General features: G+C 36.7%; 12 protein-coding genes and 2 pseudogenes across 18 annotated transcripts in view; 5 read left to right on the forward strand and 9 right to left on the reverse strand.

Moving 5' to 3' along the window:
- Positions 1-4,426: 4,426 nt before the first annotated feature.
- On the reverse strand, positions 4,427-10,035 carry LOC137729881 (tetraketide alpha-pyrone reductase 1-like). Of its 4 annotated transcripts, none has more exons than XM_068468932.1 (7): positions 9,896-10,035; positions 6,682-6,832; positions 6,276-6,448; positions 5,710-5,904; positions 5,306-5,468; positions 5,001-5,195; positions 4,427-4,774 (listed from the first exon to the last, which is right to left on the reverse strand). In XM_068468932.1, exons 1-7 carry the CDS (start codon positions 9,968-9,970, stop codon positions 4,770-4,772), a joined length of 957 nt encoding a protein of 318 aa, XP_068325033.1. In that variant the 5' UTR covers positions 9,971-10,035; the 3' UTR covers positions 4,427-4,769. The 4 variants fall into 4 exon arrangements, with proteins under 4 accessions (XP_068325033.1, XP_068325030.1, XP_068325032.1 ...); XM_068468929.1 differs by having other exon boundaries at positions 4,438-4,774; positions 5,001-5,184; positions 9,896-9,985; XM_068468931.1 differs by lacking the exon at positions 9,896-10,035 and adding an exon at positions 7,083-7,093 and having other exon boundaries at positions 4,448-4,774; positions 5,001-5,184.
- Positions 10,036-12,692: 2,657 nt separating this feature from the next.
- On the reverse strand, positions 12,693-14,513 carry LOC137730250 (tetraketide alpha-pyrone reductase 1-like). Its single transcript, XM_068469310.1, has 6 exons — positions 14,387-14,513; positions 14,122-14,291; positions 13,708-13,902; positions 13,257-13,419; positions 12,966-13,158; positions 12,693-12,834 (listed from the first exon to the last, which is right to left on the reverse strand). Exons 1-6 carry the CDS (start codon positions 14,511-14,513, stop codon positions 12,693-12,695), a joined length of 990 nt encoding a protein of 329 aa, XP_068325411.1.
- A 2,202-nt stretch (positions 14,514-16,715) lies between these two features.
- On the forward strand, positions 16,716-20,638 carry LOC137727432 (histone deacetylase 19). The gene is made up of 7 exons (XM_068466295.1): positions 16,716-17,481; positions 17,691-18,131; positions 18,429-18,659; positions 19,281-19,351; positions 19,433-19,490; positions 20,151-20,222; positions 20,321-20,638. Exons 1-7 carry the CDS (start codon positions 16,954-16,956, stop codon positions 20,405-20,407), a joined length of 1,488 nt encoding a protein of 495 aa, XP_068322396.1. The 5' UTR covers positions 16,716-16,953; the 3' UTR covers positions 20,408-20,638.
- A 260-nt stretch (positions 20,639-20,898) lies between these two features.
- Positions 20,899-25,578, reverse strand: LOC137729430 (chloride channel protein CLC-e). Its single transcript, XM_068468376.1, has 7 exons — positions 25,086-25,578; positions 24,179-24,635; positions 23,894-24,097; positions 23,066-23,532; positions 21,974-22,528; positions 21,649-21,857; positions 20,899-21,461 (listed from the first exon to the last, which is right to left on the reverse strand). Exons 1-7 carry the CDS (start codon positions 25,524-25,526, stop codon positions 21,428-21,430), a joined length of 2,367 nt encoding a protein of 788 aa, XP_068324477.1. The 5' UTR covers positions 25,527-25,578; the 3' UTR covers positions 20,899-21,427.
- A 3,234-nt stretch (positions 25,579-28,812) lies between these two features.
- Positions 28,813-31,243, reverse strand: LOC137728046 (UDP-rhamnose/UDP-galactose transporter 1-like). The gene is made up of 5 exons (XM_068466924.1): positions 30,913-31,243; positions 30,141-30,325; positions 29,850-30,050; positions 29,579-29,740; positions 28,813-29,479 (listed from the first exon to the last, which is right to left on the reverse strand). The coding sequence occupies exons 1-5, from the start codon at positions 31,037-31,039 to the stop codon at positions 29,135-29,137; spliced, it is 1,020 nt and encodes a 339-aa protein (XP_068323025.1). The 5' UTR covers positions 31,040-31,243; the 3' UTR covers positions 28,813-29,134.
- Positions 31,244-46,195: 14,952 nt separating this feature from the next.
- On the reverse strand, positions 46,196-49,828 carry LOC137730244 (ankyrin repeat domain-containing protein 2B-like). The gene is made up of 9 exons (XM_068469307.1): positions 49,668-49,828; positions 49,497-49,541; positions 48,699-48,886; positions 48,128-48,340; positions 47,876-48,024; positions 47,575-47,734; positions 47,099-47,191; positions 46,726-46,865; positions 46,196-46,628 (listed from the first exon to the last, which is right to left on the reverse strand). Exons 2-9 carry the CDS (start codon positions 49,531-49,533, stop codon positions 46,529-46,531), a joined length of 1,080 nt encoding a protein of 359 aa, XP_068325408.1. The 5' UTR covers positions 49,534-49,541; positions 49,668-49,828; the 3' UTR covers positions 46,196-46,528.
- Positions 49,829-51,810: 1,982 nt separating this feature from the next.
- Positions 51,811-54,096, forward strand: LOC137727434 (F-box/LRR-repeat protein 12-like; annotated as a pseudogene).
- Positions 54,097-54,515: 419 nt separating this feature from the next.
- Positions 54,516-55,508, reverse strand: LOC137728314 (transcription factor RF2b-like). Its single transcript, XM_068467134.1, has 4 exons — positions 55,387-55,508; positions 55,155-55,287; positions 54,890-54,974; positions 54,516-54,592 (listed from the first exon to the last, which is right to left on the reverse strand). Exons 1-4 carry the CDS (start codon positions 55,506-55,508, stop codon positions 54,516-54,518), a joined length of 417 nt encoding a protein of 138 aa, XP_068323235.1.
- A 1,925-nt stretch (positions 55,509-57,433) lies between these two features.
- LOC137727280 (cytochrome b561 and DOMON domain-containing protein At3g07570-like) lies at positions 57,434-60,084 on the reverse strand. Its single transcript, XM_068466146.1, has 4 exons — positions 59,782-60,084; positions 59,124-59,523; positions 58,004-58,293; positions 57,434-57,775 (listed from the first exon to the last, which is right to left on the reverse strand). Exons 1-4 carry the CDS (start codon positions 59,953-59,955, stop codon positions 57,545-57,547), a joined length of 1,095 nt encoding a protein of 364 aa, XP_068322247.1. The 5' UTR covers positions 59,956-60,084; the 3' UTR covers positions 57,434-57,544.
- An 868-nt stretch (positions 60,085-60,952) lies between these two features.
- On the reverse strand, positions 60,953-64,328 carry LOC137729328 (ribonuclease 2-like). The gene is made up of 9 exons (XM_068468247.1): positions 64,071-64,328; positions 63,875-63,903; positions 63,352-63,425; positions 62,965-63,066; positions 62,843-62,846; positions 62,562-62,653; positions 62,205-62,366; positions 61,779-61,878; positions 60,953-61,267 (listed from the first exon to the last, which is right to left on the reverse strand). Exons 1-9 carry the CDS (start codon positions 64,289-64,291, stop codon positions 61,230-61,232), a joined length of 822 nt encoding a protein of 273 aa, XP_068324348.1. The 5' UTR covers positions 64,292-64,328; the 3' UTR covers positions 60,953-61,229.
- Positions 64,329-83,278: 18,950 nt separating this feature from the next.
- On the forward strand, positions 83,279-87,578 carry LOC137728867 (mediator of RNA polymerase II transcription subunit 19a-like). Of its 3 annotated transcripts, XM_068467655.1 has the most exons (8): positions 83,279-83,418; positions 84,470-84,536; positions 84,935-85,224; positions 85,356-85,580; positions 85,803-85,862; positions 86,023-86,162; positions 86,726-86,796; positions 87,222-87,578. In XM_068467655.1, exons 2-6 carry the CDS (start codon positions 84,506-84,508, stop codon positions 86,071-86,073), a joined length of 657 nt encoding a protein of 218 aa, XP_068323756.1. In that variant the 5' UTR covers positions 83,279-83,418; positions 84,470-84,505; the 3' UTR covers positions 86,074-86,162; positions 86,726-86,796; positions 87,222-87,578. The 3 variants fall into 3 exon arrangements, with proteins under 3 accessions (XP_068323756.1, XP_068323755.1, XP_068323757.1); XM_068467654.1 differs by lacking the exon at positions 87,222-87,578 and having other exon boundaries at positions 86,726-86,896; XM_068467656.1 differs by lacking the exons at positions 86,726-86,796; positions 87,222-87,578 and having other exon boundaries at positions 85,803-85,857; positions 86,023-86,158.
- Positions 87,579-95,421: 7,843 nt separating this feature from the next.
- Positions 95,422-101,083, forward strand: LOC137729837 (disease resistance protein RUN1-like; annotated as a pseudogene).
- A 3,489-nt stretch (positions 101,084-104,572) lies between these two features.
- On the reverse strand, positions 104,573-106,805 carry LOC137729838 (uncharacterized). Of its 2 annotated transcripts, XR_011068047.1 has the most exons (6): positions 106,684-106,805; positions 106,557-106,589; positions 106,039-106,293; positions 105,419-105,594; positions 104,899-105,053; positions 104,573-104,805 (listed from the first exon to the last, which is right to left on the reverse strand). XR_011068047.1 is itself a non-coding variant. In XM_068468881.1 (5 exons), the coding sequence occupies exons 3-5, from the start codon at positions 106,124-106,126 to the stop codon at positions 104,994-104,996; spliced, it is 324 nt and encodes a 107-aa protein (XP_068324982.1). In that variant the 5' UTR covers positions 106,127-106,293; positions 106,557-106,589; positions 106,684-106,805; the 3' UTR covers positions 104,573-104,993. The 2 variants fall into 2 exon arrangements, 1 of the variants encoding a protein (XP_068324982.1); XM_068468881.1 differs by having other exon boundaries at positions 104,573-105,053.
- Positions 106,806-142,620: 35,815 nt separating this feature from the next.
- Positions 142,621-142,737, forward strand: part of LOC137729482 (formin-like protein 1) — a 4,634-nt gene continuing 4,517 nt past the window's right edge. Inside the window, exon 1 of the mRNA XM_068468444.1 lies at positions 142,621-142,737. This exon is cut by the window's right edge and continues 2,178 nt beyond it. The gene's annotated coding sequence lies outside the window, so the exon portion shown is untranslated.

A 142,737-nucleotide genomic window follows, 5' to 3' on the forward strand; every position in this document is an offset into this window, starting at 1 on the left:
AAATAGGCTTAGAAATCTGATAAGGGGATTAAGTGAGGTAGACAACATTGAGAAACCACTTAAGTTGTACTGTGACAACAAGGCAGCAGTGTTTTTCTCGAAGAATAACAAGAGATCACTTGCAAACAGACTTATGGATATGAAGTACTTGAAGGTAAAAGATGAGGTAAGAAAAGGAACTATTGATATTCAACACATAAGCACAGAACTTATGGTTGCTGACCTTCTTACAAAGGCCTTACCAGTGGGAATATTTAAGAAGCACACTTTTGATATGGGAATGAGAGATTCTTTTAATTCTGTCAATGAGCGGGAGTGAGCACTCGATTGATTCTTATGTGATACATTCAATTGTTGGTTATTATTCTCTATCAATTTCCTTTGTTATTTGAACTATGCATGAGTTTATCAGTATGGAAATTTCATAACTGATATATTAATCTTAACAGATTTCGTACTCAAGTTAATTTCAGTTTATTTTGTGAACTAATGTTTTGATTATTAGTTCTTGACACCGTGACTTTGTTAGCAACAAAGTGCTTTAAGTTGAATGTGTATGTAATCTTGGAGTGAAAGGAACATACCAAGTTATTCTTTGTTTTCTTTGGTTCTGCATTCGATTCAAAGTGACAGGTTGCTAGGAAAGGTTGTTGCATACTTATGAAGACTCAGTGATCACCGTGAGTTCTTATTTGTTAGGATAATTCATTGACATTCAAGTGGGAGAATGTAAAGTTATGAATGACAATGAATGATATATTGGATTACTTGTGTTATAAGGTACTTGATTATCAAGTTGTTAACGGCATATGTAATCTAATAGTCCTATTGAAATAAGGATTATGAAGTCTTAACCTTTGCAATTGACCTCAAAGAAATCTGACAGGTTTCGCTACAAAGATATAGAATCATGGTGGGGCTCAATCACTTAAGTGATAGGGTTTGTTTATCACAACCAATAATAGGCCGGCTGTGAATAAACCCTAATGATATAAATACTATGGTTATGTCCCTGCTTCCATATGCTTAATCTCTAAAATACGTTGAACCTTTTTCATATAGCTGAGAGATATTATTGAAGTACTGGAAGTAGAAGACAACCTAGAACTCTGCAATGTCTTCTGCTTCCTCAGGTAAGTTTTACGTAGACCTTATATGTTGCATATCTGCATGCAGTGCATCCTTGTTTCATAGAAATATGGTTCACGTAATCCTACAACCTTATTTCTTCTTTATCACATGCATGTCTATATAAATGCATGTTACTTATGTAATCCTTACACAACACAGTTCCATAAAAAAATGAAGTAACAACCATACAAAACCCCGAAAATTTGTCAATTTTGCTTACCATCCGAGTGGATTAGTGACTTGGGCAATCCATTCGGCCTCAGTGCCTTGTCATTCACCCCTTCTATGTACTTGTTGACCTCAACCTGCATTCTGCAAGAGCAAGAAGTAAACTTTTTTCTCAAAACTATCCCAAGAAAAAAATTGCAATAAAATTTCAAGCAATATCGATGAAAACTAAATGAAAACATTCTATTGAGCATTCAAATTACAAAAGTTTCATAAAATTTAGAAATTTGGGGACTGACCCAATAAATTTGATGGTGTTTCCTGGCTCATCTTTGATTGGGGTAATGGTGAGAAGATTCCAGAAGGGAGTTCCACTTTTCTTGTAGTTGAAGAGTCTACCGCAGTAACTTTTCCCGGTCTTCACCGCGTGTCGGATCTTCGACACTTCGTCCCAGTCCGTTTCCGGTCCCTGAAGAAATCGGCTGCATCCAAAATATCACAATTTTAGGGCACCAAATTGCTTTCTTTCTTTTCGATGTCTTCGTCTTCGTGGAGGTGGAGCCATACATTGTGGTTAATTGAAACTCGGACCAGAAATTTTGACCTAAATTGAGCGAAACCCTAAAATTGCTACAAAGGGGACTGAGCTGAACTGAAGGGAGTGCAGCTGCGTGGTAACTATTTCCCAATTTCAAATTACGATGTATTTATAGCAGCTGTTTGGTTTAGCTTAAAACGCCGGGGTGCAAGACATAAACCGTCAGTAACGAAAAAAAATCTCACTTGGAGTAGTTCTAGGGTAACGCAATCCACCTTGTTATTTTGTCAAATTATCGTGTATGGAAATGAAAACAATATGTCTCAGAAATGGTCCAAATTGATACTCGAACAATTATATCATACTACGTTACCAGAGGCGGATGGAAATAGGACCTAGGGGATCCCATGACCATTCTGGTCCAAAAAATATATATGTGAAGATTTTTCAATGATCCTTCCAATGTTTGGTAACGGTCTCTTTTTTTCCTACTAAATGTTTGATGTAATGCATGCTATAAATATCTCAGCAGACTGTTTTGGCAACACTTGACAAAATTCTCTCTATTTCACTCATCAGATTGCTTCATCGTATGCCTATATATGTTGACATGTGCACAAGAAGCTCACCAAATGACAAAACTGATTTTTTTTTTTTTTTTGCGCACTTCGCATTTTGTTTCTATCTAAAAAACTTATATTTAATACTGAGACCCCCAAGGTTCAAATCCTAGATCCGCCATTGTATGTTAGGATATGATTATTAACTTGATCGTATATTAAAATTGAAATAGGTAACATGTTAGACTAGAACCGGCTAATTATCCAATACATCTAAGCAAACCTAAAAATCAGTCCAATGTCAGAAACGGTTCAATGTGCTAAAAATCAGTAACTTACCAGTTCCTGCCAATGACCTCCTTTGAAGAATACCCAGTCATCCCAAAGAAGCCACTACTAGCATACATAATTGGACAATCAGGTTCAGTGGCATCAGAAACAACAAAAGTCTGCTGAAGTGTAGCATACATAACTGGAAGCATGACCACCATTTGAATCAGTGGCAGAAGTGCTTTTTGGATCGGCTGAAGCTTGAGCAGTTTCGAATGCCATCCACTTGGTGATGGAATTCCTTTTAGCAGCAGGAGCGGAAGTGTTTGTTGAAGAACTGCTTACTGGTCCAATATCCACAGTACCAGCAGCTTGCTTGTTGCTAGGGTTTGCTCCAACATCCTTCAGATTGAAAACCTCCATTGACAACAGAAAATCCACCAGCCATTAACATCACTTAACTATAAATTTTTTATAAACAAATAGAATTTTAAATATACATATGTTGCTCAAGCTAAGAACGTACGTAATCTACAAGCTCGTTTCCCACAGAAAGCGTCAAACTATTCAAACTTTAGCATATAATCCGGCGCTGAATTTCATCAAGAATTTGCTATTTTTCAAGTGGAGACTGGAATGGAAAACATCACTCAATTAAAATAACTCAGAGTAACACGATGTGCTACCTAGAGAATTAACAGGCAATAAATTATCTAAAAAATGAAACTTTGCATGGAAGGACCTGCTGAAAATTGGAGTTTGATATCTCAGATAGAAAGTTTTCACTGAGCTTTGGCAGCATTGAAGGCAGCCATGCTCGGTTCCCACTTCCTAGAAACCGACAAAAAGGGCGCATTTGGCAAGAACCACCAGTCCTGATGAATTACAGAATCTGTTTCTGCAAGTCTCTACCATTCGATTGGTACGAGACCTCTTTTCTTTTTCCTTCTTTTTTTTTTTTATTTTTTTATTTTTTTTATTTGAGAACTGGGAGTATTTCATATCCAGGGCCGAAGCCAAAAGAAACCAAAAAGCCACAAATGGCAAGCAAATACGTAATAATATAACTGGAAGTAAGGGAGATAAAGAAAGGCACGGAAAAAGACCACGTCAGTCCTTTACTGTTAGGGTAAAATTGGTTATTCCTAAACAAAACGCCTGAGTTTGTAATGTCTTAGACTAATACATATTTTATGTTGTAATTATTTTAGTCTAAGTTTGTCTCACATGCTCTCAATCACAAAAATGGCAAGCATTTCAGAGATATCACTCAATTAAGTTCGGCATATATATGCACTCATACCATCTAGGTTAACGTTCAGTGGGCTATTCAATTTGGGCCTAAATGTTGAGTCGTATTGTTCATTAATAAAAGAGTATTGAGCTTGTTTGTATAATTAGGTATGCTTAAGCCCATCATTTTAAGTCAGCTTAAAACCCTAGCATATATATACATATATACCTTTAGGATCCTAGTCTTGCCGCATGACCTTGTTTTGCTTTTAAGCATTCAACTTCCTGTTAATGTTTCTGGTTTTTCATCCATATCCCTTCACCTAGTTATCTCATTATATCTTAACTGATAAGTGATTAGGCCTTATTAGGCTTGTGGGTTTATGATAGGGATAAGAGAGTCTAGCTGCTGCACATATACATAGAAGTCCTAGTTACCTGGTTGAAGTGGCTGCCACATAACACAGACTAGATTAACAGAGCATTAGCACCGAGTGCATCATAATATGTTTTTATGTTTTGGCTGCCGCACGCATTAGATGAGTTTAGGGTTTTTCCTACTGCTGCTGCATATGCATTTAGGTTGTTTCCGTATGATATAAACACTAGCAGCAATGCATTAAACAGATAGAAAATCCATGTGCCGCATGCCCTAGGGTTAAGTCAGTTTTTATTTTTCATCTTGATGAATCAGAGTATGTTTTTAGTTTGCTTTCACAGAGCATAAATTAACTAGAGTGCAGAAAGATGGCCTTGCTCCACCAAAGAGTCAATGCAATCATCAAACATCTCCTGGATAGTCTTGAATTTGAATCCTAGACTCTGCAACTTTGATGTGTCCAACTCATAATATGGTCCGCTTACTTGCTTCAACCTGAAAATTCCCATGTTAATTAAACTTCAAAACAACAGAGTATATATAAATTTCTGCTTGTTCAAGTTCATCTTCATATGTTTTTACTTTATTACCATGTGGTAGATCAAATGTAGCTAGCTTATCAATTTCTGATTGCTGAACTTATCAAAATCAAACACCGGTGACATACGAATCACACATTGACGACACAATTATTTCAGCAATTGGGATTTGGTCGATTTACCTTTTGGCAATAGGTAAGGAAGGATACCGCATGGATAATAAGGAAGCCAAGTCATCGTTGTCCAAAACTGTTGAGCTACAAAGATATCGACCATGAGCACTTTCATGCTCATAAACCAAGATGTGACAGAGTGCAACATCATCAATGTGAACATATCCCATTCTTCCATACCATACGGTATCCCCTGCTTAATTGCTCAGGAAAAAAATAACCGTTTAAATTAAACCAAGATCAACAAGTGAAAATCATGCGTAATCTACAGTGTATCGGTTTGATCTACATAAACCAGGCAGCAGCAGTAGTACCTTTAAGCAGGCTGAGTACCCGTGATGCAGTCAAACATAGATCAGGTGACAAACTAGGTCCAATCACCCACGCAGGTAGAACAGTTACTAAATCGATCCCATTTTCTTCGCAAAAATCCCCCGCTGCCTTCTCGGCTAGAACTTTAGATAAAGGGTACCAGAGCTTTTGTAACAGGTACATACACGGCCAGATCAATGAAGCGAATCATGAAAGCATACATAATTTGTCAGTTAATCAGTTAGTTGGTTACACATACACACACACACACACACACACACACACACACATACAATATATAATGTACATGGCATAAGCAAGCAGAATTCAAAATTATTCTTAATTGTACCAGAAAAAAAAATATTAACTACTGAAGATTTTATGTGAATTAGGTGATGAAAGCAACCTGAAGTCTCTGGCAGTGTTCCACAGAGCTCCAAGATGATTCATCCAGTTTTAAACTGGATGCTAAATCTTCATCGGGTCTATTCCTTAGAGCTGTAGAAGATGAAGTGAGAACCACTCGCCTCAGAGATGGATTTTTCTTACACGAACGCAACACGTTCAAGGTGCCCTCAATCGCTGGCTCCAAGACTTCTGTCTATATATGCATGACACAGAATAACAACATTCCTCAATTTGTGTGAAGGCTTAATAATTTGGGAGCTAGAAATTTGACACGTTATGCTAATTAGACTATCAATCTGAACTATCGAGAGGGTGAACTTTTGTTCAATGTACAATCCAGACTATCAATTGAACTATCGAGAGGGTGAACAAGAGGGTGAACTTTTGTTCAATGTACAACCCAGACTATCAATCTGAACTATCGAGAGGGTGAACTTTTGTTCAATGTACAATCCAGATTGAAGATTTTGCAATCTCAAAGGCCCAGTGTTCAGGAATCAGGGTAAAAAAAAAAAGTTCCCTTAATTTTAAGGCATATATAGTCTCAGATAAGATGCAACATGCCTTTGGATCAGATGAAGGTTTCTTCAATACAGGGGAAGCAGAATGGAAGACACCATGGCATCCCAAGATTGCATCATCAAAGCTGCATTCTTTCATTAAATCAGCCTCCACCAATCTGAGTCTTTCTGTAGCTCCTTCCAGCTTCCATAAATGCGCCAACTTTTTCTGGTTTCCTTTGAATGCATTGCACAAACCAGAATATCATAATCTTATAAACATTCTGTGTGCGGACGTCTGTTATTTGTTGAAGGAAGAATTTTGGATCGATGACACAATAATAAGGTTTTCTATTAACAGGCATATTATCTACCATTGTCATCGACACATATATCATCGATATAAAATCTGTCATTTAATAAAGAAATGCATTGCAGGCTTTGATCATAGAGATTGACGAGGAGATTACCTAGATCTCTGACGGTTCCAATTACATGATAGCCCGACAAGAGAAGCCACTTTATAAGGCAAGATGCCAGATAGCCGGAAGCCCCCGTAACACAAACTTTGCCTTTGGATTCAAGTTTTTCATCCATCCCCTTCAAATTAGCAGCACTCTTCTACTGCAAGCCAAAATTGTTGAGTGCATAAAGTTATACTTTTACGCCCTCTTTTACATAGGTTTTTGACTTAAAATCTCTATGCATCACAAAGTATTTTGTTGTTTGTATTGTATTTTAAGATGAAAGTAAGGGCTTGAAGAAATCATCTTATTTTGAATATCTTAAGAGCCTAGAATGGACATTTTGAAGCCCAACTCGCCCAAGACCAGACCATAGCGGCCCAAGATCTGCCAGAAAAGGCCCTTACAGAACAGCCAACTTGCAAGCTTTGCCCCGAAGTGCTCAGAATGAATTAGAAAATGGGCCATATATGTTGGAAAGCCTTGGAAGTCTTCTTTCTGATAGTCTTTACAGCTTGTGATTCGGAGGTTTTGACAAGAAATTATGACAGAATAAAGAGGAGCTGTTCAGTTATAAATTTTAATAACAGCTAGTTTTCAGTTACTCCTATGCTAAAAGCTGATTGTAATGAGCTATAAATGAGAGTCAATTTAAGGATGTAAATGTGTCAGATGTTAGATAACTCCTAAGCCTTTTAATAGGAGACAAATACACAACATGAGGGAAAAAGAGGAGAAAAAAACAAAAAAACATAGAATCAGAAGAGAGCAAGAGTCTTCGGCCTTGAGCAGTTTCTAGGTTCTAGCTTTCCTAATTTTTTATGTATTCAGCCTTCAATTGTTTCAAGCACATATTTTCAAGCTTAACTACCTTGTTTATGTTTGCTTTATGTTGAGTGAGAATGATAAGGATGACTGCCATATCTTCTTTCATTCATTAGCAACATGTGGTTAGGTTCAGAACTAATCATGTAAACTGATTCCATGAAAATCTAGGATAAATGCCATGTTCTAGGGTTCATGTGATGTTCATAATCCTCTTCGTTCTTAATGAGTTTCTGGGTGCTAAATCTGAGTATATGCCTAGTTAGGTTGCACCTACAAATATAAGTTTGATGTATATGCCATGCATCTCACATGCAAAGAAAATGAGGATTCATACAATCTAGTTATATGTCAAGCTAGATATGTGAACATCTTAGTTGTGCATTTGAAATAAATAAGTTAAAATATCATCTCATTGATTTATGAATGTTTAGGGGAAGACATATTTATGTACTAAAAACATTTTTAACCTATTTCAAGTCTTAGGTTTATTTTTAGGTAGTTCTAATTTTTCCCTTTTCTTTCTATCTTTATTTCTTTTCCAAAATTACTTAAACCCCCCAGTTTTAAATCATAGGAGTCATTAACTAATGCTAATATGTAAGAGTCAAAGGTTTTACTTATTTGTTTATCAGTCCCTGTGGTTCGACACCCTTACTTGTGCCACTATACTATCCTTATATTTGCAATCAAAAGGAACTTCAACAAAAATATTTATTAATAGCAAATGCATATGGAAACAGGTTAGAAGAGATCGAATAGTTTATTGGGGCCGTAAAACACCAACATGGGGTATTATTCATGAAGGTGAATTACTTTATCCAACTTGACTACGCCCAAATCTGTTGCTTTGTAGTCTAATTGGTGAAAGAGAGGGGGGAGGGGGGGTGGTGGTGGTGAGCACATTACTTTATCCAACTTGACTACGCCCAAATCTGTTGCTTTGTAGTCTAATTGGTGTATTCAAATGTGTGCATTATAATTTATAGACTTTCAAACCAAACTGTCCAAACAAAATCCAAGCACTGAAACCACACGGCTGCAACCCATCAAACCTCTTCCTTTCACCCAACTGCCCTAATCCAACAAGTAAAAAAGAAAGTGATTTCGGCAGACATTTTCCCTCCCCATCCGCACCAATGTATGTTCAAACCTTTGGAGCGAATAAATTAAAGGAGAACTAAGGATGAAATAAACAAAATTGTGCGGATACTCAATTTCTTCTCTTTTTTACATTCACTCACTAGCCAAATGCAAAGATTAGTCAATTACTTGTTTATGCTAACCTTATCTTTTTGCATTGGTTATGAAGGGGTTAAAGGGACATATTCATGATGATATTTTTTGGTGTATACTTTTTGCAGATGATGTTGATAGATGAAATGCGGGAGGGAGTAAATGCGAAGCTAAACTTTTGGCGGGAAGTGTTGGAACTAAAGGTCTTGGCCAAAGTAGGTCAAAGACAAAGAATATGGAGTACAAGTTTAGTGGAAATGGAGGTCCAAATGAAATAGGGGTGATGATTGGAGATCAGGAATCAAAGAGTGGACGCTTTCGTTATTTTGTATCTATCTTGCAAAAGAACGAAAAATTGAATGAAAATCTCGACCATGAAGTGGAAGACTGCATAGGATGTGTTGTGTGACCGTCGTATGCCACTAAAGTTAAACAGAAAATTTAATAGGACGACAATAAGACCATCAATGTTTTATTGCAAAAAATGTCAGGCGGTCAAACATCAACACATGCAAAAAATGAGTGTAGCAAGATGATAATGCTTTGTTAGATATGTGGACACACGAAAAATAATTTGATTAAAAATGAGGATATCCAAGGTAAAATAGGAGCAGCTGCAATCAAAGATAAGATGCGACAAAATCGATTAAGGTGGTTTGGACATGTGAATCGAAGATCCACAGATACTTCAGTTAGAATATGTGAGACAGTTAGAATATGTGAGACAGGGACTCACGACAAAAAGAGTAAAGGAAGATCTAAAAAAACTTGGAAATAAAATTTTAAGAAAAGACATGAAACACTTGAAGTTAACTGAAGATCTGACGCAAAACTTGGCATTCTAAGATTCATATGCTATTCTTATTTAGTAATCTATTAATAATCAAAACCCATCTCCTATTTCTCTTACAAAACTGGAGAACCAAAGAGCGGAAGAAAATATGTTTAATGGGTCAGATTGTTTATGTTTGCTAGTTTTTCTCCTATTTCTCATGAAAATTGGAGAACCAAAGAGCGGAAGAAAATATGTTAAATGGATCAGATTTTGTTTATGTTTGTAAGTTTTCAGATTGGATTAAGTTGGATTTCTTCCGAGAGTGAAAAAGTAGGGATGAAATAAGATACCGAAGGTAAGAGACGAGAGAGAGGAAAACCAGACCTGGTTTGACTGTTTGAGGGCTCCAGCCGGCAGGAAAATGGTGAGATCCAGTTGCGGAGAACCCAAGTCAAACATGTCAAGTTCAGAAGAGCAGCATATATTCTCATCTGGCAAAACCTGACGCCATTCAGTCCGTTGGATTAGAATAATGCTTGGCATGGCCAGAATAAAATAAATATCTGAAAAGGGATGCTATAAAAGAGGCTCTCATTTTTTCGTCTTCTTGTCGTCCAAAAATTATTTTTTTTAAAAATTGACTCCATTCAAAGCCATCTTAGTTACACTCTATCCAACAAACCGACAGTTATGATAATAAGTAATATTCATTTATCAAGACCACACCCACTCAACGGCAGGCAATCCCCTTCCCATCGTCAGCTAATTCCATCTCTAATTTTATATGAGGATGAGTGAGATCCTCGGTCGACGTCGTAGTTGCTCCATGCAATTACAACGCAATTAGAGGATTAATTGAAGTGGGGTATTGAAATGGCGTCAATTAATTGACCTGAGTAAAGTTTGACGTAGATTGCCGAAACTATATATCAATGGGTATGAGAGAAAGAGAAAGAGAAAAAGAGTAAGGTTTCTTAAGGTAATTGAAATTGGTTTATGGTGTTTGATGAAGAGTTGGAATGGACACGAAGGAACTAACATTAGAGACGAGGAAAACGATGATTTCAACTTGGTTGGTGTCATTGCGATGGCTTCAACTTGCTGGGCTCATGTTTTCGTTCATTCTAATTTTAGTTTTTTAATTGAAATTAAAGTTTACATTATTCTAATTTTCTGAATGAACCTAAAAAGTAAGAAAAATTAACACAAAAACAAAAACAAAAGAATAAAAGGTTAAAGATGGTCCTTATTAGTCATTCTGCAAAAGGTTAGAGATGTCATTAAAACTATCGTTAAAAAGTGGATGGAAAAATAGTATTGATGGGTACGAGAGAATTTTATAGATCACATGACACATTAACAATTTGCCCAAAACATCAAAATTCTACTATGCAACTGTTTTATTAGTTTGTTAGCAATTCAGTTTGATATCCATCTAGAAAGCTTGGAAGATAATTGTACATGCTACTTCTCACTTTCTCATTTGTCAAGTGCTCCTGCATATCAATATGTGCATAAAAGCTTTTCTTGTCAATTCGTGAAATCATAAAGGAGGGCAGAGAACCTTCGCTGTTTGGGGATTTAACTTGTACCGCCATTATAGCTTGGACGGTGTTCTCGGCCTCTCCATATGCTTTTTGCACGTTTCTCACCAATGAGTAATCTCATAAATACATTGAGAAACGTATTGGTGAGAAACGTGCAAAAACACTATGACACTCATATTAATGAGTACTTATTATGATTGTAGGAGAACTTTAGAATAATTTCATTTCTACTTTCCTGTAGGTACGTTAGTTGCCATTTATATGCATAGGCTTTGAAGTACTGGGCTCCAAGTTTCACTTCCCTGCATTTTTCTCCTTAACTCATTGGATATTCCACAAGGGCATGTTAGTGGGATAATGCAACATCTCTTTAGCATCATTATAGGGATGATGATCCTCTCAGATCCTTACATTTTAGTCATTCATCGTACATCGTGTGGTTAGTTTTTTTTTAAGTACTATTTGTGTTTAATTTTAAATAAAAAAAATCAAATGATTTCTGATTGCACAATGTACGATAAATGATTAGGATATGAAAATCTTTAAGATCCCCACAATTTAGATCCGGATGAAATCCAAATCCTAATTTTTGAGAGTAGTGAATTGACTTCTTGAGGGGGAAAACTATGCTCCCACATGCCTAAGTAGAATCAAGTCAAACTAACCCAAGTAAATCCCTATAATTAATCTAAATCAAATCAAAGTATATATGTTATTTATACTACGGTTTAGTGGTATTCCTCTTCACTTGTAAATGAGAGGTCTTAGGTTCGATTATCGAGAAGGTGAATTCAAACCACATTATTACTAACCTATTGTGAGGCTTAGCCTACCCCCCTACCCCCCTTAGTGGAAATAATATCGTTTGTTCAAAAAAAAAAACTACTCTTTTGTTAACTTATTTTTGACATTTTAATCATGGGAAAAACCTGAGTTGTAACGTTTAATTTAAAATATAAAATAGTTGTTGCTATTGCTAACATGCTAATGTATACAAAGTTAATTGGCCAAAAATTAAAAACTAATAAGGTTTCAATCAATGTACATTAGTGATTAGGAGTCCCATCAAAATGCTTCTAGATTGCTTTTCTATCAAATACATCAAACTTCATAGATTGACTCTTGATATTCCAAACACATTCACTTATCTAGTAGAATTCATATATTTATTTAGAGTTCATGCATTCTTTGAGCAATGAATATGATTTCTGTATTTTTCTATAATTTTTTTGGCCAAAATTTGAGATATCCAACACCCCAAAAAAAAAGACTAATCCCCAGAGAGACCCAAAAAAGCTTAAAAGTATTTCAACCCACCTATGGGCATAGTCAAATGTTTATAAATAGATGAAGCACTTATAATTTATAATTTAAGCGATTGATATCACATACTCACGAACGGAGACTTTTGAATTTGAATTCCTTTTTTTCCGCATATTACTTGTCCAACCATAAAAAATAGTTAAATAAAAAAAAAGAGAGAGGAAACATTTTTTGTCAAACATTTTACATATTATATTGTGAATCCAAAGTCCAAACCATTGATTAAGTAGTAGTACAGGCTAAAGTAGAGTTATTAACTACTTTATTCAGCCAGTGCCAGTATGGCAAGAAAATCACAGAGCATAAATTAACTAGAGTGCAGGAAGATGGCCTTGTTCCACCAAAGAAGCAATGCAATCATCAAACATCTCTTGGATACTCTTAAACTTGAACCCTAGACTCTCAATCTTTGAGGTGTTCATCTCATAGTGTGGCCTCCCTAGTTGCTCAAACCTGAAAATTCCCACTTCAATATTCGATTAATCATCTGATATAATTGATACGCTTAGTGCGACACGCGTTTTTTCTTTTTAGAGATTAGGATTCAGAATGCTTAATTAATTGAAGCTGGTAAAAAATAAAACCTTGCGGGGATTGGTAAGGATGGATATCTTGCAGATAATAAGGAAGCCAACTCGTTGTTGTCCAAAACCGTTGAGCTGCAAAGATATCGACCATGAGCACTTTCATGCTCATAGACTAAGATGTGACAGAGTGCAACATCATTAATGTGAACATATCCCATCCTTCCATGCCATTTGAATTTCTCTGTTTCACCTGCTTGAATGTTCAAACAAATAACCATTTAACGCGCTTATGATCAAGATTAAACGAAGCGCTTATGATGCAGGGACATAAATCAGCAGTAGTAGTACCTTTAAGTAGGCCAAGAACATCTGATGCGGTAGAACACAAATCAGGGGGCAAACTAGGCCCGATCACGAAGGAGGGTAGGATGGTTACCAAATCAATCCCATTTTCTTTGCAGAAATCCCATGCTGCTTTCTCAGCTAAAATTTTCGACAAAGGGTACCATATCTTTTGTAATTGGTAGATGCATAATTTGTCAGTTCACCGTTCGGATGTATCATATGTAATGTACATGGAAAAATAAATTATCGAGCTTAAGAAATGTAATAGCATAGATCAATACAAGTCTGCATTGATTTGTTTTGCAGCTAGCTATTTGTGTATTTAAGAATGGAAGCCTGCAAAGTTATGTCGAATTCGCTGAAAACGTCATCGAATATTGGACTGCATACTGGCAGTGGTAAGGAAAAATACTTAACAAGAACAGACAGAGAGAGTTTTGTTAATTAGTGCTACCTGAAGCGTCTCGCAGAGTTCGACAGAGCTCCAAGATGACTCATCAAGCGGTACGTTGGAGGTGAAATCCCCTTCTGGTCTCACCCTTACAGCTGAAGAAGATGAGGTAAGGACCACGCGCCTTAGAGACGGATTCTTCTTACACGAACGTAACACGTTCAAGGTACCCTCAACAGCCGGTTCCAGGATTTCGGTCTGTGCATGGATGACAAAAGATAAGCACAATACTCAAATTATGTACAAGACCATTAATTTTAAGCGAAATGTTCTCTTGTCCCGCATGCTATGTGATAAACTATCAATCTCGGCTATTAGTACGGTGAAATTCTGTTTAAATGTATAATCTGTATTGATAGCGTAACAACATAACATAAGTCATATATTTAACGAGAAAAAGTTAGATGAGCAACATGCCTTGGGATCAGATGAAGGTTTCAAAACAGGGGAAGCAGAGTGGAAAACACCATGGCACCCTAAGATTGCATCATCAAAGCTGCCTTCTTCCATCAAATCTGCCTTCAGCAATCTGAGCCTTTCCTTAGCTCCTTCTAGCCTCCACAAATGCGCCAATTTCTTCTCGTTTCCTTTGAACTCATGCAGAAAACCACATAAGTTTTATGTTGAAAAAACGAATCCAATGCTACATGAAGCAGATTGACTTGGGGGTTACGGTACCTACCTGGATCTCTTACCGTCCCCGTTACATGATAGCCGGATAAGAGAAGCCGCTTAATGAGCCAGGATGCCAGAAAACCAGAAGCCCCGGTGACACAAACTTTACTTTTGGATTCGAGTTTTTGATTCATCTCATTCAAATTAGCAGTGCTTTAGTCCGACTGCATATTCCAAGCCACCAGGTTTTATAAGGAATGTATAGATATAAACAATATAAAAGCGCATGCTGCGTGCATTGAGGTTTCTCATTAAGAACTGTTTAGGTAAGCCATCCTATGCTTGTGGTTTATTACTATAAAGATAATCTTGATCTTTATGAAGTTTATTAAGTCAAAGACATGAGGGAAATGATTTTTAGCTTGAGCTAAGGTTAGAAGTAGGCAAGTCATGCAAAAGTGATGAAGTCCGATGCCATTTTAGCAGCACAAGCTCCATATCAAATATTTTGACTCGATTTCTTGATCCCTCTTATAAACGATACATAGTATAAGCTTTGTTGGACGATAATGTAAGTCCAAATTTTTATAAACGATAGTTGTTGACATTATTACATGTAGATACGACATTAAATTTCTTTTAAAAAAAACACTGTTAAAAAAAAATAATACAATTACCACTAGATTTAGGGCCAGTTTGGGATTGTTGTGCTTTTTTGATAAATTGCTTATGCTATGCTTTAAGAATAATCAGCTGCAAAATAAAGCAGTTGAGTGTTTTATAAACTGTATTTTTAAAAGTGTTGTGAGTTTGAAAAACAGTGTAAAAGAAGTGTCTAGATGGATAAATAATGTCATAGTTTAAAATTAATGAGCGTATAGCAGGAATTAAAAATATTCTGAAGGCTTAACTCTGTTTTTTATTAAATCAACTTTTAAAAGCAACATATAGGCTACTTTTAAAAACTACTCTCTGGAGGCCATTGCTTTTAAAATAAGCAGTATATTTTGTTTTTACCAAACACTTTTTTATTGTTTAACTTTAAAGTGAAGCAGTTTTTGGTTAAAAAAAGTAATACTAAACTGGACCTTACTCTATTTTTGTTTTCATTTTCTAATCAATTAAAGGGAAAAATTCGAACTTAAGATCTTTTCAAATACTGGGAAGACACAACTATTAAACTTATTATAAGAAATGTGAATTGATGTCCCTGCTTTACTAGAACATGAGTATCAGAGCATTACATAAAACCTTTCCAATTTCTCACTTCCATGTGTTTACTATGACAAATGGAATTAAAAAAAAAAAAGTACGAATTTTACTTCAAAACCTGTAATTGAATACTTAAAAATCAAGATGAGATTAATTAAAAGTAACAATTGAGTAAATTTATATTCATTTTTGACTTTCTCGATTGGTGACCGTGGCTTCCCACATATCATGGACACGAAAAAAAAATATAATCACTACTTTCAACTAAATTAAGTCTAAGCAAGTGGTCTTTTACTACAGTGATGGAAATAAGTTGAGTCTTTACATGAGGACGTAGGTTCAAACTTCATTGGTAGCTAATCTAACGCCTAATCTAATAAAATTCTATTTTTTGACACACAAAAAAAAAAAAAAAAAAAAAAAAGGAAAAAACTAAATTAAGCCTAATGTAAGTACGACTTTCTATTCAGATTTAGTTTGTATTAACCTAAACATTTATTTGTAAATCATCGTAAAATACGCAAGCGAAAGATTGTCTTGATGAATACAACATTCTATTTCGACATACTGCTAATTTAAGTACCACTACCTATTCAGATTTAATTTGTATTAACCTAAACATTTCTTTGTAAATCATCCTCAAATACGCAAGCGGAAGATTGTCTTGATGCATACAACATTCTATTTCGACATACTGCATCTCGAATTCATACATTTCCTCTCCACTTATTGTTTACACTAAAATAGTTTTTTATAATTAATCCACGTGGAGTCATATGATTGAATTAACGGGGCCATATCAGTACACTAATAAAAAATAATGACGAAATTTTAACAGAATGAATAAATTGATGTGCGGTAGTGGAAGTCAGGGACCATATTTATCAATTTTTGAAACTTAGAGATCAAAATGAGGAGTTTGATAAATGTCAATAATCATTTGCAATAAAAACCCTTTTTTTGTGTAATTCACGTGTCACAATTTTATTGAATTTGTGGATCTCACATATAAACTAACAGGATAATTAATAAAATCTAAAAGGAATGACCAAATTGATGTTCGATAGTGAATGTCAAGAACGATATTAATTGATTTTGAAAATAAAATATTAAAATAATGAGTTTGGCCAAAATCAGGACTGAGAAAAACCCTAGTAAAGAAAGAGGGAACAAATAAAACAACAAACAAAAGCTACGTTCTTCTTGTTCTTTCTTCTCACTCACTCTCTCACTCCTTCCAATTCAAATTAAATCCAAGCCATTTTCTTTCTCCATTAAATAAATCAGATATAAATAGACCAAAATAAAGCAGTTTCCTTACATCGATTTGGTGCCCTACCCGCCGATTTAAACCCCCAATAAACCAATCTGAAAATTATAAAAATTCCAATTTTTGGCTGAAAAATCTGGTTTCCGCCGACGATGGACACCGGCGGCAACTCTCTAGCGTCGGGTCCCGACGGCGTGAAGAGGAAGGTGAGCTATTTCTACGACCCAGAAGTGGGAAATTACTATTATGGGCAGGGCCACCCGATGAAGCCCCACCGAATTCGGATGACCCACGCCCTCCTCGCCCACTACGGCCTCCTCCAGAACATGCAGGTCCTCAAACCCTACCCGGCCCGCGACCGCGACCTCTGCCGCTTCCACGCCGACGATTACGTGGCGTTCCTCCGGAACATCACCCCGGAAACCCAGCAGGACCAGCTGCGGCAGCTCAAGCGGTTCAATGTCGGCGAGGACTGCCCTGTCTTTGATGGGTTGTACTCGTTTTGCCAGACCTACGCCGGCGGGTCGGTCGGCGGCGCTGTGAAGCTCAACCATGGGATTTGCGACATTTCGATTAATTGGGCTGGCGGTTTGCACCACGCTAAAAAGTGTGAGGCTTCTGGGTTTTGCTATGTGAATGACATTGTTCTTGCAATTTTGGAGCTTCTTAAGCAGCACGAGGTTAGTTAATCTGATTGCGTAGTGTTAAAGTTTTGAGCTTTTTGATGTTTGGATTATTGGGTTTGTTTTGTTTTGTATGATCTCTGAATTCGGTTGTCGAAAATGTGAATTGCACGGTTAAAGTTTCAAACTCTTTGATGTTGGTTTAGTTTTGTATTGTGTAATCTCTGAAATGGGTTACTGAAATTGGTAATGTTTTGCCTGAACAGCGCGTTTTGTATGTGGATATTGATATTCACCATGGAGACGGTGTTGAGGAGGCGTTTTACACGACAGACAGGGTCATGACCGTTTCGTTTCATAAGTTTGGGGATTATTTCCCTGGCACAGGGGACATTCGCGATATTGGGTACGGAAAAGGGAAGTATTACTCCCTTAATGTCCCGTTGGATGATGGGATTGATGATGAGAGCTACCATTACTTGTTCAAGCCCATCATTGGGAAGGTGATGGAAATTTTTAAGCCTGGGGCTGTGGTTCTCCAGTGTGGTGCTGATTCCTTATCTGGAGACAGGCTTGGCTGCTTCAATCTTTCCATCAAAGGTCACGCTGAGTGTGTTAGATATATGAGATCCTTCAACGTTCCGCTCTTGCTTCTAGGTGGCGGTGGCTATACCATTCGCAATGTTGCTCGTTGCTGGTGCTACGAGGTACACTTCTCGTATTCTGTTTTACCTTTTAACGTTTCCAAATTATTTCACCCGTGATCTGATTGTGCTAACATATCGCATGGTTTTTATCACGAGTTATAATCTCTTGCCAGAGCATGTTAATGTTTTGTGATTGCATAATATGAGTATAGTGCCTGGCAAACGACTACCCTTTAACACATTGCTGTAAATGTGACATGTGTAGTTCCACATCATCTGTATTTGGTGCATCTAATTTTTGTTTAGTCTTGAGTCTTATGGAATTCTTTTGATTTTGATATGTTGTCTGTAATGCAGACAGGAGTAGCACTTGGAGCAGAAATTGAGGACAAAATGCCACAGCACGAGTATTATGAGTATTTTGGCCCAGATTATACTCTTCATGTTGCCCCGAGTAACATGGAAAATAAGAACTCTCATGTGTTACTAGAAGAAATACGGTCAAAGCTTCTTGAAAACCTCTCCACGCTTCAGCATGCACCCAGTGTCCAATTTCAGGACAGACCACCTGATACTGAGCTTCCGGAGGTATGTTTCTGCAACTAATCATTTTCTCAGAACTAATTCGTTTTTCCATCTTCTATTTTCATCAAAACATAATAATCATCTGATTGAAATTTTTTCTTATGCATTGATTTTTTAGACTTATCATAGCAAGTTACTGTTCATTGTTCGGATTTGACATTATACAGCTAAAGTGCATGAGGTTGTCTTCTGTCTATTGTCTAAATTAGTAACTTGTTGTTCTCAAGATTTCTTGTAGCATAATGAACCACCCGGTACCTGCATGTACTCCACATTTTTCCTGAGCAGAAGACCCCAAATTTCTGTCTTTTCCTTCCATCTATTTGCTATCAAGCTTACATTTTGACATTCCTATATTTTCCGCTTCCTTCCTGTAGTATGATAACTGTGGATTACTTGATGGAAGTCTCAGTAGACTTTTTTAACGAGTATAGTGATGATCCAAAAGTAAAAGTTGTGTATGTAAACAGCGGCAAAGCTCCATTCCGACTAATCTATGTATAAAGAATGTAGCTTGCCTGTTCAGATCAATCTAATCTCAGTTGTTATGTACTCAATATTTAACGTTGTTTTTATTGGCTTGTATTCAATGGTTTAATATTTATTCCTTTTAACTTCTTTCAGGAGAATGAAGAACAGGATGACCCAGATGAGAGGTGGGATCCAGATTCTGATATGGAGGTTGATGATGAACGGTACTTCAATTTATTCTCCTAATTTGCTCTCATTATCTAGCACTTTTGTCTTGGCAATATACTGATTTCTGTTTTATACAGTAAGCCTTTACCAAGCAGAGTAAAGAAAGAGATCGTTGAACCTGAGGTTAAAGATCCGGTATGTCACACATCATCTCTCGAACTCAAACTTTTTTCGGCTGTGGAGTCATTTAAACTATAATTCACTGTATTTGGCTACCAATTCATTTGTCTATTCTTAAGCACTGCTACATTTTTTGATAAAGGACAAATATATTGACGAAAGGCTAAAAGATGAAAGTTACAGGAAAAAACAAAATCTTCTATCCACAAGTTAAACAGTCCTGTGTAGTTTACTATTTCATTAGTTTAGATGACGCAATGAACCAAGTTAATATGCACCATTCTTGACGGCTCTAACGGTAAACTTACCAAAACCTGGATTTACCTAGAACTGATTTCAAGCCATCCAAATCGTAAATAAAGGGGACTCTTGTCTCTTCATAGTGTTTCTTTGCTTCTCACTGTTATCCTGTTTCTTATATAATGTTACGTGAAGCCTACATTGGTGATTAGTAATGTTCCCTTTCTTTCTTATAAGAATATAATGTTTCCAGCCCTGGTAGCTGCTGCTGTTTATGATTATATGTTTAAGATGTGCTCATTTCCTTTGCGGTGCCGCATTTTAAAATTTACATTAACATGTGGCCTATTTTCCTCTTGGATGATGAACCTATTTGTTATGTTATTTACCTCAACAATATCTGATTCTCGTTGTTGTGGCACGCTGGAGATCCAGAAAGGGACCTCGGAGAATGCTAGAAGCTCAGGCTATGATCCAGCAGTAGAAGAGATTACGACAGGAACAAAGGTGAAGTTAACACATAAGGCCATCAATAAAATCAGGATTCGCTTTGACATAAAAACGCTCTCCCACTAATAGTTCTCTGTCGACTTTGATATTTGCAGGCTTTGGATATGGGCTCTGGATCTGCAGATGAACCAGCTGTGAAGGTTGAACAAGAGCCTACGAATAAACCTGCAGACCAGATATAAACATTATCGCGAGCAAATTTATTTGGGGTGACTTTATCACCAAGTCATTCTAACTTAACCATCGCTCGACAAAGAAAAACTTTCTACTGTCCAACGATTTGTGAAGTTGGTAATTTATTTGGGCTGTAGCATTTCATGTATCTTAGCATTTCCTGTATCGTAGTATTTCGTGTATTTTGTAAGAATTCAACGCTTGTTTAAACTTATATGGATAAGTATCCAAATTTGGTAGATGCGTCGATTTGTAATTATACTGTCGTACCTTAAAACTGTATATTTTTGTCGCCCTAAAACCGTGTTTATTTCAGGAATCATAATTCCAATCGGTAGTCCTGTTCCTGATTTTGGTGTTCTAAAAATCCATTTCATTTGGGAAGAACATGGGACTAGAAATTTAGGATGTCTTGTGATGCCTATAATTTTGCCATTCCAACCTCCTCACTCAATCTTGAAACATAGGAGCAAGTAGTTACTAGACTCAAACATCCGCAGTTATTGGGCGTTAACCGGAATGATTGGGCATACGTGATCAATGCTTCCGAAAATGTTGGAGGTGAGAAATTAGGATAATAATCTGCTTGAATCCTTTACGCAAAAGAATTTTCATTTTTCACGAGTAAAACTGTAAAAGGAGTGATATAACAAATGATATCAGCTGTACGATATTGCAGTAAAACCAGTAACTCTATATTACAAGGCGAAATGGTAAGGGGAAAATCCCAATTTTGACGGTTTCTCTTCCAACTTTGTACATGTTCCTATGTCCATCAGTTGTTTATAGATTTGGTAGTTGTTCGGGCAGGACAACCTAGCTGATCCCAGATTTCATCAATCAGAGCGTCGACTGGAAGGCTTTGCTGAGTGTGGCACCGGGCGGTCTAAGGCAGCAACCATGTGGATGCCGGAATTGTATGTGTCCGGGATAGGTTGAGAGTCTTCAGACGGTATTACCAAAAACTTTAAGATAAATCTGATGTCAGGTATTCTGTTTTATCAACAAATCAGTGCATCCGGTATTGGTCACTTGCAAAGGGATTCTCTGGTTGCTAAAGCTCTGCACAAACCAAGGGAAAGAAAGGTTAGAAATTGTAAAATCTCCAGTGCACGGATTGCAATGCAAAATGTTGAAAGGAATTTGTCACCAAAATTTCATTGAAAAGTCTACTCCTATATAACTTGTTGATAAAGCTGACATAAAGAAACGAGAGACAGGCTATGACGGGAAAGAAAAGGTCAGATACCTGCAAGTGAGAGTGATACATTCTCTGTCTAGAAGGCCAATTAAGTGCCCTCTTTGATCTTGAACATGCTGTGTAACAACTGGAATTTGATTCATTCCATACTTATTCATAATGTTCTGAGCTGAAAGTAGAGTCATAGTAGGCGTAGCCGTCCATGGTACTCGGCATACTTCCCCGTCTGAAGAACACATTTCAGATACTATAAGCTCCTGCAGCATGTACAACCAGTTATTCAAGCTCAACAGGTCACAAATTTTAGTAGATGGGGAAAAATTAGAACCGGTAAAGCAAGAAAATAATCCAGCAGCAAAGGACTAGCTGTTACCTTGGGTCTTTGTCGTCTTGGTTTTGCATATTTATTGCTGAACTCTTGAATGTCTTTAAGTGTCAGTAAACCAATTAGAATATGATCATCGTCGACAATCATGGCACAGGGCTGCTTTTCTGCAAGCATGAGAGTCACTGCTTCTGTAAGCAATGTATCCATTAAAACGGTCACATATGTTGTCCTCATGGCCTCAGATACAGATATCCTCTTCTCTAAGTTCTCAGTATTAATATCAGAACCATCTATACAGAGTGAACTCTCTAATTCACAAAGGTCGCTTGCATTAGACGTGAAAGCATTACTAGAAGAAAGCCCACTTGCACTAGGGGAAGGTACTTCAGGTTGTTGATTGCTACTAGACTTTCCCTGTTTTAGTTTCTTAGTCTTCGAGATATCTTTTCTCCTTGTCTGTCCAGACGTAATCCACGAAGAAAATCCTACAGCTCCAAGTAGTGGTAGTACAATACGATAATCTTGTGTCAATTCAAAAAGCAGCAGAACCGATGTCAGAGGTACCTGACAGACTCCTGCCAGAGTAGCAGCCATTCCAACCTGCAAATGGAACCTTTCCAACCGTCAACTACATCCAGATTTTGGGAATCCTTTTGATTTTAGCAGAGAGATACTAGAAAGAGAAATAATATATTCACCGAAAAAAGTTTTAAGATTTTTCAAGTTACCATGGAGACTGGTATTATGTACATTCCATGTCAATTATCAAAAGACCATTCTACACCTTAGAACCAGTACAAATGCAGGAAATACATTGTACTTCTGAAAAGAAAGGTATCTGCCCCTGAAGATAATGGTTATAGGATTCTAGATAATTACACAAGGCGGCCTCGTAATTCAAATGTGATTTTTGTTCTCAGAAATTATCAAAATAGATTTGGATTGGAATAGCGAGCCATTCTGTTTTATAAACATTAATAATTAACTAATGAAACAACTAACTTTTGAGTCGCTGACAATAAGAGCCTAAAGTCTAAACAGAATGCATACATGAAAACATACGAGTTGAGCATTGCTATACATTTCAGTTTTGAAGGTAAACTATCTACTAGATATGCAAATAGCATAGAACTGTACCAGGCCGTATGCTTGTGGTGATGCTACTTCCAAGACAGAAAGATGAAGTATAGGACTGGACTGAGCAACCGCAGAACTGATGAATTTCCCGTATGCCATTCCTGTTGCTGCACCAATAAAAAGTGATGGAGCATAGAAGCCTCCAACTAATCCAGAGGCTCGAGACAATGAGGTTGCACCTATCTTGACCACTACCAGCTGAAGTAACAGATCAGCTGAGAGGCATTTCTCAAGTGGTCGAGACTCAAGCAAAATATCAACATTCTCGAAACCCTGATAAAGAATTTCAGGATATGCCAATGCGATAAGCCCGACTGCTAACCCACCCATGATAGGGAACAAAAATTTTGGTAGGCCAATGGTCTTGTGAAGATTGTCAACAAATACCAACATGTACGATGTGCACTTTGATAAGGTTAACGAAACCAAGCCACATAGGACACCCAGCAATAGATATAGCGGAAGTTCTGAAAATGATTTGAATACGTTTCATTGTTAAAACTGCAGCTTTAAACAATAACTTGAACATCTACCTCTAGATATACTAAAGGTATGCCTGAAAAATTCATCCCAATAGAATGAATAAACTAGTGTTGTAACACAATCATTTATGAAATTACCCATTTGGAATATGCAATGGAAATCAACTACCCAAATAATGGGAAAATTCAGAAACCGTATTCCGTAAAGGCAAAGCACATTACCAGGAACAAGTAAATACTCATAGATTATGTACTGATGCCATAGTCAATTGCAGAAATTAATTAAATAAATTTCACTCAGCACATAAGTTCTTATATGTATCAATTTGAAGAATTAATAGTGTACCAGTAGGTGAGCGGAAGTCATAGTATGGGACCTTAAAGGCTGGTTCAGAACCTAGACCAACTTCTGAGACTACAGAAGCTATCACAGCACTAAGTATGACCATAGAAGTGGTATTCACAAGCGAAATAGATGAGGAATCAGATGGTGATGGCCATAAGACTGACTCCACAGCAAAGAAACAACCCGAAACAGCAGCATTAAACCCTGTCAAAACAGAACAATTACAATGAGGGCAAACATGTATTGACAATGGCAGAACAGATAAATACATAACTGAAGACCAACCAGAAGCAATTCCAGCAGCTGATCCAGCAGCCACAAGAGAGAGCCTTCTTTGCGAACTTTTATCAAACACAGCACCAACACCCTTGGCTATAGAAGTTCCAATCTCAACGCTAGGACCTTCGGGACCTAACGAATTCCCAGTCCCAAGTGTCACACAAGAAGCAATTGCCTTGAGAAAAGGACGCGATGCAGCCTTGAGACCATCAAAAACCGAAACAGGCATTCCCATTTTCACTAATAAATTCTCCCCTTTTTCTCCACGTTGCTCATTGCCATTGTTATCTTGTGAACCATCCTCGAGAGCATCTCGAAGAAAGTTTAATATGGCAACGATCAAACCCCCAGAAGCCGGAACCAGAATCACCTGCTTCCACGTATCTCCCACGTACTCCTCTCTCAGCCATGAAGCTCCCCGTTGAGGAATCCCACCCCAGAACACATCACGGATCTCACGTACCTTCCCATTCATATCAAAATCTCAGAAAATGCTCAAATCTTTATCCATAAGGCAAGCAAGAAAAAAGCAAAGCAAAAAATGTGTAATAGTGACGGAAGTTGAGGTTCCACCCCAAATTGGCAATGGGGGAATATCCCGACTCCTTATAAGTCTAGGCAAGGTTCCTTAACTTTCCGACGTGGGACAGTTTTTCATATCCCCACGGCCCCCTCAAGTGTTGCAACACTCAAGCCAAACAGGTGGACAACACACTTTCTGACAATTCTTTTAACATTCTCGCAGTGAGTCAACAAAAACATGTAAATGAAGAGCCCTAGAAGACAAGCAAGCTAATGTATCTCATGAACATTATAATTCGTCTAAAATCTCAGATAAATCTCAAAGCTTTGCAAACAAGCAAGCAAGAAAAGCAAAAATGGAAAATTGGTTAATGGTAAAAATCAAACATACAGAGTAATTGAAGAGAATGACGCCGATTCCGGTGAGCAGACCCACCAAGCACGACGAAAGCACTATCGTCCAGTTCCCGCGGCCACGGCCTTGTGCTCTGCTTCCATCTTCATCTTGCTCTTCTTCTTCTTGTTCTTCTGCGTTGTCATTGTCATCGTTTTGTTGCTGGGTTTGTTGGGTTTGAGGGAGGGAGAGAGGAGGTCTGGGAGTGAGAGCTCTGCCATTTTTTATGGGTTTACTAGTTCTTGTGTTTGACGTGTACCCAGCACTGGCATTTTTGGTGTCGATTGTTCTGGTTTGGGTGTTTGATGTGGGAGATAATAGGAGGAGGGTTTTTCTCGGCGGCGGTGAAGATGGAGGAGGAGGAGGAGAGACCAGGGGACGTAAATGGCGGCGAGAGTGGGGGTTGGGGAAGCGCCATATGCAGTCCAGGCCTCCCATTAGCTGCTACACCAGTTGAGCAAGGTGTTCATTCCTATTTCCAATCACAACCAACGAATGGATAATTGTTCGATAAAATAATTAATAATTCATATTATATTTATATAAAATATTATCTGTTATTTACCCCAATTTCCTTTTCTTTTCATATTAACCAAGTCATGATAGAGTTATTTTTATGGTAACTTATTAAATATAGTTCATATATAGAACTGAACGGCGGTATGTCATTGATAACATAAACATTCGTTTCTACGAATTAAGAACGGACGTCTTGTTGGAAGTTAAGACTCTAATCCAACAGTTAATAAGTCTACATAGTTAATAAAGATTGTTTGGAGTATAAGTAAGTTTAGGGTTTAATTAATAGCTATAGCTTGGACCCAAAGTAAAGTTAATAACCCGATATTGTTTAGGGAAAAAGAGTTGTTGATTCTATCCTATTTAGAATGAAATTGGGTAGATCAAATTTATTGACGGTAAGGAATCCTAGTAACATCATTATGGGAAGGTTCATTAGAGTTAAGTCAGTATAAATACTAGCTATAGGTCCTTGCACATACCACATAAACAAAACTCAGAGAATTCCCCATTGATTCAAATTATACAAGTGGTGAGTGTGTAGAAGATCTTGGCTTTGAGTTCTTGGTATTGTCTGTTGTTGCTGTGCTTTCGAAGATGTCTTCTCAAGGTTAGTTTCGTGTTAGTGTTTTGATTTGTAAATCTATTAGGTTTAACACGCCTTGCAAAGAAAAATTTTGTTACCAAATGTAATTGAAAGGATGGTGGAACTTGAGTGATAAATACAACTTGGTGTATGGACGTACACAAGATAGCCACACAAGAACATAGGAAGCCTTTAGCATTAACTTTTACCTCAGTCACTGTACAGATGCTCAATTGCTCACTCCTACAACTACCATTGCCGTAGTTATCTTGGCTTCACTTGGAAACTCTTTTCCAAGAAAAATCCCTTCCATCACACATACCACAGGAATCATGCTCAACTTTAATATCTATGTTGTAATACCACATTCCCAATTAGAATCTAAGTTCTGCACGCATTAATAACTTACAGTTTATGCGAACAATTGTCCTTAACATTCGCAAATAAGAAAGTGCAACTATTCATACTGAAAAATAGATAGGTGCTTATGAATGGACATGCACCTGATAAAATTCGAAGAAGTTCATCCCAATGGTTATTGAGACATTGACTAAAACTGAGAACAAAAGAAGCACCCACAACGAAATTGCACACTTTGAGGCAAAGTAACCGGTGGCAGTTGGCGCCAAACCAACATATATAGTTACAAAATACAAGAAACTAGACAAAGTTGTAGCTGCAAATTGGGAATGTATTACATTATGTGTTGAAATTTACTCATTACATTAATGATTATGACCTATTTTTCGGTTTTGATCCAAAACTTAGTTCTACTTCAAAGATCGCTAATGTATTATTTAATAGATTTTATAGATCTTTCCATGCACATTATGTAATGCAACAAGTTTTACAAGATCAATTAAATATCGAAAATGATGGTGATCACAAAAGGGATCAATCAAAATGCCTTTATTTTTTTTTTTTTGAAACACTAACTCAAAATGCCTTTATTGTACCAAAAAGAAAGCTATTATTCAATCAACTAATGAAGTTATTTAGAGGGTTTATAATCATATTTAAGAACACTAATCACTGATCAATCGACCAAACTCTGAACATAACATGGTGAGGACATGAGCTGAAAACATCTCCAAGAGATGTATTTTGTGGTGGAAAATAAAAGGGATTTTTGAATTTTTTTTAAACGAATATTTTTTTTAATTCAACAGTTAAAATAATATTATTAGTTTATCAAAAAAAAAAAAAAAAAAAAAGATCCAACACCAAAACTCTAGAAATTGTCATCAAACTCAAGTATCTAAACAAATTGTTTTTTGGGAATTTGAATTTTTCTTACATCAAAATGTTAATAAAAATAAATAAGACAGATTATACAAAAACTAATTCCAAAATTATTAAAAAAGAAAATCAAAGAAATACAAAATTTAACAAATTATAAAGTTGATGGTGGAAATTGTAGGTCCCTTACCATTGGAGGAAAAAACTGACCAATTTCATACGTATAAATCAATGGTTGAAAATACAGAGCTAAATTTTTGGATTTTACACCTTGAGATTGGAGTTAGCGTGTATTTAGTTTTTACATTAATAATTAGGTTTCTTCATTAGACGGATTTACCGAATAATGTACAAATGTGCAGCTTATATTCTGAAAAAATAACATAATAAATGTCGGATAAACAAACCGTTCCAATTTCTCGATTGCAGCTTCCTCCTCAATCTGACATTAATTAGTACCTTTCTCTATGTGCACGTTTTTGTTTTTCCACTTGTACAAGTTGACAAATCTAAAAACCTAAACTTGCTAATCACTCCACCATTGTTCCTTTTTTCTATCCTCAAAAGAAGGCAAGATCTCTCTTTACGTGTTCCAGCATTGCAAATTCCAATTGGATTAAAAATTATAATCGAACTTATTATTTAATTACTCTTTCCTAAGGCTTGATTAATCAAAGAACAAATTGCAAGTTACAAACTTGTTTTTTATAGCCAACATGGAAGATATATATTTACAAACCGTTGCGTTATCTTGTTTTCACCAATAATTTTGATCTCGCAGCTACTCGTAGAAAAGGCGAAATTTGTTTATGCATACGGGGTTTAGTACGGATTCTTTTTTGTAAGAGATGTGGTCAACAATGCGATCGTGTATCAGTAATATGGTTGGACACATGTATAACCTTTAGCATTAATAACCTTCGTTACATTAAGAATTTATATTCGAATCGTTTATCAAACAACTATACTTTACAAGAAGCGACATTCAAATTAAGATACAAGGGACGTCACACAAATCTACTATTCTTTTATTTGTTCATTACTTTATTTGTACTTCCAGACCAATAAATATTTCAGACAGCTGAATGAGTAAAAGATCATAACTAACCGGACACTGACGAGTAACGAACTCGTGTAGAAGATGGAGATGGGAAACTACAAAATTTCTTATGTCAGTTTTCTTCTTAATATTGGCTGACATATTTATAGTCTGTGGTCCAGTTGAACCTAAACTCCTAGATATTCACAGAATCAATTTGTTTGGTGAACGAACATACGGGTTTCGTATGGACCCCATTTTGTACGAGATGTGGTTAGCAATGTAATCGGATGTATGTGACATTATGTCAATAATGTGGTCGGATGTATGTAAAGACTTGTTTGGTGGATGAGAAAGTGTGGGAAAGGGGAGGAAAATATATTTTCTGGAATTAACTTTTAATGTTCATAACTGGAGAAAATACTTCCATCCACCCATCCACAAATACATTCTACTTCTTTCTGAATACTGAAATCCATATACAAAAATACTTTAATCGTTTTCTGACAACAATAAATAAGAGGAAAAAGAAAGATTGAACATATTTTGTGAATAAATAGAATTAGATGGTGTAAAAGGCTGTGCTGGACGAACAGATGAATGTCGCAATATGTGATGATCATGTATCCGAGAAAATGTCTCTGCGCAGTGAAAACGGGAAGCCTATACTTTGGACTCGCCAATCACGACGTCTTTCAATGGACTCTCGGCTACTCCCTCCTTTAGCGGTTTCAGATCCTCTTCTGACAGATGACTGGGGAGGACCTTGGGATGCTTCTCAGCCTCCACAGCCCAGCTGTATACGATCATGCCAAGAACAGCAAGAGCCATGCCGAGCAAGTTTTTGAATGTGAGCTGGGAATCAAAGAGTAGCCACCCCAATGTCAGGACACATACTGTTTTCATGTGGCCCAAAACCTGGAAAGAGACAGCTGAGAAGCGGCCGATGCAGAGGTACTGGCTGATGTTGCAAAACACCGCTAGGGAGCATGAGAGTAGGATGAAAAACTGCAACATTGGGATCACACATAGCACAGCAGTTTCATTAGAAATTGTTCGTCATACACAAAAGCAGATTTAAGATCAAATATTAGAAGAAGCACTTACAAATGCACCAGTAGACAACTTGTAATCAGACAGAAGTTTTCCAGTAAGAAAGTAATCGACGAATGGACCAAGAACAAGAAGAGACAGAGCTTGAATGGGAGCTGTCTTGCTGAGCAATTCAAAAGAGCCTATCGAGTATTTCTTTTGCAAGGAACCTATTGACTGTTGCCCAAACAACAAGAATGTCAGATCAACAATTGCTTCGAGGTTCTTATGTCTAAACTCAGATTCATGGTATAATTTTAAAGGAGAAAATTTGGGTAATACTCACAATTTGTTGTAGGGATGTACAGAGGATAGCCACACAAGCACACAGAAAGCCTTTAGCATTGACTTTCACGTCCGTCACAGTACATATACCCACGCCTACAACCACTACTGCCACTGCAATCTTGACTTCCCGTGAAAAATGCTTTCGATGAAGAATCCACTCCATCACACAAACCACCGGAATCATGCTCAACTTCGATATCTACACCATTATAACAATGAAGAAGATCAGAAATCAGATAACAATTATGCACTAAAGGGAAAATTGTTAAGCTAATAAAACGATATTCACCTGATAAAATCCGACAGAGTTAAGCATGAGGCTCAAGTTCATCCCGGTGATTGAGGCATTGGCAACAAGTGAGAACCAAACAAGTTCCCACAGAGGAACATGCTTGGATGCAGAGTAACCAGTGGCATTTGACACCAGACCGACCAAAGCAGTAACAGAGAAATGGAATCCGGTCAAAGTTGTAGCTGCAGAGAAAAGCAGACAATCATCAATTGCAGGAAACCAATCCACCAATGAATTCAACTATTTCTGTGTCACATAACATAAGCATACTCTAGCAAACACCTTTAGTGAGATCTCCTTGTGAATCTAGGCCACAAACAAAGCTGAATTATGTGAAATCGTAATTTCTATTGAAATGTAGCTAGATCTACAGGGAATGATGACAAGTCAAAAAAAGGCTGGCCATAGCTGAAACTGCCATGAGTGGCGAATACTAGTCAATCGAACATGGAATATTATATTGTAATCTGATTTATTGGTCCCTTGTGAATCAAAATTGAGGCGAGAAAACAATCAATTAACAATCCAAAAGTTGGTGAAAATGCAGTTCTTTCTTAGATTCATGGCATCTGCTAAAATTCGAAATTCTTAACACAATTCAGGAAACAAAAGCAACCCATTATTCAACAAGAAAAACACTAAAAACCCATTAACCAAAAAGCACTTCCCACTCCAGATCTGTAATTAAATTGAAGATTAGGACAGAACCCAGAAGAAAAATTAGATAAAATTGGTAAATTAACAGAGTTAAAGAAGGAGATGAACTGACCGAAGCCGAAAGCAAAGCCGTTAGGGGACATGAGCTGCTTGTTGGCCATGATAATGCCCACAGAGCTCACAATATTCATTCCCCAAGCTCCCAAATCGGACACAGGAGACTTCTTTTCCTTCTCCATTTCTGCAATTCCGAGCTCGAATCCAAAAAAACCCAAAAATTCCAAATCCTCTCCTCCCCAACTTCGGATCTTGGATTTTGAATTTTTATGATCGGAAGAGAGGCGGACAACAAAAGCAGACAGAGTTGCAGGCTGCAGAAGTCGGTCACCACCTCCCTCAAGAGACAAAGCCAAAGAGCTATGTGGGTTATATAAACATGGAAATATAAAAACAAAGTAAAAGACAAAGGGGAAGGCTTTGGGATATATTGGCTGGCCAATTTTAATTTTAAAATTTTTAATTTTTGGTTTTGCTGTCTCTCTCAGCAAACGAGCATGTTATCCTCATATGGCCTCACCTTCATTACCATTTTAATAAATATCATAATATTTATTGGGGACTCATAAATCAATTTTAAGTAAGTGGGGCTTGATGGGATTTGCCCTAATTTCGTTTTCCTAACTTGGTTCCACCTTTGGTAACCTTTTTCCTAGTTATTAGGGAAATTTCTTGATTCACTCCTTCAAATAGTACCAACTTTTAAATTTTGAATGCATAAGCAATAGGTGAGCTAGCAAGTAAGCTCACTGACTCCTAAAGGCAGCTAATTTCTCGTTTGGTTCACCCAATGAAGTGAAAGGAAAAGGAATTATGTGTTGTAGGCCTATTTAATTGAATAATGATAGAAAGGAAGAGAGGTGCGGTAGCAAGAGAGAGAAGAGAAATTGACGAATTCTGAAGTGGTGTGTATTATTTATTTATAGTATTAGTGAAGGGAGAATCCTTACCCTTTAGGTAATACAACTAAAATAGAACTATATTTAAAATTCTTATATGATTTACACAATTACAATTCTAACTAAATTAGGGCTGCAACATTATATGTTTTACAAGGTAAGTGCTTTTTTTTTCTTACAGTGTTTAATAAAGTTGGGAAAGTAACTAAGAAATATAAGGTAAAAATCGGTAGTTTCAATTTTTTTACTAAATATAAAGTTGAGGGAAAACGTTGAAAACGAAGAGCTAATATGGACATAAAAATTCAGTTTCAAAAGTTAATAGGTCAATGTTATCTTACAATTTTGCAATGAATGTTATGCAAAGCTGCCGAAGTGATTGAGATCAATAATATATATTTTCTAATATGCATAAATAAATAAAATAATTAAAAAAAAAAACTTGAAAACTTTGAGTTTTAACGATAAGGACAAAACAAAGGATAAAATGAATAGTACAATAATTGACTTTTTGGTGTAAAAATGTGATTTTTCGTTAAAATGAACAATATCAGGAGTTTTTTGTTAAAATTCTCTAAATAAAACCGTAATAACTTTGATAAAAAGTAGAACAAAAGATAACAAACATTAATAAACCGTATGCAAATTACAGTTTCGTGCTCTTTTATTGTCGTTTATTGACTATTAAGTTCTACCTTTGATTAAAAGTTTGTAACGGATCTACTTATGCGTATATTCCTATTTTATATATCTTATGTTTTTGTTTTTTATTTGTTTTGGTTTGAATATAAAATCTAAGCAAATGTGAAGTGTTAAAAGCGATTATAGTATAAACAGCGGAGACACTCCAGATTTGACCTTTACGTGTACAAGTTTTGCAAGCTGATCACGCGTTTAGTGAATTGGACTCAAATGCAAAATGCACCAACATATGGTGTCAAAAATTAAAAATTAAAAATTAAACCCCACGTGTGAGGAGTGATAAAATTGGAAGCAACCCATGAAACCTGCAGATCCCCGAAAGTCTTCAATTTTGATTTTTCTTTTACTTTGACCCGGCAATTTTTTATTTATTGTGACCCAATAAATATAAGAAATTACCTTGGATTCTCAATAAATGCGAAAGGAACTCCTCTTAATTCACTATGTAGTTGATTCATAAAATTTCATACTTATTATTGAAACTGTTCATATTATAAATTACTATGTAAATTTTATCTCTGCAAAGAATAATAAAATATGAGATTATTTATTCAACAAATTGTATAAAGATGGATGAACAAATTTAATAAATGAATTATGGACTGTCTATCTATTTCTTACAATTAATTGAATAGATACTTTCGTTTTAATTAGTTTTTTTTTAAATATAATATTTAAAATAATTTATAATATGATCAATTTTAATTATAAATATAAAAAATTTTATGAATAAGTTACTAAATGAATTGAAAAGAAACTCTTCGATCTCGAGGACCCAAGCCGTTTTCTAAAAATAAATATTTGGCTGGTGTTTTTAAGAAGACTTTTTATTTTGGTACACCGCCGGTGCTGGGGCCTGAAGAACGCGAAGTGGAATATATTTGGCAGATTTGCATTATTCTCAGTGCCAGAAAAAGTCATTCGGTTTTAGTGTTTCTAGAACCCAACTATATTTGACTAGGCGTTATTTTGGTCTTCTTTTTTTGGTAGAGTGGTATGATATAAAAATGTCACTCTTGTCACATATTTATATTGTTATTTATATTATATTTTTAATAAAAATAAGATTTACATGTGTTAATAAGTTCTAATTTTATTAGAAATATGACACAAATGATGGTATAAATATGCATTACTCAGTAGTGTTAATATGTTAAATAGTTAATTGTTAGTTGTTAAATATAATTATTTTTTGTCATTTCAGAACAACGTTATATATATTTTTATAGAAGTAAAACGTTATATGCTATTGTTCTATTTCTTTCTTTTTTTTTTCTTTTTTTTTAATGGTCAATGTTCTATTTCTTTTATATAAAACAAAATAATATTCTTTTTGAAGAATATGTTTACTTATAAGGAATGAGTATCATTCTTATTTACTCGTGTGTCTGTAAATAACTAAGGAAATGAAAAAGTAGATGGGTCCAACATGAAAAAAAATGAATTTATCACATTAACATAGGGGGTTGTTTATCTCATACTCGTTCATTGTCATACATATTTCTTATGATCTCCATACCATGTCAATGAACATGCTTATAAGGGAGGAGAAACTCTACCCTAAGGGGAATGGGGACTTCGTTAGGTCTTACAATGAGTTAATCACTAATAAGGTATCTAACTAACATAATTATAACACACCTTCGTCATCCATATGAGTCAAACATGAGACATTTCACTTACGAGCGAATATGAGTCCCACTCAACATAGTTTTAGTTAGTTTATCGCGATATTTGATATCAAGAGATTAAAAAAATTAAAAAAACATATTCATTTAATCTATCCATGATATTCAAATGAATACTCATTTTATAACATGAGTGAATTAATAACGTCATGTGCCAATATGACTGACCGTTACACAATAACACTTATTTCCGCACATTTAAAAGTATATTTAGCTTTGTGATCATAAGAACATGTGGAGATATAAGTAAGAGAAAATTGTAGCAATGGTCCCTCAATTGAAAATCTATGACTATTGATCCCTTAACTCATCAAAACATGCATCTATGGTCATTTTCGTCAACTCTGTCAGAATACCATCAAAATGACTCATGTTGGAAGGATCATGGCTTCAATTGGGTTATAAGTTAAGAGACCATTTCTCCACTTAGGTTAAAGTTGAGAGACCATTGCTACAATTTTTTTTCATTTGGTTTTTCATATTTGCCCCTTGATTCAGCCTCATGTGCATGACACATGACTTATTTTGTGAAAGTTTTAACGGAGTTGACGAAAAAGACCATAGATGCATGTTTTGATGGGTTAAGGGACCACTAGTCATGTATTTTTAGTTGATGGACTATTGCTCCAATTTAATTAAAGTTAAGGGATCATTACTACAATTTTCTCTATAATTAACAGGCCAAGACATGTTTGTTACTAATACATGGGTACTGAATTATTTCAAGTTCCTCACTTCCCCTTAGGATTGTAACATGTATGAAATCAAAAAGTATACGGTCCTACATTACATGTTGTTACCCAAAATCAGAAAAAAAAGAGTAAGATTGATTAAGGTTAAGTTGTTGATCATATTTTCATTCATTCTTTTTCTTCTTTTTAGCTTTTCTGATTTACGATTTCTCTCATTCAAAGTAAGCAAAACATGTTATTTTTGTTCTAAGTCACAAACCATTGTAATAATATAGATTTAACATTTACATGTAGAATGAATTATATGTTAATCTAATTCTGGTTAAGAGAAATAATTTAAGTAGTATGTAAATGTGTTATCATTTAATGTTCCAGCCAAACAATTAAGAAAAAAAAAACAAACTAGCTTATCTTGTTCCTCTGTTTTTCCTCCATCATTAACAAGCTTCTTAGACTGAAGTAAAATGGACCAAAAGAAAATTTCAGCAGCCTACCAAGAACACCAACCCGCATGCCAAATTCAGATTAATATAATAAATGGTATCAATTTATCAGCATAATAATACCACCAATAAATACAAAAAAGTTTTTTAAAAAATGAATAAAATTTCGTGTCAGTCCAGCATGCTAAAAAAAACCCCAAGAAAAATTTAATTAAAAAAAAAAGTTTACTTATACGGAATGAGTATCATTCTTATTCATGTGTCTGTAAATAACTAAGGAAATGAAAAAGTAGATGGGTCCAACCTCAAAAAATGAACATGTCTCATTAATATAGGGGGTTGTTTATCTCATACTCATTCATTCTCAATCATTTTTCTTATGATCTCCAAATCATGTAAGTAAACATGACTTTAAGGGAGGTGAAAGTCTACCCTAAGGGGAATGGGATGGGTTAGGTCATACAATGAGTCAGCCCCTAACAAGGTATCTAAGTCAACACAAATATAACAAATTCTCGTCATCTAGTCTAGCATGAGACATCTTACTTACGAGCGAAGAGAAATATCACACAAAGTAGTTTTACTTGGTTTATCATTGTGTTTGATATCAAGAGTTGAGATTAAAATATTTAAAAAAAACATTCATTTAATCTCTGCATGTGATCTTATAAACAAATACTCATTTTATAACATGAGTAAATTGACAACATCATATGTCGTATGACTGACCGTTACACCAAATCCATTTTCAGCCCCGCAATCATAAGAACATGCGGAGAGATAAGGAACATGCCATGACATGTTTATTACTAATACATGGGTACTGAATTATTTCAAATTCTTCACTTCCCTTAGGATTTTAACATCTACGAAATCAAAAAGTATACGGTCCGACATTACATGTTGTCACCCAAAATCGGAAAAAGAGTCGGATTGATTAAGGTTGAGTCGTTGATCATATTTTCGTTCATTCTTATCTTGTTCCTCTGTATTTTCCTCCATCACTAACAAGTTTCTTAGACTGAAGCCTAAACTGGACCAAAAGAAAATTTGAGCAGCCTACCAAGAACGGCAATCCAAATGCCAAATTCAGATTAATATAATAAATGGTATCAATTTAACAGCATAATAATAACACCAATACATACAAAAAAATTATTAAAAAAAAAAAAGAATAAAATTTCGTGCGGTACAACATGCCCCCAAAAAAACAAAAAAAAAAAAAAAAAAAACCCCAAGAAAATATCGTATAGTCGGCCCAGTCCGGTTTTTTCAATTTGTGGCTTGTTCAAGCGTTAGAGGCTGAGGGTGATGGAAGATTAAGAATAGAGGGGTCGAAGGTTACAAACTAACTTATTAGATTATTAATGGGTACCTGCTAAAACTTGTTTAATTTTATTTCATTGATGTGAGATTGGTCGTGATGATAATGGTGTAAGATGAAATCAAATTAAATAATTCTTAATAGGTACCTATTAACAACTCAATAAGTTAATTTGTCACCTCTAAATAAAACGCGGCTAAGACTTTTGTATTAACTTGATGAGAAAATTTGAGCATTGGTCCTTTATTTATTTTTTCATCTAATTGGAGTTTTGAACTTTTGGTCAGTGAACTAAAAGTTTGGTAGTGATCTTAAACTTTTTACAATGTGCAATAATGATCATTTTCGATAATCGCATCGAAAACTTATTAGTTTTTTGAAATCTTTTATTTTGGACAGAGATTATAATAGTGCTACCCAAAAGCACCAGCGATTCGCAAGTGATAAATTCGTGAACCAATTCTTACATATTTTAATTTAGATAGCAAAGCTTCAGAAACGTAGGGACCAATACTCCAATTTAAGAAAACCTAGTCATGCATCAATATATGAATTAACATCTTATAACATATTTTTAAGTGAAAAAAAATAAAATAAACGAGAACAATACTGGACCAAGCCAAAACCAACTTACTTAAGTACCATTTGATAACTATTTAAGTTTTAATTTTTCAATTTTTGAAGACCTATTTTCGAAATTCTTCCTAAATTTGTAACCCACGACTATTTATCCCTGAACTTTTAACTTAAGCAAATTACCCTACAAAATTTATTTACGTCTAAAATTTCCCTTGCTATTAAATGTTTCCATATTTCATCCAGTTTAGAGGGAAAAATAGTTGTTTAGGTGAGGGGTGAATTTGATCTGGGATTGAGGTCGGCGAAGGGTGTGGGAAGGGTTGGGGTGGTTGGGGGGTGTGAGCGGGGATGGTGGGGGATACTATCGCGCAGGAGAGGGAGAGAGATGTGGTTTCCTTTATTTCTCTTTTAATTTGAATTTTTTATTTTCCTAATCTTATTTTATTTTTGTGATTTTAAATTCTCAAAACCAACGACAAAATGTGATGAGATTTAACAGCAAGGGGGAATTTAGAAATAAATAAAAGTTGAAGAGGGTAATAAAGTTCAAAACGCAAATTGGCAGTGGGTTATAAGTTTAGGGTGTAATTTGGCAAATAGGTCGTTTTTTAACGAATAATGTTAAAGAGACCACATATTTATACTACAACCATATAATTGACGACATGTAAACATTACTTACTACATCAGATAGTATACAAATGTGGCAAAAAAATTGTAATCTCCTTAGAATTTTTTTTTTTTTTTTTAAAGGGCATCAGCTAACAGCTTCGCCACGACAATCCGTCTGAGAGAAGACTCACATAGGCATTTCAGTCTTCCCCTGACCATCATATTGTGGTTCACTAGTGCCAAAAATCGAAATCAAGACGTGCCATGAAATACAATTCTAAAATTCGTCCCCAACCACTGAACCATCCCGTGGTGGTTTCTTAGAGTTGAAAACTTATTAACTGATTTCAAAAAAACTAAAAATTGAAAACTCTTGTAGGCCTAATTTACTGAACCGTATAAAGGACATAGAGATGGGGTGCAGCATCAACAAAGAGAAAGAGAGAGATGTGTAATTGTGAGGTGTGTGTTATATCACTCCATTGTGTCTTTCTTTATAGTAGTAGGGAAGGTAATCTTCTTACCCTAATAGGATTACAACTTTAATAGGATAATATCTAGTCTAAGAGATATGGTAGAATCCTATAAGGATATCCCATATATGATAGGATTTACGTACATAATAATATTCCTAATCTAATAGAACTACAACACTCTCTCTTGAGTGTGTAAACACTCAAACAAATGGCGCATCAGATCTTCAACGATGAAGTAAGTACAGTTGACAAACTTGTTGGCACAATGAGTGAATGCAAGTCTCAAATCAATGGAAGAATGCATAAAAGGTAAAACTCACAAAACCTCGTTATGCTAAAACCCAAGGTGGGAGAAAAAAACCCATAGATTAAGGATAAAAGTGAGAAGTTGTATTTAATCAAAACTATATATCTTCTGGATACAAGTAGAAAAGCTCACAAGAGTATGACTAGCCTAGGATAGATGCCTCGTCAAAACCTAGTTAGGTAGCAACAACCCAGTGGGAAAAATGCTCCTAATCATAGAAAAAAGAGTACATTAAGATCAAGTGAGTATACTTCTTGATACTCCCCCTTGAGTTTGACATAACTTTCAAATAAGAACTACAAGCATTGCATATAAATAGTTAGGCATACCAATTCCTCGAACAAGCTTATGGAAGATTGACTTTAGCAGTGACGTCGTGTAGAGATCGGCTTGCATAACTTCAATCTTCTAATGCTATGCTGATGTAGATGCAATATGTCTTGGCGTTGACTTCATTGATGTATCATGTCTTGGTCGGGTGGATACATGAGGCATAGTCTTCATGGATCGTCGTTGGGACTCAACGATGGATGAAAACAGCAAGTACTTCGAATCTGCTCAACAAGAGCTCTCAACCATGTCTCACGTGTGGCATAGTGAAGTAAGGTGAGTCTTGGAACGAATCGAAGATTTCATAACTAAGGTCATATCGTGGACCTCTAAGATATTGCAATATCCCTACTGTTAAAGGCATAACTATTCGGGGATGTGCCTTGTGCAGATTTGATAAGTAACCAACGTCAACATAACAAACAAGGGAAGCAATATTCCAAGGATCAAGGGGGTCGGATCCGCTCGGGATGTGTTGGGATTAGCCTAAATCCATAGGACCTTCAAGGTAGTGAAAAAACGTCTTTAATACCAATTTAATAGTTGCGTGTAGGCACGGTGCTGCACCTTTACCAATAGATTAACAGCGAATGAGATAGTCTTTCTAATGCAATGAGCTAAGTACAACGAAGTGCAAAGTTGAACTTAGGTATGAAACTTCGTATTTCATAACCTCTTCAAGGGTCTTATTTGCATATAGCGTATGGAAGATCATAGGTATACTCAAAGGTAACACTTTTAGGGTGTAGTTCGATTGGTAGACTAAGTACCGTCAGAACAACACTTGAACTTCAGGTCAAGGCATAAACGAGTTTTCCCAAGATCCATCATCTTAAATTCCATCTTCAGGTACGAGGCAGTTTTCTCAAGCTCTTCCATAGTCTTAGTGAGATTCATGTCAATGACATAAACTATAACTCTAGCAATTCAAAATATGACTTTATAGTTTAACATGCATGGGCATAGTTCATATCCCTAATTGATCAAATAATCACTTAGACGAGTATACCACATCCGTCGGATTGCTTAAATCCATAAGTAAACTGCTAAATCGTAGCATCATTGTTCGACCTAAGTGTTAAGGCAAGTAAACTGCTAAATCACTAGGCTCCAAGCCAGCCACATATGGTGTGTTCCTTGTTGGGAGACAGCCTATTGGCCCTAAAATATGGCTTTGGGCTTTGTATTTTGGAGGTGGTGCAAAGATATTCCACTCTCATCAGTGATTTCATTCATGATTATTGTCATCTCGAATATCTTTAAAACTCAAAGATGTTCTTCCAGAACTAGGAGAATATAAGGTCTCTTAAATGGTAAGTTAATACCATTCATAAAACGAGAAGCGTGCTAATGCTCTTAATCATGTTGGATAAACCTGAAGTCATTGCTAGAAATGTGATTTAGGTATAAAGTTAGTGTGTGTAGTATCACATTCATCCAGAAACTAACTTTCCCACATTTGTACCTAATCACGTGTTTAATTGAATTCGCTCACATGTATACAAGAAACATGATTCAATTAACTCATATTCGAGGACAATATTGATAAGATTTTCCATAACTAAAACAAACACCAAAGTTGAATCCAAGAACATAGAAAAATGTTCACAAAGTAAATAGTTTACTAAGGGGATTCGGTTAACAAGGTCATCCATGTCAAAATTCTATTCTTCCAATGGTGTCCGGTGGAGCAAAATTAGTCTCACATATTGACTACGAGAATGGTAGTCCTCAACAACATTGGTAGGGGCATAAATGGGTACATAACCAATGATCTCTTCCATCAAAACGAAAGTAGATTCTGCAGGTTGAGGTTCAAGAACAATATCCCTAATTCTTGAAATTTTAGGTCTTAGGTGCCAACGATCACGCTTCGGGCATGATGACACACCTTAGCAGGCCCTAATTATACCATATGTGGTAAAAACAAACTTGAAATTAGATTGTGAGAGAGACTGACCCATACTTAGGTTTGGTAGGTTCTAGCTGAATAGGGGTATGTTCGGTATTCCTCTGCCGAAGCAAAGCAATACCGTTCAGTGGTCCCTAGCCGAAACTAGGAATCGTCATTCAGTAAGCCTTGACAGAACTAGGTTGAGCCATTCGGTAGACTCCAACCAAGGCTGGGTCTATACCTTTTTCTCACATTTATGGTAGTAATCAGATTCGAGAATTTGGTAAATTTCCGCTATCTGCACTGCTGCCTCATGAGCGAGTTAGAAACATGGAAGAGCGAGAAAAGTATTCTCTAGTCAAAATTCGATTAGATTTATAAACTTCAGAATGGTACTCATTCATGGACGTAATCATGGTGTGCTTCAAGCAATATCTTTCTTGATTATACAGCCCGTATGAGCGGGCCAAAGAGCTATGGAATCCTCGTTCGGAAGGAATTTCCGTTTGTAATGCTTCGGGCATAAGTCTTCAAATGAAGATCATGGTAGAGGCTTATTCAGCTCTTTCATGCCATTGTTGGCTTCAATGGTTACTCAGCTTCTTAATAGTCAAGTGAAGATTCACGTCTTGTACCCATATAAAGTGGTTTCTGTCAAGAAACGTTCAAATATGTGAAATCGAACTTGTTACGGTTTGACAATCTACTAACTGGAGGGAATAATATTGTGATTGGTGCTATGAAAATAAGATATCCATAAGGATCAAAGTTAGAACATTCAGGTTCTAAGACATGGTTTACATGAAAAACGTCGGGTTTTCATGGGTGTATTGTTTTATGAAAACTTCAAGTTTCAAAGTCATTAAATTCAAAACTACAGGTTCGGTTTTAGTTATGAACTTTTAGTTCATAAAAGGAGATACCTATAAGAACACAGAATACAATATACAACTAAGTGTAGTGAATTTGGGTTGCTTCAGGAACTCAAGTGTGAGTGTATTGGGACTACGAAAGATAGTCAACGGTTCAAAGAAAATAAATAATTTATTGAATTGTTAATTGCCAAAAAGTGGGTTTCAGGTCAATAATTTTGGATGTTTTGTCAGATTAATGGACTGATGGTCACTTTAATTAATTCAATGGATCATAGCCATCCAGGTTTGATCGTAGGAGCAAAATAATAACATTTGGGTTAATAATAGCTAGAATTTTTGGCTTAGAGCCAAGCAATAATAAAATTATAGCTTGATAAGCGTTAACCAATAACTTCCCAAAAATTATAGGAGTATGGTTATGACGTGGAAATGCCAAAAATGGGGCATTGGGTTCGAAAAATCGCAGCCCAACTCAGTGGGCTAGCTGTCGTGTGCAAGGCAAGGCCCTAAAAGGTTTAGTGGGCCTCGAGGAAAGCTACCAAGGTAGCCTATGTGCGGCTACAAGCCACATGCCAATTTTGGGAAGGAGCCCAGTAGGCAAGCTACTGGTTTTGAGCCACAAATGGTACAGTGAGCACATGCCTAACACGGGGGCTGCTCTGGTATGGGTGTGCTGGAAGTCCAGCTAAAGGCTAGCTTCGTTTGGGGCGGTTCTAGGCGAGCCCAGGCAGTTGGGTTGGCTTTGGTGATTGTTGGCCGAGACAGATGGTGAGCCCAGCAAGCAATGTGACAACCCGTTCCAAATTTTACGTTTCTATTAATTTTTAAAAGCGTGAATTTACAAAAATGTCCTAGAGGCAAAGATTTTGACTAACGTTGACCATCGTCTAGAGAGATGTATGACTTATTCTTTGAGCATATCCTCGTAGTACTCGTTGGTGCAAATGCATAAGCGGAAGCCGTTTGCGAGTCCGGATTATAACGATATAGTTATGGACGTTTGAAGTTGGTTATTGAGAGTTAGTTAAAAGATTAAGAAGGATCAATTAGATGAAAAAGAAAAAAAAGGGCAGCATCCCAATCAGAAAGGAGAAAGAAAAAAAAAAAAAAAAAGAGAAAAGGGGAAAGCTGGGAGCTTTTCCCGTGGGTTTTTCGTCTGTACACCTCCACGACCACCCATCTTCTAAGGCTGATTCTGGCCAACTCCGATGGTGTCTTTTGACGCCACCACCACCATTTTGAAGCTCTCATTCCCCTCTACAAAAATCCACTCAAGAACCACTTTGATTAACCTCTGTATATGACGGTTTGAGGCCACGAAAGTTGATGGTTCTCACGGTGCCCTGGCCACCCTTTTTGATTTTCCAGCAAATCGGCAAAGCGATGGCCGATGCCACCACTTGAGCTTTGTAGCCTATCATCCCAGGAGCAAATCTCAACCAACCTTGACCCCGTTGGTCCACCGTAGACGACGAATTGACGCCGGAAAGTTTTAGTCACCGCCGGCATTATGGGCAAAATTGGCCATCTTCCGTCCACTTTTGGACTTCGTGGCAGGCGCCAATCATTCGGGACGCCTCGATGCATGCGCTAGAGAATCATAGCGTGGACTCCAGGTGAATGGATCTTTTGCGCCTTATCATATGTATATAATTGATAGTTCTACAAACATTTCTAAATTGATTTATGCATGTCACATGCAAATAATTAACGTGAACTACGAATGGCTTGATCCCTATTTAAGGTACGTAGGCAGTCTAACGAGACGTTAGATGCAGCCATACAAGATGTGAGATTAAATAATTGAGATAATAGCTTTGGTTGGGGAATTGAATAATGTGAGAGACATTGGTGTAAAATGTGAGTTTTAACCTTATGTGTTGGTGGTTAAATGTTGGTTATAAATCAATGTATGAAGAATCGGGAAATTGAAGTAAGGAAACGTAAAAAGTGATAGTTAATTAAACTAGTGTCTAGTTGAGCTTATCACCGATAATTATTCCCAAAACTAAGTAGTTTGGAAGTGGGGCGTTACAGATTATGCATTTTACGCTATGTTATATTATATATATTTGGAAACACTATGAAATGTTTGGGTTTAGATTGTATCATGGCATATTCATATGTATATTACCTGAATCTAATTATTGTGAATGCTTTGAAGTGCCAAATGATGATGCGGACGCTCAGGTGAGATTCAAGTAAGTACACTTTGATGATAATGATGGTAGTGAGTACGATTGTGTTGAGATATATTAGAGTTCATAAACATGTACCCCGGTGTTAGTGCTTCCGCCCATGGCCAGGGCCTAACCTTCACGTGATCGTTCACCTCCGGCACCACACGCTCACCTTGAATACAAGGTAGGTGTCAGCCTGTCGTACATACCACATTAAGTGGTTCCAACTCGTAGGTGACTTGTGATACCTCGCACAGTCTTCACGTGATCGTAGCACTTGAACGTATTTATTTACACCCAGCCTGTCGTACAGACCACTTTAGGTGGTTCCGACTCGTGTGCAGGTATACTTATTGATGAGCTTATTGGCTAGCATATTGATGAGCTATTGGCTAGCATATTGATGAGCTATTGGTTATCATGTTATTAAGCTATTGGCTAGCATATTGATGAACTATTGGCTAGCATGTTATTGCATATTGATGAGCTATTGGCTAGCATGTTATTGAGATATTGACTAGCATGATTGATGAGATATGTGATGAGATATGAATAAGTCGTACATGTCACTATAGGTGACTCCAACTTATATGCTAGCCATGATTGATGAGATATGTGATGAGATATGAATAAGTCGTACAGGTCACTATAGGTGACTCCAACTTGCGTGTTAATATGGTTTATTAAGCACATGATTATTTATATTGCTAATGAGATGCTGAGTAGTATTATACTTCTAAGTTTATTGTTAGTATACTTTTGATTTCATACTTCTACGTAGTATGATTTGTTGGAAACTACCTTTGATAAAATAATGGAAATGATTTCAATTATCAAAGGTTACTACCGTTGATAATGGAAATGATTTTGAAAATCTTTGTTTTGACCACTCATACTTTTTATTCTTTTCACCCCTCCAGGTTCTAGTAGCATGGATCCGTATCGACGAGGACATGTGGCACTCCCAATTCTGGTGGCTTATATTGATGATATAATTATTATCCTTGTTCACTGTACTTGTCTTATGCTCTGTATCACATGTGAAATGGGTCTATACCCGCTCACCGCGTAGTTGTGTATATAGGCACTTTTAAGTTTAAATTTATTCACATTTTATACACTATCACACTTTATGGTTTCGTCACATTCCAGGTGTCGGCCAGCACAGCTCGATTCGGGGTCCTAGTGGACATTCCGAGTTGGGGTATGTCAAGCAAAGCTTGTTGTAGGTGGGCGGGGTCCATGTGGGCAAAGCCCAGCAAGCCTAAGCTTGCCGCATGCGTGGTGGGCCGGGGCAGGGCATAGCCCAGCAAAGTTTTAAGGGCCTGGTGGTGGACTAAGAGCTTCAAGCTTGTTTGGAGACCAACATGGGTTGAGGTCTGGTGTTGTGCAGGGCGTCAAAATGACACCATCCTAACTGCGGCGTAGTTGCAGGTCAACCAACTTAGCTCGGTGGCACTATGTGAAGCCGCTGCTCAATCATGAAAAAATCCCAAATTTCCCTTTTTTTTTTTTGAATTCTAGGGTTAAAAACCCTACTTGCTTGTAAATTAATTTTGATACTTTGACTCACAATTCCACATAGCATAATTACATATTGCACAAATATATATATATATATATATATATATATATAGACAAAATATATGAATAGATATGCAATATATATAATTGAAAGGGAAATATAAATATAAGAGGTTCATGCATCATAGGGAATGTTGTCATACTTCAAGATCGTTTTAAATATCTTAATTTATTTTAAAAGAAATTAACTGGCAGAAAACAGCTAAGCCTTTGAATTTGTAGAAGATCATTCTTTGAAAGCTGGAATTGCATCTCCAATGTGTTGTACCACGTTCAACAAAGAAAAATTAAATTGAATCAATAGTATGTTGATCAATTCAATAAAATAATAAATTAATTATAAAAAGAATGATTAAAATGTAATACTTAAACTCTCTTTACCACAACATCGAGAGCGTGCTGATAACGTGTTATAAGCCTAATTTACTGAATCATATAAAAGACACGAAGAGGGGGTGCGTTGACAATAGAAAGAAAGAGAGAGATGTGTGTGTGTCATATCCATACCCTAATAGGATTATAACTCTAATAGAATAATATCAGTCTACGAGATATGATAGAATCCCATAAAAATATTCCAGATATAATAGAATTTACACAATTTCATTCCTAATCTAATAAGATTGCAGCAAAAACTAATTTATTGATTTTTCAAACGGCCCCTTCGTTTAGTTTTTCCCTGCTCAGTGCAGTCCCCTTCATCAGTTTAACCCTACTTTATGTTGAGAGTGTTTTACTCAGAAACTTGAGTAGTGCAAACAAATTATTTGATAAGCAATCAATCACCATCTTCATTTTTTCTTTCACCAATGAGAAATGAAATCCCAAAATAACAACGAAAGCTACATGTCATACGCCACACAACACGTTCCATGTCTCCCATCAAAATGTTTTAGGTTGTTACTAACACATTCTAGCGACGTAGGAATCATAAAAGGTAAACATAACATAGACAAAGCAGTAAGGTATGGGGCTGCTTATATCCTCCTCACGCCGATCCAATCGTCCAAGTAGACTGAATCCAAATCGGCATATGCCTAACATGAAACAACCGTAAGCATATGCCAACCACAACTTTATGAAGAATTACAGGAAGGCGTCCTTCTCGAGCAACTTTAGTACGTCATTTTGGTTGTTCAACTTGGCAACGTCAATCGGGGTTTTGCCGTCCATGTTCTGGAGAGTGCTGCAGATTCCGGAAACAAAAGAGTATCAGTAAACCTACGAGTGGGGCAATATCTAATTTCATATAGAGGCCTTAAGAATTTTAACAAATGGCTTACACAGCTGCGCCATTCTCAAGTAGAAGTGCCACGCATTCCTTCCTACCATAACCGGCTGCATAATGAAGTGCGGTGTTTTTGTTCTTATCAAGAGCATCGACTCTTGCTCCAGCCTCAAGAAGAGCTTGAGCACACTTCACCTGAAATGAAATGAGACGCATCTAAATACCTCCATATATCAAAGTATAAAACCATTAACAAAACTCTATCCCCCACCCCTTTTTCTTCATGATCATTTAGTTTCAGCAGTAGCTTGTGATCATATCAGAACTGCATGATTTCCGCATATGTGCGAAAGGTCCATCACCTGATGATAACAAGTATTGGCTTGCAGAAACAAGTAAAAAGAGAGGGACTCCGAAAGATATCATACCTCACCATATCCACATGCAAAATGTAATGCTGTCCTCCCTTCTGAATCTTCCTCATCCTTGTCAGCACCAGATGCTAAGGCAGCTTTCAAACCCTAATTGACAGATCGGAAATTTTAAACACTTGTACATCTGCTAAGTTGAACCAAACACGTCGGGTATATACAAATCAAGGTTCAACATGGAGGTATATTTCCTGATATCAAATGCTAAGTTACCAGAAATCATGCAAGCATACTAATAGAACTAATTAACATGAAGAGCTTGGGTGTAAAAGCCATGAGTTTGAAAGCAGAAATAAGTTCAAATAGAAGACATTTTCAAATACCATAATCATGCCTCAATTGCAGAATTTCTTATTAACAATTAGGACCAACTAAATTGCAGAATTTCAAATACCATAATCATGCCTCAATTGCATAATTTCTTATTGGCAATATCTTATTAACAGTTAAGAGCAGACAATGGTGTGCTCTACCTCCACGTCACCAACACTAGCAGTGTGATGAACAATTGATTCATCCTCATTTCCGGCATCTTCTGCTTCTTCTGGTGCTTCAGTAGAAGTAGCTGCATCCCCAACTGCAAGACCCATTGCTTCTCCCAACTTCTGCAAAACGTCTTTATCGTTCCAGTATCTGCAAAGCAGAATTTCCTTCTTTAGCACACCAAAAATATGTACTCAATCAAGTCCAATTCCACTACTATGTCTCAAGAAAGAAAACGTTATAGCTTAAGCATTAGTTCCCAGCTCCCATAACAAATCTAGGATTACTAACCTCATCATGGCAGCTGGACCACCAGTTTCTATTTCTTCCAAAATAGGTTTCAAAGAAGGATCTTCTTTGATACGTGACATGCGTTCCTCAAGCTGATCTTTGCTCGAGGGATTGGCGAAACTCTCAAGCATGGTATTCATAGATGGATCCTGAGTAGAAAAATTAATAAGCTTGAAATTCAATCAACCAAACGACTTGCACAACACTCAGAATAAATAAAAAATAATCATGAAAGGAGAAAGACCACATTACCTGCATCAATGCACTACCAAGGCGCTCAGCCATGGTCATGAACTGAGGATTCTGCATAACCTGTTGCATGGTGGAATAGTACTGTTGACTATCAAACTGAGGGACACCTTCATCAACTGACACACCTTGAAAAGTTTTCTGAAGTTGGTCTGCCATCTGGTTGAATGAAGGATCCTTTGCTATCTGTTCAGCTAATTCCTTAATGCTAGGATCCTGGTGCATATGACATATAAGACACTTTGAGCAAGAACCAGACTGATTGAACTTTTTAAACGTTTTAAAGTTTTACTAGTACTTGAGTTTTGGATTGGTAGCACAGTTTCGCCCATTTCGCATCGAGGCATAATACCCCCAAATTACTATAGAGAATTCAATACATTGTGAAATGGATGGCATAGTGCACATTGCTCCCTGAGATTCAGTGTAAAAAGGCGTATGTGCAGCAACAGAGGTCTGAGACTTGGATAAATTATAAACTTTTCAATTATTAATTTAATCGAAATTATTCTTCTCCCATGCTCAGTCATTCAAATGTTTTCAAACTCAAAACGCAATAAAAGCAATAACATACATTCAGCAAGCCAGTCATGGCTGAGAAATCAAAAGGATTGGGAGGAAATCCAGCCTCTGGAATTTGGAATGGGGTAGCCCCTGGTTGTCCTGACAGTGAGTCTCCAGAAGATGCCTCAGGCTTGGGACTTTTGTTCTCTGTTGTTTCGGGTTTGGAGCCCTTGTTCTCTGTAGAAACTGGCTTTTCACCTGAAAAAGATACGATGAACGCGAGAGTGGCATACTCTTAGTCTCTTAAAATTAAATTCCAAAAGACATTGGCGGTTTTTGCATCCAGTTTCAATGAAAAAATCAATTAACAAAAGGATATAGAAAATAGTTATCAGACTAGCCAATTATCAAGCTTCACTAAAAAAGTAAATAAAATTAACCCAATTTACTTGGACTACTTTATCATGGTCTAAAAAAGCAACCCAAATTACATATTCCTGCAGATTATCTAAAACACAAACAAAACCCTCACTTCTCACTACATGTTTAAGATACATGAACCCAAACAAACCGCTTCACCGTTCACAAATACCCTCGGTGCTATATATCCGGATAAAAAACGAATAAATAAAACTGGCTGCTAACCAAAGCATCCTTTGATCAAATTAAGAAATCCAAATAAAATTAAACACCAAAATCTGCAAGAATTTTCAGCAAAACAAAGAATACTTCTCTCTTTTAACCCTCTAAACCCACTCCTAGAGACTGACAGAAATTCAGACACGCTGGAATTGCTAATCAAATGAACACACACACACACACCAAAAAAAAAAAAAATTAACAGTGCGAGAAACAACACCAAGCATACCAGCAGCAGCAGGCACATCCTTCTGCGCGGAAGCCATAGGAGCACCTGAATCGACGACGAAGAAACAGAACAATCAATCTCCAATCACCAAACAACGATTCAAACCCAAAAGTGCGTAATTTATCAAGAAATTCACACAATCGATTCGAGAAAGTGCGAAAATGATCGAACCTGATCTTCGGGATGCGATGCAGTGGAGATTGAAGTGGGGAAGGAGAGTGAAGCAGGAGGTCCTTCGCAGCAAGCAAAGAAGCGAATGCTTCAGAGACTTGACGAAGGGGCAGGGGGGGAGGGAGGGAGAGAGAGAGAGAAAGAAGCTTGGCTCTGGCGGATTCAGAACCCTATAAGCTCTATTGACTTAGCAGCTCACCACCGATTTCTGTACTGTACACGACTCAGTGGGCCATCTCAATCCTCATCCCTTTCCCAATTCCCGAATGATTGGCTCTTTCTTTGCTATTATTCACCAAATTACTCTTTTGCCTTTTGGGCTTGACATGCATTCGGCCGACTCAATTAGCCCAATTCTCTCTCGACAATCTGTCAAGAGTAAGAGCTCGTTTAAAAATTCTTTTAAAATGATTGAAAATACTTTTGGTGAATTTTTTTTTAATAAATCTTAACAAAAATACAAATAAATTTTGAAAAAACACTTAAATGCCTGAAAGCCTAATACTAGTGCTTGTTGTAGGAAGCACTTTAAGTGTTTTTAGAACCAAAAAACATTTTCGCTAAAAGCGCTTTCAGTAATTTTAAAAACACTTCTAAACAAGCCCTAAGTCTTGAATTCAAATCTCGTACACGATAGTTTATGAATAGATGTTGCAGGTTTTGCATTGCAACATTTGAGCGGCTAGACGAATAATTGTATAATGTATTGCATGTTGACCAATATTTCACATTTCGATCTACAGGGTGAAATGGCCTGAATTCAAACCTCAATTACATTGTGCAGTTTGCACTATAAGATGTTAGAGGATGGGCGATTGATTGTGCATTGCATATCAACCAGCATCTCACATTCTGCAATTGCAAGAGTTGTGCAATCAAGGAAACGATAAGAACATCGTAAAACCCAAGTTGAAGTTTTCTTGTTCACTAGAAAAAGTATAAATCTTTCTTGCAAGCACGTTGCAAAAGTGACATACTTTGCAACGAAAGGGAAGAAAGGTATCTCTAGTAAGTGAATTCCTACCAAATATTTCGTGTGGAAGTAAGGATTCTTTTATGCCATTAATGAAAATTTTTTGTATCACAACAAGCAAGTTCTTGTCTTACTAAATTTGGTTACGTTATAGAAATATTACTAAAATAGATGAAAAAAATATAACGTCATGAGCTTATCTAATTGGGCACAAAGCCAATACATTGTAACTACTAATTGGACTCCTATGACTAATTCAAACAGAAAGTGTATAAAGTGAACTAGTAGAAAAAAGAAGAAAAAGGCAATATGTTATCAACACTAGGGATAAAATTACTTCATTGTCGTCAAACTTTTGCAATGTGACTAAAATAGATAGAAAATTTCTAAAATTTAAAAGCAGGGGCTCATCTAATTGTATTTACAGTAGAATATCGCTTATAATAAAGAAAAAAAATGCAATTTTGTATTTTATCCGTACACGTGTTAGTTGAAAACATTGATAAAATTACCCCTACAAAGTACCCCAACCTAATTTAGGGTACATATTAAAAATTCAAATTATGGGTGCAAATAAAGATTCTAAAAAATGAACGGTACACATTGAAGTTAAAATATGGGCACAAAATGAAATTAAATACACGGGTAAAAATTTAAACAAAAAAGAAAACTGATTTGAATTAAACAATGGTTGCAAATTAAAAAATGGTGCAAATTAAAAATAGAAATATATGATGTAAAAATTTAGTCATAAATATAAATATTCAAAATGAAACGTTTTGAAAATGGTTATAAAATTTAAATATGCTAACGTGTATTACGATCTAGATAGAAATTAAAAGACCTTTATCAAAAATTAAAAAAAACAAACAAAAGATTTCAATTAATAAAAAAAAAAAATAGGGATAGAAACCTAATTTTTAAATAAGTGAAGGCAGGCCAGGATAGAACCCAAAGTCCGGCCCACATCATATTGTTGATTTTTTTTTTTTAAAGTGTTATTGGAATTCGAAAAATTTTATTATACACTCCTTACGAGTATTTTTTTCTTCTAAATTAGTGTAGAATGAGAATTTTTGAATGCCACCAACAATTTTTTTTTTTTTTTGGAAACGTCCCACATCATATTGTTTGGAGTCCAAGAACTTTGTTATCTGACAGTCTTCCAGTTTGATATCCCAAGCCGGCAAAATCCTTTGACCAGACAAGAACGGAATTACGAACATCCCAAAGAAAACACAAGCTTTGCACTCTGATAATATTGCCAGCAATTTATGTCAATGAATCGGAGGATATTGAGTCTGAATCCGATCTTGGGTGAGTGAAGGATGTCCCAAGCTCAAGTCTCCTACAGGTGAATTTCCCAAATTCCGTTTTTTGTTCTGAATCTGAATGAGCTGCCATTTAATTTCTTCACCCAATTTCATTACTTTCACACTGGTTCATGTTAAATTGTCAATTTTCTCACTGAATTAACCATTTATTTATTCATTTTTGAGTGCTTGAAATCATCTGGGTTGATTGATGAAGATTGAATGTTTGACCTTCATCACTCCAGTCTCATTGGGTCATTTGGGTTAGTGAAAATTGGATGATTGCTTAAATGTGCATGTTTTGCTAATCTTTAATTAGTTTTCTGGTTCCTGAAACTGAAATGTACAATGCTTGGTTGTTAGGCTGAAATTGGTTGGTTTTATTTTTTGAATCTGTTACAGTTGTGGTTCTTGTGGATACCCTTTGAACTTGTCGTCTTCAAATCGATTGACCGCTGAGTCTGGCATAGGCTCCAACTATAGAAAGTCCATCAAGAAAGGTCTTATTTCATTCCTTACAGTTGATCTTAGTCGGTTCACACAGGTTGATGAGGTAAACTGTTTTCCAGTCTCTTGGGGTCGTTATCGTTCAAAGACTAAACTTCTCTGCCGTAAATGTGGGGTTCTTATCGGTTATGGATATGGAGACTCTTCTGTTCTTTGTGGTTTTGACTCTCCTAACTCATCATCTGCTTCATCTTATAGAAAGTTCAATATAAAAATACGAGCTCTACAACCTTCGGAAGAGTGCTAACATGAAACCTACTTGTAGCTCTAGTACTAATTCTCTTACCACCATCATGGACTTGCCTGATGATTGTCTCGTCTTTATTTTCCAATGCCTTGTTTCTGGCTCTGACCGTGAATCCTTTGGCTTGACTTGTCATCGATGTCTTCGTGTTCAAAATCTTAGTCGTCTATCCTTACAGTTTCAATGTTCATTCAAACAACTTGACATTTTTTCGTTATCACATTCAAATACCAATGTTACCATTAGAACCTTTCATCTTCACAGGCTTCTTACTCGCTTTCAGCATTTACACTAGTTGCCCCTATCCGCGTGCACAGAGCTACCAGATTCAGGCTTGTCCCACTTGTTAAATTATGGTTCACATTTGCACACCCTTAATCTGGAGTGTTGTTTAGGTATTACTGATCATGGGTTGTCTATGGCAGCTACTGGTTGTCCCTCATTGCAAGTTATCAGCCTTTACCGTTGCCAAATTACTGATTTTGGGTTAGGAAATTTGGCTAAGCTAGTCTTGCTCAGTTTTAAAGGATGTGAATCTATTGAACTGCTATTTTATTTCTGACCGTGGGCTAAAAGCTCTTTCACAAGGTTGTCGTCAACTTCAAGCGGTTAAGATATCACATTGCAAGGGCATAACTGGTGTTGGCTTTAAAGGTTCCTCATCAACTTTAGCTTATGTAGAAGCCGAATCATGTAAGCTTGAGCCAGAAGGTCTTTTGGGAATTGTTAGTAGAGGCGGGATTGAATATTTGAATGTATCTGGTATCTTTCAAAATTGTAGAAATGGCTTGGCAGCGATTGGGAGGGGATTTGCCTTCCTCCTTAAAATTCTTAACCTTCGGCTTTGTAGAACTTTTGGTGATGAGTCGATTGTAGCAATTGCAGAAGGTTGTCCACTACCTCAAGAATGGAACTTGGCATTGTGTCATGAGGTCAAAATTGTGGGATGGTCTTCTATCGGGATGAGTTGTCACAAGTTGGAGAAGCTTCATGTCAACCAGTGTCGGAATCTATGTGATCAGGGTTTAGTGGCTTTGCGGAATGGTTGCAAACAACTCTCCGTTTTGTACATGAACGGTTGTCCTAAGATTACTTCAACAGCAATAGAGTTGTTCAAATGTTATAGGAGTGAGGTTACCATTAAGAATGAAGAGAAAATGTGCATAGGTCCCATCTGGGAGTTGAGATGATTGTTGATGAAAAAATAAATTGACTTATTTGATATGAAATTCTCTATTATTTTCTGAAGATTTAAGTTGCTTCAGCATGTGTACTTGACTTGTGAATTTCTAATTGATAATTTGTGAAATTAATTTTACAATATGGTGTTTGGTGCACTGATAAGTATGTGATCGTTTTGATTTAATGAATTTCATATGGATTACTAGTAAAATCAATTATTGTGCTAGCTTGCAATCGCAACATGTTGTCTTTTTGCACCTAATTTTGGATCTCCTTTCCGTAGATTTAGATTAGAATTGTATAAAATATCGCTTCGTCAAACAAAAGAAATGGGTACAATTGACAAAAAAATAAGTCACGTAAAATGTAAATATTTTTAATTTAAATAAATCTAAACTTATCATCAGCAAAAAAGTACATTGAACTTGAACAAAATTATTTTCACAATAACATCTGTTTCAACTTCTGCCGATCATGCTGCTGCCCAAACTCCTACTGAAGTTTTTATTGCTGAATCTGTGTGCGGACTTTGGAGAAGGACTTTCATGACATAGGTGCACCACTACCGGGGCATCCTGTGAAATGATGCTATGCCTTGCGGAGAAAAAACATGTGTGCATCGATCCAGATCAATCTTTTGAGTTATTGTTTGAGAAAACATGTCTTTTCAGACGTTCAATCTCATTTCTGCTGTGATAATTCAAGGCTGTCATTAAACAGAAAAAATTAAAAATATATTTAGTCTGACCATAATACATGATGTCTTAGCTGTCAACTAAATGTAATGTTCATCGTGAATTAACGCTTTTTAATAGTAAGCAGTTTAGAGCACTCACTCTTACAATCGAGGTTCTGTGTTGGATTCGCCTCTCCCTCAATAATATCGCTTACATATATATATATATATAGTGTGTGTGTGTGTGTGTGTGTGTAAATGCTCTTTATATTGTGTGCATTTTAATGTAACAAAGTTCATAGAAGAAAACTAAACAACAGTTCTTACCGTCTTGCAATTCAATGTCTTCCAAAATATGGTGTAGACATTCTTTCAATCTACTGTTTTCTGCAGTTATGTAAAGGGTGTCTACCTGCTCATAAAGAAAAAGATAACAGAAAATTTGTCACTGTGCATAATTGCAACGGGGCTTATTGTTTGGGCAGATAAGAGCGTTTACTCCTGCACCCGAAATCTAAAGTTAAATTCCCAATCCGCTAATATTGCCTGTATAAAAAAATATTTGAGTGTGCTAAAATCATGTTGGATTTACCTGCCATTGTTCCAACTGAGCAGTCAGAGCAGCTAATTCAAACTGCAAGCTTTGTATGTTGCATTCAAGCGTCTGAATGTACATCTTCTTCCTCTCCTTTGCCCTCATAGCCGACCTCCGGTTAGTCATAATCCTGCGAAATTAAAAAAAAAAAATTAGCGCAAGCATGTCACTGACGTTGGTTTATAAGTATTTTAGCTTAACGAGTATTGAAAATCATCGAAACACAAACCTTTTCGCGAGCTTTGGATCGCGCTGAGCGACTTCTTCACGAACTGCAGCAGGCCTTTTTTTGGTGCTGGGGATTGAGATGACAGTATCATCTTTGGATGAAGTTGAGCTTGAACCATACATTGTGCTAATTCTACAACTTCTCAAGCAATGAGAAAAATATGACTCAACTAGTAAAGTTCTAGTCGCAACGATTATATAAATATACTGTCATGGGATTGTGGGTAGGTTAATATTATGGGATTTATTTCCATAAATAATAGGATGGTAAAAATGGCAGAGACGTTGAATAAGGGCTAGGAATTGGATTTCTGTGTGTTTTCCAAGAATGTGCTTACAAAACAAGGAATTATGTTCATATTCGTTTCCGATTTTTTAATCCGTGAATTAAACAAGCCCGAAACGGAAGAAATTAGGTCAATGTGCAAATGTCCTAGGTTTGATTCATTCCCCCAACATCGCTTGTATAGAAACATAAAAACTGAAGAATATCATTTCCTCTTGCACCCGATGTCATGCGTTTGATTCATTCCCCCAATATCTAGCTTGCTGAATTATTATTATTTTTTAAAATGTTGGGGACACCATATTTTCGTACAAAATGATGTGGCCTGGTGATGTGTTTATTTCCAAACATATTTGGATATGTGATGTTGATCAATGACTTAGTCTACATTATCCTTGTTTATGTCTCTTGGATATTGGCCGTATATAACTCTCTTATCATATCATATAATATCACAATATTGTATAAAAATTGTAGTCTCCCTAAGTCGGTTGTTATTAATCACTGCAATGAAAAGAAATTAATGAGAATCCGGCAAGTATATGACAAGTTGGTGTACCCATTGTCAAGAAAGATTCATCGGAAAGAAGTGAAATCTTGCCAATGAACGTCCAAATTTTTCCCTAAGGTCTTTCCCGACGGAGTTTTCATGGCGAATTTATCATCGAAATTTTTTTTCTTGGAAAAACCCTTTTCTGAAAAAATGTAAAGATTTTTCATTACATAAAACCTTACAACCTTTTAGTGTTATTCCAAATTGATCTCAATATTTTTAAACATTCCAAATAAGTACCCAACCTATTAAAAATGTCACATCCGTTAAGCCCCAGTTAATTTTTCAAACATAGATATATATTACGTTCCAAATCCACCAATTGGGTATATCATGGTCAACATTAATATTAGTTGCCTCAAAACTTGAATTTCAAACATAGATTATGTAATATGGAACCCAATACACAACGAATATTGAATTGAATCGAAAATGGACCCAAATTGAAATTATATTAGGAGGGCAATCTCCTAATAAAGGAGAGGGTTAAGATTTTTTATAAGGTTTCAAGGAGTTTGTTTCCACTCATGTGATTTCCTCACACGTCAATTCACATCTCAAAGCTTCCAATTTTCTTTGTGGGCGGTGAAGATGGTGGTGGCTGCATCATAACAGTCCATACATTTCAGCTACCTTAATGACCTTCTTCTCGATGTTGGCGGCTAGAGTTGTAGGGTGGAGTTAGTGGGTTTGTGTTTTGTTTGGAGGTGATGGCATGATGAGGCTGGTGGTGACCATTCGTTGGTGGATGATATGCTTTTATGACATTTTATTGATTTTGGAGACATAATATGCCCGAGTTAATTTAACAAATTTTTAACTAAGGCTTAATGGATGTGACATTTCCAATAGATTAAGTACTTATTTGGAATGTTTAAAAAAGTTGAGACCAATTTGGAATTACACTAAAAAATTGAGGAGTTTTAGATACTTAATCCTTATTATTTACTCTTTTTGTGTAGCAACACGGTGTTCAAGAATTTTGATCGAATATGTAAAACCAGATTAAACTGTCCTAGATTTGTTAAGGGATTCAACACTTTTTCTCTTCTGGTAAAGGAAGGTGGTTTTCACAGTTTTTTTTTTTTCATTTCTAACCATCAGATGAAAAAAAATCAAACAAAAATGACATACAAGATTAAACATGAGTGTGTGAGAAACAAATTACAGTGCAAAAATTTCTGAAAGGCGTATGTCATATACGTAAATGGTATATCTGTATCACTTCAAATTCATGAGATGATTAAAAGAAAAACTTTCAAATTAGAATGTCTAATTAGTAATAAACAAAGAGAAAGTGGCCCCCCCAACATACACACTTTATTTTCTAAGCCACAATCTTAATTCAAAAATTAAAGCAGTAACAAATAAGATAGCAATAACAACTCCATAGCCAGCACTCCATCCCTTTCCTTTCTCTCCCAAATGGATTCCATAGAAAACATTTGCTACCGCAAAAATGATCAGAATCCTTCCCACACCTTGATGGTACCAATTCCAGTACTTTCGCACCTTCGATTCCTTCTCCGGTCGAATCAAAAGAGCCATGACCTAAAACCGAAACAAACCAAATGGAAAGAAAGCAATGTTTATACAACATCCATATCATTGACAAACAAAGAGTTTATACCGCGTCGTTATGCTTACAGAGAGGGTTTAACCACCATAAAAAAAAAACAAAAAAAGACCCCTTATCTTTAGCGACTCTAAAGTGCAGATCACATCAGCATGATAATGTGGTATGACCGGAATATATGTAACAAAAGAAAGAGAACAAACCTGAAGACAACCGAGCACAAGAATGAAGATACCAAGAGATTTGTGGGTGGAGACATCAGCATTGAGCTTATTGTTTAAGACAAATCCACAAAAAACACCTATTATTCCGAATATAAACCCAAATGACTGAATGCAAGTATGAAGATAAAACCAAAGTGGATCATATGGTTTAAAGTAACGAGCCACTATTACACCAATTATCATTAAAATGCCCCATCCTAGCATGTTTAGTACTCCATGGCTCTTCCTCAGTCTTGAATGTGGACTCTCCGTGCTCAATTTACTTTGACCTGTTTCAAAATTGCACCAAAAAAAAAGGAAACAAAGACGTTATGTTGTTAGACTATGAATTTAAACTACACATTCAAACAAAAATTAACATGATCCATAATCCAAAATTCGTAGTCCGACAACATAAACATCTTACTTTGCCAGACAACCAGAGAGTTTGTGAATATTTCCCTTTCGTACTAAGATTTGTATGAAGTATAAGACAAAGATAGGTAATAGATCAATTCATACCAGATTATTCAACTGGTACATGTTTGATAGGTTCCAAATAAAACAAGAAGCAGATGGGTAGTTGTTTTCAATGTTCAACAAATCAAAATCAAGGCTTAGGTGAGGGTCAACATCACAATTTCCACAATTCCTCAGGTCTGTTACACCAATAAAGAAAGAAAATAACCTCTTAGAGCAAGCTCATTGAAAGTCTTCAAGTCTCTAACAATGGCGGAGGATATAGACCCTCCTAGAGATCCGACAAAATCTCGGATCTCTAAAGAGATTTTTGCTCTCTACACTTTGAGAAATTTTTATTTACAAGTAGGATTGATGCTAATCCAATACGGGCGCTAAAGTGTTGTGCGTTTGGTCACATGGGCAGGTGTTCGATTCGAGGACCCTAGAATTCTCCCTACACTAAGGGTCTCTAAATCTGTGTCTTTATAATTTTCTTATGTGATAATTTGATTATGTGAACAAGACGCAAGCCTCATTGAACTTGCTCTAACACCATTATTAATAGTTTTACGTTTGATTTCTCATTCTCTAATATTGCTCGTAAAAACAAAACAAAAAAATTAAAAAGTCAACCTTAGTTGGTTTGAATTGTACTCACCTGTGATATAATTTATGTAGGTGGAGACCTTGTCACTATGCTCACTCAATCTGTAGTTGGGAGCCACAGGCAGCAACCCATCTGGTCCAACAGAGTATATGAGCCTTGATAGCGGCTGATTGGTCTCCAATTGGAACCCTAGGTACAATCTGTTGGACTGGGATGTAATTAAGGAAAAGTTGGTTCCAACTTGAAGGCTCCCCTTGTTGGGCTCCACAAGGTTAGGTGAGGTCCCACCCAAGTAATAAGGTTTGATCTCTCCTCCTGTTGAGGACATCCACCCCACAATTGCACTGGAACCCACCATCCGGCCGTTGCGTGAGAACCCAATTGCAATGTATGAATTAGCAGCTGGTGCTGAGAGGACAAAGGTCCATAGATTTGATGAAGTTTGTGAGTACTGCAAAAATGATGTAGTTTTTCATATAAACCAGCTTTACCATGAATATCATTGGATGTGATTGAGATGACTATATATGCATATGTATAGTGTTTTTCTCTGGATAGGATGTTCGTTTTTTTTCTTTCTAAAAAACTGAAATGGGTTGAGAAAATCTAAAGGTGATCAAAGGAAGAAAAAAGGAACCTCTTGCAAAGAGAATCCCTCAGATATATGTATATGAAAATGAAAGTGATGGAAAAGAAGTGATTGACTTACTCTGAGGATGTAGTTATGAGCATCCCAAACAACAAGGCAATTGAGAGAAGCTGCATCAAATGGCAAATTGACATTCTGCAAGTTTAGACTCGAGCTGCATGAATCTGTTTGTGAATTCACTCTGGCTGATAAGCCAAACATGACGATGATGATGGAAGCTATGAATGCCTTCATCTCTCTCTCTCTCTCTCTCTCTCTCTCTGTGCGGGAGAAAACAGGGAAAGTAGTGGGCGATCAAATGAATATTTGAACAGATGTATATATACCTGGAACAAGTTGACAAATGATTGAATATTGTAACTTGTAAGGAGAGTTGATAAAAATAATTGAAGCTGTTGTAATTATTTATAATTATTCATTAGGTAAGCTGCATAACCTAGCCTCCTTGTTCGGATATATAAAAAGAAACTACTGCTTTCCAAGTAATGCACTTCAGATTTGTGACATATGGAACAATATGGGCTGGTTCAAAGCTTATACCAAGTAATATTGCGCCCATGTTTCACATTCTTCGTTTGGACCCTTACATTTTGTTCCTACTCCTTAATTGGAATATTGCAGAGGGAGAGAAATAGAGTATCGAAATCATTTCCCCTCGCCATTGGTGCTAAGAGAACTTTCAAATAATCAACATTTATCGGAATCAATTTTTCTTTTCTTAATACAACCATAAAATTACGACAAAGGGTGAGAGATATGGACTAAGCCACACAATGAGTCTGCCATAATAAATTGGTATCAAATTCGTCATTTATGTGATCCAAATGTTAAATGCATAAGGGTAGAAGTGCACTCCCGAACCAGCCACTAGGATCAAACCAGAAAAAATTGATTTCATGCGAATTTAAATCTTCCAAAGGTCTGGTCAACCAGAGGTTTTGGTAGATGGGGCAGACCTGGACCTACAGCTACAGGTTAGGGTTTGAACCAAGACAGTACAGCCAATCTGAAAACCTTTCCTTGATCTGATCTGGCATAATCTTTTTCTAATAGAAAGAGCTCACTTTGTGAAGACCAAGTCTCTTGTTTTGCTCTTTTTTGTTCCTCTTTGCAATCACGTTATCATTCCACGGTGGGGCTACGGCCTGCAGCAGTGAAGTACAAAGCAAGAATATATGGGCGGCTGAACCACCTCCACTTCTCCATCTCGGAGAGAGAGAGAGAGAGAGAGAGAGAGAGAGAGAGAGAGTTTTATAAGTTGCATGCCAAGAATCTACCATTTTATTTTGGGTTCTGAATTTACACTGCATTCTAGCATACAGAGAAACTTTGAAGCAATACAATTCCGTAGAGCAATGCTATGCAAAACATTCCCAACTTTTGGGGTCTGAATTTACACCACACTGCCACAGATGGACCAAGTTTCGTAGCTTTGCTAAAAAATAAACTTAAATGAATTGATCGTTTTACAACATGTTGACCTCTGCCAAGATCTTGGAACATCAGCATCAGGCACTTGAAATCTCAGTTTCACCACCGCCGTGCCCTGCACATATAGAAAAAGTAAATTATCAACAACCCTATAACAATATTTGATAGCATGTTATGCTAGAATAAGTGTTGGATGACAAATTTATTCTAGAATGGTTGAATGATAATTCAAGGTTCAAAATTATGCACTCACAAATGTACGCCCTCTTATGGCATGGAGACAAACATGAGAACAACTTTATAAGTTTATGCTTTCGTTATATTGTGTTTTAAGAATTTTTTTGTGAAGGCCTTAAAGTACAGGCAACTGATAGATGCATGACCGTATGAAAGATAAGAAAACCCTAAACCCAGCAAGCACAAACATTTGAACCCCCAACGGGTGGTCCTTTTGGATCCAGATTACCAGCTTCGTTGCAAGTAAGAAAGCCATCTATACCACACGTTATCCGCAAATAATGAACATTGCAAAGTAAATTTAACTATGGAATTCGAAAGAAAAATGACAGGCCGACGTTGTATACATAAATCTACTTTCAGATAATTTTGGGTTAAAGAATAGTTACCTAATGATGCATATGCTGGTATGCTGACATACTTGGGACATGAGCTACTTGAAGCTAACTTGTCATTTAGATTGCCAGATCCAACCAGACAATCCCGAGGCTGCAGTAGCATCAAATATTCAGAATACATAAGAAAATTTCTGCACATAATAAAAGACCATATACAAAGTAGACAATGGAATTCCTCTTTAATGCCCATCTCAAAATAATCTCATTGTCCAATGTTACCACTGTTCAAGATTTTTAGGAAACGACCTAATTCAATTATTGAAAACTCCAGTCACATGCCTGAAGTAAAATATGCCGGAAAGATGTATAACCCTTACCCACCAAAACAACAGAAATTAACTCCTTGACGTACAAGTGTATATTTTCATTGATTCAGTTAAATATACAATCTAAATAAGCTGTAGATAGGAGGCAAACCTTGAAATCCTTGTAGAAGCATAAATGAAGTTCCTCCACAGCACCTTTTTTGCAAACTAACTTGGGGGTTGCCCGGAAAACATTCTGAATAGCAGAAACAATGCCTCCAAGTGGATACTTTTCGGTATTGGAAGGTACGTATCCTGCTTCATTCAGGATTTGCTGAGGACAGGGAAAGGAAACTACCATTACACACCAAATACATAAAATGGACAAACTCCAACTTAAACCAATTTTCTAATAAGAACCTAAAAATAATGGATATGAATGACAAAACAAATGATGGATTGCCAAGTGTCAAGGAAATAAGCCAGCAATAGCATCAATGTTACAAATTACAGTAACTCTAGAACTTACAGTGACATTGTACTTAAAATAGACATTGAGGGTTGTCAAAAAGTAATTGTATTCATCTCCAACTACTGGAGAGGAGCAAGTCCCGTGCTTCTCTGCAAGAAACAATGAAAAAGGATGCAGGAATCAGAACTTGCACAAGTGATGCATGCCAAGAAAAAAAGGGTCATTGCTCGTAGGTCTGAATTCAACCCAATTTGGCAAAAATTTTAAAAGCAAATGCTACAGACAAACAACTGACTGTTCATTGTAAGCAACAAAGAGCAAAAGGCAAAGATGCTTACCCCACTGCCATTGTAATACCAGGAATTCAGTCATTATGAAAACACAAGAATGAAGAATAGTTAGCTCATAGTAAAGGTCATCTAGAATTTGAGAAGAAATTAAGTCCACAATCAATGATCACCTCATGACCCCAAAATGATCCTTTTCCACCACGGCAGGATGATGGTTTACCACAGCTTAAAGACGGCCAGTATTTCTCTAAAGCATCGTGCAATGTTGAGATCTACACAGTAGATACAGAGACAGTGATGAGATTTAGGCACTGCCACTACAAGAGACATTTAAAATGAAAATATAAAACATTGCTGTTTAAGCACCAAAGTTGAAGATAAAGCGACGTTAATGTGGGTGCTATATTCCAGTCAATCAGTATTCATTATACATTTTCTCATGGGCTAAAAGAAAATCTTTCTTTTGGGAGTTCCTGATTCCCTTAATGTGAGCAAGTAGAGTCGCTAAAATATTCACAACCCCAAAACCATGTAGACACGAAATAAGAAATACACACCTCTTTCTCATCAAAGGTTTTCTGTGTGCAACAGGCAGGCCAGGTTCCATCATTGTAGTCAGGCCACAATCCATCTGTCAGTCACATACTAAGCGCCAGTTAGCATATCTCCCACATGTATAAACAAGATTTATGCATACACTATCATATACCGATTCACCATCAAACAGCAGTCAATGGATAAAATACAGGTTGGACGACTTTGATCATAAGTGAAAGATAAAAACCAATTTCCTGGATTCACTACAAGAATACATTAACTTAACATTTTCAGATTGTGCCTTTCAAAAACTAACCAAGAATCCTTTTTTTTTTCTTTTTCTGAAAACACCGAAAACCGAAAAAAGCACCTGCTGACTAATACATATTTGTGCTTTCTGAATTCCCAATTAAAGCAATTAGCTTCCAACAATATGAACCAACATGCCTTAACCAAAATATTTGAACTTCAAGTGAAAAATCAACTTAATTCATGCTTTTCATCTCTGCAATACACAATATAATACAAAATCTTAATACTTACGGATTGTAAACACGGTTGGACCATTTGAGCTGAAACAAGAAAACCCAAAGGTAGAAAACATCACCTCAAAAAATCAACTCAGAAACCACCAAACAGAAGCTCAACCTAATTTACCAAATTAAAATCAACCAAAACGGGAAAAAAAAAAAATCAGTCTTTTTTAAATTAATAGTTAAACAAGGAAGAGATTATGAACCCGCGGCAGCAAGCATTGGAGGAGCAACAATAGCGGGTGCGCTGACAGAAAGTGCCAGGCCATTGCAGGGCCAAGTTGAAGTAATCGAACTCCCTCTGCCCTCCTCCTCCTCTGCTTCCGATTTCGACTCCGATTCCGGCTTGCTTGGCGTCGATCAGGCACAGCGAAGCCGCCGCAATCAGTGCCACTGCAGAGGCGAATTGAGCAGAGAGGATAGCCATTTTTTAAGAGATGGGAGAGCTTGGTTTGATCTTTGGAGGCCTCTGGTGTGGTTTATTGGGGCGGGCAGGGGTAGATTCGTCATTTAGGTTACTTGGGCGAACGGGAAAGAATGGGCTCCAATAATTGCGTAACGGACGTTAACCGGAAGACGTTGTATTGTTTTATATTTCTTTTTGCAGTTTGTTTTGGAGATATTTTTTGTAACGGAATAAAAGAAGATATTCTTGTTTTTCAAGTTTCATATGACGATGTTTATGAACATATAACATAGAATTTTGGAGTTTGTAGTCCGAGATTGAAAATGTAGGGTTAGGGTTCGAGTTCGAGAAATGGGATTGACTCTATAACATGAATTTGAATTCTTAATCGATTCAAAACTTGAAATTTGTGTTTAGATGCGGCTTCAGGTAATGTGCATGTTGATGAATTAGTCCCATATTCCCATCACACGAGGCAATTATAATTACAAAATGTCATATTAGTGAAAGAATATTTTTGTATTTGTAACACCAACCCATATGCCAACCATGTGGTATTTATTTGCATTTGCCATTTATTTGCTTCCTTCTTCCTTATTTCTTTCTTCTCCAGTTAAACACCTACTCTTTGATGCATGAGGCATCTTTTTCCTCCTTTCTTCTCCAGTTAACTTTTCGTCCCAAATCCTCTAGTATGTGACGATTCTTGCACTACGGTACACCGTTATATTGTAAAGTAAACAGAGTTGGCTCCTCAAGTATATTGCCCTGATTTTGTAAGCATTAAGATAGTTCATCACTCACAAAATTTCCGCTATTGAGTGAACAAGCATAAAATTCCCGTTACACCGTTATATTGTGGAGTAAATGAGTTGACTTCTCATATATGTTCCCCTGACTTCGTAAGTACTAAAAGAGTTCATAACTCACAAAATTCCTGTTTTCAAAATGAAGAACCTGAATATTAGAAACTCGGATCATACAAGTACAATCATCAATAAAGAAAACAAACCATCGAGCTCTGCCAGAGGTAGGAGTTTAGTTGGCATTTGAGTGGACGAGCATAAAGTCGCACTTAAAATCAGATTAAAAAAAATAATAATAATAAGGAAGGAATAGCCTTCTTAACGTACCCAAAGGATGTATGCCCTAAACTTGAAGGCTTGAATAATCAATGTGTCGCTCTCCAGTGCCAAATTCAAGTAGTAGAGTCTACCATTCCGAAAACCATAAACAACCAGTACAGATGTCTCGAAAAAAAAAGGTAAATTGGCCAAAAGATCATGAATAAAGCAAACCATTGAAATTTATACTATAGTCAACATGTAATCTAGTTAAAGGTAATGAATTGGTAGAATAGATTGATACTACACACACAGATCATAAAGGAAACTAGTTACAGGTAAATCAATAAAGAAATTAAATGATGCAAAATCATATGAATTGTAACGAAACCCAATCCCATAAACCACTTGAGAAGGACGAGTACCTTGCCAATCTCTCCCAACAGCAATTGGACACGCACAATGGAGGAGCTGACACCTAATTCAGAGGTCTACAATTGCTGATGGACGAGGTTAGGCGACAGAAAGGCAAAGAGATACGCGGCCTAGAAGTAGGTTAGGTTCGTAACCTTGGGGGATCTTCAACATCTACCCCTCAGACTCCAAGCACGACGTCTTCCATACTACAATAGGTGGAGATAGAGTTAGTAGCCTTGCACCAACAAGAAGAAGAAGCTTGGGAAGAAGCGTGCCAAAGAGAAGAAGTTGCATGCTTGGGAGAAGAAGCTCGGGAAGAAGCTATGCACAAGAGAGAAGATGTAACAACTTGTCCCTAAGTTTATGATTTTATTAATGTGAGTTTACGAAAACGCCCTTGAGGTAAAATCATTGACTTTCGTTGACCCTCATATCATGAGTACTCGTTGTTACGAATGTGTAGGCGCGAACGGAATTAAATTCAGAGTTAAGACAACATTTTTACGAAATTTTGGAAGATATTTCTATTTTCCTCCTTAGTGGACCTTATTATATGAGCCACTAAGGCCCAATTGTGTCCTTTTGTCCCCGACTTCTTCTTTTTCCCCCGTGACCCTCTCTTCTTCCCTCACTCGTCTCTCTTTCATAACTCTCCATTCTCTCCCTCTCATCTCTCTTTCACTCCGAGCACTACACACAAGCACATCTAACAATAACTAGGACAGCAACAACCTCTTCATGACATATGGGAGCCCCACAAACCAGGAACAATGGAGAAAACCCCTCAAATATCTCTCCCCCGCACTGAATAATAGCGGCCACTGTGCTTGTGTTTCTACAACGAGTTCTCGCCATTTCTGACGAAGGTAAACCCCCTAGAACCCCTTAGATCGTGTTTTAATATTGGATTACGGTAGTTTTAAGTGTTGATCAAGTGTGGATGCAGATTTCTACCAAGGGAGGGCACTGTGCATTTTCCTGGAATTTGAAACCGTGGCCGTTGGGCCACTTTCAAACCTCTTTTTTTACCGTCTCCGTCATCCACCGAGACTCAATTTTGGTATAGACCCGTTCCGTACAGTCTTAACTTCACTTTGGCTTTTGAATAATTGAATTTGGTTGAAAATCAAGCTCGAAATGAGCTTTGAAAGTCAGGGGAAAAACCTGCAAAACTGCAGGAACTCGCGAGGAAGGTAAGTACTAGCGTACTCGCGGTCGCGTGGGCGAGCGTGGGGTTTCCCCTGCGCCTGGCACGTGGCTACCTGCACAACCACCTTGTGGCGACGCATGTAGGAATCTGAGGTCCCTTCTTAGGTTCCTCAACGTGCCAAACCTAAATCTACCTTTCGTTTTCCAAAGTTCGATTGCTTTAATATAGCTCTTTTATTAACCATACTTTGTATGAATATGCAAATTTAGGATAGTATGTTACGTATTTACGTAAACGATTTCGATTTTAGGTGAAACACATATCAAAGACTTCCGGAGCTTGCATGCTGGATTATGACTTGACTACATGACTGTGAGTGGACCTCTTCTCAAATTGCATGATTTTATTAAAATACTAGGATTGCATTCATGAAAAACATGATTTCCTGACTTTACATTTCATGAAATATATTTATGATTTATCGAATTTACGTTTTATGAAGCGTTATGAATTATTGGATTTACGCTTTATGAAATATTATGGATTCATGAATATGGTTTATGATGATGATTTGAACTAGAACACTCCTACAGTTTATGATATTATGTTTCGAGCTTTTGACCTGCGATGATTGATGCGAAAGATTTGATTTATGATATGATGCTTTGAGTTTTTGAGCTCCGATGATTTGATACGAGAAATGTGATTTATGTTTCGATGCTTACATAGTGGGTAATCATAAAACACAAAATGAGTATGTATTTGTCTATGGCCATAAGACACAATTGATGAGTAGTGAGATATTTTATGACATAAGCCCAGCTTCACTGCAAAACTAGTGTCAGACAGCTTAACTAGCCACGGCTAGTGTCGATGTGTTATGGACCTTTTCTTTTCTGGCGTAACCCATATTCTTACAGTTTCACCTTCGGGTGATAAGCCCTGTTATGTATATTTCTTCACCGGCGTAACCCAGTGTCGTATAACTTCACCCTCAGGTGATGGGGCCTACTATGCATATACCAACGGCCATAGATCTCATCAATTGATACAAAAGAAAACTAATTAAAATGACTTGAAAACTTTGAGTTTTAATGATAAAGACAAAATAAAAGGGTAAAGTGAATAGTACTAGGATTGACTTTTTAGTGTAAAAATGTGGTTTTTCGTTAAAGTGAACAATACCGTGAGCTTTTTGTTAAAGTTCTCTTGATACAAATCCAACGGCCATAGATCTAATATGGATTTAGATCATCTCCGGATCAATTTGTGGAGATCCTCCAGGCCGATAGATATCATCAATTGATACAAATCCAACAGCCAAAATCTCTTATCCTTCCTCTTTTTCTCTCAACTCTTCTCTTTCTCCCTAGCTTTGAAGCTCTTAACCTCGAACCACGAGCTCCTCAAATTCCAAATTAAATTCAACCCCATCTCAAAATCTGCCTCAACACTGCCATAACCCACCCAATCCACAGCCACCAATTGCAAGTCCCTCACCTTACCCTCTCCAAAATCAACCCCACCACCACCACATCCCTCACTTGCAAGTCCCTTGACCTTAAAATCTCAGCCGATGTTAATGAAACAACTAGGGGTCGTGTAAACCAATGTCTTTTGGTTGCTGAGATCTTTTTCATAACTATGGAAGAATTAGAATGAGAGAAATCTCAAAGATGAAGAAGAAGAAAGAGAAGACAAATAAAAAACTAAAACAATAAGGGATAATGAAAAAATAAATCAAACTTAGAGCACAGATGACCTGCAATTGAATTTGGGGTTTATTAACAACGGTGGGGTGTGGGGGTGCGAGGGAGAAGTAGGAGTTGAGGAGGAAGAAAGGTGAGGGAAAAGGATTCAGCTGTTGGATTTTTATTCCTATAGAACTAATCTTGAGAGGATCTGAATCCAATAAATAGTTAGAATATGTATATTTTATCACTCTCTCTTGCCCTACATTTACATGAAGGAGTCTACTCAAGTCCAAAAAAAAAAAAAAAAAAAAAAAAAAAAAAAGGAACCAGAAAACGGACACTGCATTGCAGTGTCCGAAACCAATTGCTAAAAAAAAAAAAAAAAAAAAAAACAAAACCAGGAAATGGACATTGATTACAGTGTCTAAATCTAAATGTAAAAAAACAAGGCTAGGAAACAGACATTGCATTACAATTTTTTAATCTAAATGTAAAATCAAGAGTCGAGTGACGTGTGAAGAGTAGGAGACATGTGAGTGATGGAAAAAATAGAACAAGGAAATGTACACTGCAATGCAGTGTTTGAATCCAAAAGTGAAAAACATAATCAGGAAACAGACATAGCATTGTAATGTCTGAATCCAAATGTACAAAGGAACATGTATGAGGCGTGTGAGTGATGGAAAAACGAAACCAATAAATGGACATTACAACTCAATGTCTAAATTCAAATGTTAAAAATAGAAGACTGCATTGCAGTGTTTGATCCGTATTGACTTATTCCAAATATAAAAAGTGTTAGTTGAAGTGGGTGCCAACTGTAGTTGTAGATTTTGTAATTTTTGTTTAATTTAAGTGCATTTAAGTATCATAATACATGATTGATCTATTTATAATTAACATAAATATTGTTGATCAATTGTTAATATTGTAACTTTTTATTGATTTTTCACAAAATCACCCATAAAAATAGGTTTCATATTTGTTACATCATCGCTTAACAGTTAATCTAACAGACTATGTGACAGATTGTATGAAATTGCAACTAAATCATATTTAGCGTATCAAATTGTAATGTTTTAAAGATGATGTATAAGGTTGTAATTATATTTATACTTGAGAGTGTAAAATATAATTTACCATTTTTATTTATTTTTTTAATTATCCCCGGTACAAGGCCTCGAAGGTTCCCAGGATTAGGTGTATTTGTCTTCCATGTGGGTAGTTAGATGTACTTTTCTTCTTTGTTAGTAGTTACTCTATTATTATGCCGTGTCGTGAAACACATTGTTGTTGTGCATCTGAAGTCCAGATGTTTATTGTTTTGTTGCTTTTTAAATAATTTTTTGTGGTCTCGCGTGTCGCCTTGTTTCACGTAGAAATCTTCTCTTACGTATCTTGTTGGGATGGCTAACAATATGAATATAAAATTTCATCAAATTTACAAACCAAATTTAGTTTGCAAATTAAGTTTAAAATTTCTCCATGTTAAGAGGACTCGCTCCAAAAACGAGTCTCTAATGTCAATTTCGATGGTTCAATTTTGATGTTCACGGATGCAAAATTACCAAGACTGCAAGACTCTATAAAATATAAAGAAAACTAATGAAAATAACTTGAAAACTTTGAGTTTTAACGATAAGAACAAAATAAAGAGTAAAGTGAATAGTGATAGGTTTGACTTTTTAGTGTAAAAATGTGGTTTTTCGTTAAAGTGAACAGTGCCGCGAATTTTTCGTTAAAACTCTCTAAAATATAATCTTTTTAATTAAAAATTAAAGGTAAAATACACTCTAGATTCATATTTGAAAGCTAAATACTGCACGTCATCCAAACATATCAGAAATCAGTTAATGGCAAATCAACAAAGAAAATGGATGCAAAATCAAATTAACTGTAACAAATCAAATCCCATAGACCACTTGAGAGATGATCGGCGCACCCTAAACCTACCTCCCTCCGCCATCCCCCTGTGAATCGCCAATGCACATATGGCTAAAACGGTTTGGATTCCGGTGAGTAATAAGGCAGCTAAAACAGCTAAGGCTGACATAAAAGACCAAGGGGTATCAAAATACTTCAACATAAAACCTGCCCATCGCACGTTCCAAACATTATTGCAGTGCTCATTCACATCCTTGAATAATTGCAGCAAGTCACTCGCATTGATGTTGGAAGCCGCGTCTTTGCCAAGATTTGTGAAGAAATGAGTGACCTCCTCATCGGATCCAAGATAATTCTCGATAATGTTCCTGTCACAGAGGAAGGTCGTATCCGCAGGCGTGCCGATGAGGCAGTTCATGAATACAGCAAAAGTGGTTATGTGCTTGTGGCAATGATTATAACACTGTTCAAATGCAACGAAATTCAGGAGTAGATGGACACGGAAATCGTCCACTGTTATCTGCGGAACTTCTAGCACTCCGTTGCAGAATCTGATATCTTAGAAGCTGGTTGCTTCCCCTTTCTTAAACTTAATTCCCGCTTGATGAAGCTTTTTCACTGATCGGATCAATTCAACCGACTCAAAAGGATTTTCTTGGGGAGGATCTGGAATATCGGAGATAAAAGTCAAGTGAAGTAAATCGAGTAGATGTACTCCTTTTTGTTGAAATGGTACCAGGCCATGGTCGATTTTGTTTTAAAAGGTTTTAACTTTTAGAGAAAAACTGGGATTCAAAGATGAAACGAAATGCACGGAGGCGAGAGAGAGTGAAGCGGATTTCTCTTTGCATATATATCTTTAACAAGAAAAAAACCCTAGCATATAGAGGCTTGGATAGGTTTGATTTCAGAAACCAATCTCAGCTCTCTAGTGCATCAGGCGTGTTAAAACCAGAAAAGCTTCAAACAAAATGAGCAACAGATAGTTCGACGCACGCTTGTTTCAGGAAGAGTTTGCTTATTGAATTCAAAGGTAACAATAGCTTTATAAAGCCTTACAAAGTAGCTGAAGATAAACGCAACAACCCACGATATTCTAGCTCCTAGGATCGTGGTATTTGACTAAGCTTGAAACTGAAACGTGAAACAAATCTGTTCCATAAAAACAGGAATTATTAACGGCTACTTAAACCACTACGTAAGTAGCCCTAGAAACAAGGAAACCTAAACCCTAGCTGCGAGTAAACCCTAGCTTTAACATCCTCCCTTAAACTGAATACTAAGTTATTCAGTTTATCGCTGGATAAGAACAAACGCCCAGCAAACTTCGCAGCTTCACGAACGCATCAAGCTTCAAGGGCTTTGTAAAAATATCTGTGACTTGCTCATGGGTTGAACAATGAACTAGTTCCACAATTCCTTCCTTTGTGAGATCACGAAGGAAATGAAAACGAACATCAATGTGTTTGCTACGACCATGCAAGATTGGATTCTTTGAGAGTTTGATGGCTGATATGTTGTCACAAAATAACACCGTAGATTTGCATTGATCTTGACCTAGCTCATTTAAAATCCTTCTTAACCAGATAGCTTGACAAGCACTGGACGCTGCTGCAATGAACTCGGCCTCAGTGGTGGAAAGAGTGACCACCGGCTGTTTCTTTGAAGACCAGGACACAGCTCCTGAACTCATTAAAAACACATACCCGGAAGTGCTTTTCCTGTCATCCTGATCACCTGCGTAATCACTGTCTATGTATCCCAGAAGCTCTTGACAATTTCCTCCCTTCTGATAAAACACCCCAAAGCCAATAGTTCCTTTCACATACCTCAATACCCTTTTTGCTGCTTGTAGATGCATTTCAGTAGGCCGCTCCATGTACCTACTGATCAAGCTCACTATGTATGTTATATCTGGACGTGTAGCAGTTAGATACATAAGACTCCCTACTATTTGTTTGTAAAGAGTGCTGTCTGCTCTAACCCCACCTTCATCCTTCATGAGTTTGAAACCAGGGACTACTGGATTGTTCACTGGATTGCACTGGTCCATTCTGAACCTATCGAGCACTTCCTGCGCATACTTCCTTTGTCCAATGAATATACCATCAGACCTCTGCGACACCTCAATGCCAAGGAAGTACTTCATCTTACCCAGATCGGTCATATCAAATTCTAACATCATAGACCGTTTGAAATCGTTGAACATAGCTTCATCATTTCCAGTAAATATGAGATCATCAACATAAAGACAAACAATCAAAAGTTTACCTCCCTCCACTGTTTTAATGAACAATGTGTGTTCATACGGACATTTCTTGAATCCTTCGTTGGCAAAGTAAGTCTCTATACGGCTGTACCAAGCTCGTGGAGCCTGTTTAAGCCCGTATAAGGCTTTCTTAAGCTTGTACACTTTGTGTTCTTGCCCCGTTTTCTCATAACCAGGTGGTTGTGCGACAAAAACTTCTTCATTAATCTCTCCATGTAGAAAGGCAGACTTGACATCCAGTTGAAAGATCGTCCATCCCTTTTGAGCAGCCAACGAAATCACAATTCGAATCGTGTCTAGTCTAGCCACGGGTGCAAAGACCTCAGCGTAATCTATCCCATACTTTTGACAGTACCCTTTTGCAACCAGTCGCGCCTTGTATTTATCTACTTCTCCTTTCTCGTTGAGTTTTGTCTTGTAGACCCACTTCACCCCAATAACTTTGCTGCCAATTGGTAACTCTGTGAGTTCCCACGTATCATTTCTTTCTATCGCCTCAATCTCTACGTTCATGACTGCCCTCCATTTCTCATTTTTTACTGCATCTTCATGGAACATTGGATCACTGTCAAGGAACAAGGCCAAGTAGGCCCAGTCCTCGCCCTCAGAGAGACCTTGCCCACTTTCGTAATCGTCCATCCAAGCTGGTGGTCTTCGTCTCCGTGCCTCATGGGGTAATTCTTCTTGAACACCGTAATCAGGTTCACCCTGATTAGATTCTTCAGCATCTCCAATTTCCTCAGTGCTACTGTCTTCCGATTCATCCTCATTTTCATTGCCTTCAATGTCTCCAGTGCTCATGCCCTCACCAGCTCCTGTCTCCATCTCTTCATCTGTCTCCCATTTAAGGTCAGCCACAATGGCTTCCTTATAGCAAGCTTCCCAATCCCAATATTGATCTTCTTCAAAAACAACGTCTCGGCTCACAATTATTTTTTTTGAAATTGGATCAAATAATCTGTAAGCTTTTGACTCGTCACTTACCCCAAAGAATATACATTTCAGACTCTTATTGTCAAGCTTGATTCTTCTTTTGTCGGGCACATGCACATGTGAGATGCATCCAAAGATTCTGAAATAATTCACTGATGGTTTAACTCCACTCCATGCTTCTTCTGGTGTCGTGCTTCTCACGGCAAGCGTGGGACTTCTGTTGCGAACATGTACTGTCCAATTAACAGCTTCAGGCCAAAATATCTTTGGGATGTGCTTCCCAGAGAGCATGCTACAAACCATGTTCATAATTGTTCTGTTCTTCCTCTCAGCAACTCCGTTTTGCTGAGGAGTATAGGCAGCTGTTAATTGTCTTCGAATTCCATGCGCATCACAAAAACTTGTAAATTCTTGTGATGTAAATTCCCCTCCTCGATCAGTGCGAAGTGCCCTTATGTATGCTCCGGTTTCCTTTTCAACCCTAGCTTTGTAATTCTTAAAGACATCAAAAGCTTCAGACTTTTCTATCAAAAAATATACCCAAGTCTTTCGACTAAAATCATCTATGAAGGTGATGAGATAGCGTTTCTTGCTGTTTGATGTTGGGTTTATCGGCCCACAGATATCAGAATGCACTAGCTGTAGGATTCCAGATGCTCTCCATGCTCCTTCCTTTGGAAATACTTCTCTTCGTTGCTTCCCCACCAAGCAATCCTCACAGACTTTAAGGGGAGCCTTGAACTGTGGCATACCCTTCACCATCTTCTTTTGTTGAAGGATTTTGAGACCGCTCCAGCTTAGATGCCCATATCGACAGTGCCATAGTTGAGATTGGTCTGTGATAAGGGAGACAAAACACCTTTGTTCCTCTGACTGACATCGAGCAACGAGAATGAACATCCTGTTGTGTGACATGGCAGTTTCAATAATTAAACCCCTCTGTGGATGAAAGATTTTGCAGATTCCATGTTGCATGAGAACTGCAAGACCCTTCTCTTGGAGCTGCCCAATGCTCAGAAGATTGTTCCTCAATTTTGGCACGTAAAACACCTCAGTGATCACGTGCATGATTCCATCTATCTCCATTCGAATGCTGCCCTTTCCTTGTACTTCCATGCTTGCATCATTTCCCAATTTCACTGAATTCTTGTAACCTTCATTAAGGTCACAAAAAAACTCTTTCTTGCCGCACATATGGTTGCTGCATCCTGAATCCAGGAACCAAACACAGTCACCTCGAGCGTTGTTATCATCCACATATGCCATAAGGAGCATTTCTTCACTTGCTTCGACAAAGTTCACCTGTTTTTCCTTTTTAGGGCACTCCCATTGAAAATGGCCAAGCCCATGACAGTTGTAGCATTCGACCGTGGATTTATCATACCCATACCGACGTCGTCCTCTTCCTCTTCCTCGATAAGAACCACGTCCTCCATGTCGTCCTCCTGGCTGAGCTCCACTTGTAACTTGCAGTGCTTGTTCGTCCATGGTATGCCTACTCATCCGTTGTTCATGGACTAGCAAGCTGCTTTGAAGTTCGTCGATTGACAGAATGTCAATATCATTTGACTCATCTATGGAGCACACAACATAATCAAACTTAGGAGTCATGGATCTTAAAATCTTCTCGATGACCACCACATCACCCATCTGTTCGCCGTGAATTCTCATCTTGTTGGCAATAGTGAGAGTTCTTGCAAAATAATCATTCACCGTCTCTCCCGTCTTTATGTGAAGCACCTCAAACTCTTTGCGAAGAGCTTGCAACTGTGCACGTTTAACTCGAACCGTGCCTTGATATTTCTGCTTCAACGAATCCCAAATGTCCTTCGCTGTCTCCTTCTTCAAGATTGTCTCCAATATCGATCGATCGATAGCTTGAAACAAATAGTTCTTCGCCTTTAGATCTTTTAGCCTGTGATCATCAATCACCTTCTTCTGTCCCTCCGTAAGATCCACCCCTTCTGCTGCTGCAGGAATCCCAACTTCCACCAAACTCCAGTATTCCTTGGAACGCAGGAAATTCTCCATAAGCATGCTCCAATGATTGTAATGCCCATCAAACTTAGGGATAGCTGGCTGCACAAAACTGCTTTCACCGGCCATGTCTCTATTCTCTCTCACTGAACTCGTGTTTGTTTCAAAAACTTTGATCAGGCCCCGCAGCGGGGCTCTGATACCAGATGTTAAAACCAGAGCAACAGATAGTTCGACGCACGCTTGTTTCAGGAAGAGTTTTCTTATTGAATTCAAAGGTAACAATAGCTTTATAAAGCCTTACAAAGTAGCTGAAGATAAACGCAACAACCCACGATATTCTAGCTCCTAGGATCGTGGTATTTGACTAAGCTTGAAACTGAAACGTGAAACAAATCTGTTCCATAAAAACAGGAATTATTAACGGCTACTTAAACCATTACGTAAGTAGCCCTAGAAACAAGGAAACCTAAACCCTAGCTGCGAGTAAACCCTAGCTTTAACAAGGCGCTGGGATCCTTCCACTTGGAATGGATCCGGCAACACAGTACAATAGGGATAAGAATAAAACACAGCTGTTCATCTTTCCTAAAATAGAGGGCTAAACTAGCCGTTACAAAATTTAAGCCTAACGGCAACTACTAAACAAGGAAAGTCACTCCATCTTCTTCTTCATCTGCAGGATTCAAACATCTGCAGGTTAAACTCAAATTAGTGAGAAGCTTAATTCTCAACAGCCTCTCCTCAGCTGCTCACTGATTTCACTCCAAGTGAATCTCTCTCTAGGCAATCTAAAAGCTTATATTCATCATTGGTTACGCGTTGATGATATGATTTATATTGAATTTGAGCATTTTCCATTTTGCTGGTAATGTAAAATAAACTCACAATTTGCATGACCGGCATTATTTCGTTGTAGGCCTGGTACATTGGTGATCGTACTTGTTGAGTTGCTGAAAAGAAAACGAGGAAAATGGAACTTAGAAGCAGATTTTCATCTTGAATTTGGTGAGGATGCTGAAAAAGAGTATGAGTTGATAAGAAATTCTCAACAACGTCTTTTTCTCAGATTAGCATGGATGCAAAGTATTTATTCTCAGCTTAATACTGTTGCTCCGTTACATAGTGCAATTGGAGGGAAATGGTATAATGCATATGGTATACTTTCTGCTTTATGTCTTTTGTTTTCCTTTTCTCCCATGTTTAATCGTGTACTTTCAGCTTAATGTATAAACCTTGCTTACCTAACTACACAACACCTTACCTGAAGCAACAGATATGACTTAGCTTTGTGCAGTAGACAGGTGATGTGGGAAATTTAGTGAATTCGGACGAGCATAATCGTTGTGTATCCATATGTTTATCAGCTTATGTCTATGCACATAACAGGTCATAATTGGTCATGCTCAAACTGCGATTGCAGCAGTAGTTTGTTGAATTATGACCTTTTATGTACATAGAAAATGCTATGCTTATTGACTATCGAAGAAGGGGTAATCATGCTCTTTCTTGTCCATTTGCAATGTCTTTAATACTTCTCTTGCATCTTCTTGGATCGTATCTGGACTGTACCTTGTAGCATATATACATGTTCTTTGTGCCTTGTAAAGTCAAGTACAGAGGATGTTATGCTTATTGACCATCGAAGAAGTTGTAGTTAGTAGCCGGACTTGCACCAATAAACATACGGTACGATATGCTCTCCGTGTGTGGTTTTTACATATTTCATTTGTCTAATCGTACAAGCAATATTTCCATACGCACCTGCCTAACTTGGACTTTCTATTTTGCAGATAGAGACACTCTTGGTAATTGATCTTGGATGTTAGATGTTTGCTTTGAAGAGAGCCAAGGAACTAATACTACCATGGTTTTGTCTAGTGTTTCAGGGCTTATGTAAATTTTTTGTGTTGAAACGTTTGTTACATCCTTCGAACGTGCCTTTATTCCGCATGAGGGGTTGCAGATTTTTGGATAATACTGGAGAAATTTTAGAACTGTATCTGTTAGTCTATGTATTGTTCGACAAAGTTATGCAAGTCTTATGATAGTTTGTGATACTCTTGTTTTGGATGATTTCTTATGACTTGTTATGAAATAAAATCCTAAACCTGGTGATGACCCAGAAGCTGCCACGTGGCAGTGAGAAATAAAATAAATAAAATTTTAAAAATTCATATAAAATAGGAGAAATCAGAAGAAAAAAAATTCCAAAAGTTGCTACGGACTCGTTGCAGGGTGCTTGTCATTTTGATGCAAAAAATTCGAGAAAAGTTGCCACGTGGCACATATTGATAAATTACTATATAAAGTGTAAAATTCATATAAAATCGTAGAAAAATTGAAAAAAAAAAAAAAGGTTCTAAAAGTTGCCATGAACTCCATGAACCGTGCTCGTCGAGAAATGAGCATAAAACCTCGATTACGAGTTGAAATGATATAGGAGAAGTTCACAACAACATGGAGTTTTTGGTGTTTGTCATGTTACATGATACACTTGTACATGCCCGGTCCTGAGAATTTGGGGGCCCTAGGCGAGCCTTCAAAGTGGGGCCCTAAAATTCTTTGATATCCGGTTCTTTGTATATTGATTTGTACGGTTCTTTGTATATTGATTTGTATAAAAAAGAATTCGCTAAATACATAAAAAGTTATATTTTCACATCAAATATCATTAGAAATTAATATCAAAAGAAGATAAGTACACAAACATTATTTAAACATTACACGATTCACGTTTTTAGACACAAATATACTAAATGTTTGCAGTCAAGAGTTTAAGATTGAGAGTGAAGAACAATAAAACTTGATGATCAAGAGAGTAAATAACAGTAAAACTTGATTGACGAGTATAATAAATTCAATGTCAATTGTTTCTCTTGTGTTTTTTTCTTCTAAAATCAACATCGCACTAACGAATTGAATATTAAAATAATCCATTGAATAAAAAGTTATTGAAAAGAAAAATATAAAATTCAAAGTTTTGATTACCTTAAAGTACAATCTTTAAGACCATATGATAGTTGGTTTAAACATTCGATAGAAATGGAGAGAATGAAAAGTTGAAAGAAAAAAGATTGCAAAGAGACTTGAGTTTTATAACTTTATATGCATTTAGGAGTTGGACAGATGGATTGGCAGTAAATTTGAAAAAAAAAAAAGAAAAATTAAGAGAAATCTAGTGACTGGAAGGCAACTTCGTGTTTCGAACTCAACACCCGGAAGAAAAATGAAGCCAACATATCCACTGCACTAACAAATGAATTATGATATTTTTTTTTACTTTTTTTTGTATTTATATGTTAATTACAGGATATAAATTTTTTTTGGGGGCCCTTCTGAAGTGGGGGCTCTTGACGAACGCCTACTTGGGCTACCCTTAGGTCCGGACTTGTACATATTTCATGATTTGTTGCTTGATTGTACCTCCTTGGCCGATTACATTTTCGCGTCATTGATTTGGTATATTGAACATACCAACTCAAAGACATCGCATTCTCAGTCACATACAAATTAACATAATATTTTTCTCATTTGTAAATTAATTATTATGAATTTTATTATTTTTTAACTCCCCCTAAAACATTGCTCATGGGGTTTCTACAGTTTAAATAATCCAAACAACGATGTATTCATCGTCAAAGCGTAGAAGATGTGATCACGAGCGTTGGCATAATTTTTTTACATTTTCACACTTGTAAATTAATTAGTTTGATATATTAACACCTTACATATTGTTGAATACACCCATATACTTAATACACCTCACATTTGTTTTTTATTTTTTATTAAAACTTATCTTAATACACCCTTACATACTTCCTTATAATACAATAACATCCTACACTCTCAACATACACTTTACATTTTCTACATAAAATATACACCTCACACTCTTTACATCTTAGGTGCAAATAGTAATAATACATAATGTCATCTAAGGCACCTTCAATGTGAAGTTGAAGACCGGTGTGATACCACAATTTTTCTAATTTCTCTATTGGAGTGAATCAAATTAAAGATTTCATTGATAAACCTTTGTATCGTGGATACTTTACGATGTTATATATATACTAATCGAAAGACTACTTAATTTGACTTTCGTGTTCAAGCAGGTTTACAAGATTTGAATTTGGAACTACATACATTATCCAAAATGGTTCATGAGATTGACATAACTCTTCATTTTGGTCTTTGATATTTAAAATCGATAGAAGTGGTCTTTGAGGTTGTCCACATTGTGGTCTTTGAGTGTAGAATGAAATTTTTGGAGTGCTAATAACAATTCAAGTCGAAAGTGTCATTGCATATTAAGATATATAAGTCATTTAATATTAAATTTTAAAGTGAAGTGTATTCAACATTATGTATGTGAAGTGCTTTATAAGAAATCTTGTAAAACAACGTCATTTTAAGACAATTCGGTTCAGTTTGGTTTTTAAACCTCTGAAATCGAAACCGAACCAAAACTTTTTTGTGACAGCCTGTCCCGAACTTTTCGTACCGTAGGGGTGAAATGACGGTTTTGCCCCTAGTATGGTTGTTTTGTTGTGTGGTCGTTTTTGGGTTTTGGTTGGTTGATTTTGGACCACACACACACCCACACTCATTTCTCTCTCTCTCTCTGCCCTGTCCCGAGACCCTCTCTCTCTCCCTTTCCTATCCTTTTCGTACGGACAACACCACAAACCCTTGAAATCGTCACAGATCGAGGAAACAAACTACATATTTGTGCTCGTGAGGTCCTTAGAAGTTCAACCATACCCATTTCAGGTAAGGATACATTCGTTTTCACGTCGAACTCGGGATCCCCGATTTGGTCACTGTTCATGCACATGTTAATTCATGTGTTTTTGGGAATTTCAAGCTTGTAGGAAGCTTGGTGAGGTCCTTAGGAGGCTTGAGGTGGTTCGTTTGAAGGTTTTGGACGTCGGGATCTTGAGTTGCAGGTTTGGCCAGAGTTGGTGGTGTTTTCCCAGTGAGATTCCAGTGGTTTTAGTGCTTGAAAGTGGTATGAATTTGTTCCTCTTGTTGTAAACTTCATTTTGGTACCAATTTTGTGAAATTTGGATGAAAAACGAAGGAGATATCAAGTTTTGAAAATTTCCCGGTTTTCCGGCGTCGGTGACGGAGGTTGGCCGGAAAAGATGACGGAATATTCCGTCAGTTTAGACGGAATATTCCTAACGGCGTTAATGGAATCAATTAGATTTAACGGAATATTCCTGACGGCGTTAACTGACGCCGTCAGTGTGCCAGGCACGTGTCTGCGAGTGGGCGGCGCGTGCGGTGTTGGAAAATTATTTTAAAAATATGGGGATATTCGTGAGGTTGAATAGATCACGTTGGTGTATTCATACACCCCATTTGAGCATTGTATGAGAAGTTATTTCGTAATGTTGGTTATATGCTTTAAAATTTACGTATTTATAGTTGTTTCGCATATAGGTGTGACCTATCCCGAGGACGAGGGCGGTCACTCGAGGCAAGGGGGTTATGACCCTTCTACATACCAGTGAGTGGGCTTTTGGTTTTCTGTATATACCTATATACTTGTGTTTTTCCCAGAAAGTGAAATGAAACGTTTATATGGTTTAAATGCCATGAATTGCAATTGCATATTTAATTATGCATTATTAGTTGCATATATATACATGTTTGGTGCTGCGGACGCACAGGTAAGTGCCAGGTAAGTTATGGTTTATGTTTATGTTTAGTAGCGATTTGAGATGCATAGAAAGCTCATAACCTACACCCTCGGTGTTAGTGCTCCCGCCCAGAGTTGGGCACAGTCCTTCACGTGATGTTCACCTCCCGCACCACATGCTCATCTTGGATCCAAGTTAGGTGCATAGTTTTGTTGTATAGACTACTTTAGGTGGTTTCGACTCGTAGGTGACCTGCGATCATTCGCCCAGTCTTCACGTGATCGTAGCACTTGAGCGTACTTATTATATACCCAGTCTTGTCGTACAGACCACTTTAGGTAGTTTCGACTCGTGTGCAGGTGTAGTTAGTGACATGGAGATTTGAGCTCTAATTTCAGCCGTACATGTCACGTTAGGTGACTCTGGTTGACAGATTATATGGCATGGATTGGCATTACCTGAGTACTTGCATCTTATTTAGAGGCATTTGGCATGACATATTTTTTGAGCATGATTTATGTATATGTATATATTATATTTTCTGGGAAGCATACATGTTTTACGGCGAGGGGTTAGAACTTTGTTTATGAAATGATTTTTGAAAAGCTTTGTTTTTGCCCACTCACGTTTCCTGTTTTGTGCCCCTCCAGGTTCTAGTTTGGCTAGCGCTTTTGGTGGCTCCCCAGAGGATTTTCCCGGCTTATCTGACAGATTATCACCAGTGTAGGACCACCTTTGGGTGTGTTTATTTAGTGTTGTTTCTCCCGGATTGCACTAGGTCTTCCGTGCTCTGAACTTTGTTTTCACACTTACGCTTGCACATGTATGTTATTTACTTTGTGTATAGCTAGGTTTGTATTCGTACGTTTATTATTATTATTTATTAGCGTCCGCACTGTGCACATGGTTACGTCACTTCTACTTGACGGCCAGCATGCCCTGATCTCGGTCGGGGTGTGTCATTTTTGGTTCGATTTTTTATTCATTCGGTTTTTTCGATTTCGGTTTTGTATTCGGTTTGTTTGTTTGTTTGTTTGTTTGTTTTTTTTTTTTTTTTTTTTTTTTTTCAGTTTTCGATTTTTTGAATCCATCCCTGATATACATGATGTGTATTCCAGAATGTTTCTATCGTTCTTTCTCCAATTCCAAATCTAAAATTTTCTCACAAAAAGTAAAACTAAAAGCTTCTTGGACAAAATATACAAAATGTGTGTTCCGGTAAAAAAAAAATATTGTGTGTTCCTCTTTTTAGATATAGGTGATATGATGGAAGGCCACCAATAGACATTTATTATCACCATATATTTAATTGTTGAATTAATTTTAACGATTTAAATTGAATAACTTAGCAGTCAAATATGTGTAAGAACTGATTACAAAGGTAGAAACAATTAACCAATATTCGCCTAATCAAGTGTTCCGCTTGAGCGATAAACCCAAAAATGCCCATGTTTTGTTTGGGAAGCAGAAGGAAAATGGCAAAAAAGGGACCAAAAGTGGTCCAAAACAATTATATAAAATAAAATAAAATAAAATAAAATCCCAAGTGAGAGGGAGCCTGGAAATAGAAATCGAAACCCCTCCTCCTATTCCAAGAGTCCAAACCCTAGTTTTAGTTTTATATATGAATCATTAGATTTTAGATTACACAGACTCCTCTCTCTCTCTCTCTCTCTCTCTCTCTCTCTCACCACTCTGGTCCTCTGTGTTCCCCACCACCTTCATACAGACCAATACTCGACTTTCTCTCTCCTTCGCTCTTCTCGAACCTTCTCGATCTGCAAAAGCCCTAACTTGACAATTTCGACAATTTCAGCTCCCACTCCTTCCAAACTCCAAACCCCAGCAGATTGGGAATCCCCTAATTTGCTTCCGTTCGCAGGTCAATTACAATTCCCCGCACAATTCACCATATTCGTGTTCTGCTGGGCGTTTGGGTTCTTCGACCTCTGTTCGTCAATCACTCATTTGGGGCTTGGACTTTTGGTACTTGGGCAACTTTCGAAGTGTTGAGCAACCGCAGGAGGAAGAAGGAGCGAGCTGGAATTACGATTTTGCCCTCGTGGTCTGGGTCACTACTAGTTCGAGAGCAATTCGGGGTCCATGTCAGAGGTCTGCTTTTTGTTTTACCCCTTTTCCCTCTCTTTCTCTCTCTTACTGGTTTCAAAGCATTGAATTTCTGTTTCTTTCTATCGGTTCTGTTTGTTGTTTGTTGAAAGATTTGCTTTTGGGTTATCCTGAAAAGTTGCGGCATTTCGTTGTGTCTTTATCGGTAGTTTCAGCAAGAATAGAGATTTATTGACTAGGACAAGAGAGAACAAAGAAAGGAGAAATCTTTGAAGAATAAGCTTAGCCTTGTGAGAAAAGATTAGAATTTTATATCAGAGTGGCAAAAATGTGGCAGTTTTCACGACGTTTAGTTAAGAAAGTATGGCGTTCAAATTTAGTGGTAGTGAAATTGAAACCTCGTCGCGTACTTAGCTGCTTGCCCTAGTTCAGTTACAACGGCGGTGTGTGTAGAGTTATTAGTGATAGTCATAAGAATTGGCGCTGCTTGTTGAATCTATAGTAGGAAGAACCAAGCAAAATCTTTGTTGGATTAGCAAATGGAGTATTCCGAGTTCTTTTGTGGACACCGGCAACCTTGTTGAGTAGTCAACATTAATTTTTTCAGTGTTTTCTTTTGAGTTTTGTAAGAGCATCCCCTGTACTAATTTGCGGGACTGTTTTATTTTGGGTCTCTGGGAGAGAAATAAGAATAGGAAGCTCGGTATTATATACTTTGGCTTGCTTATGAGTCATGCATACGGTTTAGTGTGCGGTGCTTTTTTCCCCTCCCGAGTTATCCCTTTTGGGTATTAGATATTTGAGTCGCTTCGATAGAAGGTGAAGTACTAGGTATGTTCTGAATTACACAGGAAAAAAAGATGTCTCTTGGATCACACAAGGTTACTTAGGAATACCTTGTCCTGAACTTTGCACCACTTTGTCTGGATATATTATACTCAGACATTATTGTACTTATTGGAGAAAAACTTTGAACATGTTCTTTATTGGAGAAATATTTTTAAGATGTTCCCTTGTTATATTTTAAATTTTTATGACTCATTGCAGTATTTATGGTTTGTCAAAACTCATGTTTTATTTGTATGTGATGTCACAGTTGTTAGTGCTCCACCACTTCATGAGACATTGACCCATGGATCCTGAAGGAACGAAGTTTGGACGAGGTAGAATGTTTTTTCAATATAGTTTTCCGTTACAAATTTATTCACGTTCCCTTCTTGGTTGAATTTTTATTTTTAGTTAATTACATATTTAACAGAAGCATTCATAGCTGAAGCACTCTTCAAAACCTCATTTATTCATGTATAGTACCAAATTTTGAACTTATCAAGAGAGCCATGTGGTCTCTATCCACCCTGCCCTATCTGGTTCTTGGATGAGATACCAGTACATATTTAAAATTTAATTTTGGATATTCTAAATTTCATAATAACTCTCTCTTAAAATATACTTATTTCAATCTACCGATAATTCAAGTCTTTTGCTTCTATAATGTCACTGGATGCATGTTTTGATATTTAAGAGCATTTTATCTTATCTGATGAAATTTTGTTGGATATAGGACCAAAGGAGTTGACTGGTGCTGTAGATCTCATAAGTCACTACAAGTTACTTCCCCACCATGAGTTTTTCTGCAAGCGACCACTTCCAGTATCAATATCAGACACACACTATCTTCACAATGTGGTTGGAGACACAGAAATCAGAAAAGGAGAGGGGATGCAGTTGGATCAACTTATTCAGAGTACATCATATCCCCGGGATACAAAACCACGCATACAGCCTTTTGAACTAGATACTCTCAGAGAGGCTTTCCATCTTAGAGAAACGGCTCCTATTGATCTACCACTCGTGAGACTTTCTTACTTATATTGGATGATAGTCTGTTATTTATCTTCTTTTCCAATAGATATGTGGTCCTGCAAAAACGTTTTCCTTTCCAGGTTCTCATTGTAATTGATATCTTGTTTTGTCTTCTATAGGCGGATAAGGGGACTCCAACTATTGCAGGGAAATCAAAGAGCGAGTCTAAAGACAAGGAGAAGAAACACAAAAAGCACAAGGACAGGGACAAAGAGAAGGATAAAGAGCACAAGAAGCATAAACACCGTCATAAAGATCGAAGCAAAGATAAAGACAAGGATAAGAAGAAGGATAAAAGTGGGCATCATGATCCGTCCGGTGATCACTCAAAGAAACATGAAAAGGTTAGAAAATGGTACACTCGTACCGTTAAATTTGAAAAGAATGAATGTGAAATTTTTATCCAAATAGCTCTGATATATCTGGAGTCATGAACCGCCATTGTTTGTCGTGCAATCTAATTCCAGTTTTTTCGTTCACCAACACCATATTTTTTGTTTTTTCAAATTTAGTTGAATATTCATAGGGATTTACAGGCTTTAGTTTTGTTACTTGTATAATGACAGAAAAGGAAACACGATGGAGATGAAGACCTTAATGATGTCCACAGACACAAAAAAAGTAAGGTAATATAAAAATGAAACTCTTTGTTTGGAATTATACTTTTGTATCTCCAATCCTTCCTTTAATGTTTTGCTTGGGATCTGCATAATATGCCCACTATTTTTGTATCGCTCCTTTGCATCTACATTTAACCAAGGTCTCTGTTTCTCACTAACTTTTCAGCATAAGAGTTCAAAACTTGATGAAGTGGGTGCAATCAAGGTAGCTGGTTGAAACGAGGGGATATTTTAATAATTTTGTTTTCTTCAAATGGTTGTCATTCAGTCTGGAGGGGTCTTACACTTGATTTTGTATTTCTTGAGGTACACACCTTTACGTTTTCTGTATATTTCGATTAAGATACTCTGTATGTTTAGCTTCTGCATTGCACTGTCACTATTTTATTTCTTTCCACTTCACAAACTGATGGGTCAACTACTCATTTTTATTCACACTTGATAGGGCTTTATGTTCTCTGTAATTTGCGATCAGTTGAGGTTGGCATGGAAATAAGGATATATAAATATGAAGGCAAGTTAAAGAATGAGTTAAAGGGATTTATTTAGTTTTAGGAAGTTAGATGTACTACTAGTTAAAGTTTGTCAAATGCAATGCACGTTTGCACTCTTCACCTCATCTTTATGGTAAAAACAATATTCATTTCTTGTGTTGTTGAAAAATATGCATTTGGGGACTGCCAAGAGTTTGGGTTTGATGTAGTTCTGTAGGCTTTTTAGGTTCTTATAAGTACTCTGTATGCGCAGATCTGGGTTAAAACAATTACGTTATGCCAAAACCTCCACTCTCTTGTTTGACAAACTCTTATGTGTAGTATTGTATTGTTGCCATGGAACTTAGATGCATGATACTTTTGGTTTATGTGCAGAATAACTTCTGAACTGACTAAAGATTGTGAAGAAGGTGAATTCACCTGCTGAAAAAATATGGGGATTAAAGGTAAGAGTTAGTGAAAGTGAACTTCCTTGTATAATAACAATGATCTAATATGACTTCCAGTAGTTTGCAAAAAAAAAAACTATTCTGTTTTCATGGCACATTGATATGTATGTCCACGGTTTTATGATATTTTTAGCATTTTTTAGAAGTCCAGAATTTATAATTTGCGAGGGAGAGTTTGTAGCTTCCAGTTATAGGAAAAATAGGTTTAGGAAGAGTGTGTATATATGATTTCTTTCGTTCGTTCCTGTTATGTTGTATCAGTGGCTAACATCACTGCTGATCCAAAAACATCTAACATCTTGGATTATGTCTGTTCTCACCTGACTTCTAATTAGTATCAGTGAAATATTCTTTTTGCAAAAAAGGATAGACTGATGATTTGTATTTGAGATGATCATTATTCCTGCTGTTGTATTTTGCAGTGTGAATGACATCATTCTTCTATGCTGCTATCTCATGATGGGAACCTTTCTTGGTCATCTTTGTTTTAGGTTCCCTATCAATATGTTTTTGGGTTTGTTTTGTAAATAGCGTATATTGAGAGAGATTATTTTCTAGTATCACGCATCCCTCCAAGATCGCAACTTGGAAGCGAGGCGTTATAAGCTAGCGTTGTGTGATTGATTGTGGTAACCATTTCTGTCAGTGCCTGGTTTTACTAAACCGTCATGAGAGAGAAGCCTCCCTAGACATATGCTAGTGGGAAAGGAAGAGAAAACGGTCTACCTTCTTTTTGGAAAAATTTAGTCACTTAACTCTGGTCATCATCTAGATCATCTGGAGTTTCATACTGTAACTCGGGTATAAATTGGGAGGATACCCAGGCTAGTTATCGAAAGGTTATTGGGAGGGTTGTTAGGGGAAGAAAACTTTTCGTTCTGCAGGATGACGTCGATAACCATTGTAACTTTAAAGGATTGCCTGAATATTGCGCAGTGGGGAATTATTTTTGCTTTTAATCTTCAGCCTCTTCACATGTTCAACATATGTAACCAACCGCTGAGATTATAATTCGTTTGCGTTCTGCCTTTTGCTGATTTCTTATGAACGGCCGGCTTTCTGGGACTTTTATGCCGACTGACTCTGTTGAATTGTTGAATGCACCTCAGCGTATGGATTGTCATTCGCTGGCCATTTGGCAGAACATAATTTTATACAAGTTTAATAGATTCTGTACATTTCTTCCGGCCTAATGGTAAAGGCTCTGGCAGGCAAACCAAGTTTTAGTCTATGCTGTGTTAGTCTCGAATATCACCACGGAGTTCCACTGTGTCAGTTTATTTTTGTTTGGCCATTATTATAAAACGGGACCCACTTGTGAAGTTTATTGATCCGATTAAATATCGAAGACATAATGATCATATAGATAACGATGAAACATGGGCACCATGTTGTGGTGGACTACTTAAATCTCCTTTGGATGAATTCTAGTATTTCGATTTTCTTAAATGCAGCCGTATCTTAAATGTATAGGCTCGGGATCCATATTGCTTCTCTTTCCATTAAAGAATCACAAGAGAAGGTACAACAACGCCGCATGATCCAATCCACTCCGCCCGAACTCACCAACTGAATCCAGTTCAATTTTAATTGGTGTCAATGATACGGCCGATCTATATCTCTAAAACCGGCATGATTGTATCAGATGACGGATTTCATACTTTTTCGCCCTTCAGTTTCTGACTAAGTAATTGACTAAAAATTATAGGTTTTGAACAGCAGAAACACTCTTACAAGCTGTGGCCTTGTTCATATCATCAACTCATAACCAGGCCGACAGTTTTGCCTCTCACATCAGTTCTCCCAGAAATTTGAAAAAAAAATTTAAAAAAAAAAAAAAAAAAAAAAAAACCAGATTCAGCAACACAAGCCAATCGGTCGGTTGCACTCCCATTTGAGCTCAAAAACCCAGTCCTAGTTACCACATTTTATTGAGCTTCAGAGGCGAAGACGCTCGCAAGACTTTTACTGATTTACCTCTACACAGTTTCTGACTTCGCAAGCTTGGCACATTCCAGGACGATGACCAAGTTGAGAGAGGAGATGTCAAGCCAGAAACTGCAGAAGGCCATCCAACAGTCGTGGTTGCCATGCACTCCATTTTCTTTGTTATTTGGCTAAGTGTTGGGTGTGAACGTGGACTTTTTATCAACTCATGCAGTCCAGTCACTACGAATGAGCTTACAGACTGATGGGCCATATGTTTATGGTGACAAAGATTAATGGTGATTCTTGTATGATCGGACATTCGCTTATTTGGACACTTATTGTGGATGCAAATTTCCTTCATTTCTTGCTTTGATAAAAATGCACCTGCAAAATAATAATACCTTCGATTAAGGCCAAAAATCTCACACGCCCACGATGAAGAAGGGGGGGGGGATGGTTTTGTTGAAGAATTCTGAAAAGAATGTATTTTGAGGAGTTTGTAGTAGCAAATGACTTCGTATTTTAGTGGGATAAGTGTAGTACTTATAGGAGGGTGGCCGGCCATAGATGGTGATTTTAGGAGTTACCTTATTGAATGGAATCAATGAGGGAATGATGAGTGAAATTTGAATAAATTCCATAATAATCACCTTTGGCTTTTCCATGGATGGAGATAATCTTGAGCCGTTATTGTCTGTTGCATGCACCTAGGAATTCAGGTGCGCCTCATCCATTTAACTAGGGTAATCTCGTCTTTCTTATAAAAAAATCCACATGTCGCCTCCACGATTTATTTTTGGCTCCACAAATGCCTACACACTTGATGGGCTGCTCGCATGAAAGGATCCCAAGCTGCTTAGGGAAACATAAAATTGCTTCCTAATTTGATATAGATTCCCACTTTGACTTGAAATTAGATTCTTCTAGGAAAGGGAAATAACTTGCCACCAAAGCCTATTTAAACCTACCTTAAGTATGAGATTAAATCAACTTTGGAGAGCAATTATTTATCCCAACAAGAAAGAGAGAAAGCTAGAGGATATTTATTCCCCCCCTAGCATTCTTCTTCACTTGTCTGTGCAAAAAATTGTTCATCATCGATCTTCTTCTTCTCTGCACCTCACAAAGGTAAGAAAAAATTAATTTTTTTTCTTCTTTATTTTTATGGAGCCTCGAGGCTTGATAAAATGGCTCGGCAGGGGCTGAGGAAGTGATTGGGCAGCCACAAGGCAGTTATGTAGGTAGGGTAGCTCGGGGGAGCTAATGGATGGTGACGAGGTGCGATTGGATGGCTAGGGCCAGTAGCTAGCTAGGCTTGGGCTGAGGAAGATGGTGCAAGCCATGCTAGAATGTTAGTTTGCTTACTAGACCTTCAGTTAAGAAGAAGGCTGCCACCAAAAAGTTTGACATCGAGCTCTTTCTAACATCCAAGTTCGAGTTCGGAGATAGTGTGAAGTATCCAGCTATGGCTAAGTCTGGATGGGTTTCTGAAGGGCTCTCTGCTACGAGAAGTAGAGGAAGAAAGTTTGTCACTTGGAAAAGTGGATTTGGTTGTTAAAGAGGCATTAAAGCCTGCTCCTTTTGCTGCTCCCACATCTGTGTTGCTTGCCAAGAAGGAGGAAACTGCTTGAGTTTGATTTCTCAACTACCGTAGATGGAGCAATCGAGGATGGAGCTGCTAAAGATAAAGTGTTGAATGAGCAAACTGCTGAGTTTGAAGTGGTTGGTGGAGAGCCCAATGTCATTTAAGTTGCTAAATGAGTAGTATGTTCTATTTAGTTTGTGTAGAATTTTGGCAACCTTCATATAAGTTTATTAATTTGCTAGAAATTTAATAAATTGCTTTCTTCGATTTACTTCTTTTTTGTTTTTCTTAAAACTTTGCTTGCTTGAAGCGTCTTGCAAAACTTTTAGCCATATAATCGTCAGTTGGGCACGTTGCTTCGAAAAAAAAGTTAAAAATCCCACAAAGTCACTTTGACCATAAGTTTTGGCTTCTTAGGGTGTCGAGCTGTTGAGTTTGTCACTGACTGATGCCCTCTGACCATTTGCTGCTTAGCTAATCTTCAAGTATTCGATCATTTAAGCTGCGTGGCATGCATCACAACATGATATAGATCTGAAGAATATGAAAATCGTTAACTAATCACATCAAAATGAGTAGTTGTGTGGAAATTCATGGGAAGTTTGCTCTCTTCCATTGAATAGTAGACCCAGATGGGTGTCGAAGAATTAGTTTACCCTTTTCACATTGGAGAGCTTACCCATATAGGTGTCGGGGAATTAATTTATCCTCTTGCATTGGAGAGCAGACCTAGATAGATGTCGGGGGAATTAGTTTACCCTTTCGCACTAGAGAGCTTACCCAGATAAGTGCCGAGGATTTAATTTACCCTTTTGCTCTGAACAGCAAACTCAGATGGGTGTCGGGAAATTAGTTTACCTTCTCGTGCTAGAGTGCAGCCCAAGATGGGTGTCAAAGAATTAGTTTACTTTCTCGCATTGGAGAACAGATCCATATGTGTGTCAGGGAATTAGTACCCTCTCGCACTGGAGAGCAGACCCAGATGGTTTACCTTTTCACACTAAAGAGCATGGAAGTCGTTGTTATGAGTGCACTTGAGGAAAACTGGAATGCTAGATAACTGAAATAATCCTTAGCCTATGAAGTCTTGGCCAGCGATTTGCTTGAGATTTCAAACTGCTTGTGGAACTTGCGTAAGAGTGTCAATGGGGAGCTTCGTGAACTGCTCCCAAACTTGATCAAGTGTTGCGCCATCTTTGGATGTTCCATTGTGTGCTCCCTAGAAGCTTGATTGGTGTTCATTTGTGAATCTAAATGGATTGCAAACTTCTTTACCTCTAAATCTTTCACTAGCTAGAAGCTGCTGGTAAAGCCTCGTATTCTACTCCGTTGTTGGAAGCTTTGAATTTAGGAATGCCGCTGGCTTGATCAGCACGGCGGGAAGTAATGAAGCATAGGTTGTCGCAGTTATATAATTTTTTAAAATATAAATTAATAATTGATTTAGAATTTTAATACTCGCACCTTTGTTAAACTCCTAACTAATTTTCAATTGAAAACATTTCCAAAATAAATAAATAAATTAGAATCAGTTTGTACCCTTTAGCTTTTTAAAAAAATGTTTTCAAATTTTTAATCTTATATGTACCCATTCATGTAATTTTTTCAAATTTTTAATCTGAAAATGTCTCATTCTTAAATATACCAATTTGTTATATGTAAAATGTACCATTTTTTTTAAATATAAAATCTATTCTATTTTTTTTCTAATCCATTTTTAAACTTATATGGGTACATTCTTTTTTCTTTGATTTGAGAATGTATCCATGTCAAGTTTAATCGAAGAAATTTACAAATGTTATTAAGCATAATATCTTCTTCTTTTCTTTTTTATTTTTTTGTGATTTTGAAGAATGTACCCATGCTTTACACACACACACACACACACACACACACAATAGTATATTTATATTTTAATATTTTTAATCCCACAAATTATGATTTTTTATTTATAATTTCATTAATATAAACAACTATAAATTTTAATTTTTAATTTAAAAAATATAGTAATATACATAAAAATACAGTAACTGTCATATCCCGGCCTAGGGGGGACCACTTCCCGGGCCCGCTCCACCACCGTAGCACGATATTGTCCACTTTGGGCCCCGACCACGCCCTCACGATTTTGTTTCTGAAAACTCACACGAGAACTTCCTGATGGGTCACCCATCCTGGGAATGTTCTCACGCGCTACTCGCTTAACTTTGGAGTTCCCATGGAACCCGAAGCAAGTGAGCTCCTAAAAGGCCTCGTGTTAGGTAAGGATGAGAATATACATATAAGGATCACTCCCCTGTGCGATGTGGGATGTCACAATCCACCCCCTTAGGGACCTGACGTCTTAGTAGGCACACACGGGGCCAGGGTTAGGCTTTGATACCAAATTGTCACATCCTGGCCCGGAGGGGACCACTTCCCAGGCCCGCTTCACCACCATAGCACGATATTGTCTGCTTTGGGCCCCTACCACGCCCTCACGGTTTTGTTTCTGGGAACTCACACGAGAACTTCCCGATGGGTCACCCATCCTGGGAATGCTTTCGCGCTCTACTCACTTAACTTCGGAGTTCCCATGGAACCCGAAGCCAGTGAGCTTCCAAAAGGCCTCGTGCAAGGTAGGGATGAGAATATACATATAAGGATCACTCTCCTGGGCGATGTGGGATGTCACAGTAACATATATAGAAATTTTTATTTTTATTTTTAACTTTAATCCTTTAAGAAGATTGAAATTTAAAATAAACCCGGTGTTAGATTACATATTAATTATAATCCTTTGATGTGTCCTTAATTCAAAATAATTAATGTGCATTTTATTAATGCCTCCCATTAAATATTTAAATTTATTAATATACAAATTTTAATTTATTTTTTGACCAAAAAAGAGTTTTTTAATTCTTTTAATTTTATTTAACTTTCTTCAAACTTAAAAGACTCAATTAATGTACTGAAATGTGTGTATCGAAATGTATTATGTTGAACTAATGTATTTAAATGTTAGTACCGAAATGTATTTACCGAAATATATACACCGAAATGTATTATATTAAATTAATGTACCTAAATGTGTGTACCGAAATATATGCACCAAAATGTTAGTACCGAAGTGTATTATATTGAATTAATGTACCTAAATGTTTGTATCGAAATGTATGTACCGAAATGTGTGTACCTAAATGTATGCGCCGAAATGTATTATAATGAATTTAATGTACCTAAATGAAGAAGACAAAGTACATCGAAATATATTGTATAACAAAAATTAATTTATCTAAATGTTTACAACAAAATATATTACGATAAATGAAATGAAAATGAAAATTATAATGAAATAGAATTAATACATTAAAAATTAAGAAGAAAAAGAGAAATAATTAAAAAAAAATCAAAATATAATTAATAAATGAGGTTATTAATGTATCAAGGGACTAAAATTAGATTTTGATCTTATTCATGGTTTTAATCTAAAAGTCACCTTTGCCAAGAATTAAAATGAAGTTTTCTATAGAAATAAATTATTACATTAATTTCAAGAAGTTTGATCAAAAATTAAAAACCAATAAGGTTTCAGTTAAAGAATATTCATAACTAAAGATCACATTCAAAGTTAAAAAAAAAAAAACATAAAATGTAGGAACCGGGTTTTCACGTTTACTTCTGTCCACCACCTCGTGCTTCTCTTCCCCTTCCTCCTCATTTCCCCTAGCTACTCTTTCACAATCACGCATTCCCCACTACCTTTCAACCAACGCTCCCGCGGTCAAAGGAAAGCAACCTGAACTTTCCTCCCACTTTCCCCTAAAGTACTCCAAATAAAACAGAAAAAGCAAGCCTATAAGGGTGCACTTCCTCCTCATTTCCCCTAGCTACTCTTTCACAATCACGCATTCCCCACTACCTTTCAACCAACGCTCCCGCGGTCAAAGGAAAGCAACCTGAACTTTCCTCCCACTTTCCCCTAAAGTACTCCAAATAAAACAGAAAAAGCAAGCCTTGCATTTGTTTGCACTCGCTAACATTCACTAGACTAGATTGGATTAAGTGGCAGTGTATAGTCTCATGTTTGTTACACGTCGGGACAAGCTTTAATGAGACTCGCCCTGACTATATGGGACTAAGCACTTCGCTAGAGGGTCTTAGCGAGACCCCTCAAAATCAGTCGGACTACTAAGTCCAATCCTCCTAGCTTCGCCCCACCCATCTACTTGTTCCTTGCAAGATTCTAAACCCAAATCCCATCTACCAACTTTGCCCTGCTTCACCCCTCTCATCTTTCCATTTTCAAAATCAATCCAAATCCAAAATTCTAAACAAAAAAGAAAAAAAAAAATTACAAAATCGCTATGCGTATGAAATGCACAACAATTGCTTTAATCACACATGCACCTAGTCCAGACTACCTAATCGCAGACCTTCGCCGTTGATGCCGGAGAAACAGACTCATGAATACCCAGATGACCCAAATTCTGATTTAGGTACTGATTCACCAATTGGGTTCGAGAAATATGAGGAAGAAAAGAGGGAAATGAACGGAGAAAAAATGGAATAAAAAGATGGAGACGAAGAAAAATTAGGAAGAATAGAAAACAGAGGGAGAGGGGCGGAGAAAAATTAGGAAGAAAGAGGGATGGACGGAAAATAATTAGGAATAGAAGGGAGAGGTTTCTAGAATGAGAAAATAGACAGAAGTAATAGTAAGATATTACTAAATATTTATTAAGTAATATAAAATATTAATAACTATGAATTAAATAATATAATATTAAAATATGTTATTATTCTGTTTTTTAATCTTCACATTGTACCGAACACTTCACTAAATCAGCCCAACTTAATATAATTTAAGCCAATACACACCCTAAGTCTCTGAAACCACGCTGGTCTACGCCCATGTGGCTTGCTTGTCTTTTTTAGTACGACGAACCTTCTTTAATGCGTTCACTATTAAGGGGGTGTGGGGGTAGGTGTCAATAATGACTCCCGTGAATTTTCAAAACCCTAAAGACGTCAGTGATGTTTCCATCCCTTGTACCAATTAGTAGAAAATTTGATTATAGTTGTGTCCCATTTGAGATAAGTGAACTTTTTAGTTAGGCTCCATTGATGAGCATGATAAGCAACAGCTGATTTCTAATTGATTAATGGCTCTTGTACCTGGAGCTCAACAAGCCGCCTCATCTTCCAACACTTACTGTTCTTCTGGATGTGGATACGACGTGTTCTTGAGCTTCAGAGGCGAAGACACTCGCGTGACTTTTGTAGACCATCTCTATACAGCCTTTGACAATGCTAGCTTCCGCACATTTCGAGATGAAAATGATCTCGAGAGAGGAGAAGGTATCAAGCCTGAACTGGAGAAAGCCATCCAACAATCACGAAGTTCTGTCATCGTGTTTTCGAAAAACTATGCGTCTTCCAAATGGTGCTTGAACGAGCTTGTGATGATTCTTAAACTGAAGAAGACCTCTGACCATGTAGTTTTACCAGTCTTCTACGATGTGGATCCTTCCCATGTGAGGAACCAAACAGGAAGTCTTGCAAAAGCATTTGCTAGACACCAGAAAACTCAATCGTGTGACATGGTAAAGGAATGGAGGGAAGCACTTACAGAAGTTGCAGGTCTTGCTGGGATGGTTTTACAGAATGAAGCTGATGGGTACGTACGTAATTTCACTACAACTAGCTTTTTTAATTTTTTTTTTAGGAGTGCTGATATTCTCACTCTAGTGGCTTATTTCTCCATCTATCATTTAATAAAAATGTTAATGACATATTTATCTTTTTATAAGAAAACTTTTAAACCCTTATTTAACTAATTACTAAAATTTTGGAACAAAACAAAACATAATTTAAAATAATAAATAATGGTGGGTGGGGTGTGATATCTGAGACGGAGAGAGCCTGGGAAAGATTTGGGCTACAATCAACAAAAAGGTTGGAGGAAGAATGAGTGTGTGCTAGATGGAGGCAAGAAACAATGAGATCTGTAACTTTGAAAGAAAAGGAGGAATAAGAGTGGTTTGGAACCCAAGGTCTTAGTGATAGGTGAGAGTACAGGGGTTCCCACCCCCCCCCCCCCCCCCCCCCCCCCCTCATATTGGACCATATCTATGGTATTAGAGATCAGGAACAAGATCAGGGTAGTAAATTTGGGGTCAGTAAGAAAAGATATTATGAAAGGGAAGCCATGATTTTAAGAACATGCGTGGTTTGAAAGAGATGATGGATGTCCAAGTCTTGCATTTTCTTTCATTTTTTTTGTTTTTAATTATTTATTTAAATATTATTGAAAGATATGTTAGAGTTATTTAAAGCTAAATATATTAGGGATATTTTGTGAATAATGGAGGGTTGAGTTATTTAAAGCAAACTATATTGGGGCGTGCTATCTACATACCCATTTTTACTGCTCACACACTAATTTATGTCCGTTGATATTTTTCAATTCATCCGATCCGACGGCTGAAAATTAGAAAGGTGTGTGAGAAGTAAAAAAAAGTGTGTAGATATTACATCCCACTATATTAGGGATATTTTGTGAATAATGGTGGGTGGGGAACTAACATTTTACTTTTTTAACTTTTTATGGTGGGTGAAATTATCATGTGGGTAGGAAAATAAGACACTAGAGTGGGTCTAGTAGCACTCTTTTTTAGCTATATATGATGTGTTGGGAAACTTTTTGAAATGTCATATGAACTTATACACATTTTTCAATTTGTCATGTAAACTAAAATTTTAAGTAATTTGTCATACCAACTTTTTGAAATCATTAATTTGTCATCTCTCCCTAACTTCGTTTAGTTTTCCATCCAATATAATACCTTGCTTCCTTTTTATTAAGTTGTATTCAACAAAAAACCATAAGGTTTCTCAGGCAATGGAACAATATTTTTGATATGATAGCAATGAAATGATCATGCAATACACTCTTTTCTGGTTATTCCAAATATGTAAGAATACACAAGTGGGAGTTTTCATTTGGCATGTCACAAAGACATAACTTCATAAGGGCTCTATAGAGAAACAAATTGACGTATTGTGCCATAAATGGAGTTGTAGATGCATATGCGCTAAAGAAAAGTAAAAAATTTAAGTGTTTGTACGAAAGAAAAGTAAAAAACTTGTAAAAAGATGTTAAAATGACCTAAATAACTTTGAATACAAGTCATGTGCAAGACACATGACTTATATTGGATGGAAAACTTAACAGAGTTAGGGTGAAATGACAAATTAATGATTTTGTAAAGTTGATATGGCAAATTGCTTAAAATTTTAATTTATATAACAAATTAAAAAAATATGAACAAGTTCATATGACATTTCAAAATTTTTTCATGACGTGTTTTATTATTTATCATTCTCTGAGGTTGTTGATAGGGTGATACTTTTGGGTTTATATCAACTTTTCCATTATATATGTGTGTTGTATATGCATTATGTTTTCTGGTTTAAATATCTAACGTACAATTATCTTATTAATTTAAAGTTATTACAACTTCACTGTTCGGGAATGCTTCTTAAAAGTGCTCATAGGCACCGTATAATTATCCTATTAATTTAAAGTCATTACAACTCCACCGTACGAACATGCAAGTTACATGTGTTATATACGTACTCCAAAAACCGCTTCTATGTTTCAGAAATTATTTTAAGTTTTTCTCAATTAGAAATGCTTTTGATTGTCAGAAATCACTTTTAGTCTTTTCAAAAACTCAATCCAAATAGGTCCATTGGTAAAAAAGTCTATTAAAATCTTCTTAAATCCTAATTTGAAGTCCATTTTTATGACGTTATGATTATGTGTCTATGTTTAACTAATCTGACTTGTGATTATCCATTCTTTGGTCATTGACATATTTGATTTACTTTCCAATATTTTCATTGCAATCAATTAGGCACGAGTCAAAGTTTATCGCGACAATTGTTGAAGTAATTGAAGACAAACTAAGGCGCACCACCTCAAGTGTTGACCCCAACCTGATTGGAATTCATTCTCGAGCTAAAAACATCAATTTATGGTTACAAGATAGATCAAATGATGTTGGCATACTTGTAATCCATGGAATGCGTGGAATAGGCAAGACAACAATTGCAAAGTTTGTTTATGATTCAAACTTCAGAAGATTTCAAAGAAGCAGTTTTGTTGAGAATATCAGAGAAATTTCAGAACAATCCAATGGCTTGATTCAAATACAAAAACAGCTTCTTCATGATATTTCGACTGGGAGAAAAGTGAAAATACATAGTATAAGAGAGGGAATGACTAGGATTGAAGATGCCATTAGCTATAAAAAAGTTCTTCTTGTTCTAGATGATGTGGATCACAAGGACCAACTGTTGGATGTAGTATTTGGGATGCGAGATCGGTTTTATCCAGGAAGTAAGATCATCATAACAACTAGCTCTGCAGGGTTGTTAAATACTGACCACCAAGTTAAGTTTCATTGTGTTGAAACTTGGAATTACGTTGAATCAATGAAGCTCTTCAGTCTGCATGCTTTTGGGCAGGAATACCCCCTTAAATGCTACATGGATCATTCAAGAAGGTTAGTACAACACTGTGAAGGACTTCCATTAGCCCTCAAAATTTTGGGATCTTCTCTTTCGGGAAAGGATATATCTGTATGGGAAAGTGCAGTAAGAAAATTGGAAGCCATTCCAGATGGTCAAATCTTGAAAAAGCTCAAACTAAGCTACGACTCCTTACAAGACAACCATGACCAAGATCTATTCCTTCATATTGCATGCTTCTTTATCGGAATGGACAAAGATGTTATCGTTAGCATACTAGATGACTCTGATTTTTTCACAGATATTGGTATGCAGAATCTCATTGACAGATACTTGGTAAGGATTGATAAATATAAAAAGATCCAGATGCATCACATGATTCGTGACATGGGAAGAGAAATTGTTCTCCTAGAATCAAAGGAGCCTGGACAACGCAGTAGATTATGGCGTCATAAGGATTCTTTTGAAGTTTTGAAGGAAAACAGTGTAAGACATTAACATGCTCTTGATCTTGCATTTGTTCACTTTTCTTTTGGCTATTGCAAATTCACCAATGCATTTTTTTTCTTGTTGTTATTAGGGTACACAAAAAATTGAAGGCCTTTGTTTCATGAACATGAAAATGCACCCAGAATACGCTCCTTCAAGAAACTCAGGTGATCAATTAGTTTTTGAAACTAATGCGTTTTCAAGGATGCACAGATTGAAATTCCTCCAGCTTAGTCATGTAAAACTCAATGGATCCTACAAAGAATTTCCCACAGGAATAAGATGGTTGTGCTGGCTTCAATTTCCCTTTGATTCTTTACCCTGTGATTTTCCACTGGACAGCCTTGTTGCTCTTGAAATGTGCTATAGCAGCTTGAGACAAGTTTTGAAGCGAACAGCGGTAATATGCTACTCTATACACTGTCTTTTAATTTTACTTTTATCTTTTTATGGTTTTCAGTGATTACTTATACATAGTAAGAACTGATTTTACCTTCTCTGAATTTTCTGAACAGTATCTGCCATCACTAAAGATCCTAAATCTTAGCCATTCCCATGGCCTTAAGGCGACCCCCGACTTTTGGCCTGTCCCAAATCTGGAAAGGCTGATTCTTAAAGATTGTGCCAATTTGGTTGATGTCCATGAATCCATTGGAGACCTAGAGAGACTTATTTGTTTGAATATGGAAGATTGCAAAAATCTTAAGAAGCTTCCGAAGAACATTTCTATGCTAACGTCCCTTGAAACGCTTATTATATCTGGTTGCTCAAAGGTTGAAGTGTTTCCGACAGAGATAAGTAAGATGGAATCTCTGAAAGTATTCCAAGCTGATGGCGTTTCAATACATCAATTACGCACTGCCTCCCAGTGGTGGACCTTATGGCCAACGAAAAGTGTAGGAATTTCTTGGGCTTCTTATCTACCACACAATTTAGTAACTTTAAGTCTTAGAAACTGCAATCTTTCCGATGAGATTTTTCCTAGGGATTTTGGTAATCTACCCTCATTGCAAATATTGGACCTGAGCAGTAATTCAATTCGTAGCCTACCAGATTGCGTTAGCAATGTTAGGGGGCTTCGTAAACTCTCTCTTGAGGGGTGTAAGAGGCTCAAATCACTTTTAAGGCTGCCAAGCGTAGGAGAATTGGAAATACAGAATTGCACATCATTGGAAATAGTAACGTTTCAATCACTTTCAGACTCCAGAATATGTGCCGCAATGGATTCCAATTTTAATCTAGTTGAGGTTGAGTACTGGTACAAGTTAGAGCCTATTGAAACAGTTGATGTGGAAATGATCAACCTTTTAGGTTTGAGCAACCTGAATTTGAATGAAGCCATTATGGTGGAAATCGTATCTCCATTTTCTGGGGGGAGGAGCATGACGCATTCCCTCCAGGTCTCTCTCTCTCTCTCTCTCTCTCTCTCTCTCTCTCTCACACGCACGCGCACACACATCATATCATGCAAGAGTAGCTAACTTACAACATTTTGATTCGCATGGTACAGGGACTCTATGAATATGGCATATTCAACACATTCCTTCCGGGAGATTACGAGGTTCCTCAATATGGCTCGTTTACCCATAAAAGTAGAGGGTCCTCAATATCTTTCACTGTACCTTCACTTCCCACTTCGAGGATCCGAGGCTTGAACTTCTTCTATGTCTACGCAGAATCCTACAACAATGATTCTCCTGATTTCAATGCTGATAATGATGTGCCACATCCAGTACTTATGAAAGTTAGTAATAAGAGTAAAGTCCTAAAGTGGATCTATGGCCCAACATTCTTGTGTGTTCCAGGCTATGGACAAGACGTGATATGGTTAAGCCATTGGAAGTTTGGGAATAAGTTGGAAGGTGGGGATGAGGTGACTTTTTCAGTATTCACGACATCTGGGGTTCAGATAAAGGAGTGGGGCCTCAAGCTTGTGTACTACGAGGAAGATGAGATGAGTACGCAACACAACACGACGGAACCTTTTTATCCATGTGTCATTGCTGGAGATTTGTCATGTAATCTGGTGTCAGGAGCATACGTTCTCTTCCCTCTTATGGACATCAGCATTGATGATATGCTTACTTCAGCTTGGTTCAACTGCGTCACTGGAGACGTTGACGAAATAACAGGTATGTTGTTCAGTGTCCTATATGATTTCACTCCAATTTTTTGTAAGGAAAAAGAAAAAACACAACGAAAACACTGATATATTATCATCACAAGTGTTTTTTTTTTTCTCGGGGCAATGCTAATCTCACTTTCAGTTTGTCATCATGTACGCATGTTGTGTTTTAAAACAAAATGTTAAATTAAAGTTCACGACGACAATCTAAAAGTGCAAAAATCAACCCCAATATTTTGTAGGTTATATTTAGGTCGTCGATAAGTGTGGGAATCAATTAACTTGTATTTGTTTGCTTGATAGAAAAAGAAGAAGAGCAACAAGGTGACTGCACACTTGCAGCACAAAGGGGCAGCAATGACAATAGAAATAGCCGTGGTGGCAGAGGTTGGAAGGTGGTCATGATGATCATGGCGACTGTCTTCGTTCTCTCTTTTCCTCTAGTCTCTCACTCTTCTCTCTTTCAGCGAAAGAAGCATAGAGCCACTAGTCCTCCACGACTCAATCCAGGTCTTCAGACTATATCTGATCATGAATAACTGGACTATAACGGTTGAATTGTTTTATTGTTTGTTGACTAAAATTAGGTGATAGACTTGTCCTGCCTTCATTGATCAGAGTATTGATAGATATGTAACATATATTTATGCTTTAGGCTATACTTTTTTATTAATTTATCATTATTATTATTATTATTAAGGGAAAATGGAGGAATTTGAAAATATTACAATAATTTAGGAGATAGGAGAGTTTCGAACCCGGAACACATAGGTGGAAACCCAGCACCTTATCCACTAAGATAATGAACCATATGCACTTTTAGGCTATACATAAAAACAACTAACTTCGCAGTTTTGGCTAGAACTAGTAAATGATGGGTAAGTGAGGACTCAAAATTTCTTTGTAGGACTCAGTTTTTTGTTTTTTTAGTGAATTGGATGGTGCATGCATTTCGGAAATGCTTTTTGTTGTGTCATGGCAATATTATTGTTATTATATTTTATACAAAAAAAAAATATCAATAAAATGTAGTACTTGATAAATTAGGGGCATGACTTTAAAACATCTACATCTAAATCTTAAACCAAATTAACTACTTTAATAAGAACACTCAATAGAGACAATACACTACCAAATTTAATATTCTTCTGAAGCAAGACCATAACCCCACGACCAGGCAGATCACTTGTTCGTTTTATTGCCACGAAACATTTACCTTAATGCAATCACAATTAGTTTTGGTGTTTGATTATTCTCAAATCACAGGGTCATTGCCACCCAAGAATTTTTAACACCCTTAAATGTCTATAATGTTTGCTGACTTGTTTGAATGTGCTTTTAAGATGACTAAAAACGCTTTTAAAGAAAATATTTTTGAGTTCCAAAAGCACTTAAAATGCTTTATGCAAGAACACCAGTTATGTGTTTCTTTCAGGAAGTACTTTAAATGTTTTTTCAAAATTTACTTACTTTTTTACTAAAGATTGGTTCCAAACACTGCTACAAATTTTTACATATATGACGTAGTTTATGGATCATGTTAAAAGTTTAATGACGCAGGGGTTTAGCATCATCTTTATGGATGTCATTAAAGATATTTTTTAGGGTAAAGTACAAAAAACTACCTCAACTATTGGTATCACGACACTTTCATCGTTCATCTTTTAAAATTGACAATATCATACATCATCTTTAGAATTTGGTTCAATGATATACCTTTCGTTACTTGGCCGTTTACTTTTCAGTTAAATGCTGACGTGTCTTGATTAGAGACCCACTTTCTATTAAAAAAAATCATTAAAATATTATTAAAAACTAAAAAAAAATTTAATATTTTTTAAATATTAAAATAATAGTAAAAAGTAAAAAAAAATAATAATAAATAAAATAAAATAACTCGTCCCTCCCCTCTCCCTCCCCCCCTCGTCTCTCTTCTTCCCATCTTCATCTTCTTCCCCCCACCTGCAAACCACCCCAAAAAAAAAAAAAAAAAAAAAAAAAAAATTAAGATGAGGAAGAAAAAAAAAAAAAAAAATTGAAAACCCATCAACCCCCCAGCAGAAGAAGGAGAAGGAGGAAGAAGAAGAAAAGGAAAAAAAAGAGGAGGAAGAAAAAATCCACCACTCTCATTCATTCTCCACATCCTCTTCCGCACCCATCCTTCACTATCTCTGCGCACCCATCTTCCCGTCGACGGGATCTGGGTTTTTTTTTTTTTTTTTCTAGGTTGCAGGAGGGAGAAGAGGGGGTGGGGGAGGGAGGAAACTGAGTGTGGGTGTGGGGGAAGACAAATTGGAAATTTTTTTTTTTTTTTTTTCTTCTTTGGGGTTTGCAGGTGAGGGAAGAAGATGAAGAGGGGGAGGGGGAGGGGAGGGACGAAATGAGGGTTTTATTTTTATTTTATTTTTTACTTTTTATTATTATTTTAATATTTAAAAAATATTAAATAATTTTTTTTTAGTTTTTAATGATTTTTTAATAGAAAGTGAATTCCGAATTAAGCCACGTCAGCATTTAACTGAAAGGTAAACGGCCAAGTAACGGAAGGTATACCATTGGACTAAATTCTAAAGATGAGGTATGACATTGTCAATTTTAAAAGATAAGGTATGAAAGTGTCGTAACACCAATAGTTTTTTGTACTTTACCCTATTTTTTATGATGCTGAATGAGTGTCACATATTACTTCTAAGGATGCCTAACAAGCGTCATTGAATTAAGAACTTCTGTCATCTATTACCATTTAAAACACAAAATAAGTGTCATGAATAGAGGAATAAGCGTTATGCTATACTAAACATGACATACAAACACAGTATCATGTATAGCTTCTAGAGACACTTAACAAGCGTCCTTGAATTAAAAAAACATGTCATCTATTTCAATTTGAGACGCGAAATATGTGTCATAAATAGAGGAATGAGCGCATGGTATACTAAACATGATATCTATAGCATTGAAACCATTTGCACCATCAGTGAATATTAGCAACGACACACAAAACGTGTCTTAAATCGTTCAATACCTATCCTGAAATATGTTTGATGACATATATAACGTATTTTTAATTTGAAAACAATCTAGAAAGCAAGATATTTACCTCAAATAAACCAATATTGCTTCATAAATTTGTATTTCATCCACCACCAAAGTATTACAAAAGAAAATCTCACAGTCAACACACTTTATAAAATGTAGAGCTTTCCTACCAAAATAAAACTATTAAGTTCACTTAATTTAAAATTTCAGAAACCAGCTAGTCTAGTGTTTCATCTATTGGGATGAAGTCATCAACATACTCAGCTCACTCTATTCTTAATGCATCAATTTCCTGTTGAGTGTATGTAGCTTTTTCTTTGAACTGCAACAAATCACAGCCAAAGGGAACGTGTCACAACAAAACCTAATTTCAGTCATTAACAAATCATATTTCATATATAACTGTGAAACATACCTTCACCACGAAGGAATAAATTTACCATTTGGTATGACATTGTCGTCATCCTCATTTTCCTCATCTGATTCTTTGAATGGAAAGATGTCATAAGACTATTCTTGACTTGTAATGCCAATTGAATTCTCCATTTCTCTGTCTACATTGCTCGGTACCTTAAATATCACAGGAAGTATCAGCGTGAGTCTTTACTGAAAAGGTGAAAGTGCACAAAAGATGCAACTATTCATGCATAAAACTTTCTAACGGTGGTTCAGATTTGAGTTTACAATAAGCTATTTTGATTTTTAACAGAAGAGAAGGCCTCAAAAGGGAAGGCCTCGGAAGAGAATGCCTCAAAAGAGTTAAAGCCAACAAGTTTAAAGGTCCTATGCAAACTACAACAACAGATGGTCATAATTCAAGCTATGCTCACAGTTTCTCACTCTGCTCCAGCCTATGTAAGTAAAAGCTCTCAACATATGCAAGTAGATCCTAAGATATGGTGGCCATCGATTGTTAAAAAGTCATTACCATTTACCTCTGCTTTATATCCATAATTACTGGAGGCCTCATAGAACACTTCGTGGACAATACTTTCTCTTCCAATATTGCTTATTGAAATCCTGGAAGTACTAGGCTCAGTCTCCGAAATATTTCTGGAATTGTCAAATCCCCTTTCTTCCTCCATTTTCTTATTTGCCGTTTCCCCTGCAACTGTGTCCAATCCTTGTCAATGGGTTAGGCATTAACATATAAACTATTATCACACTTAAAGTCTTTCCCACTCAAAGTCTTTGCAAATAATCATTCTTCAAACACATAGTACCCAATATTAGACAAAATACCCAAACAATTAAAGTGACAAGCAAAGAGAGATAAATTGATAAGTTTTTCATTAGATTGTTTCCTATAAAATCTTAACTCCATTCAAGAAGTTTTCAAGATCAAATACACATTATTCCATCACCAACCAAGTATCGTAACCCCTTTCTCCTTTTGAAACCAAATCAAACATCATTTACGGGATTCTATTAAACAAACTCACTTCAAAAGATGGTGATCACTGGCCTGTCTAACAAAATGAACTCAATTAACCCAACATCTTAGTAAGTTACTGATCAGAAATATTAAAGGAATATAGAGCAGATTAATGCATACCAGTTCTATATGCAAGGAATACAAAATCGTTTCCTCTTAGTAAGTTACACTCTTTGTAGCGAACTTGAGACATTTCCCTCCTCCGCATTGCTCCGATCTCGACTCATCTACTTCACCATTCCCTTCCAAATCACCAGTTCTTCCCTTTTACTCTCTGCGCTTCTTCACAAAAGTACCGACATTGTGTCTGCATTCATCAACGCTTTCTTCCTCATCATTCTCCAAATACTCCACCCCAAGTTTCTGCTTCTCTTGCTAATTAAGTCACCAGTTCCATTAAAGAATAAATAAATAAACCAAGCCAGTGTACCGATCAGAATAGCTCCAATTAAAAAAAAAAAAAAAAAAAATCGTCCAACAATATTAACTATTAGTGATGAAGTAAAACACAAAAAAAAAATAAAAAATAAAAACAATGAGAGAACTTATGAGAATAGATAAGACTGGAATTTGCGGAAAAATGATGAAACAACAGCAAGAACAAATAAATTAGAAGATAATTCCTCAAACAATCTTACCGAATGAGAAGAGTTGATGTTGAATTCGAGTATCTAGCAGCAAAAAGAATGAACTTAGAGATGAGAACAAAATTAGGATAGGGAAAGGGGAGATTTTGAGAGAGGAACAGGAACCCTAAATCCTTACCTGGTGCAATTGTGTCTCAGCATCAGTAGTTATGGCGAGAGTGGCAGAGAAGGATTTTCGCTTTGAAGAGAGGGAGATAGGCGGAGAGCGAGAACCAGAGAGGCAGAGAGCGAGAGGGAGGTGAGAGCGTGCGGTAACTGAATCTCATTATAAATTTTTTTCCCATTTTTAGCTTTTTCAATATTTTTTTTTTTCCGATTTTTCCGTCCTTTTTTTTTTTTTTCCCTAAGTTGCCTCGTAATATTGTTTTAAAAACATTTTATAAAATGTACTAAAAAAACAGGAAAACTAATTAAAATAGTTTGAAAATTTTAAGTTTTAACGAAAAATGATAAAATAAATTGTAAAGTTAATAGTACTATAATTGACTTTTTAGCGTAAAAATGTGGTTTTTCGTTAAAGTGAACAGTACTGGGATCTTTTCGTTAAAGTTCCAAAAAAAAAACATTTAAAAAAAAAAAAAAGTCAATAAAAAATTTACCAAATATCATGGAAGTCTATGAAAAATATTTTCACCAAAACCGTTTTCAATCACTTTAAATAAGAAATTAGAATGTCCTACAAGTTTTCTATAGTTGTTAAATTAAACATTCATCCCCTCTAAATATTTGATTATGGTGTTTTGACCAATTGTAACCTAAATAATTTTCTATTCATTTAATTTCAATGTCATTAATTAAAATGTATTTATATTGAGGCATAAGGTAGCTTAGCAACTAATTGCCTATAATATAGGAATTTAATTTTGGTTAATCTCCTTTTACGCATTAAATGATATTTTTTAATAAAATACAATAAAAGATTAATTAACTAATTCCTTATTTCCTCATTATCAATATTAAAAAAAAATATCTCCTCCTATTAAAAACGTCTCAATAAAAAGTCTTCCATACATATTTTTTTCACGGACAAATATATAAAAAAAAAAGTATACTTAAAACTTATTGTACATTTGAGACAAAAGTATCGACTTTTGGTATATTTAGATTTCAAATATACCAAAAAACCAAATGTACCAAAAAATCAAATGTACCATAAAACCAAATGTAATCATTGTTATATTATGTAATCCTTTTGGTATGTTTAGATTTCAAATGTACCATAAAACCAAATGTGTCTATTTTCGTGTAACCCTTTTGGTATGTTTAGATTCCAAATATACCAAAAAACCAATGTACAAAAAATCTCAAATGTACCACAAAACCAAATGTCTCTATCAAATAACCCTTTTGGTACATTTACATACAAAAAATTAAATCCACTGTAAAACTAAATGTGTCCATATTATAGGTAACTAGACATAGCTATATAATCAAACAAATCTTTATTATGTGCTAGGTCCTTTCAAATAATCAAATCTGACAATTTTTTTTAAAATATTCTACTATATTCACACAAAGAAAAAAATTATAACAAACAATAAAAAATGCATAGAGATGGATAATAAATGCATAAATATAGGGATAATAAGTAAAGAAAAAAAAAACGAAATGCCCAGGAGAAGTCGTGAAAAACTAAAATTCTAAACAAAATTGAACTTATGTGAAAAACTAGAATTAATAACCACAATTTTAAGAAAATGTTTGATCAACTTTTTAAAAGGGTTGTATGTTTTATCTAAAAAAATTAAAAAAACGAGGCGCCTATATCAAAACGCTCATTTTCCAAAACCTTAATAATTTTATTATTTTATGTTTATGTTTTCAATTTGGCTATAAATTGTTGTTGGAGAATAGGATCCACATCGGTCATAGGACAAAATAATTAAAAGAGAAATACCCCAAAATTGGACAATTTTTTAATCTTGGGGCAAAAATAAGACAAACCGGTCATGCATAAGCGATAAACACCATGCACAAAACCGAAATTACTAAAATACTCACGTATAAATGGGTTATTTGCTCCCATTTTCTGATTTCTCTCTCTCTCTCTCTCTCTATGTGACATCCCACATCGCCCAGGGAGTGATCCTTATATGTATATTCCCATCCCTACCTAGCACGAAACCTTTTGAGAGCTCACTGGCTTCGGGTTCCATGGGAACTCCGAAGTTAAGCGAGTAGCGCGCGAGAGCACTCCCAGGATGGGTGACCCATCAGGAAGTTCTCGTGTAAGTTCCCAAAAACAAAACCGTGAGGGCGTGGTTGGGGCCCAAAGCGGATAATATCGTGCTATGATGGAGTCGGACCCAGGAAGTGGTCCCGCCTGGACCGGGATGTGACAATATGGTATCAGAGCCTAACCCTGGTCGCGTGTGTGTCGACGAGGGCGTCGGGCCCCTAAGGGGGGTGGATTGTGACATCCTACATCGCCCAGGGAGTGATCCTTATATGTATATTCCCATCCCTACCTAGCACGAGGCCTTTTGGGAGCTTACTGGCTTCAGGTTCCATGGGAACTCCGAAGTTAAGTGAGTAGCGCGCGAGAGCACTCCCAGGATGGGTGACCCATCGGGAAGTTCTCGTGTGAGTTCCCAAAAACAAAACCGTGAGGGCGTGGTTGGGGCCCAAAGTGGACAATATCGTGCTATGGTGGAGTCGGGGCCAAGAAATGGTCCCACCTGGGCCGGGATGTGACACTCTACTCTCTCCCTCCCTTTCTATCTTCTCTCACTTTCTCCCTCACACACTCTCTCTCCCCTTCTCACTGTGCACACATGGTGCACTGTCATCCCAACCAACATCGTCCAAATCGAAGCCACTACCAATTTCATCTCATCCTCACGAGTCCAAAATACCTAGCCTTGTCACAAATCTCATCCCTGATCGTTGGGATCGAAACTCAAGCCATGCACACCATATGCACACCACATGCACATTACGAAAAAAAATTCACAAAGTTCTGCAATTGGACATTTGAACCATAAATTGTTCCTCCTAATTTTGTAGCACGTCAAAACTTGAAATTTGTTTCACAACCCATAGGCCCCAACATGAAACACAAACCCTAATTGAACTTGTAAATATTAATTCATTTGGGTTTTTAGATTGGCTCAGATATGTGAGCATATCATTTGCATATCGTGTACATACAATGGGCAAATTCTGAAAAATTCATCAAACAAAACACTAACATTTAATGACTGGGCTTTGTTTCCACCCTTGATACGAGTCCAGTGATGATGGTCTCGAGCCTCAATTGTTTGCTCTATTGCCGAAAAATGACTTGGCTCGATTGTTTGCCTTGTATCTAGAAACAGTCTCATCAACATTCTTTGTTACTCTAAACACTCACTTATACCCCAATGTTTCTGAGATGGAAGGAGAACAAGAGACCAAATGCCTTGAGACAAAAAAAGAAACATCGGAAGCACTTTGAACTGATAAACCTTTTTCTTAGAGATGCCATTTTTGGACCTTGTCTACATAGGATGGAAATTCATAACAGGAATAGGCAGTACCACTTGGACAGAATTCAGGATAGAATTCGGTAACCACAGAACTAGTGGAGGATAAGGACTGAGATGATGGTGCAGTAATGGATTGACAAGCTGAACTTTGGACATCACTTATAGTCCGAACTTGATGATTACTTGGAGTAGATGATGAATGAGTTGGCACAGATGAAGTTTAGAATGGATTGTGAATAGGAACAATACTATTGTGATTGTTGAAAGAGATGAGTGGAGGAGAAGAAACAATGAATTGTCAAGAATTGTGTACATGTGACTATTTGAGTGCATTTCGAAACTAATGAAGTACATGAAAATTCAGTTTCATCAAACAGTACATGTCTAGAAACGTAAATCCTCTTCTTGTTCACCTCATAGCATATATATCCTTTATATTTGGAAGCATAGCCCAGAAAAATACAGTTTGTAGTTTTGGGTTACAATTTGAAACAGTTATAAGGCTTGAGAAGTGGAAAACAGGAGCAACCAAACACCCTGAGGTGATTTATCACAGGAATGGAATTATACAGTAACTCACATGGAGATTTGTTTTTTAAGATAATGGTTGGCATTCTATTAATAAGATAGACTGCCACTTGACAAGCAAAGGACCAAAACACAGGAGGCAAGGATGCAGTTTGTAAAAGAGCAAGGAAAGTGTCAATTATATGCCTACGCTTTCTTTCAGCTAACCTATTTGGTTCTGGGGTATAAGGGCAAGATAGGTGATGTTTAATGCCTTTCTCAACAAGAAAATTTTGAAACTGTTTGCTGATATATTCCCCTCCCCCATTTTTTTGTAAAATTTTAATAGAGACAGATAAATGAATGAGTAAAAAATTGTAGAGACCAATGAATGTGGAGCAAACATCAGTTTGTATTGATAAGATAAAATATCCGGTAATATCTAACAGTAGAAACAGACTTAATACGGAATTGGCACTTTACTAGACAATGATCAACTTGAAAGAGAAGAAAGATCAAATCAGAACTGCTGAGTGCAGAATGACATCCAACAGTCATTGTAGTTAAGGTAACTAGCCATCTACTTCCTCCTTTCAAGATTTTAAACTTTTGGCTAACCCCAATGAAACGCGCATCAAATTGTGATCCTTCTAAGTGATCAAATAAAAGGCAGCTGCTCTAAACAGCCTCTGGTGTGAACTTAGAGCTTTTAACCAATCATTTAGTCCTAAACCAACAAATTAATTACTTAATAAAAACACTGAGTACCCTAACCAATTTAATATTCTTCTGAAGCAAGACTCTAACACCACTACTACGCGCGCACATCACTTGTTTTATTGCCACAACCAACTTTTGTTCTATTTTCTAGAACTCAGGGGCTGGGTTTTGTATGAGAATTTTCCTAACGTGGTGAAACCATATTAACACAATAATTTCTCTGTTCACCCCCTAAATTTGTCATGGGCCTCGCAAGCATGCCGGGAATTTACTCGAACAAGAAATTGACTGGTGCAAGTGTGCCACAACTAGATACCGCTAGTAGATGAGATCTGAATGATTGAGATTGCGCCAGAGTTCGACTTCTAACCAAGAGATTGTGCCTTTGAGTGCGAGTGGCTCAAATCAAAGTTTGTTCTTTACCTTAAAGATAAGGACTTTACTTATGTGGAGAAATGTAACAACATGTAAATGACAAGGTTGCTAGAAGTGTAAATGACAGAGGAAACTAAATGACTGGTATTGTAGATTGCTTGTAAACTAAATGGCTAGAAGGGATCGGGCACGCTGTTCTCGTCTTGTGACAATTTCTGATGATTTGGGGAATGTAACATCCCATATCGCCCAAGGGAGTGGATTTTGTAAGCCTTATATGTATATTCTCATCTCTACCTAGTACAAGGCCTTTTGGGAGCTCATTGGCTTCTGGTTCCGTAGAAACTCCGAACTTAAGCGAGTTCGCGCAAGAGCAATCCCAAGATAGGTGACCCACTGGGAAGTTCTCGTGTGAGTTCCCAGAAACAAAATTCTCTTGTGAGTTCCCAGAAACAAAACCGTGAAGGCGTGGTCGGAGCCCAAAGCAGACAATATCGTGCCACAGTGATGGAGCGGGCCCAAGATGGGGTGGACCCCGGGCCGGGATGTGACATGGAATGGCTTTGAAGGTTGTAAATAAAACTACAAGGGAGATTGATACTACCAAGTGAGCAGCAGAGCTAATAAACAAGAAAAGTAAAGGGTGCTTGGCTAAGGGTAAATGTCTACAAGGAGATTAATGATCTGATTTGAGTAGATAGAGTTGATTGATTGGTTGTTTGAGTGTCCATAATCCTTGTGCGTCTGCTTTTTATATAGAGATCTGAGAGAGACCTTTTGCTAAGAACATTGAACTTGCTAGAAAGAAACTTCACTGCCAACTTGCATGTGAATAATATTAAAATGGCCAACTTGCATTTCCACCACAGTTTCCATCACATGCAATAGATTAATAATTAAAAGAAGTAAGTTGGCCTCTTTCACCACATGTCCACTTCCATGTCTGCATGTTGCCTTCTAATCCATTTGCAATGAGAAAGCATGCAATTCTTTTTATTAAACAAAAATAAAAAGCTCTTGGCAAACCTCCACCACCCAAACAAAAGGGAAAAGCATTGTTTTAAGGGAACTTTAATGAAAAGTCTTCGGTACAGTTCACTTTAACGAAAAACCGCATTTTTACACTAAAAAGTCAATCTTGGTACTATTCACTTTACTCTTTATTTTGTCCTTACCGTTAAAACTCAAAGTTTTTAAACCATTTCTATTAGTTTTCCTTTGTTTTAATACCAAACTATCCCACTTGACAGCCAAATATCTTCCAAATTAGTTTTTTTGCACAATGATTTTCCAAATGCCTTATTTAGCCCGAATGACCCTAATGTGCATATTTTAGGTGCAAACATTCTCTGAAGCAGCATTAGTAGTCTCTATTTATTTTCCTGGTGCAATAGACATTTTCGGCATAAATTGAATATTTGAGTGAAATATATATTTTCTTCCTTTTTTTTTTTTTTTCTCTATCCTTTTTTTTTAAATAATACCAACACTGATAATTGAGGTCCTATAAGCAAAGAATGAGAAGTTTGGTGATAGGCTTAGAAAATTCCGTAATTTGGTTGATTTTCCAAAACAGTCGATCGATTCTATAGACATTCATGTTTGCCCTGCTTTCTCTTTCATTTGACTGTGGACTTTGGGAGGACTAGCCAACCAGCATTCACGTTGACTATCCAATGCATTAGTAGCGGACAAGTGTCCAAAACTTAAAATAGTTGAAAAATATCTTAAAATATTTGAATCCAACAAGGATAAGAAGTATTCCAAGAAATTGAAAATTGTTGCAATCCTATTAAATTAGTAATGTGATTGTGTAAATTCTAGTATATCTAGGAATATCTTTGAATATTTTCTTTAGTAGTTAATATCTTATTAGAGTTGTAATCATAAAAGGGTAAGGAATTAACATTTCATACTACTATAAATAAAGACATAATGAGATGGAATAGAACACACCTCATAATTCAATCTCTCTCTCTATTGCCGCCAGCCTCTCTCCCTCTCTGTCCTTGTACAGTTCAGTCAAATAGGCCTACAACACGTTATCATCACACTCTGACATTGCGCTAAAGAGAGTTTGATCTTCAATCAGGAGAGTATTACGTTTTAATCATTCTTTTTATGATTAATTTATTATTTTATTGAATTGGCTACATGTTATTGATTCAATTTAATTTTTCTTTGTTGAACGTGATACAACGTATTGAAGATGCAATTCCGACTTTCCGAGAAGAATCTTCTACAAATTCAAATGCTCAGTTGTTTTCTGCCAATCAGGTTCCTTTAAAATAAATTAAGATATTTGAAAAAAACCTTGAAGTATGAAAACACCCCCCATGATGCATGAACCCCCTATATTTATATTTTCCTTCCAATTATATATATCGTATATATGTTCATATATTTTGTCAATATATATAATTTTTCATGCATTACGTAATTTTTGATATGTGAAATTTGTGAGTCGAAGAATCGAAAGAAATTACAAGCATTTAGGGTTTTTCAAATCCTAAGGATTTAGAAAAAAAAAAAAAAAAAAAAAGAAACAAAATAGGATGTTTTGTGGCTGAAGCACGACCTGAAGCCGCACCACCACCAAGCCGAGCCGAGCCAGCAGCTCAGGCATGTTTCCCCTAGACCACCATGTATTCAGCCTGGGCAAATTTTCTGTGCGATAGGACAGCAGCCCTCAGCCTACACCAGAAGCCAGCAAAAGCTTGCTAGGTTTCGTCCTTTGAATGGCCCACTCCCATCAGTCGGCCTGTACTCTACTGCTGATTGCAAATGGATACTTGTTGGGCTTCGATCCCACTCGGCCCGCTACCACTTGCAGCCATCTAGCCTGCTTTGCAAGCCATGACCCGAGCCCAATCTGCAGCTTCGCTGCAGACTCCTCTTTTTTTTTTTTGGACAGGAGCCATCAGTTCTTTGTTGGGCTGCCATGAACCTCACAATCCAAATAAATTCTTTGTTTGGCCCATTGTGCTTCTTGCTCGCACCCAACTAGGTTCGGGTACCTACGGCTAAGCCTTATTTAGGCTTAATTTTCTTAATTATTTGGCCCGAAGCCATCTAAAGTTAATATAACCCGAATGTCATTATTTTGCTTCTACAATCAATCTCGAATGGTCTCGATCTATTAAATTAATTAAAATGACCAGTAGTCCACTAATCTGACAATTAATCCAAAATTATTAGTTGAAGCCCATTTTTGGACATTAACGATTCAATATTTTATTTCTTTTCTTTGAACCGCTAACTCCCTTTCGTAGTCCTGAAGCACTCACACTTGAGTTCCTGAAACAACCCAAATCCGCTACACTTGATGTATATTGTATTCTGTGTTCTTGCAAGTACCTCATTTTTATGAATCGGAAGTTCATAACTAAACTCAAACATGTAGTTTCGAATTTAGTGCCTTTGAAACCCGAAGTTTTCATAAAACAATACACCCATGAAAACCCAACGTTTTTTTCATGAAAACTTGTTTTAGAACCCAAATGTTCTAACTTTGATGCTTATGGATATCTTATTTCCATAGCACCAATCACAATCATGTTTCCTCCAATTCAGTGGATTGTCGAACCGTAACAAGTTTGATTTCACTGATTTGGACATTTCTATTATAAACCACTTTATATGGGGTACAAGACATGAATCTCCACTTGACTATCAAGAAGTTGAGAAACCATTGAAGCCAACAATGGCATGGAATAGCTGAATAAGCCTTTATCATGATCTTTATTCGAAGACTTATGCCCGAAGCATTAAAAACGGAAGTACCTCCTGAACGAGGATTCCATGGCTCTTTGGCTCGCTCTTACGGACCATCTAAACATGAATGATATTGCCTGAAGCACACCATGATTACGTCTATGAATGCGTACGATTCTAAAATTTAAATTCGATAGAATTTCGACTCGAGAATACTTTTTCTCGTCCTTCCATGTTTACAACTCGCTCCTCTAGCAGCAGTGTAAAATACGGAAATTTATCAAATTCTTGGATCTGATTACTACCACAAACGTGAGAGAACGGTATAGACCCACTTCGGCTAGAGTCTACCGAATGGCTCAAACCAGTTCGATCAAAGCCTACCGAATGTTGATGCCCTACTTCGGCAGGGATGCATTGAAGGGCATGCTCTGCTTCGACAGAGATGCACCTAATGGTATTGCTCTGCTTCTGCAGAGCTATCGAATAGACCCCTCCAGCTTCAGTTGGAGCCTACCAAATCCAATTTTGGGTCTGTCTCTCACAATCGAATTTCGAGTTTGTTTTTGCAACATATGGTAGAATCAGGGCATGCCAAGGTGTGGCATCATGCCCGAAGCGTGATCCTTGGCACCTAAGACCTAAAACCTCAAGAATAAGGGATAATATTCCCAAACCTTAACCCTGCATAATCTACTTCCGTCTTGATGGAATAGATCATTGGTTATGCACCTATTCATGCCCCTACCAATGTTGTTGAGGAGTACCATTCTAGTAGTCAATATGTGAGACTAATTTTGCTCCACCGAACACCGTTAGAAGAGCAGAATTGTGACATGAATGGCCTTGCTAGCCAAATTCCCTTAGTAATATTGATTTACTTTGTGAACATTTTTCTATGTTCTTGGATTCACATTTGGTGTATGTTTTAGTTATGGATAATCTTATTGATATTGTCCTCGAATATGAGTTAATTGAATCATGTTTCTTGTATACATGTGACCAAATTCAATTAAATATGTTCCTCGTTGTATGAATGATACTAACTTACCTTTTTTGTTGGTAAAAGGTAAACTTTAATTACCAGAAACTTACATACAAAGCAAAAGCCTACAACTAAACACAAACAAAAAATGGGCCAGCACAACAACAACCCAACCCAAGGGTTGAGCCCAAAAAAGAAAGACACGAAAAAAAACTGAAAACCCTAGTCACTTAGTTCCCTTGCCGCCATCAAAGCAAACTCCAGCGACCATGAACCAGCAACCCAACAAACACTAGAGGTGAAGACCAACCAAGCCCAAACAACAAAAAAAGAAGCAGACATCAACGTCCTCCATCAAACTCCACATAGAACCAATACGCCGCTACCAATGGTGTAAAACCGGGGAGGAAGTCAGTGGAACCATTGACAACAATGCTGAGACCAACACACAAGTGGAAGGTGGTGGTGCGAACACCAGAGCTGAGGCTCTACGCACCTTCCGATAAAGGCGTTGAATATGGTAGAACAAAGTAAGAGCAAATCGGATCCAAAGTGAAATCGACAAAGAGCGATCACAGGTGGGAGGGAAAGAAGGTGAAAAATGTGGATGCATGGAGGGGAAAATAAAGTGGAGAGAATAAAAGGGAGACAACGAAACAAAGTTTTCCAGTTAGGGCAAGGAGCGGTTCCAATTGAAAACAGAGGGGAGGAAACAGAAAAAGAAAAACGAAAGGGACTGCCACCGGTCATGGCCGAAGCTAAGGCCGGCAGTTGAACTAGAGACTAAGAAAGGAAACACTCACACAGTGAGAAAAACTCTCACTCAGAGAGAGAGCTCTCACGCGGCTGGGAGAGATTTTTATGACTTTCAACATATTATGTAGATCAATAGCATTTTTTTGTAAAACGCTATAAAAAAATTGAACAATGCTATTAAATTTTTTTTTTTTTTTAGCAGTAAACAAAAAAAAAATTCTATCAATTGATGCTGTGGAAAGTACTTTTTTCTAGTAGTGATTCATCTATTGGCATTTTGATACTTAAAGAACATGATCAACCAAATCATTAGACTACATTTATATATTTTATCGTTGTCAACATGTATAAATATTCAAGTAAAAGATGAAGGACTTAATTGCAGGATTAGCCATGCATTGATAAACCATCCAGCCCGCCAAGAGGAAATTCAAATATTTCCTCTGGCCAACAGAAGCTGCAACAACCGCAACAGCAGCCGCAACAAATGCAAGAACATTTAAAAGATGCTGATAAGTCCTAGCTGTGACTTATCTGATTTTTGTATTTTGGATTAATCCATTTATCACTTGTAATTATCACTTGTATTATCTGTTTATTATACAAGAGTTTGTTCTACATCAAACTCTCTTTTGTAATCTCTATATAAGGATGAATATACAGAAGGGATAGTTATCCGAGCAAAATTATACTCAACCTTTATTTTCTATCTTGGTATCATCCTCTCTCTGTCCAATGACTCAAACCCTTCTCCCATCTCAATGGCTTTACCCGCTGCACATACCATTTCCCACCCTAATGTCACCACTTTTTTGACTATTAAATTAGACCGTACCAATTACCCTCTCTGGAGGGCTCAATTCCTTCCTCTTTTTCGTAGCCGTGGTCTGCTTTCCTTTGTGGACGGCTCTACCGTTTGTCCACCTGCCTTTCTGTCTGACACTGATGGCACAGTGACTGATACGGTTAATCCGCTGTATGAGGCTTGGATACAACAAGATCAACTGGTCCTTTCTTGGTTGGCGAGTTCCTTAACTCCCAACGTTCTCTCTATTATTGTGAACAAAGTCTGCGCTGCTGATGCGTGGCGCACTCTTCAAGACCGGTATGCGTCTTCTTCGCATAACCGGGTTGTTCAGCTCCGTGGGGAGCTCATGAATCAGCGCCGTGGTGATCTTTCTGTCATGGATTTTTTGGACAAACTTAATTCTTTGGTTGATCAGCTTGCCCTGTCTGGGTCTCCTATCACTGATGAAGACTTAGTTGCGACCATAATGAACAATGTTGGTCCGTTGTATGAGCATACTGTTGCATCCATTCAAGCCCGTGAAACACCAATTTCCTATGCTGCTCTTGAAGCTCTGTTGCTTAGTGCTGAACGTCGTCAGTTGACATTTACTCTTCCTGGTGATTCTAATGTCACTGCTATGGCTGCGACTCGTGATCATTGTCTTTCTACAAACCCACCTCGTGGTGGCTCATTCTCTGGCTCTCGTAGAGGCTCTTTCTCTGGTTCTTGGGGTGGATCTTTCTCTGGTTCTCGTGGAGGCTCGTTTTCTGGCTCTTCCTTCAATGCCCATCCCCGTCCTGGTATTTTAGGTACTGCTCCCGGTGGTCTTCCATCCCACGATCGGTTCAAGGGTGGTAAGATTCAATGTCAGATACGTCGACGATATGGACACTCAGCTATTGATTGTTTTAATCGCATGAATGCTTTATATGAAGGACGTGTACCTTCTACTAGTCTATCCGCCTATGCTGCTCAAAGCTCTTCTCGTGCTCCTTTTGTACCACCTGCCACCACGTGGCTTCTCGACTCGGGTGCTAATATCCACATCACTCATGATGCTACCCAGCTTACCAATTCCCACGAATACAATGGTACTGATCAAGTGAATGGAGTCAATGGAGGCACAGGTTTGCAAATTTCTCATATTGGAAATTCATATATTCATACCCCTACCAAATCCTATCTTCTTTCTAATACCCTCCACTGCCCTAATGCCTCTCATAATATTCTTTCCATTAACAAATTTTCTTCTGATCATGATTGTTATTTTGTATTGCATCCTAATTATTTTCGTGTCCAGGATTCATGCACGGGGAAGATCCTTTTATCCGGCCGGAGTAGCACTGGTCTTTATCCCTATTCTAGTTTTCTTGATGCTACAAGTGCTAACAATAAAACACATGGAGCCGTTGCCTATGTTGGAGTCCGAGTGGATGATCGTGTTTGGCACTCGCGTTTGGGTCATCCATCTCATTTCATTTTAAAACATTTAATTTCATGTCGAAAATTGTCTATTACCAGACATGTCTCTGATTCTTTTTGTCATTCATGCCCATTAGGAAAGAGCAAGAAATTGCCATTTTCTTTGTCTACTTCTATTTCTCACTTTCCATTGCAATTAATTCATTCGGATGTTTGGTCATCACCCACTTTGTCTATTTCTGGTTTCCGGTATTATGTGGTTTTTCTTGATGATTTTTCTCGTTACACTTGGTTGTATCCACTTAAGTTAAAATCTGATGTTTATGCCACTTTTTTCAAATTTAAAAATCAAGTGGAAAATTTGTTCAATACTAAAATTAAAACTTTCCAAACGGATGGTGGTGGTGAATATGTCAACAATGCTTTTAAAACATATTTTGAAACTCATGGGATTCTTCATCGTTATACATGTCCCCATCATCCTGAGCAAAATGGTATGGCTGAACGTAAGCATCGTCATTTGGTTGAAACTGGTTTAACGTTACTAGCTCATGCTAAAATGCCTCCCACATATTGGGCTGAGGCTTTTCATACGGCAAATTATTTAATAAATCGTCTTCCAACCAAAGTTCTCAACCTTGTTTCACCATATACTAAATTATTTCAACGAGATCCCACATATGAATTTTTGAAAGTTTTTGGTTGTGCGTGTTTTCCGTATCTTCGTCCTTACAATAATAATAAACATCAATTTCGATCTCGCAAATGCATTTTTCTAGGCTACTCGTTAAATCAATTGGGCTATCGTTGTCTTGATCCTCAAAATGGGCGAGTTTTTCTTTCAAAACATGTCATTTTTGATGAATCCTCATTTCCATATGCATCCTTATGTTCTCCTACTGTTTCTGGAAAGACTATGCCTCCTCCCCCTATCCATGAAATAGGACCATCCCACCCCCCCATCCCTAGTCAAACCCGTGACCACATATATCCCAATCCTACATCTACCCCACCACTCACCGCCTCACTACCCCCACTTCTTCAACCTGTACCTATTGCCCCTCTCCAACACGTCAACTCTTCTTTACAACCTGTCATCCTACTCATTCCTTCCCACCCCACTAGGCCTGCACACTCTCAGTCACCGCTTCACCCTTCAATCCATATACCTCAGTCCATTCCCTTGTCTCAACCACCGACATTTTCCTCTTCCAATATGAGTAATTCAATGCATCCAATGGTTACTCGAGCAAAACTTGGTATTCATAAACCGAATCCCAAGTATGTTCATGTGTCCTCTACTAATATTATTGCAGAACCTACATGTTTTTCACAGGCTCAAAAGTATCCAGAATGGCGTACAGCTATGGCTGACGAGTTTAATGCACTACAACGTGCGGGAACATGGGTTTTAATTTCTCCTCAGTCTCACATGAATGTTCTTCCTAACAAGTGGGTTTTTCGCATCAAACGACGTTCTGATCGCTCCATTGAGCGCTATAAGGCTCATTTAGTGGCCAATGGTTTTCATCAACAAGAAGGTATTGATTATGGTGAGACTTTTAGTCCAGTTGTTACTCATTCTACCATCTGTATGATCTTGTCCATTGCTGTGCATTTTTCTTGGCCTATAAGACAATTGGATGTCCAAAATGCCTTTTTACATGACACCATTTCTGATGCAGTTTATATGCGACAACCCACTGGTTTTGTTGATCCACAATATCCCACTCATGTTTGTCAACTTCGACGCTTATTATATGGATTGAAACAAGCTCCACGAGCTTGGTTTCAATGTTTTTCCAATCATTTGGAGAACTTAGGATTTGTTGCATCTCTGGCAGATTCTTCTCTATTTATTTATTCTCATGGTTCCGTCACCATCTATTTACTCATTTACGTGGATGACATACTTATAACTGGAAATCATACCTCTACCATTTCTTTCTTGATTCAAGAAATGGCTCGGCTATTCTCCATGAAAGACCTGGGTCCTTTAAGTTATTTTTTGGGTATGGAAGTTCATCGTTCTGCGAACGGTATGCATATGTCTCAAGCTAAATATGTCATGGACTTACACGCACCAACATGTTGGATTGCAAACCTGTCTCCACTCCTACCATTAGTGGTCGTCGTCTCAGCTTGTATGATGGTGAACCACTTTCCAATGTAACTGAATTTCGTAGTGTGGTTGGTGCTCTTCAGTATCTCACCTTCACTCGACCAGATATCGCCTTTGTCGTCAATCAAGTATGTCAGTACATGCATCGTCCTACTACTACTCATTGGATTGCGGTTAAACGTATCTTACGATATCTGAAGACTACTCCTGACCATGGTTTAGTGTACAAGCCAAGTTCTTTGAATCTTGTGGCTTATGCTGATGCTGACTATGCTGGTGATCCTGATGACCGTAAGTCTACTGGGGGTTACTGTATTTTTTTGGGCAACAATCTTATCTCATGGAGTTCAAAGAAGCAACGCGGGGTTTCTCATTCGAGCACTGAATCTGAGTATCGGCAACTTGCGTATACTGCTGCCACTATTTCCTGGTTTCGCAAGTTGTTTAATGATCTTCATATTCCTTTATCACCTCCTAAAATTTGGTGTGACAATATTTCAGCGATCTCTTTGGCATCTAATCCGGTTTTCCATACTCGCACTCGTCACGTGGAGGTGGACTATCACTACATCCGTGAAAAGGTAACTCATCGTGAACTTACTGTGGAGTTTGTTGCCACCCAAGACCAACTTGCCGATTTCCTTACCAAAGGTTTGTCCACAGCACGTTTCAATTTTCTTCTGTCCAAGCTTCCCGTTCGTCGTCGACCGCTCAACTTGCGGGGGCGTGATAAACCATCCAGCCCGCCAAGAGGAAATTCAAATATTTCCTCTGGCCAACAGAAGCCGCAACAACCGCAACAGCAGCCGCAACAAATGTAAGAACATTTAAAAGATGCTGATAAGTCCTAGCTGTGACTTATCTGATTTTTGTATTTTGGATTAATCCATTTATCACTTGTAATTATCACTTGTATTATCTGTTTATTATACAAGAGTTTGTTCTACATCAAACTCTCTTTTGTAATCTCTATATAAGGATAAATATACAGAAGGGATAGTTATCCGAGCAAAATTATACTCAACCTTTATTTTCTATCTTGCATGAGAATCAGGCAATAAAACACAAACCCTAAAGGACAGACTGTAAGGTTACTGTGAACAGACCTTCGCAGTGATCTTCACTTCTCTAGGACTCAGAATAGTTTCACTCTCGATATGGTTGGTGTATATAAACCTAGTGTCCAAGAGGAGAGACTAGACTGTAGTTTTATTTACATGGGATCACAATTGCTCCACCTATCGTGGTAGTAGCAGTGTTTGCGGTTTTAAGAGTTTGTAACCAGCTCTTATTCCATTATATTTAGTTCTAATAATTTCCCTCTTATGTATTTTATCATGATTAAAATACCTGTAAGTCCATTATTAATACAAGTCCAATTAGTCCTCATAACATATTCGATATCATGGTTTTATTATGACTCACATTCCTTTAAAAAAACCTTACATCATCCTTAGACCGATAATGGGTCGTCGAAAATAACACTAGCGGTGTAGCGTGGATGCTTGGCCTGTTGTACTTTTGGGGTTCCTAGTGATGAAGAAGATGTGACATGGCCAAGCCATTAGAAGTTTGGCGATAAATTAAGAGGGCGGCGATGAAGTTGATTTTAAGGTACTTCCGCGACCGGAGATTTGGGTAAGAAGTGTGGCATCCAGGTTGTGTACGAGCAAGGAGAGAAGACCTACACCACATATATTTTTACCCTAATAACATTGCTGGAGATCCATCAGTATATTGGTTTACGTGGGATCGCCGAGAAACATACTTCATCATTCATTCTATACCTGGACCAATTGCAGCTTCTATTACTAACCATGTGGCACCTGAATTCAATTACCTTAGGCGCATCTCTTGAAAAAAGGAAAAAGGTATAATAATTGGGGTACTCATGAAATTGACCCACACATTGATTTCCAGAAATTTCCTCTGATGGACATAATTTATTTATTTCTTGTGTTTGTGGGCAAACAAGAAGAGCAACAGACGAGTAGCAATATTGTCGGTTGCAAATATTGGAAGCTGATGTGTTGTCTTCGTCAATCCCCTTCTGCCAAAGAGACAGGCCCTAATTCCTGAGGTTCTTATAGTGACATTCTGCGTTATGTAAAATTTTATGTGGACCTTGATATTTAGTAAGAATAGCGCGTGCAAAATTTTTTGGACGAAATTGCATGTAAGTTGACATTACATTGGGCATTGTAGGCTTGAGGTTATTTGTCAAGTTATATTGTGCACCTATTGACAGATGTCAACAGCTTCCGATCAAGCATGTCGACTGATACTAATAGTCTTTAAGCGAGTATGCCAACAGATGCCAACATATATTGAGTCAGCCTATCGGCAGATGCTCTTAGCAACACATACAACACATGAGGTTAGCAATTACCCTGTCCAGTGCCCATATAAGCAAAATTCGTCAAGCAATTGGAGAACAGCTTTTAAGGGCATCTTAGATTTTCAATAGACATCACCCAACTAATCCATGAAGGATTTATGAGCTGGCGGATTAGCTGACCCACCTTGCCCCAAGTGATTGAATCAACGATATAGACATCACCCAACTAATCCTGATGTGAAGTAATTCAATTACTTATAATCACATAAGCTTTCTCATTTCTTCGATATGAGATTCATACTCTCAACACGTTCTCTCATGTGTGACGAATGTTTAAGCTTAATACATGAATAACAGAAGTTGAGTTACATAGACCACATGTAGCTGTTGGACTCCACATATGAGATAACCTAATTTAATACTATAAAAAAATTAAAGTTCCACGTCAATTGATAATATAGTAGTCACGTACCTATTTATAAGCACTTATAAAATATATCATTTTCTCTTATACATGGCATTCATACATGGTTTGTGAGGCCAATATTAAAGCTACTGTTTATGAACACATGCACTCACAATCATAAAAAATGTGGTGTGCCCGGGTCTACAAGGGGACCCTTCTCCATGTGAGATGAAATAATGAGTTTAACATAGAATAACAAAATAGGCCAGGCAAAGTCCTCACGATTAGTATAATCATTGTTAAAAAATCATTAGATATAATTAAAAAAATAGAGTTTTAACGAAAAGTTTCCGGTATTGTTCACTTTAACGAAAAAATATATTTTTACACTAAAAAATCAATTATGGTACTATTCACTTTACCTTTTATTTTGACTTTATCGTTAATACTCAAAGTTTTCAAGTATTTTTCATTAGTTTTTCTATTAAAAAATGGGTAAATTACATTTTACACCCTCAGGTTTGCATGCAATTGCAACTAGGGGTGGGTTCGTTTCCGCTCGGTTCGGTTTTTTGCCAAAACCAGAAACCGAACCGAAATTACTATTCGGCTCGGTTCGGTTTAGTTTTTCTTAGTTCAGTTTCTGCCTGGTTCGGTTTTTTTTTTCTTTTTTTTTTTTTTTTTTTTAGTAGCTAAAAAAATTTCTATGAAAACAACTTGCAGCAATTTTGTAATACATTTTTCAAAGGAGTATTAATAAAATCAAAGTCTCATTTCAACATAATCGTCAAAATAAGCATTCCAAATTTCTAATAGAATCATCAAAGACAATGAAAATAAACATTCAATTCAAAGTTCAACTATAATCAAGTCTTCCAAAGTCCAAAGTTAAATAAATATCAAAGTTCAAATCTTCCAAAAGCCCAAACTTAAAATAAACATCAAAGTCAAGTCTCCACACCTAAAATAAACAATCCAAAGTTTAAGTCTTCCGCACCTAAAATATCATTCGTGAATGCCTAGTAATTTAGAACTTCCCCTGATTTCGTAATGCACTGTACAGCACTACATCTACCTCAGCACCTGCACTATAATGAATCAAAGCCTCAAAATTATTCACTTCAACTTGTATCAGAGTCATGAAAAGAAATCCCCCGACTTGTAAGTTGTGTTAGTGAGGATGTCCTAATGCTTTAAAGGGTTGAACTTCATCAAATAAGATCAACCTCAAGATCAAGTGTAAAATGCACGCATGAACATGATGAAATAGCAGTTAATCTCAAGTTTTTTTCTACTAATTGGACGACCAATTGAGCAAAGTTTCTATGTAGAAAGGTAGAGAGGTCCCCACAAAGGTAGAGAGCTATCAAGCACATTATTAAATTTAAGTCATAAACAAAACCTTAACAGTCACTATCTTAATTGCAACCTCCTCACCTAATCAACCTAACTCAAACTAACGAAGAAAGGCAGTTTATAATGCTATTAACGAAAGCCTGGCAATGAGTAAAAATAAACAAACGAAAGTTTGCTTAGCGCTAGGAATTACGACATACTTTTCAATAGAACTAGTTTCAAAAGCAACACCAATTCGTAATGCTATTAACAGATTTTATAATAGAACTAGTCTAAAGCAACACCAGTTTCAAAAGCAACACTAAGCTTACACTCTATAATCCTCCGTGACAAATAAGGTCTTATTTGTTGAGTACAAAAACAGAAACAGGAAAGATCTTTCCCTTCAAATTCGAACATAATGTCACCTAAATAGTTGCTACAAATAAGGTCTTAATTGTTTAGTACAAAAACGCAAACAGGAAAGATCTTGCCCTTCAAATTCGAACAAAGGAGATATTTAAGTGTCCATAGAACAACAATTACAGTTTCTGAAACATTTTCAACCACCGGTAAATCCTTTAGTATCCCATTCAGGATAACAAGTCCTAATCATTGTAAGTAAGGCAATAAGGGAATAATTAAGCATCAAGCACACCAACTTGTATATATAAATCCAGAAAATGCAAAGTATGAATCCCTCTAATCTTTATCGCCAGAAAATGAAAATTAATAATTGAAAATCTGTAAAAGCCACAGTATAAATCTTTCTCCAATCTTTGTCCAATCAAAACCAATTTGAACAGATAAATAGAATAGAAATTAAACACAGAAAAGTGAGAGTGTGAGACTAACATTTTGCTGTCAAGACTCGAAACGGCAGAAGAAGCTGACAGCGAGGTGTGAGAGATTGAAAGTGAGAAGGGTCGCAGGTTGCCGTTGGGAATGAGAGACAGAGAGTTTGAGAGAGTGATTCAACTTTGAAGACCGAGAGAGAGAGAAGGCTCACGAAGTCGAATTGGGAAATCGGAGAAACAGAGAGTCACGAGAGGAATACGGGAGGACCTTAAGGTTAAGGCTGGGTAAAACACTAAAATGTTGCCGTTTAGAAGATTATTAATTAATAAAAGAATTACACAACAACATTGTTTTGAAGAACTTTGGTTCGGTTCGGTTCGATTTCAGAACCACAGAAAACGAAACTAAACCAACCAGATTCGGTTTAGTTCAACAGATTCGGTTGGATTTTTTTTTTTTCGGTTCGATTTTCGATTTTTCCAACCCACCCCTAATTGCAACCTCAAACAACATCTTTAAAACATTTCAATCTCATACATTTACTTATCATTTTTAGCAATTTCATATATTCGTTAATCAAACCGTCAGTTTGACTATTAAGTGATGACATGGCAAATGTGAGGTCAACATTTTTGTTGACATGGATGCCAACTATGATCCACGTGGAATAAAAACAAATAAGATTAATAAATAGAAAATTAATTTTTTTATAATTAAAAACTTCAAAAATAGAAAAGATAAAAAATAAAAAAAATAAAAAAATGGTGTTGTTCATCCCTGTCCTGCTCTCACCCCGTCCCGGCATTCTTCCTTCCCCCCCCCCCCCCCCCCCCCCGGTCCATTATCGCCACCTTCCCTTTCCTCAGCCACTGCAATGAGGCCAATCCAAACTCGCACCTCCTCCAGTTCTTCCCCGCCGTCGGTGCCCAAACACTATCCGTGATCTCCGTCGATGCCCAACCCTTTTTCTCTCCAGAAACCAGCCACCATTAGCCTTCTCCGACACCCCCTCTCCAACCCAATGAGACTGTTGTTTCCAAAAAATTTTGAAGATGTATAAGGTTTCAATAGACTTCAAACCTAAAGTAGTAAAATATAATTTACCCTTAAAAAATTGATTGTGTGATTTCTCTTGGACTTAAGTTCCACTAGATATGTAGCTCCACTGCCACAATGACAATGATTTGAACGACTTTACAAAAAGAGTAGAATTTAGAAAAATACATAAAAAATTATAAAACATGATATGATTCCATATATATCAATGGTCTTTTTTTATTCGCATTCCATATATCAATGTATCACACATTAAAATTTAGAGTTAATCTCAATTTACTATCCTCAAATTTTGTGGTTTTCAACATTTAGTACATGAAGTATTTTTTTGTTCCAGAGTCATACCTAAAGTGTTAATTTTGGGACAATCTCATACATTCGTTAGTTTGGCTATTAAGTCTCCTATTAACTGATGACATGACGTCCATGTGGACAATGACTGGGCGTCACATGGATATTAAAAATTAAACATTAAAAAATTAAAAAAAAAAAAAAAAAAAAAGGTATTCTTCCTTAAACCCCCGACCCCCTCCCTTCTCTCCTCTGCACCTACCCAACCTTTGCACATCCATCTTTCCCCCTCCCTTTTCAAATTCACCCACTCAACCCTCATCCTTTTCAACGACCCCATGAGCTCGAATGAGCGGTGATTGGCTATGCGCGGTGATACTCTCATATCTTGGGACAGATCTCGAAGCTATGGGGGCGACGATACTCCCAAATCTCGGGGCGGAGATTTTGATTCCACTGTGCGCGGTGATCAGAATCGCCTTCTCCTTGGTCCAGTGGATGTACGTTTCGCAGGTTAAGCTCTCCCTAGGTAGCGGTCGAGACTCCAATTCTAGTAACGCTGGCAAAAATGGGTACAACGATTACCTCATCGAGGAGGAAGAAGGAGTGATGATCACAATGTCATCCTCAGATGTGCCGAAATCCAAACCGCCATTTTCGAAGGTCCATTTCCACAACTCTGAAATTTTGATTGATAAAACGGCGTCAAATTTGTTCATTTGGTTTTCTGGGTTCGGTTTATGTGCTTAATTGTTGTGTTTATGTCGAGGATGGGGAGGTGGGGTGAGGGAATGATGGATGTGTAGAGGTTGGGTAGGTGCAGAGTAAAAAAGGGAGGGAGAAGAGAAGGGGTCAGGGGTTTGAGGGAAAAGATCTTTTTTTTTTTTTTTTGTAATTTTTAATATCCACGTAGGACCTTTATTGACATGTGGGGTCTAGTTATTGTCCACATGGTTTCACATCATTAGTTAACAGGAGACTTAACAGTCAGACTAATGGATGTATGAGACTGTTCCAAAATTAACACTTTTCTGGGACAAAAAAAATTTCATGTAATAAATGTTGAAAACCACGAAACTTGAGGGTAATAAATTGAAATTAACCCTAAAATTTAATATTAAATGACTTATGTACCTTACTATGCAATGAAAAAGAATCTTCACCGTATTCTTTTTCTAGGAATCTTAAGGATTCCGTGACACACCCCGACCGAGGTCAGGGCATGTTGGCCGTCATGTGGAAGTAACGTAACCATGTGCACAATGCGAAAGCTAAGAAATAATAATAAAAGTACGAATAAATACAAACCTAGCTATACACAAAGTAAATAACATACATGTGCAAGCGTAAGTGTGAAAAACAATGTTCAGAGCACGGAAGACCTAGTGCAGTCCGGGAGAAACAACACTAAATAAACACACCCAAAGGTGGTCCTACATTGGTGAAAATCTGTCAGATATGCCAAGAAATCCTCTGGGGAGCCACCAAAAGCGCTATCCAAACTAGAACTTGGAGGGGCGCAAAACAAAAAGTGTGAGTGGGCAAAAACAAAACTTTTCAAAATCATTTCAATATCAAAAGTACTAACCCCTCGCCGCAAAACCTGTATAGTTCCCAGAAAAATAGAATATACACATAATATAGAAAACATGCTTAGAAAATATGCCATGTCGTATGCCTCAAAATAGAATGCAAGTACTCAGGTAATGTTAAATCAATGCCATATAATTTGTCAACCGGAGTCACCTAATGTGACCTATACGGCTGAATCTAAAGCTCAAATCTCCAACTTACTAACTACACTTGCACATGAGTCGGAACCACCTAAAGTGGTTTGTACGACAGGACTGGGTGTAACTAGATACGCTCAAGTACTACGATCACGTAAAGACTAGGCGAATAATCACGGGTCACCTATGAGTCAGAACGACCTAAAGTGGTCTGTACGACAGGACTGTGCACCTAACTTGGATCCAAGATGAGCATGTGGTGCGGGAGGTGAACATCACGTGAAGGACTGTGCCCTACTCTAGGCGGGAGCACTAACACCGGGGGTGCAAGTTATGAGCTCTCTATGCATCTCAAATCACTACTAAACATAAACATAAACCATAACTTACCTGGCACTTACCTGTGCGTCCGCAGCACCAATCATATGTATATATGCAACTAATAATGCATAATTAAATGGGCAAATATAACGCATGGCATATAAAACATATAAACGCTTCATTTCACTTTCTGGGAAAAACACAAGTATATAGGTATATACGGAAAACCAAAAGCCCACTCACTGGTATGTAGAAGGGTCGTAACCCCCTTGCCTCGAATGACTGCGCTTGTCCTCGAAATAGGTCTCACCTATATGCAAAACAACTATAAAAACGTTAATTTTTAAGCACATAACCAACATTACGAAATAACTTCTCATACAATGCTCAAATGGGGTGTACGAATACACCAATATGATCTACTCAACCTCACGAACATCCCCATATTTTTAAAATAATTTTCCGACGCCGCACGCGCCCCCACGCGCCGGCCAAGGCACGACTACACGTGCAGCCCATGAGCAAGCATGTACCTGGCACACTGACAGCGTCAGTTAACGCAATCAGGAATATTCCATTAAGTCTAATAGATTCCTTTAACGCCGTTAGGAATATTCCGTCCAAACTGACGGAATATTCTGTCATCTTCTCCGGCCAAACTCCGGCGCTGTTGCCGGAAAACCGGGAAAATTTCCAAACTTCGTATCTCACTCGTTTTTCATCCAAATTTCACAAAATTGGTACCAAAATGAAGCTTACAACTAGAGGAACAAATCCTTACCACTTTCAAGCACTAAAACCAATGGAATCTCGCCGGAAAAACACCACCAACTCCGGCCAAACCTGCAACTCATGATCCCGACGTCCAAAACCTTCAAACGAACCACCCCGAGCCTCCTAAGGACCTCACCAAGCTTCCTACAAACTTGAAATTCCCAAAAACACAAGAATTAATGTGTGCATGAACAGTACCCCGATTTACACCTCTCGGGTTCGACGTGAAAACAAGGGTTCCCTTAACTGAAATGGGTATGGTTGAACTCGTAAGAACCTCATGAGCACAAAAATGTAGTTTGCTTCCTCGATCTACCACGTTTTCGAGTGATTGAGTCCTTGTCCGTACAGATGGAGAAGAAGGGAAAGAGAGAGAGACAGATACGGGACAGGGAAAACAGAGGAATGAGTGTGGGTGTGTGTGTGTGGTCCAAAAGCATCCAACCCACTTCCAAAAATGACCACACAACGAAACAAAATACTAGGGGCAAAACTGTCATTTCACCCCTACGGTACGAAAAGTCCGGGACGAGCTATCACATTCCGTGATCGTGACCGTTCATCTATATCATGCAGTTAGAAATCATTCCATAATTTAAAATTTAAAATTAAATATAAACATTTCCTAACGAAAACTGACCGCACGATATACGATAATCATAGGATCCCTAGGAAAATGATCCGGCGAGGATCGTTTTCCCTATGCAATGACACTTTCAATCTTATTAGGTTTAAAAAATAAATAAAAATTTTCTAAATACATCCTAAATCACTTTTAACGTATTATATATCTTCTTCAGCTATCAAGACCCCCCTCACTCTTCATTGTTGAACAAAATCCTAATCAATGAAATTACAAACACGTTGATTGAGAAAAATTAATTTTGACAAATAGAACACTAAATCGATTATCGATGTTTCAAAAACTTTAAATAGAGTAAGACTTTATATTTCCGAAAAGGACAAATATTATGCAGCTAGCCTTAAAGTATAATGTTATTGACAAAACAGAATCTAAAAACCAGAATATAGAAAAGGACACTAAAATTTCCACCTCAAGGGCAGCAGGTAGCCATTGTACAGGGGTGAGCCATTGCCTGTGAGCCTTACGACAAAGACAAGAATGGCTGGAATGTCTATTAAGACATCCCTTCGATTCCGAAACTCAATTGTTGTGACAAGGCTAAACCGGCGCAATATCATTTTCGGCAGAAGAGTTACTGAACGTTCAAGAAAATGCGTCTGATCATTTTCAATGGTGAATTACTGCAATATAACTCAAATCATTCAATTGGTGCCTCTCAAGTGATTTTCTTCTCCCCACATCAATTATGGAGGGTGTTAGGGTTTTACTCCTAAATGAATTTAATTTATAAAAATTAAAAATGAGTATTATAAGATTTGAAAATTGTGGGTTATATAGAAAATGTGGGGCATATGTAGAAAACGTAAGATGCATGTTGAGAATATGAAGTGCAAATGTATTATGGAGAAGTATGTGGGGGTGTATTAAAATAAATTTTAATTAAAAAATGTAGTATGTATTAAGTACTTGAGATTTATTCAACAATATATAGAGTGTTAAATATAATAATCCTATATCAACTTCTTTTAACTTGGATAAATACATGACCAATTGCAAATTTTAGGGTTAATATTGTTCGTATGGTAAAGGAAACCACAACGTTCCACTAGTACTAGTTTTCTTTTCTTTCCCTTAATTTTGATCCCTGTCTTCACCTTTACCTTTTTATCTTTCTTCTTTTTATAGGTATCCTAAAAAGCTCGTGCATGCAAATTCTTTGAAAGAACAAATGTCGTAGTAGTATACTGTGCTTTGTAAAGTCTAAATTGCACACCGCAGGCACCGAAAGTAAAGAGCTCAGGAGGGCGTGCACCTGACAAGATGAGGGGCCATTTCCTTTACCACCTCATATCTCTGATTTGGCTTTACTAAAATTTGGTTGAAAATACAATAATTAATATGGGAATAAAAAAGTAAAAAAAAAAAAAAAAAAAACAGTATAATGATCCACAAAAGACAACAGAAAGAAAGAAAAGGAAAAAAAAAAAAAAAAAAAAAAAAGAGAACAATTCTCGTGCAATTCTATTTAAAAATTTTGGAGTTTTTTGTCTAAGGGAAATCTCTCCCTTTTGCATAATATTGAAACTTTACTCTATGTTTTGATTAGGAAAATAAACTTGTAATTTGGATAAAAGTCAGAATTTATAAATTGACATGCACAAATTCTCTTGTTTGACTTTATAAAATAGAAATTTAGAATTTTCATGTGGAAAAAAAACTTGGAATTTGAAACCTCCAATTCCCAACTTTAAATTTCATGTAAATAGGTATCATTTCTCAAATTCTATGATTGAGAGTTTAAAAATAATAAATTCTGTGGTTAACAAAATAAGAAAATTTACAAATTCTAAAAAGTAAAATCTTTTCAATTTCTGTCGTTTTAAAAATTCGTTAGTAATCTTAAATTTCTTCTTCCAAACATAGCATTAAGCATTTTAAAAGATAATTTGAACCATATTATTGCTAACACATTATGAGACTAAGCTCATCCTTATTTTCTTAGCGTAGAAATATCGATTGTTAAAAACAAAAAGAAAGTACAACCCCAAATACCCTAACCAATTAGCAATCAAAGAAGAAGCTTTCTCTTGTTTTGTTCTTTTTCTTTCACCTTCTTTCTTTTCCTTAAGTTGCTTTTTACCTTTTAGACTTTTAGTGCCTGGGGAAAAGCATAGTCATTAAGCACTGGGAAATTCTTTAGACCAGTAAAGATGTCGAAAAATAGAAATACTACCGTTGAAGCCCGGGTGAACTCAAATGCCATCTCTGTGGAATAATAATGAACACGTGTGCACAAGAATGGGGTGGCAATTAAGGTACATTAGGCTATTAAGTTACTAATGTTTTGATGCTGCAGACATGGTGCATTCGCATATGAATGCAGGGAACTATAAATAATATGAGAGAGATACTAACTTATTACACTAATTTTTGGGTATTAATGCCATATTCAATGAACCGGAAAATTGAGCTCAAATGTTATATTTGTCTGGTTTGAATATAACAGTTTTCATCTAGAATGTATTGAAAAATTAAGACATGTAATTAAGTTTTGATTCAAATTAAAAGTTATATATGAGTTTCAGTATTGGATTTAAAAGGTAAAGCTCACGACAATAAGAAAATATGTCATTCATGCATGAAAGTTAACATTTGAATTTTTATTTCCATTATAAAGTTAATGCACATGCCCAAATTGGTTAAACTCAAATTGACTCCAAATTGTTATCCTCAAATGAACTTGTTGAAATGTCTAAAACTTAAATTAACATTTGAGTATATGCTAATTGTATGCATTGGAGGAGAAAACAAGAAAACTCAAACCCATGCCACCACCACTTTTGGACCAAATATACAAGAATTTAGGTTTTCCATTTTTTTTTTCAGAATAAAAATGTAGGTATAAATGCGTAGTTTTTTCTGGCACATCAAATGAATAATTTTTTATTTACTATGAATAAATAAGCTTCAAAGTGGTTTAGATATGAAATTAACAAATGAAAAACTGACAGATGAAGTCAAAACTTTTAGTACTACTCCACATGGAATGATACTAGTTAGGTTGATGGCTGGTAATTGCTTCATGTTGGCTTCATGCATCAATATGTAGTGAAGAACCAAGCAAATGATTGCCTCTAAATGTACATCATTGGGGAAAAACCCAATATTAGTGTTCGATGCTGAAGATAAGTGCAGGGCCAGATTGTCGGCTCCTACAGTCATGTGAACTATACAAATAAAATAAAAAATCCATATCATAAAAGCACTTTATAATTTGCTTTTCTTGAGAAGACTTTTTGTTAGGATATTTAAATCGATCCCAATGTGACATAATATTCCACTATACCTGATATTTTCTCATCTACAGTAAGTCCGTATCAGCAAATAATATAATATTTGTTTAAACATACCTTTTAATGATAAAATGTTCCTTTAGTATTTAAAATGATAAGATTGAAGCTGATTGTCGTTTAGTTTAGCTACACTTTAGCTTCCAATAGCATTAGTTTAATTCCCTTGATATTGCTACGTGATGTATATACACTCAGTCCTACAATTTGATGGTATTTCTCTTTACTAGGAAGTGAGAGGTCTTAGATTTGTATCTCGTGGATGACAAATTTGATACCAAATTAGGCTGCCCAATGTGCGACTTAATCGAACTCTCCATCTTCTTAGTGTAAAAATATCGATGTACTCAAACATAAAAAAAAAATTAAAAAAGTAACTAAAACCCCCAAATTTTTTAGTGCCATCCCTAATTAGTCTCAATCTTTTTACACATTCTAAACAAATATCCAACTTATTGAAAGTGTCACACACGTTGAGATCCTGTTAAAAATATGTTAAATTAACTTGAGTTATCTCCAAAATCAATAGGAGATCATGGAAGCATAGCCTCTATCAACTAACGGTGACCACCACCTCCATCAGGTCATCGCTTACAAACCTAACACAAAACCACCAACTTCACCCTAGAAGAAGCCATGGAGGTTGTTGAAATAGTATAGTCTGCCATGATGCGGTCATCATCATCTTCACCATCCATAAAGAAGAATTGGAAGTTTTACGAGTCATGAATTGGCGAATGAGGAAATCACATGTAGAAACAAGCTTCTTGAAACCCTATTTGAATTTTAACCCTCTTCTTTGTTAAGAGATTCCTCTCTTGATGCAATTTCAATTTGGGTCCATGTTCGAGTTAATTAAGTACCCGTTTAATTATTGGATTCCATATTATATAATCTATATTTGAAATTTAGATTTTGAAGCAATTAATATTAATGTTGACCATGTAACTTTTGAATATAATCTGTCAAAAAATTAAACTGGGACTTCAGACATTTTCAATTGGTTGGATACTTATTTAAAATGATTAAAAAATATTGAGACCAATTTAAAGTAACACTAAAGGGTTGAAGGTTTTAGTTACTTAACCCAAATAAAAATGATAAGTAATTTCGATCAATTTACAGTGACCCACTTAATAATAGTTGAGCCAACCCAAAGTTAATTTGTCTGTATACATTGATTTAGTTTAACAATGACAGTTAGTGCTGTATGCATATTCCTTCGTTTTTCCTTTTAAAATATATTTGATGTCGGCTTCAGCTCAAGACCACAGGCAGTGCCGCAGTGGCACGCCAGCAAAATAACCCTTAATTAAAAAAACATCATCACCTTAATATTGCTCTAGATTTTTATTTTTTAAATACCTTTTCAAGAACGTTAGGCCAAGAATGCAAGACGGGAAGAAGGGCATAAAATGTATACGCATATTAAACAAAGGGTATATATGTGTAGAGATCCATAAAAATCGATTAATTAAATTGGATCCCAAGATGTACCCTTCCAATTTCCATTGTTTCAGCAAACGTGCAGCCCCCCATTGGTTTCCCAAATTCGGTAGATACAACGTACTTCCTTCAGTAATAATAATAGTAACAATAACTATAATATGATTGAATTGCATGAAATAATGCAGTATCTTCGAAGTGTCGGTGTTGCACAGTCCATTTTCCACACACCACACACTAGTGGTTTGCTTTTGTATGCATTCCGTGCGCAAGGTGCTACTCTGCAATCTGTATAATCTTGTGCCTGCGTATGCCATATGTAACATGTCGCATCAAATTTTGAATAAAGAGATCGTGAATAATGTTAGTTAAATTTTCGAATGACTATTCTTAACATTGGGAATTACTTTTATTCATTTTGTGCGCAAGGTGCCACTCTGCAATCTGTATTAGGCTTGGCAAACGGGTCGTGTTTGTCGTGTTCGTATCATTTTCGTGTAACACTCGTTATCTTAACGGGTCGTGTCGTGTCACATCCATTATCTTAACAGGTCCTTAACAGGGGTAAAGTGACCTGATTCGTTATGACCCGTTAAGAAAAATATATATTTTTTCTTAAATTTGCACATACCACACATTGCCACATAAATAGTACTTCAAAACATTAAAACACATTTGTCGTTTAAGTACTACATCTACACTCGAAAATAAGAGCCTAATAAACAAACATCCATACACTACTAGTCTATTACAAAATATTAAATGTGCAAGGATATGCAAAATGAAAGAGTTTTTGTTTTCAAGGTTGTGAAGCCTTTCTCAAAAGTTTAAACCTTGTCAATGGAACTCAAAACTTGAATGTTATTCCTTTCTACAAAATCCTCAATTTTCATTGATCATCATGATATAAGATTTTGTGGTATCCACTAGTGTGAATATTTTAAATTGAAGATCGAATTCATTCATTGTATTCATATAGGGTCAAGGAGTGTAGCTGTAAAAAAATCATCAAAATCGGAGTTAAAATAACCGTTAAATAGTGATTTTTCATTGATAACCGTCGAAAAGTTTTGTCTCATTACTTGATCTCTGAATCTTTTTTTTTTTTTTTTTTTGCGATTTTTTGGTGTATGCGATCTTAAAGCATATACAAACAAGTTTGACAGTTGGATTGTTGAAATTAATTTTGTAAAATGCGTACCCCATCAAAACGATAGATTCACTAACACTTAGAGTTTATTTATACTTCATTAAGTATAACATAAGATTTTGTGGTATCCACTAGTGTAAATATTTTAAATTGAAGATCGAATTCATTCATTGTATTCATATAGGGTCAAGGAGTGTAGTTGTAAAAAATCATCAAAACCGGAGTTAAAATAACCGTTAAATCATGATTTTTCGTTGATAACCGTCGAAAAGTTTTGTCCAGTTACTTGATCTCTAAATGTTTGTTTTTTGCAATTTTTGGCGTATGCGATCTCGAAGTATATACAAACATGTTTGACAGTTTGATCATTGAAACTAGTTTCGTAGAATGCGTATCCCATCAAAATAATAGATTCACTAACACTTAAGAGTTTATTCATACTTTCATTAAGTATAACATAAGATTTTGTGGTATCCATTAGTGTAAATATTTTAAATTGAAGATCGAGTTCATTCATTGTATTTATATAGGGTCAAGGAATGTAGTTGTAAAAAATCATCAAAACTGGAGTTAAAATAACCATTAAAACGTGAATTTTCGTTGATAACTGTCAAAAAGTTTTGTCTCGTTACTTGATCTCTGAATGTTTGTTTTTTGCAATTTTTAGTATGCGATCTCAAAGCATATACAAACAAGTTTGACGGTTGGATCGTTGAAATTAGTTTCGTAGAATGTGTATCCCATCAAAACGATAAATGCACTAACACTTAAGAGTTTATTCGTACTTTCATTAAGTATAACATAAGATTTTGTGGTATCCACTAGTGTAAATATTTTAAATTGAAGATCGAGTTCATTCATTGTATTCATATAGGGTCAAGGAGTGTAGCTGTAAAAAACCATCAAAATCGGAATTAAAATAACCATTAAATCGTGATTTTTCATTGATAACTGTAAAAAGGTTTTCTCTCGTTACTTGATCTCTGAATGTTTGTTTTTTGCAATTTTTGGCATATGCGATCTCGAAGTATATACAAACATGTTTGACTATTGGATCGTTGAAATTAGTTTCGTAAAATGCGAATCCCATAAAAAAAATAGATTCACTAACACTTAAGAGTTTATTCATACTTTCATTAAGTATAACATAAGATTTTGTGGTATCCACTAGTGTAAATATTTTAAATTGAAGATCTAGTTCATTAATTGTTTTCATATAAGTTCAAGGAGTTTAGCTGTAAAAAATCATCAAAATCGGAGTTAAAATAACCGTTAAATCATGATTTTTCGTTGATAACCGTCTAAAAGTTTTGTCCTGTTACGTGATCTTTGAATGTTTGTTTTTGCGATTTTTTGCTGATGCGATCTTGAAGGATATACAAACAAGTTTGACGGTTGGATCGTTGAAATTAGTTTCGTAGAATTCGTATTCCATCAAGTTCAATGGTGTGTGTGTGTATATATATATTAAGTAGATTTAAATTTATTTATTTTGTACGTATAACACTTAAGAAATTGAATGGTATGTATATTTAAATCGATCCAATGGTCACCAATTTTTAATAATTAATTTAATATATATATATATATATATATATATATATCAATGTATTAAAAGCGTGAGGCATGGGCGAGGCGTCCGAGGGATAGCCCGGCCTAGGCGTGAGGCGTGAGGCGTGAAGCGAAGCCTTACGAGACCTTAAATAATAGGGGACATGTGAGAAAAACAGAGGAAACATGTGAGAAAAACAAAGCAAACAAAGACTCTTGGGGTTTTAAAAATAAAAGAAAAACAGACTTGGCCAAAACGACGTCGTTTTGGGCCAAGTCATTTAAAAACAATTAAAGACTTGGCCAAAACGACATCGTTTTGGACCAAGTCTAAAAAAAAACGAAAAAATTCCCTCTTCTTCTTCGCGATCGTCTTCCTCGTGAAGATGCCGCACACCTGCAACCCTAAACCCAGATGGCAGAGCCTGAAAACAGAGCATTCTACTTCGATTTTGGGTCGCGGATGGATCTAGGAACACCCACCAACCGCCTTTAGGCGCACCTCGGCCGCCTAGTCTCGCCTCGACCACACCTCGACAAGTTTTCGCCCACTCCCACTGGGCAGAGGCGTTATCACTCCTGCCCCGCCTCCAAAGCCGTCTAGGCGCGCCTCGGGGCGCGTCTTTTAAAACATTGATATATATATATATATATAATTATTATAGTTTTTAGGGGTATAAAATTGTTAAATTAATATATATATATAATTATTATAGTATTTTTTTAGGGTTATAAAATTATAAAATTAATATTTTGCTTATCGTATATTGTGTATTGTGTTACCCACGTGTATACTCGAACCAATCTATTATCTTAATAGGTTCTTATCGGGTTACCCAATAACAACCCGATTCGTTATTATGTTGACCGAACACTTATTAATTTCGTGTTGTATTGTGTTGGATTATCAGGTCGTGTTAGGAATTGCCAAGCGTAATCTGTATAATCTTGTGCCCACGTATGCCACATATAACATGTCGCATGACCTTTGGCTTCCTCTTGGTTGAGAATGTGATGATATAATAATGACCTCATATGAGATTTACATTAAATCTTGAATAAAAAGATCGTGAATAATGTCAGTTGAATTCTCGAACGACTACTCTCAACATTGTCAATTAGTTTTATAGTGAAATCTAAATTTTCTTCATTTTTTATGCATGTTATCTTATGCTTACATAGTTTGGAAACCTAATACTTTTTCCACTAGGAGTTTGGAACACATGCAGAGGAATTTATAAATGACTCATTGCAAGTAGTTATTTACAAATCTCTTTCACATGTCTTTTGTAATGCTCATATTTCTATTTCTTTATTGCTATTCTTAAACCGCTTGAAATCTGAAAGTCCATCACCGAAACATACCCTAATCATGTAGAGATTATAACTGTAGTTGTTTGTTTAGTTCAGGGATTAGAGATATGAGAATATGTGTACAATTTAGGTTTTAAACTCTACCGACTTGTTTATTACTTGGCAGATAATAGACATGAAAAAGGGTTAGAGATATATGAGTTGCATGTGTTTTACATTTTTACTTTAGGCGAGTTTTCGTTGTCTCGTTATATGATATGTATAAACAAGTCGGTGATCTTACTAAGTGTAAATTTTTTCCTTTTGAGGTTAATGTGGTAAATTCCACACCAATATATCAAGGGTGAGCTAGCTGAATTTGTGAATCCACTGTTAATGATGCTTTGAGATCATGGGAAAATTGGAGCTGCAATGTCTTTCTTTGCAATTTCCATATAGAAAATATAGCGCTTTTTATCCCAAATTTAATTGTTTCAGAACATTCATATCTCATGAATTTGCAGCATTTGATACAATAGTTAATATGAATGTTCTTCCTCTTTCAACTCTTTCAAAGTCTTTTTTGCTTTCATTCAAGTAACTCTTCTCGAGGAGAACAACTTATATGTTACGATACACTATTAGGTGACACTTTATACTAATAATACAACGACACGTAAAAAAAAAAACTAACACGTATATTTGTAATATTGACGGAAACCCATACAAGTCATTCTCCTTAATGTTATACATTCTTTCATATCTTTATAACTTTTCATCCTTCACAAATAAAATGTCATTTTCTTAATGTAAAAAGAAAAGATAAAATCACTTTTGAGAATATACTTACTAGTTACTACTCGTTCATACCCAAAGTTTGACTCTCAGCGTATTCATCCAATCAAGCGTTTTTTATGTTTTTTTTACTCCAGTATCCATCGAATTTTGCTTTAGTTTAAAGTTAGAGAAGTGTTATTGATACTTCAAAAATCTCATGCTACGCTTTTCACAAATGTATTTTTATTTTTTGATATAGAAAGTTTAAAATGTATAATAAGATTTTTATAATGCTAATAACAATTCGTTAAAAGTTAATATCAATTTAGATATATGATTAAAATATACATTTTCGTGATTTGGGTAATTCGACTACTTCTACTCTTTCTTCTAGGTCAAGCTATGATGCTGGTGTTGTACGAGGCTATGTGCGATATTCCAATTACAGTCGTTGTCAATGTGTCATGGTATATTGGTATTAGTGCATGCCTGCATGGTTCCATTGCAAAAAGGGCACGACCTGACACACCGCTTTTGTTGACCTCCGCCCTAAAATCACGGGAGCCTTTATCTGCAAACCTGGTTGAATTTTCCACTCTTCTCGCAACAATTTGTCAAATAAAATAAATACTTCAATATTTCAAATGCACAAATATGTTGGACAATGACATGCATCAAGAGCTTTTTCTGCAACATGTTGAAAAAAGGAAAATGAGAACATAAGAAAAATATACGGTCAAATTTAGAAGGAAATTTAATGAAAAATTCATCTTACTATTTATTTTAATAAAAAATTATATTTTTGTATTAAAAAGTTAATCATAGTACTATTCATTTTATATTTATTTTGTCGTTATCGTTAAAATTCAAAGTTTTCAAATCATTTTCATTAGTTTTCCTGATTTATAATCCTATATTCATATGAATATTTGGTGTACTACATAGATATATAAAATTTAGTATAGAATGATAGAGTACATTGACACATTGATGAGATTTCCATAGTGGTTTTGCGTTTATTAGCGTATTATTCAAGGTTATGAACAAGAATACTCAAATCTATACTACAATATGACAATATATTCTAGGCATAAGCCACATTAACAAATATGGAACTAAATGAGAAAATTGATCCCACCAGACTTCCACGATGAAAGTTTCAGGGCCGAGCCAACATAAAGTGATAATACAAGGTTCAATACGTGCCTTGACTGTAATAAAGGGAAATTAGAGTTTAGATTCATATCTTCAAAAAACTTCCTATTCTGATTTTGAGATATGGATTAAGACAAAATTTAGTTAAGCAAACCTAATGCAAACTTGTCAAGAAGAATCTCTCCTAAATCTTGAGAAATTCTCAAATAAAGTTCACAGCCAGTGATCATTTGGACGTAATAGCATGCCAATTGGCATTGTCGCTCCTTAGTAGACCTGAGATCATTTGCCCACTCATATTGTACGCCTGTAGACAGATGCCAACAACTTCTGAGCGAGCATGTCGACTGATGTTAATAGTTTTTTAGCGAGTATGTCAACAAATGCAAACATACCAGAGTGAGCCTATCAACAAATGCCCCTAGCAACACATACAAAGACATGAGACTAGCAGCTACTCTGCCCAATGTTCACACAGGCAATTCATCCAACAATTGAAAGACATTTGAAGAACATTTCAGATTTTCAAAGAGTAACATCCAATTCTTCCGTGAAGAATGTCTTGTTCATGATTAGACTTGGACACCAGCCTTTCATAATTAACAAAGTTTTGAGAGTTCTCACATCCTCCCAACTTCCCCTTCAACTGTAGCATTAACTGTGTACAGAGTATAATCCCAACGTAGACCACAAAATAATTAAATTTTAACCACAACAAAACAAAACCAAAGAGTGGACAAAAACACAAAACAGTCCCATCGTTCCACTAGTGGAAGTAGTAGCAACTACCGACTGGCGAGCAAACATCTCACTAAAACAGCAGTCCAACTCCCAGTAAGAATCTTAGCTGGATGCAGCTGCCCTCACTTACCACCACCACCAACAGACCATTTCCCATTTCTATAACCCCTTTTCACCCTCAAAATACAACTTTTTCACACTTTCCCTTTCTCTCTC

Source organism: Pyrus communis, chromosome 3 (genome assembly GCF_963583255.1).
Source record: "Pyrus communis chromosome 3, drPyrComm1.1, whole genome shotgun sequence".
NCBI classification, from domain to species: Eukaryota; Viridiplantae; Streptophyta; class Magnoliopsida; order Rosales; family Rosaceae; genus Pyrus; species Pyrus communis.

Bases quoted from the DNA above. Each gene is read 5' to 3' on its own strand.
- LOC137730244 (XM_068469307.1), bottom strand. From the start codon at position 49,533: ATGGCTTCCGCGCAGAAGGATGTGCCTGCTGCTGCTG. The intron at 48,025-48,127 runs GTAATGTGGTCT...TTTTCTACTCAG, and splicing joins TTGGTAGTGCATTGATGCAG to GATCCATCTATGAATACCAT. The intron at 47,735-47,875 runs GTTAGTAATCCT...TCTGCTTTGCAG, and splicing joins GGTCCAGCTGCCATGATGAG to ATACTGGAACGATAAAGACG.
- LOC137727432 (XM_068466295.1), top strand. From the start codon at position 16,954: ATGGACACCGGCGGCAACTCTCTAGCGTCGGGTCCCGACGGCGTGAAG. The intron at 19,352-19,432 runs GTACTTCAATTT...TGTTTTATACAG, and splicing joins ATGGAGGTTGATGATGAACG to TAAGCCTTTACCAAGCAGAG. The intron at 19,491-20,150 runs GTATGTCACACA...CTGGAGATCCAG, and splicing joins AACCTGAGGTTAAAGATCCG to AAAGGGACCTCGGAGAATGC.
- LOC137728314 (XM_068467134.1), bottom strand. From the start codon at position 55,508: ATGTATGGTTCAAGCTCAACTTCATCCAAAGATGATACTGTCATCTCA. The intron at 55,288-55,386 runs GTTTGTGTTTCG...TTAATTTCGCAG, and splicing joins GATCCAAAGCTCGCGAAAAG to GATTATGACTAACCGGAGGT. The intron at 54,593-54,889 runs GTAAGAACTGTT...GTTTAATGACAG, and splicing joins AGACATTGAATTGCAAGACG to CCTTGAATTATCACAGCAGA.
- LOC137729430 (XM_068468376.1), bottom strand. From the start codon at position 25,526: ATGGGAGGCCTGGACTGCATATGGCGCTTCCCCAACCCCCACTCTCGC. The intron at 24,098-24,178 runs GTTGGTCTTCAG...CTGTTTTGACAG, and splicing joins AGCTGCTGGAATTGCTTCTG to GGTTTAATGCTGCTGTTTCG. The intron at 22,529-23,065 runs GTACAGTTCTAT...TTCCATTTGCAG, and splicing joins CACCACAAGCATACGGCCTG to GTTGGAATGGCTGCTACTCT.
- LOC137728046 (XM_068466924.1), bottom strand. From the start codon at position 31,039: ATGGAGAAGGAAAAGAAGTCTCCTGTGTCCGATTTGGGAGCTTGGGGA. The intron at 30,051-30,140 runs GTGAATATCGTT...ATAATGGTGTAG, and splicing joins ACTCTGTCGGATTTTATCAG to ATATCGAAGTTGAGCATGAT. The intron at 29,741-29,849 runs GTGAGTATTACC...TTTGGGCAACAG, and splicing joins GTACATCCCTACAACAAATT to TCAATAGGTTCCTTGCAAAA.
- LOC137729838 (XM_068468881.1), bottom strand. From the start codon at position 106,126: ATGCGGAGGAGGGAAATGTCTCAAGTTCGCTACAAAGAGTGTAACTTA. The intron at 105,595-106,038 runs GTATGCATTAAT...GATTGGACACAG, and splicing joins ATTCCTTGCATATAGAACTG to TTGCAGGGGAAACGGCAAAT. The intron at 105,054-105,418 runs GTAAATGGTAAT...GTGATATTTAAG, and splicing joins ATTATGGATATAAAGCAGAG to GTACCGAGCAATGTAGACAG.
- LOC137728867 (XM_068467655.1), top strand. From the start codon at position 84,506: ATGGATCCTGAAGGAACGAAGTTTGGACGAG. The intron at 85,581-85,802 runs GTTAGAAAATGG...GTATAATGACAG, and splicing joins ACTCAAAGAAACATGAAAAG to AAAAGGAAACACGATGGAGA. The intron at 85,863-86,022 runs GTAATATAAAAA...CTAACTTTTCAG, and splicing joins ACAGACACAAAAAAAGTAAG to CATAAGAGTTCAAAACTTGA.
- LOC137727280 (XM_068466146.1), bottom strand. From the start codon at position 59,955: ATGAAGGCATTCATAGCTTCCATCATCATCGTCATGTTTGGCTTATCA. The intron at 58,294-59,123 runs GTGAGTACAATT...ATTTTGAAACAG, and splicing joins CTACATAAATTATATCACAG to GTCAAAGTAAATTGAGCACG. The intron at 57,776-58,003 runs GTTTGTTCTCTT...TTTCGGTTTTAG, and splicing joins TTGTGCTCGGTTGTCTTCAG to GTCATGGCTCTTTTGATTCG.
- LOC137729881 (XM_068468929.1), bottom strand. From the start codon at position 9,970: ATGTTTGACTTGGGTTCTCCGCAACTGGATCTCACCATTTTCCTGCCG. The intron at 5,905-6,275 runs GCATGTTGCATC...ATGCATATATAG, and splicing joins AACCTTCATCTGATCCAAAG to ACAGAAGTCTTGGAGCCAGC. The intron at 5,469-5,709 runs GTTGCTTTCATC...CTGTTACAAAAG, and splicing joins AACACTGCCAGAGACTTCAG to CTCTGGTACCCTTTATCTAA.
- LOC137729328 (XM_068468247.1), bottom strand. From the start codon at position 64,291: ATGGCTATCCTCTCTGCTCAATTCGCCTCTGCAGTGGCACTGATTGCG. The intron at 63,067-63,351 runs GTGTGTATTTCT...TCTACTGTGTAG, and splicing joins AAACCTTTGATGAGAAAGAG to ATCTCAACATTGCACGATGC. The intron at 62,367-62,561 runs GTAAGTTCTAGA...CCCTGTCCTCAG, and splicing joins ATTTTAAGTACAATGTCACT to CAAATCCTGAATGAAGCAGG.
- LOC137730250 (XM_068469310.1), bottom strand. From the start codon at position 14,513: ATGAATCAAAAACTCGAATCCAAAAGTAAAGTTTGTGTCACCGGGGCT. The intron at 14,292-14,386 runs GTAGGTACCGTA...ATGAGTTCAAAG, and splicing joins GGGGACGGTAAGAGATCCAG to GAAACGAGAAGAAATTGGCG. The intron at 13,420-13,707 runs GTAGCACTAATT...CAATTACAAAAG, and splicing joins AACTCTGCGAGACGCTTCAG to ATATGGTACCCTTTGTCGAA.